The following is a 142,823-nucleotide window of genomic DNA, read 5'->3' on the forward strand; positions in this document are numbered from 1 at the left end:
CCAAACACCATCATTCTTCATCAATTCACCATCATTCTCCACCAAACACCATCATTCCCCAAACACCATCATTCCCCCAAACACCATCATTCTTCATCAATTCACCATCATTTCTCCACCCAAACACCATCATTCCCCAAACACCATTCATCCCCCAAACCACCATCATCTTCATCAAATCACAGTCATTCTCCACCAAACACCCATCATTCCCCAAACACAGTCATTCTCCATCAAGTCACCATCATTATCCACAAACACCATCATTCCCGAAACACAGTCATTCTCCATCAATCACCAAATCATTCTCCACCAGAAACATCATTCCCCACACACCATCATTCTTCATCAATTCACCCATCATTCTCCACCAAACACCACCATTTCCCCAACACCTGCCATTCCTTATCAAATCACAATCATTCTCCACCAAACACCATCATTCCCAAACACCATGATTTTCCACCAAACACTAATACTGTCCATCAAATCACCATCATCTCCACCAACACCATCATTCCCCAAACACCATCATTCTTCATCAATTCACCATCATTCTCCACCAAAACACATGCATCTTCATCAATTTCACCATCATTCTCCACCAAACACATTCATTCCCCAAACACCATCATTCTTTCATCAAAATCACCATTATTCTCCACCCAAACACCACCATTCCCCAAACACTGACATTCTCTATCAATCACCATCATTCTCCACCAACACCATCATTTCCCAACACAGGTCATTCTCCATCAAATCACCATCATTCTCCACCAGACATCATTCCCACACACCACCATCATTCCTTCATCAATTCACATCATTCTCCACCCAAACACCATCATCTTCCCAAACACATGATTTTCCACCAAAACACTATACTGTCCATCAAATCACAATCATTCTCCACCAAACACCATCATTCCCCAAACACCGTCATTTTTCATCAATTCACCATCATTCTCCACCAAACACCATCATTCCCCAAACACCGTCATTCTTCATCAATTCACCATCATTCTCCACCAAACACATTCATTCTTCATCAATCCACCATCATTCTCCACTAACCAACCATCATTTCCCAAACACCATGATTTTCCACTAAACACTGAATTACTGTCCATCAAATCACCATCATTCTCCACCAAACACCATCATTCCCCAAACACCATCATTCTTCATCAATTCACCATCATTCTCCACCAAACACCATCATTCCCCAAACACCATCATTCCCCCCAAACAACCATCATTCTTCATTAATTCACCATCATTCTTCACCAACACCATCATTCCCCAAACACCATCATTCCCCCAACACCATCATTCTTCATCAATTCACCCATCATTCTCCACCAACAACACCACCATTCCCCAAACACTGCCATTCTTCATCAAATCACAATCATTCTCCACCAAACACCATTTCATTTCCCAAACACCATGATTTTCCACCAAACACTAATTACTGTCCATCAATCACCATCATTCTCCACCAAACACACCATCATTCCCCAAACACCATCATTCTTCATCAATTCACCATCATCTCCACCAAACACATTCATTCTTCATCAATTCACCATCATTCTACCACCAAACACCATCATCCCCAAACACCATCATTCTTCATCAAATCACCATTATTCTCCACCAAACACCACCATTCCCCAAACACTGACATTCTCTATCAAATCACCATCATTCTCCACCAAACACCATCATTTCCCAAACACAGTCATTCTCCATCAAATCACCATCATCTCCCACCAGACATCAGTCCCACACACCATCATTCTTGCATCAATTCACCATCATTCTCCACCAAACACCATCATTTCCCAACAACACCATGATTTTCCACCAAACACTAATACTGTCCATCAAATCACAATCATTCTCCACCAAACACCATCATTCCCCAAACACCGTCATTCTCATCAATTTCACCATCATTCTCCCACCAAACACATTCATTCTTCATCATTCACCATCATTCTCCACCAAACACCATCATTTCCCAAACACCATGATTTTCCACCAAACACTATACTGTCCATCCAATCACCATCGTCTCCTCCACCAAACACACATCATTCCCCAAACACCATCATTCTTCATCAATTCACCATCATTCTCCACCAAACACCATCATTCCCCAAACACCATCATTCCCCCAAACACCATCATTTCTTCATCATTCACCATCATTCTCCACCAAACACCATCATTCCCAACACCATCATTCCCCCAAACACCATCATTCTTCATCAAATCACAGTCATTCTCCACCAAACACCATCATTCCCGAAACACAGTCATTCTCCATCAAGTCACCATCATTTTCCACCAAACACCATCATTCCCGAAACACAGTCATTCTCCATCAAATCACCATCATTCTCCACCAGACATCATTCCCCACACACCATCATTCTTCATCAATTCACCATCATTCTCCACCAAACACCACCATTCCCCAAACACTGCCATTCTTCATCAAATCACAATCATTCTCCACCAAACACCATCATTTCCCAAACACCATGATTTTCCACCAAACACTAATACTGTCCATCAAATCACCATCATTCTCCACCAAACACCATCATTCCCCAAACACCATCATTCTTCATCAATTCACCATCATTCTCCACCAAACACATTCATTCTTCATCAATTCACCATCATTCTCCACCAAACACCATCATTCCCCAAACACCATCATTCTTCATCAAATCACCATTATTCTCCACCAAACACCACCATTCCCCAAACACTGACATTCTCTATCAATCACCATCATTCTCTCCACCAAACACCATCATTTCCCCAAACACAGTCATTCTCCATCAAATCACCATCATTCTCCACCAGACATCATTCCCCACACACCATCATTCTTCATCAATTCACCATCATTCTCCACCAAACACCATCATTTCCCAAACACCATGATTTTCCACCAAACACTAATACTGTCCATCAAATCACAATCATTCTCCACCAAACACCATCATTCCCCAAACACCATCATTCTTCATCAATTCACCATCATTCTCCACCAAACACCATCATTCCCCAAACACCGTCATTCTTCATCAATTCACCATCATTCTCCACTAAACACATTCATTCTTCATCAATTCACCATCATTCTCCACCAAACACCATCATTTCCCAAAACACATGATTTTCCACCAACACACTAATACTGTCCATCAAATCACCATCATTCTCCACCAAACACCATCATTCCCCAAACACCATCATTCTTCATCAAATCACTATTATTCTCCACCAAACACCACCATTCCCCAAACACTGACATTCTCTATCAAATCACCATCATTCTCCACCAAACACCATCATTTCCCAAACACCATCATTCTTCATCAAATCACTATTATTCTCCACCAAACACCATCATTTCCCAAACACAGTCATTCTCCATCAAATCACCATCATTCTCCACCAGACATCATTCCCCACACACCATCATTCTTCATCAATTCACCATCATTCTCCACCAAACACCATCATTTCCCAAACACCATGATTTTCCACCAAACACTAATACTGTCCATCAAATCACAATCATTCTCCACCAAACATCGTCATTCTTCATCAATTCACCATCATTCTCCACCAAACACATTCATTCTTCATCAATTCACCATCATTCTCCACCAAACACCATCATTTCCCAAACACCATGATTTTCCACCAAACACTAATACTGTCCATCAAATCACCATCATTCTCCACCAAACACCATCATTCCCCAAACACCATCATTCTTCATCAATTCACCATCATTCTCCACCAAACACCATCATTCCCCAAACACCATCATTCTTCATCAAATCACAGTCATTCTCCACCAAACACCATCATTCCCGAAACACAGTCATTCTCCATCAAGTCACCATCATTCTCCACCAAACACCATCATTTCCCAAACACCATCATTCCCCAAACACTGTCATTCATCAAACACCTTGACTCCCCAAACTAACACCTTCATTCTTCAGAAAAAACCCATTAGCATTCTTCAAATGACCGTAACACTCAGGCCCTGATGTTGGCGTCCATTTGTATCTTTCTCTCTCCTTCCTGTCTCGCCGTGTTTTCTCTGGACCTCAGGGTTTTCCTTCTCTCTCTTTCTCTCTCCGTCCCGCCTGGCGAGCTGGCCGGACTCCTGACTCAGTCCGATGTGGAAAAAGCCTCTTAAAGATTGCATTAGGAGAGCTGCTCCGGAGCAGGCAGGGATTCCATTAGGGCTTTAAGGTTCTGGCCTCAGGAAGGGCCAGATGGGGTCAGGGAGAGAGGGGCCGCCATGCTGGGGCTCCTCTGGGCTGTTTATTTACTCCAGACACTCTCCGAATGCTCTGCTAACACAGCCTGGGATTAGCGCGCGGGATCAGAGCGGCTCAGCTCGGCGGTTTGGACGTTTCCCAGAATATTCCGCCCTGACTGCTGACTGTGTTCGTCCTGCGTCACGTCCAGTTAAAAGTTCAGAGACGTAAACAGACGAGTCGTCTGTGTTTGGCTGGTCGGGTCACAGTTTGCGTGTTTACTTGTTTCGTTATTTGTGTTTGTCAGTGTTTGTGTTTGTGTAAATGCATTAATATCTGTTTATTTAATATGGAGAGAAGATTTAATGTATCTGTTTATTTAATGTGGAGAGAAGAGAGAGAGAGAGAATGAGAGAGGAGCTACAAAGAGAGAAAGAGAGGTAGATACAGAGTGAAAGAGAGAGAGGACGAAAGACAGAAAAGAGAGTAAAGGAGGAGAGAGAGAGAGAGAGAGAGAGAGGAGAGAGAGAGAGAAAGAGAGAGAAATGACAGTGAGATAAAGGGAGGATGAAACAGAGAAGACAGAAACAGAGAAAAAGAAAAGAGTGAATAAGAAGGAGGGAGTGAGAGGAGAGGTAGAGAATGAAATGAAAGAGAGAAAGAAATACAGCATGGAGAAAACAGACAGAGCTAGAGAAAGAGAATGATATAGGTTAAAAAGAGAGAGAGAGAGAGAAAGAGAGAGAGAGACGATGAAGAGAGAGAGAGAGAGAGAGAGAGAGAGAGAGAGAAAGAGAGAGGAGGAGGAAGACAGAGAATAATATAGAGTTAGATAGAGTTAGATTGATAGAGACTGTAGAGAGAAAGAAACTGAGCAAAGAGATGGAAGAGAGAAAGAACGAAATAGAAAACAGAAGAAGAGGAGTGAGAGAAGAGAGATAAAGAGAAATATAGAAAAAAGAAAAGAAAGAAAAAGAAAATACAGGAGATAGGAAAGAGAAAGAAAGAATATATAAATATACAGAAAGAGAGAGAGAAAGAGAGAGAGAGAGAGAGAAAGGAAACAATGAATAAGAGTAAGAATACAAAGAACGAGAGATAAAAGACCGAAAAAAGAAAGGGAAAATATATAGAGAGGAAAAGACAACGAGAGAGAGAGAGAGAAGACAGAAAAAGAGAATGAGAGAATGGAAAAAGAGGAATGAAAAATGACTGAGAGATAAAAGACAGAGAGAAAAAGAAAGAGATGTTCCTACTGCTAATGTTCCGCTGGCTGTTGTGAGTCTTTATGAATTACTGTTTATAAGTCACGAGTTTGTTCTCTTAAAATGCAGTTTGTTTACAAACAAGGAGCCAATTAAAGTAAACACAATAGCTGTTAATTAAGATTTCGGTAACACTTTCTTTGAAGGGTGTCTACATAACACATTCATATCACCTCACATAAACACTTCATAACATGTTCATGAATGCTTAAATCAACATTCATAAACTATGCATGTTTTACATGCTATTAATATGGACTACTATGTCGTTTTACCGAAAGATGTTTTTTTCAAAATAAAAGTCCTCATTTTATTTATTATTTTCAGTGAAACTCCTCTTTTCTGGACTGTCAGCATAAAATGACCTGGCTTTATCCCTTTGGACAGAAAGTGTTTTGACACTTTTTGCCTAGACTTTCAACTTTTTTTACATTTTTTTTTTCTCAAGCATTTTTATTTTGCAATATGCTATTCTTTCTGCTTTTTACGCTAATTATTCATATATAAAATGTACTGTTCATTCAACACTCTATACATAATTGTGGAAAATGTTACGTAAACTAAGTTTAACAGAAACAGAAAAGAGGAGTTTCACTGAAATAATAAATAAAATGAGGACTTTTATTTTGAAAAACATCTTTCGGTAAAATTACATTGGAGTCCATATTAATATCATGTAAAACATGTATAGTTTATGAATGTTGATTGAAGCATTCATGTATATGTTATGAAGTGTTTATGTGAGGTGATATGAATGTGTTATGTAGACACCCTTCAAAGAAAGTGTTACCAAGATTTTAACACTTGAAATCTCCTTTTATGCCTACAAACCCAAACGTGATGTGGATTCAAATTCGAGAATCTGAAATTCCCCCACTTATTCCAATGAGCTTCGAGTCAGAAATGATTCATAGAAAATTACAGCACGGCTTTGTTATCAATGGCCATGACTGTGGCTTGTAAAGGTCAAAGCCCTGACTGAGCTTTTTAACCACTTGATAATTTGACGATGACCTAAATCAGGTCCAGTCACTGAAGGCTGTTGGACGGCACATGGCGCAGCTGTAATTTAAACCTGATCCCCAGCTTGGCAGGGTATTCCTTCTGGCTGTACAAGCTCATAAAAGCAATTACAAATAGCTCGAACAGCCCGACATTCAGACACTTACGATGGCCGACAATAGACAAGAAAAAAAAAAAACGGAAAAAACACAAAAGCAGATCTGGAAGGCGGCGAACAAATCAGTGAAGCACAATGGAGTAAAGAAAGCATGAAGGCTGATAACAAAGGGCTGCGACAGAAAGAAAACCAGCAACTGATTGTGAAGCGACGGCAAAACTGATAAAGCGTTCCAGGAAGAAACTGTCATTCTTACTTTGCGCTTGGCTCGCGGTTCGCTGTTGTTTTCCCTTTGCAGTCGGGCTTCGGCAGAGCGCTCTCACTTTTGAATGAGTTTATTCGTGTTTGTGCTTCATGATGTTTGTGCTGTTGGACTGTTTCCATACTGTGGCCTTTTACTTACGGTAATGTTGACTGTTCACACTTGGAAATTACATTTAAGTATTGAACCTCCATTAAGTTCTCCAATGATCTGGAAACCGTTTGTTTGTTTACGTGGCAAATTATATTTCAAATAAGCAAACATATGAATGGGAATATACTTTACACTGTGTTTTTCCATCAAAGGCCATGAATATCGATCAAAGACTATCATTCCCCAACAAACACCACCATTCTCCAGCAATCCCTTGTGATCTCCACCACACACTAACATTCTGCAACAAAATCCACAACAAGCACCATCAGTCCCCCCAAAAACACTGTTGTTCTTCTCCAAATACCAAAATTCTCAGACAAACACTACCATTCTCCAACACCATAATGCTCCACCCAGCACGTCATTCTCCAAACACCATTTTTATCCACCTAATACCAACATTTAAAAACACTAACGTTCTTCAACAAACACCAACATTTTTCAACAAACACATTCTCCACACCAACACCAACATTCTTCAACACCAACATTCTTCACACCAACACCAACATTCTTCAACACCAACATTCTATAACACCAACATTCTTCAACACCAACATTCTACACACCAACACCAACATTCTTCAACAAACACTAACATTCTATAACACCAACATTCTTCAACACCAATATTCTCCACCCTAACACCAACATTCTTCACCAAACACCATCATTCTCTACTTCAACACCAACATCCTTCAACAAACACATTCTCCACCCCAACACCAACATCCTTCAACAAACACCAACATTCTTCAACAAACACATTCTCCACCCCAACACCAACATTCTTCAACAAACACCAACATTCTCTACTTCAACACCAACATTCTTCAACAAACACATTATCCACCCCAACACCAACATTCTTCAACAAACACCAACATTCTCCACACAAACACCAACATTCTTCAACAAACACCAACATTCTTCACACCAACATTATATAACAAACACCAAAATTCTTCAACAAACACCAACATTCTCCACACAAACACCAACATTCTTCAACACCAACATTCTTCACACCAACACCAACATTCTATAACAAACACCAACATTCTTCAACAAACACCAACATTCTCCACACCAACACCAACATTCTTCAACAAACACTAACATTCTTTAACAAACACCAACATTCTTCAACAAAAACATTCTCCACCCCAACACCAACATTCTTCAACACCAATATTCTTTACCCTAACACCAACATTCTTCACCAAACACCAACATTCTCTACTTCAACACCAACATTCTTCAAAAAACACCAACATTCTCCACCCCAAAACCAACATTCTTCAACACCAACATTCTCCACTCCAACACCAGCATTCTTCAACAAACACCAACATTCTCCACCCCAACACCAACATTTTTCAACAAACACCAACATTCAACAAACACCATCATTCTCCACCCCAACACCAACATCGTTCAACAAACACCAACATTCTTTAACAAACATCAACTTTTTTCAACAAACACCAATATTCTCCATCCTAACACCAACATTCTTCAACAAACACCAACATTCAACAAACACCAACATTCTCCACCCCAACACAACATTCTCCACCCCAGCACCAACATTCTTCAACAAACAGCAATATTCTCCACCCCAACACAACATTCTTCAACAAACACCAACATTCTCCACACAAACACCAACATTCTTCAACAAACACCAACATTCTTCACACCAACATTATATAACAAACACCAAAATTCTTCAACAAACACCAACATTCTCCACACAAACACCAACATTCTTCAACACCAACATTCTTCACACCAACACCAACATTCTATAACAAACACCAACATTCTTCAACAAACACCAACATTCTCCACACCAACACCAACATTCTTCAACAAACACTAACATTCTTTAACAAACACCAACATTCTTCAACAAAAACATTCTCCACCCCAACACCAACATTCTTCAACACCAATATTCTTTACCCTAACACCAACATTCTTCACCAAACACCAACATTCTCTACTTCAACACCAACATTCTTCAAAAAACACCAACATTCTCCACCCCAAAACCAACATTCTTCAACACCAACATTCTCCACTCCAACACCAGCATTCTTCAACAAACACCAACATTCTCCACCCCAACACCAACATTCTTCAACAAACACCAACATTCAACAAACATCAACATTCTCCACCCCAACACCAACATTTTTCAACAAACACCAACATTCAACAAACACCATCATTCTCCACCCCAACACCAACATCGTTCAACAAACACCAACATTCTTTAACAAACATCAACTTTTTTCAACAAACACCAATATTCTCCATCCTAACACCAACATTCTTCAACAAACACCAACATTCTTCAACAAACACCAACATTCAACAAACACCAACATTCTCCACCCCAACACAACATTCTCCACCCCAGCACCAACATTCTTCAACAAACAGCAATATTCTCCACCCCAACACAACATTCTTCAACAAACACCAACATTCTCCACCCCAACACAACATTCTCCACCCCAACACCACATTCTCCACCCCAACACCAACGTTCTCCACTCAAACATTCTTAAAGGGTTCTTTGCACGGTGAAAGTGTTTTTCAGATTGACAGAGAATGCATTATATATGGTTCTGTATAGCACCAAAAAGGTTCTTCTTGATGCTATATAGAACCCTTTTCAAAAAGGTTCTATATAGAAGCTTATACAACACATTTGTCATCAGACTAACTAACCCTTTCACCATGCAAAGAACCTTCAGTGTTCATTGTTCCGTGTAGAACTATTGTCTTTACTAAAGAATCCTTGAAAACTATGCAGTACAGAGGTTATTTAAACATAATAAGGTTCTTCACACTCAATTCGCAGGAAAAACTTGTCCACTGGAAGGTTCTTCATGGAAAATTGATTCTTCTGTGGCATCCAAAAGCTCTTTTTGGCAGCTTTATTTTGGCGAGTGCACAGTCCAGCGTCTGGGTTTGCGGGCGCTTGTCACAGAGAGCTGGGTCGCTGTGTCGTGGGCTTTAGCCTGGCCTCATCCACCGCGCGAAATTAGCATAACCTGGCTGCACCTGTCACTTTATTCCTCCAGTCTGTCAGAGCGGAGAGAGGGACGAGGCGGCGGAGGTGCAGAAGGGACAGGACAGCATCTCCTTGTCATTCAGTCATTCATATTTATGAGCCTCAGAAACATCACTCGCTCAATTGACTTCTTACCGAGAGAGAGAGAGAGAGAGAGAGAGAGAGAGAGAGAGAGAGAGAGAGAGAGCAGAGCCTATTTTAATATTTTAATAATATTTTAGCACATCATACTGTGGGTGGATGATTGAAACGTCTGTGTACTCCAGCACACTGGATTATTAACCCTTACCTTAGAGTTATTATTGCTATTTTGCAATTTATTCAATTTGCATTACATAATATATTGATAATACATTAATAAATTGTATAATTGTTTACATAATCATTTAGATTTACATTCTGCATTGACTGATTGGCATTTCCTGCCATGCAGTTGAGAAACAATCACCCAGGTTTTTACTCTTCCTCTGTTTCTGGCAGCAATTCCAAAAATTTGACTCTAAACTAAACTCTGACTTTTTGTCTCATAATAATGACTAATGACGATGTTCAAATGATTTTCTATTTTCTCGAAATATTGACTTACTGTCTTAAAATAGTGACCTCAGTCAAAATGTTGTTATATCAAAATACTTATTATTTAAAAAATGGCTTAATTTTAAAAATGTAGATTTACTATGTCAAAATCCTAACTTGTTATGTCAAAATATGAACATACTATGTAAAAATAATCATTTAATTTCTCAAAGTTTAGACTTAACTTGCTATGTTAAAACATGAAAATTCTATGTAAAACAGTGACTGAATTTCTCAGAATTTAGACTTATGTCAAAATCGTAACTTGCTATATCAAAATATGAACTTACTTTGTAAAAATAATGACTTAATTTCTCAGAATTTAGACTTATTCTGTCAAAATCTTAATTTACTAAGTCAAAATATGAACTTTTAAAGTTAAAATGATGACTTAACTATGTTAAAACGATGACTTAATTTCTCAAAAGTCATATTTATTATGTCAAAATCTTAACTTGCCATGTCAAAATATGAACTTACTGTGTAAAATAATGACTTAATTTCTCCAAATTTAGAATTATGTCAAAATCCTAACTTACCGTGTCAAAATATTAAGTTACTACGTAAAAATAATGACATAATTTCTCAAAATCTAGACTTTTTATGTCAAAATATTAACTTGTTATGCCTAAATACTAACTTACCATGTCAGAATAATAATTTCTCAAAATATTACTTGAGAAAAAAGTATTTGAAGATACAAATGTAATACTTTAAGAAAACTAGTCATTTTTCAAGACATAAAGTCGGTATTTCAAGAAACATGCGTAAAATTTATGGGATTTTATGAGAAAACAAGTAATTAATTTGAGACGACAAGTATCTCCAAAATGGTAACTTTTCAGGAGAGGGCAGAAATGCCCTTAACTTTCAGTGTAAGTTAATGTGATGTAATTTTATTCTAATTGATTTTGGGGCATTTCTGTCGGTCCAATCATCATGAAATTTTCACACATCGTAAAGGGGAACTGCTGTTTTCAAATGACATCGAATACGTCGCTTGTATCTCCAAAAGAAAAACCTTGTATCTCTAAAATGGTAACTTTACAGGAAAAGGAAAAAACTACTTTATCTGTAATGTAAGTCAATGGAACCAGACTTTTTTCCATGTCATTTTGGGCCGTTTCTTTTGGTCCATTCTTCATGAAATTTACACACAATGTAAAGGACAACATGCATTTTCAAATGATGTCAAAAACTGAAAAACGACAAAAATGGAGATACGTGATACACAATCTCTCCACCTGTTCCAATGAGCGACCAGTCAAAAATCATTCATATAAATGACGGCAGGACTTTATTATTCTCAGCCATAACTGCAGCCCTGCTGGTTCTTCCCGGCTGATTCACAGGGCAGTTCCAGATGAAGCTGCTCAGACTCGTCCTTCCCCACTCTTTATGTAACGGAGCAGCAGTCGGTGTGACGCTGCTATATTTCGCTCTGCTATTCATAGCTTTAGCTTCAATACTGCAGCCAAGACGTCTGAAGCCCAGAGTGTTCATCTCACAGCTTCTCCACTTACAGCTCACTCTGTCTCCGGTTCCACAGTCCTTCCTACAGCTCGTCCAGCCGCGGGTGGGTTTCCTCCTGACCCACCGTTAATGAGCGCATGGATTTCTGAGCCATTGATTTTTGCTCTTCATGCTAATATCGTCGGATCAGCTTCCGCAAACGATTAGCAAAGTTGGGGCATCTGAGCTTCACTGCGGTTCTAAAAGCCTCAGAGATAAGCATTTAACCATTTCTGCTGCCTGAATATCCACAGTTTTATTATTTTATCCTTCCATATTCTATATTTTTAGTTACTTTATTTTTTTTCTGACGGCCAATTATGATAACTTTCATAATTCACTTCTACATGACCATTTTGCTACCTTTCTTTACACCTCACACGTCTTTAAAAAGATGGTTCTTCAAGGGTTCTTTAGTAAAGATGATGCTTCGATATAGAACCATGAACACTCAAAGAACCATTTGCATGCTTGGTTCTTTGGTGAAATGATTCTTCAGACTGATGGAGAATGTGTTGTATGTGGTTCTACACGAAACCTTTTTTAAAACGGTTCTGTATAGCACCAAAAAGGGTTCTACTATTGTTAAAATGTCAAGCTTGTAACAGTAGAAGAGCCCTTTTTGACGCTATATAGAACCATATACAACACATTCTTAATGCAAAGAACTGCTTATGCATGAAAATGGTTCTTTGAGTGTTCATGGTTCTATCTTTACTAAAGAACCCCTGAAGAACCATTTGTTAAGAGTGTAGTTGAACTACAAAAAGTGTTGAATTACAGTAAAAGACTGTTTTTCTCATAAAGTAAATGACTGTGAATTTACAGATATTTACCATCATTCAGAAAACGCACTTTTACTGTTAATTAATTGTTTTAATTAATTATTCAGTAATTGTAGAATTAAACAGGCTGTTTTTGTTATATTTATTACGTATTATTTTTCACAAAGGATAAGATGTAAACAAAGTCATTCAGAGTGGTTTGGTGTGAAACGCTCCATTCTAGAGTCAGAACTGTTCACAGTGGTGGTGATAGGAACCAGACGTCCACCTCTAAAAGCTCCCTCACAGAAAATTACTACATGAAATGGTTATGAATTCACTGCCTGATGACTGAGACACTGTTTTATGATAGTTTTGAGAAGATTTTGGCCTTAAACTCCATTCATGGTGGAGGGATACATAATATGCAGGGTGTTGTGAGGCAAAATAGTCCCCAAAGAAAACTTATTATTTCAGATTTTCCATCATCAACATTCCATATAAACTCAGACGACTCGTGTAGGTTCACTGGTGGTTCTGGATAGTAACTAAAATGTCTATATTTGTGTTGTAGTCATGGCGACCCCTGGTTCCTATCACCACCACTGTAAAGAAACCTGAACCATTTCACACCAAACCACTCTGAATCTCTCTGTTTACATCTCAGTCTGTCATGTATAGCACTATGAGTGAATTAACAGAGTTATTAATTAAACACTATGAAATTGCATTTGTGGTCAAGCATCTCCTTATTCTTTGAGTCAACATTCAGATTCAACATCTAGAGAAAATAAATCATTATTTCAATCTAATGAGTCTCAGTTTGAGCCTGAAACAGGAAAGGTCTTCAACACACGAAGCTCATGAGCCAATTACATGGTAATGGGTTGATTACGAAGCTGCGTCTGTGTCCGTTTGTGTGGACGGTCTCAGTAGATCAGTCTGTATTTAGAGCCTCTCCTAGTAAATCTGCCCCGTAGTTTGTCCCCCCTTGGGGAGAAGTTCTGTCCATGAGCCTCCTAGAGCATCATGGGTCGCAGGAATAAGGTCGAGAGATCTGCTTCAACAGCCAACATGTAATGACTTTGAGCAGCATTTTAAAACTGGGTTTATTGATATGCAGAGATGTTGCTTATAATCATATTCACGGCTTTGCAGTAAGAGTTTGAATTATGAAGCATTAATAGACTAAAGAGAGATGAACATGGAGCGTTTTAAAGTCGTGACAGTTTGTGCTGAGAGGAAACTGTCTACAGCAGTGTGTGTGTGTGTGTGTGAGTGTGTGTGTGTGTGTGTGTGTGTGAGTTGGTGTGTGTGTGTGTGTGAGTGTGAGTTTGTGTGTGTGTGTGAGTTTGTGTGTGTGTGTGTGTGTGTGTGTGTGTGTGTGTTGTGTGTGTGTGTGAGTTTGTGTGTGTGTGTGTGTGTGTGTGTGTGTGTGTGTGTGTGTGTGTGTGAGTTTGTGTGTGTGTGTGTGTGTGTGTGTGTGTGTGTGTGTGTCAGAGGCAGTATAAGCTCCTGGGCCTTCACCTTCTAACGACCTCACCCAATGCTTTAATCACCATCTCTCTCTCTCTCTCTCTCTCTCTCTCTCTCTCTCTCTCTCTGTCTCTCTCTATGTAACTCTCTTTCTCTGTCTCCTTTTCTATTCTCTCTCTCTCTCCTCTCTCTCCCCCTCTCTCTAACTCATTCTCTCTCTATCCTCTCTTCCTCTCTATTCTCCCTCTCTCTCTGTCTGCCTCTCTCTCTCTTTACCTCTCCCTATCCTTCTATCTCTCCCTCTCACACTCGTTCGTATTCTCTTTTCCATTTGTTTGTTCTCCTTCATGCACACATGCACTCTATCTTCCTTCCTATCTTTTTCTCCTTCTTTTCTTTCTCTTTTTTCTCTCTGTAAGTCTCTCTTCTCTCTCTGGGTCTACCTCTCTTTCTCTTCATCTTTCTCTCGTCCTCTTTCTCTGTCTCTCTCTCTTTCTAGTTACCTTGCTCTCCTCCTCTCTCTCTCTTCCCCTCTCTTTCTCCCTCTCTTTTCCTCTCTCTCTATGTGTATCGCTCTCTTTTTCTTTTCGCTCTCTGCCTCTTTCTCCTCATCTCTCCGTCTTTATTTCTTTCTTTCTCTATTTCTATATTTCTCTCTTTTTCTATTTCCTCTCCTTCTTTCTCCTTCATTACCTGTCTCTCTCTCTCTCTCTCTCTCTCTTTTATTCTCTCTCTGTGTCTACCTCTCTCTCCACTTGTCTCTCTTCCTCTTTCTCTCTCTACTGCTTTCTCTAGCTTTCTCTTTCAAGTTCAAGTTCAAGTTCAATAGTGCTTTATTGGCATGAATGTAATGAAATACACTGTTGCCAAAGCAGTTAATAAGAAACACATAAAAAATAAGAAAAAGATGATGTAATAGATCATAATAGAACATTAGAAAATATGTTATTTACAGGGTTATTAGTAATCAAAGAAAAAGAAAGAAAGGGAAAATAAAAGAGTCAAGACAAATTTCATAAATATATAATAATCAATAAAAAACTATCAGTTTCTCACTGGTCGTCCCTCAGGTTGTGACAGGCGGTCACGTATCTGGCTGCGTGTGTGATCAGCTCGCTCTTCTCTCCCAACACGTACGGCAGTTTCTCAGAGTCACTGCAGAGCTGAAACTCAGGACAGACGCTGCTCACCTTCCCATAGAACTCCTTTCTAATGGAGTCGTATCTCGAGCAGCTCTGTGAGGAAGTGCAGCTCCGTCTCCACCACTGAGACTCACAGTGGGAGCACAGTCTGGCTTCTCTGGGTAACCAGGTCTGTCTGCGCCGGCCAGTTTCGATGGCCAGGCTGTGCTCACTGAGTCTGTACATGGTCAGCACTGTCCTCAGTTTTCTGTCTGTAGTTGCTGTGAGGTGCGGTGCTGATGTATAATCTCGATTTAGGGCCGAATAGCACTGAAGCTTGTGCTGTTGATGTGTGGTCTCAGTCCAGTGGGTGATGTAGTTTTGTTTTTGTTTGGTGATAATCTGATTGGGTCTGATTTTCTGGGCGAGCGTGTGGTCAGGCTGATTGGTGTTAGTGTTATCATTTGGTTGTAGGTCACTGAGACTCAGGACCAGCTGGCTCAGGGGACTCCTGTCGATGCTCAGCTCCTGACTAGCCAGTGCTTTATAGTGGAGTGACAGGGGGTCACTGGATTTCTCTTTCTTTCTCTGTGTTCCTCTCTCTCTATGTCTATCTCTCTTTCCCTTTTTCTATTCTCTCTACCTCTCTGTCTCCATCTATCTTTCCTCCTCTTTCTCTCTCTCTACTGCTTTGTCTAGCTTTCTCTTCCCCTCTCTCTCTCTGCCTCTCTCCATGTATCTCTTTTCCTCTCTCTTTCTACTGCTTTCTCTAGATTTCTCTTTCTCCATCTCTCTTTCTAGTTACCTCACTCTCTTCCTCTCTCTCTCTGTTCCTCTCTCTCTATCTATCTCTCTGTCTTTTTCTATTCTTTATCTACCTCTCCCCCCTCTCTCTCTATCTATCTCTCTTCTTCTTTCTCTCTCTCTTTTGCTTTCTCTAGTTTTATCTCTTTCTCTCTCTTTGTCCCTCTACCTCTATGTCTATCTCTCTCTGTCTTTTCTCTCTCTTCCTCTCTGTCCCCATCTCTGTCTTTTTCACTCTCTTTCACTGTTTCTATATTGCCTCTCTCGTTTTTGTATTTTCTCTCCTTCTCTCTCTCTCTCTGTCTCTCTCTCTCTCTCTCTCTCGCTCGCTCTCTCTCTCTGTGAGGTGACAGCAGTGTCATTTAATGTCATTCTCGTTTAGAAATCTTTTGAAAGGTTAATTAGCTGAAAAATCAGTCTGTAGCTCTAAAAAGAGGAGAAACAAGACACACTGTCAATTCTCTCTCTCCTTCTCTCTCTTTCTCTCTCTCCCTCTCCCCCCTCTCTCTTTCTCTCCCTCTCTCTCTCACCCCTCCGCCCCCCCCCCCTCTCTCTCTGGCTATAATATCTGAAAGGCTATTTCTCTGTATCTCTCTGTAATAATTCCCATCAAATGGATCTTTTTTTTTCTGTAATAAATTGTCACAACACAGCCGACTGAGTGTGAGTAAGTGTGACCTATTAGCATGAACTTTTATCCCCGATTAGCAGCGTTAATGAGCCGGTCACTCAGACGTCTCTGGGCTCCTGATAAATTTCTGACAGGCCAGAAAAACTTAGCCTATACATACGAGTTATTCTACCAACTTCACTAACGCTGAGACCCAACTTCAGAAAAAAGAAATAAAGGTTATTAAAACAGAACAGAAGCCTCAACAACTAACAAATACAGAGTGTTCAGCCCCTCTGTTCAGACCACCCTTCACCTTCAGTCCAGCCTCCACTCTTCTCAGGAGACTCTCTTTCAGTTCCTCTGCAGACACACCTCCAAAGTTCAGTCTTAGAAGCTGGTTGATCATTTTCTGAAGTAACCAAACACATTCAGTGAAGCTGTAGAGCTCCGCCCTCTTTAGTGTCAGCAGGAGGAGACCGTAAATACGCAAAGCAGCTGATTGGACTGGTGATTATAACAGCAGCTGTAGTTATAAAGCTTTAGTCTATAATCATGATATCATTAAGGTTTAGATATAGTGTGATCGTGTGTCCAAATTTGTTATCTTGAGATCACAAGATAATTAACTTGTCATCTGAAGATTACAACTTTTGTTGTCTCGAGATCACAAACAATGAACTCATTCTCTCAAGATAGCAATTTTGTTATCTTGAGATCACAAGATAATTAACTTGTCATCTGATTACAACTTTTGTTATCTCAAGATCACAACATCATTAACTAATTCTCTCAAGATTACAACTTTGTTGACTTGAGATCACAAGATAATGAACTTATTACCGCAAGATAACAACTTTGTTATCTTGAGATCACAAGATAATTAACTTGTCTTCTGAAGATTACAACTTTTGTTATCTCGAGATCACAAGATAACTATTTTTTTCCAAGGTAACAATTAACTCGCTACCTCAAGATAATAAACTTTGAGATCATAAAATAATTAAGTTGTGATCTCAAGATAACAAAGTTGTTATCTCGAGATAACATGACAACTATTAGTTATTTCAAGATAACACCTTTGTTATCTTGAGATCACAAGATAATTAACTCGCTGTCTCAAGATAACTTTTTATCTCGAGATAACAAGATAACTTAATAGTCTTTTCAAGATAACAATTTTTATTTTAAGATCATAAGATAATTAACTCATTATCTCAAGATAACAATCTAGATAATTATAACTACCTCATGGCCTCTCTGTTGTGTGTTATTATTATTAAGTGCTGTAGGTTCAGTTTCGTCTCCAAGTAACCATATAGATCATGTTCCTCCAGGACCCTTCAGAATGATGGAGAATGTGTTGTGTATGATTCTGTATATTCTACTGTCATAAGCTTGACATCGTGACAATAGAACAACCTTTTTTGGTTCTATTTAGAACCGATTTCCAAAATGTTCCATATAGAACCACATACAACACATTCACCATCAGTCTGAGGAACCATTTCACCATGCAAAAGATTGTTCTTCGAGGGTTCTTGAGCAATGGGAATATTTCAAGAGATCTATACAAAGCCATTTCATGCTTAAGTGGTTCTTTGCATGGTGAATCGGCTCTTTGGATTGATGGAGAACGTGTTGTATATGGTTCTATATGGAACCTTTTTGAAAATGGCTCCAAATAGCACCAAAAAGGGTTCTTCTATTGTCACATTGTCAAGCTTACGACAGCAGAATATACAGAATCATATACAACACCTTCTCCATCAATCTGAAGAACCGTTGCAAAAGATGGTTCTTCAACGGTTCTTTACTAAAGTTAATGGTTCTGCTTAAATGTTTCTTACATTGTGCAATATTTCCTCAGATTGATGACGAATGTGTTGTAAGTTATTGTAATAAAAACATGCTGGTTTGTATTGTTCTGAACGATCAGGTCGTCCCATTGTTTAGGTGGTCAGTGTGGTCTGTTGTGCTAACGTTATGTTTCCTCTTGTTGTCCAGATCAGTGTAATGGGCCCTGGTCTCGGGTCTGCCGCCCACAGCCTTCCGCAGCTCCTCCGTCTCCTCAGACAGCCAGTCGCCCTACTACGCCAAGCTGAACAGACGGGACGGTGAGTCAGCACATCACACACACACACACACACACACAGACACACACACACAGACACACACAGACACACAGACACACACAGACACGCCTCGGGGTCCGGAGCTTCCTCAATAATTCACCTTCAGAAGGTGCTTTAGATTTTCCTTTCCCTGAGCCTCACCTGCTCACTGAACCTGACGGACGCTGAGGCTCTTAGTGGCATATTTGCTCAAACTTGAGGTTGTGACATCATTAAAATGAGTCCTTCACATGTCTGATGCCTTGGATGTCTGATTTTTGAAGTTTCAGACCAGAGCATCCTGGGAGTTCAGTGGTTTTCTCATGGTTAGGCTTCATTTGGCTCTGATTTTTAAAAACAATAGCCAAATTTAGATCATCTCTGCTGGACTGGTCAATCGAGGCTTCCCGGCACAGTGTTTATAGTCACAATGAAGAATCGCTGTAGCCTGAAATGCATTTCCACCAAAGTTCTAGATAATTCTAGACAAAAATACAGAAAAAAAGTGGTTCTTCAAGGGTTCTTTAGAAATGACTGGTTCTATACAGAACCATGAACACCATTTGCATCCTTAAATGGCTCTTTGCAGGGTGAAATGGTTCTTCAGATGAAGGGGGAATATGTTGTATATGGCTCTATGTAGCACCAAAAAAAGGGTTCTGCTATTGTTTACAATATTGTCTACTTTTGGTGCTATATAGAACCCTTGTTACAAAAGTGCAATATAGAACCATCTACAACATTTCCTCAATCAATCAAACAATTTTACCACGCAAAGAAACATTTAAGCACGCAAATTGTTCTTTGAGTGATCATAGTCCTACATAGAACCCTTGTCTTCACTAAAGAACCCTCGAAGAACCATCTTAAAAACTCAGATCTATAGAAACTCCTTAACTACTACACTCTTTAAAAAGATGGTTCTTTAAGGGTTCTTTAGTAAAGAAAATGGATCTTTAATGGTTCTCTAAAGTTTGTTACCATTAAAAAATTATATAATAAAAATAATATCATAATGTTTTGAGAATGAAGTCGTATTTTTTAGAATAAAATCATAACATTTAGAGAAAAAAGTCATATTTCGATGATAAAGTCATACTTTTAGAATAAAGTCGTAATATTTTGAGAATAAAGTCATAAAGTAACAAGAATAAAGTCGTGATGTTTTGAGGATAAAGTGGGCTAATCGTAGGGGGGCTGCCATAGCGCGTAGGACCCTCGCCGGAGTTCCGCTCCTTCAGGATCGATCATTTTGATCATCATTCTCACTGTCTGTGAAACTTCATGCCCTCTTTGAATGGGGGGAGATGGAGCCCTGATAGCCATGTAGACGACCCTGCCTGAGATTCTCCTTCAACAACACAGACAGACAGTTTCCTCTGAGTCCGTCTGGCTCTTTATTCTAGATAAACACAGTTTCCTGCTCAGCCGTTTCAGCCGGTTCTTATCCTAATAACAGGCTGGTGCTGATGTGCAGGAGAGACAGGGAGACTGAGTGTTTCTTTATGGGTGAATCGATATGAAAGTAGAACTCCACCAACTGACCGACCCTCATTTAACACGAGGAGGGGCTGCCTTCACTTTGAAAAGCCTTTGGCCACAATATTGTCGCTATTCCTGGTATTAATGCCACTTTAATGTAATATTAATTCTACAACTTTATTCTCAACATATTATGACTTTATTCTTGAAGTCTACTATTTTTAATTTTTTTAACAGTGGCCCTAAAATGCAGTTGTAGTTCAGCGACTGACAGACAGCATAACATCATAAGTTTATTTTCAGGGAGCCCCCAGAATTCTGATTTTGAGGCATTCAGGGGGTCCAAGAGGTTAGTTAGGGGGTCCCCAACCCACCAGAACCCCCTGTATTCCATACCTTGCTGTTGGTGACCTCAGACACAGTCCTGGCTCTGCCTCTGGTGTTTCCTGATTAGCTAGAGTTATTGTCTTTGTGCTCATAGTGGCATCGGCATCGCTGTCTGTTTTCCCACCGGATGCGCAGTAAGTGGAGCAGATAGTGCCGAAGTTGTTTGCTTTCCTGGATGAACTTTAGCTGGAACAGGCAGTGCTTTAAAGTCGAGGCTGGCAGACGTGCCTCAGAGTGCCGGGGTTGGATGCTGAAAGGTTTTCTTTTCAAGTTTAATTAAAAGTTTATGTTTTGCTAATGAAGGAGCGTCACGGAATTCTTATGAAGTCTTTTTTGAGATGTTCAAGCTGAAATGTGATATCAGGTCCTCAATACTTTTCAACCCTTAAATCAGCCAGGGCCCACTGGCGGGCCCACACATCTATAACCTAAGAATAGCGCAGCCAGTTCGCATTGAAGTCCCTGTCGTGACTGAATAATATGTATTATAAAACGAATAGTTCCAGTCCTAATATCTTATTGGCTGAGCCGTGTTCGAAGCTGGTGTAAAACCCAAAATATAAGTGCACCTATGACGCCTCACAACCGCTGAACTCTGTATCACTGCGCTACAGCATGAAAAACCCTTGTGCTGTTAATGAATAGTCTTTGACTCTCATGCTGCTCATATGGAGCACCGAGTATAATGATAAGGTAAAAACCCATTTTTTGTTTAAACTGAGGGGCTGACAACTTATGTTCTTAACTAGAACCAGGCTGATCAGCTAGCTAACAGGCTAAAAGATTACAAACATGCTAAACAGCCCCGTTATTCATATCACAGGCTTGAATTAAAGTACTTACAGTATGATTCACTGTAAAACGACAGTATGAAAGTCTAAAAATGTCACTTGAATGTTTTACACGCTTTAAATGTCCGTGTTTCTGTCAGAAGTCACGTCAAACCCAGACTGAATCCCAAACAGCTCTGTACTCCCTAAATAGTGTTCTAGCTATGAAAGTTTAGAAATTCTAGCCTCTACAGTCAAACAGTGCATCATGTACCGAGTGTGGATGAGTCTGAGTCCCAAATGACTGTTTCTTAGCTGTGTTTTGCTCTGTTGGGCTGCAGGATCCAGTATTTAAACTCCTACGTAGTGCACTATGTAGGGAGCAGGGAGCCGTTTGAGATTCTGCCCCAGTGTGAGAAGAGGGGCCGCTGGATTGGTGCTAAATAAGACTCTCGGTGGTAATTTGGTGACTAAAAGTACTTATAAAGCGAAGGTTTTTGCAATTAAACTGGGCTGTGTTATCAAATGTTTCACTGTTATTCGCCAAAAAGTTCATGTAATGACTGCAGTGTGCAGCGATTGGCAACCGAACATTCTTCTCTTCATGCAGAGGTCCATGGTTGCTTGGCATCAACACCATACTTTAAAGGAACTACATTTCTTGGCTGAATATTTATATATGTCAAATATTGTTAATAATAACTTTCATTATTTTCTAAAAAATGTTTATTTTATCACATTTTATGTTGGCCAATGTTTAATAAAACCAATAAGCCACTTGACGCCATGCTTACAGTGATGTAATCACAGGGAATGGGGTTTTACTCCACGTCGTGCCTAACAACACCCTTCCCCGTGATACAATCGCAGTAACACAAGGCCTTTAGTTGCTTGTTGTTAATAAGTTAATAAGCCTGTAATTTTAAGGGGTTAATTAAAAAGAATATATTCAGCGTGAGCACATGGTGTTTTAATTAGTGTTAGGCTTAGAAATTCTAATTCATATGGGACATTATTATGGCACATTCATACTCATATATAAGGCCTATGTAAGACCACACGTTGTAACACTGTATAAACCAGCCCTGTATGTCTGTGTGTGCATTAGGAGGTGGAGGCTGGACGCCGGAGCGTACGGATCGTCTGCGCTGGTTACAGGTTGACCTGCGGGAGAGGGTAGAGGTCACTGCCGTGGCCACGCAGGGTCGTTTCGGGAGCTCTGATTGGGTGTGCAGCTACGCGCTGCTGTACAGCGACACAGGAAGAGCCTGGAAACAGTACAGGCAGGAAGACAGCACTGGGGTGAGTCTCTCACATCACCACTTTCAGTACAGTGAGACTGATTTCAGACCAGGTTCGCTTTGTATCTGCTAACAGTTCTGTTCTCTGAGCCTGTCTGAGCGAAAACCTCAGGAAGTTTTCAAATTGGGTTTCAAAATGTGAGATTTTAATCACTTCTTATTTTATTGTTTTGTTTTTTGGCCACAGGTGACTCCTGATTTATAACAACGCAACAGAAAATACAAATTTGATTCTGAAATAAGTAGGAAAATGCAAAATTTTGAATGCGCCTGTTCGGATTACATAACGTGTTGATTTTTTAGTTCAAAGTAAGTAAAGTCTGCAAATTTTAGAGCTTATTTTTTACTTATTTTCTATTCATTGTGTTTTACAGATTGGAAAACAATAAAGCATATGTGCCATTACTTTTTATTTTTCCAATATGTTAAATTCAGCTAATAAACAGTATCTTGCCATTACTATGTGCTGAAATATGATCTCTGTTCACTTAGAAAATCAACACAACATGGAATTTTACTCGGGGTGTTCAAACTTTTGCCCAGGACTGTAGATATTTTTGATCTGTAAATTTATTGGTTAGGGAGATGTCTGGCTTTGTTACCACCTCTGGCACAAAACACGGTTCTAGATACGTTATGTTACTGTAAACTACTCATGGTTTTAGATAATTTAGGTGTTTATTGATAATCTTGTCCCAATTTATCAATTCATTTCAATTTCTTTTTTCACCCCAGCCTTGAAATTGCTACGGTTCCTGTCTGACTGGGCTTATCTGAACTCTAACTCTAATGTAATAGTACATTCTTTAAAATTATGGTTCTCCAAGGGTTCTGCTTTTGTTACAATGCCAAGCTAGTAACAATAGAGGAACCCTATTTGGTGCTATATGGAACCATTCCATATATAACACATGCTCCATCAATCTGAAGAACCATTTGCACCATACAAAGAATCATTTCAGCATATATTGGTTCTATATCGAAACTCATGGTTCTAAAAAGAACCATTTATTTTACTAAAGAACCCTTGAAGAACCATATTTTGTGAGAGTGTATAACTGACCACTGTTGGTAAGCCTGATTGAATCTGTGCTGTATGTGGTCAGTATACAAATGTCCAGCAGTTGAGTTTTCAAGTTTGCGAGCTGATATTCGGTTATCTGGTTGAATGTATGTCCAGTCAGCCTTGACCCTGGAGCTGGTCAGCTTCTGTGTGTGTGTGTGTGTGTGTCTTCCACATTCTCCCAGGAGGTGAAAACTCATTCACTCGCCCACCTCCTTGGCTGAACTTGAATTACTTTGCAGGGAATTTTTTTCTTTTCTCCTGGTTTATTTTGACAACTCTGGGATCGATCTGGAGTGGCCCTGTGTCACCGGAGCCAGAGGTTGCATCGCCTCCACGTACAGAGGCAAACAAACGGGTCTCGCCCGCTTCTCCTCAATCAATACGAGCCATTTCACAGTGCCATCATCTCTCCGCTCTGCCGCACAGCAGAGAGAGAGAGAGAGAGAGAGAGAGAGAGAGAGAGAGAGAGAGAGAGAGAAGGCTGTTGTCATCTACGGTTCTACCTGAACCAACATTTAGCATATCTTTGCATTTCCAATGCACAAAATATTTCAAGCACAGACTGAACTGCTTTGAAAAACATTGAGCCTCAATCTCCAATATTTTCCTAAGTCTGTTCTTAAATGTGTTCTTTGAAAGGTCCTAAGAAAGGGATCGGATTCATGATGTGTTCTTAAAGCGCAGAACTGTTCTCACCTTTGTGCTCTTGAGTGTGTTAAGAACAAATCCCAAATTAAAAAACATTGGTGAATGTCGGAATCTTCGGGAAAACTGCGTAAGTGGGTTTAAAGAAGGAATTTCTTCTTAAGAATGGTTGGTGAATGAGGCCCAATGTGTCTATGGTCATTTCAGAATTTCAGTACTGTCTTAAAAATAAAGCTTAAATGGTTCTTGGCTTGGACGTGCAGTTCTAAGAGAAATCTTAAATTGGTTTGGAGCCTTTATGTTATTATATAAAAGCTCCTCACTTTCGCATATTTCAAATACTAATATTAGGCCTCATTCACCAAACGTTCTTAAGAAGACATTTCTTCGTAAAACTTCACCGTCACATGGACGTAAGCTAATATACCAATGTTGTGACACTTGTTCTCTCCTCTTACTTCCTGTGTTCAAACCAAAATCACTATCCACCCATAAGACTAAGCATTTTCATTTTTCACTGCAATCAAATCTTTTTGACAGCCCCCAGAAAAAAAAAATCACCCCACAGCTTTATGATTTTCACCTTTGAATGCATTTTATAACTAGAGCTATTTGATGGGAAATTTGACAGCTCCCTCTGGTGGAAAACCTTCAACCTGCTAAATGTGAGTGAGTGAGTTACACTTAAGGAATTTAACGACACTAATTCCAGCTAAGCTGCATTCTTAATGTTAGCAAGACAACAGCTAACTATCTTAACTTTGGCCAACATAAAGATGGCCAAAACAAATGAAACTAATCAATTCTTTTACATCCAGTACAATTTGATGGGAAAATAGTGCACTCCTGTGGAAATTCTTTAACCTGCTAAACATGAGTGAGTGAGTTACATTAAAAAATGCAACAAGGTTGTTTCCAACTACATCGCTTTCTACCTAGTTAGTATATCTAGCTTGAAAACACGTTAGATTAATATTAGAAATACAACAAACAACCGTCTTAACTTTGCTGCCAACTGCAAGATTTATGGTCAAAAGAACTGCTGTTTTCCTGCTGACTACATTAAGTTGTTTCCAACTACACTTCTTTCTTGCTAGTTAGTCTTTTTAGCAGGGAAGCATTAGATTAATGCTAGCTAACGGCAAGATAGTGAAACTGTTTATGGTTAAAAGAATTGCTGCTTTCCTGCTGAGTACGAAGATAAACACAGCTTGCAGCTTTATAATTTTCACTTGTGGCTTTGACGAGAAAATAGCGCCCTCTTGTGGAAAATCGTCAACCTGCTAAATGTGAGTGAGTGAGTTACACTTAAGGAACTAAATAACACTGATTCCAACTACACTCCACTCTTAATAACCTATCTAGCAAACTTATTGCACTAATGTTAGCAAGACAGCAGCTAACTCTCTTAACTTTGGCCAACTGCAAGTGGCCAAAACAACTGCTGCTTTTGGGCAGATTGCACAATTTGGTGAAGAAAAAGGTGACCTCTTGTGAAAAACCTTCCAGTCTTCATCCACTAGGTGTTCCTGGGTGGAGTAAATGGAGGTATGCAGTTGGACCATTTTTTCAGGTGTCTATAATCTAATAGCATCTCCAGTGAGAGAAAAGGAGAGCAAAAGACTGGTGGATGATGAGCTTCACCTGCCAGCTCCTCATGGGGTCGCAGATCACTGTTATCTCACTGATGTTCTACACTTTCATCTGCGTGTCTGCTGGAGGGAAAGACGTGCTAATTGCTCCGGCAGCATGCGCTTTATGGAAATGTCTTTGAAGGTTTTGAGCTTCTAATTGGACTGGGACTAAAAAGCGACGTATCGTTTTCTGAGGTGCAAAGAGGGCCCTCCAGTCTTTCCAACCCTGCCGAATGCTGCGGCGCTTGCAGGCTGTCCTCCAGCTATGTTGATGGTGGACTCCTTCGCTAGCTTACCTTGTTAGCGTCACTGGCTTTGGGCAAAGATTAAAGAAACCAATGGCGCTCGAAGCTTCCTCTTAGCTTCCCCGGTTGAATTTTAAAGTGGGTAAATGTTAGCACGGGGGCTGGAGTCTGTGTACAGCAGCACCTAGATAAGCTCTATATTTAGATAAGCTGTTGAGAACACTAAAGATAGACTGTTTCTGTCAGTCAGGCTAATAGACTCACGAGTCCCAGTCCACCCCTCAGGGACACCTAGAAGTCCACGTTTCTGCTCCCAACACACCTGAACCAAGCGAGAACAATGAATATCTGGTTTATTAGTGGTGGAGGCTGGGATTGAGGCAGAATGTGGACTGCCTAGTGTCCCCTAGGACTGGACAGGGTAGTGACTAGATTATGAAGAGAGCTAATGAAGTGATTTCCATTGGAAACAGGGGTTTTTCCTTCACATAGCAAAAACAGCTCAGTTTTCTGGCTCAGTGAAAGCAAGAATTCTCTGCTTTCACAGGAAGAAACTGTTGTTTTAGGCTGAGGTTTAGAAGCAAGCATTGATCTAAATGTGGATACAGTTTTAAACCAAGTTGTGTACCCATCAGCTGTGTCAAAATGTCTAAAATTGTCTGTCATACTAAAGCTATTTTCAAAATTCTGTTTACAATGAGACATTTGCATCTAAAAAAAATGTTCGCTAACAATTTACTTGAGCCCTGTTGTGTAACATTGACATAAGCATGCCATAAACAGGTCATGCTAGATGTCATATGCTGACATTGGCTGTCAAGATAGATTTTGTTCAGCAATATAACAGCGTGAAGCCGTGACATCAATCACTGCGCCACATTTAGCTCTGACTTTGCACACGTAGACTGGCTGAGAGACATTTTATGAGTGCTAATATCTGAAATCCACCATCGTTCACAGTGGTGGTGATAGGAACCAGACGTCCACTTCTAAAAGCTCCCTCACAGAAAGATATTATATGAAATGGTTATGAATTCACTGCCTGATGACTGAGACACTGTTTTAGGATAGTTATGAGAAGATTTCGGCCTTGAACTCCATTCATGGTGGAGGGATACATAATATGCAGGGCGTTGTGAGGCAAAATAGTCCCCAAAGAAAATGTATAATTTCAGATTTTCCACTATTTTCCATCATCAACATTCCATATAAACTCAGAAGACTCGTGTAGGTTCACTGGTGGTTCTGGATAATAAATAAAATGTCTATATTTGTGTTGTAGTCATGGTGACTCCTGGTTCCTATCACCACCACTGTAAAGACATCTGAACCATTTCACTCCAAACCACTCTGAATCACCTTGTTTACATCTCACACTGAATTATAAAGAAATTTAGAAAAAGTTGTGGAATTCCTCTTTAAGTATCACTCCATCTTATTCGCCTCCCAGCAATGACAGATGTTGAAAAAGAAAGAGCCATAATAAGGTGGCATGTTTATTACAAGTAACAGGCTGCTGTCATAATTCACATGCTGTCATTAGCTGTCATGATAGATTATATTAAGTAATGTAACAGCATAATGTTACTATTACCATTAATTGTTATTGTAAACTAGAAAAAAAATAGCACAGTCCAGTATGAATTCCATGCTGGTCTAGAGCTGGTCTGGTGCTGGTTTACAGCGGCGCTTGAAAGTTTGTAAACTCTTTAGATTTTTCTATATTTCTGCACAAATCTGACCTTAAACTTCATCAGATTTTCATAGAAGTCCGAAAAGTAGACAAAGAGAACCAAATTAAACAAATGAGACAAAAATATCAGACCTGGTCATTTATTAATTGAGGAAAATGGTCCAATATTACAGATCTGTGAACCATAGCTTTCAGTATTTGGTGTGACCACCTTATGCAGCCATAACTGCAACTAAACGTTTTCCGATAGCTGTTGATTTTCCTTTAGAATTTGCTGGTATAATTCAAAGTTCATTGTTCCATCAATGATGGAAAGCCGCCCTGGCCCAGATGCAGTGAAACAGGCCCAAACCATGAAACTACCACCACCATGTTTCACAGATGGGATAAGGTGTTTATGCTGGAATGCAGTGTTTTCCTTTCTCCAAACATAATGCATTCTCATTTAAACCAAAAAGATGTGTTTTGATTTCATCCATCCACAAAATATTGTTCCAATAGCTTTTCTAGCTTATTCTGGTTAAACCAGTCCACAACACAACATTTGCTGGTCTATGCTGGAGTTTCTAGCTGGCTAGAATTCAGGTTTTGAAAATAAAGTTCCAGAATAAACGAGTGACAACTTCAGACATTTGTAATATAAATGTTTGATGAACAATGTCAAATATCAATGTTTGCTTGTGACTGAATATGAAAAATGTAAAATAATAATAAAATTTCGAACACATTATCGGGGGGCCCAACCCCTAGTTAGCTAGAGCGCTAGCATGTTTACATACCAAAAATGATTATATCTGTTGTTCTATTTGATCTACAGACCTTCCCAGGGAACACAAACGCAGATGGAGTCGTCCACCATAAACTGTCCCACTCCATCAGAACGCGCTACCTGCGTTTCCTGCCCCTGGACTGGAGTGCTGAGGGCTGGATCGGACTGAGAGTGGAAGTCTACGGCTGCTCCTACAGTGAGTGCCGAACTCATCTTTGCTGCCTTTTCAATCTCGTCAAATGCTCCTATGTGCCCCTTAAAAAGTCGTATTTATGAAGTCTGCTTAGAAACATGACATATTTGCGTAATTCACACACCACTAAAGTTAGCTAGCTAACTAGCCCGGTCTGTTGTGGTATCCTTTTGCTGTCCAGCTTTCTTTTTAAAGCCTATTATGAGAAACTGAACATTATGATGGGGATCATACACTATATGGCCAAAGGTATGTGGACACACTTACTTATTTCCAGGTGTTTCAGCCACACCCACTGTTAATAGATGTATAACCATGCAATCTCCATAGACAAACACTGGCAGAAGAATGGTTCATGTTGAAGAGCTCAGTCACTAAACATGGCACTGGCATAAAACATAACCTTTGCCACAATTCAGTTTAGGAAATTTCAGTCCTCCTGGATCTGCCCCAGACAACTGTAAGTGCTATTATTGTGATATGGAAGAAACAACAGCTCGGATCACCAAGTGCTAAAATGCATAGCATGTAATAATCTCTTATCTTCTGTTACATCACTCACTACAGAGTTCCAAACTGCCTCTGAAAGCAACATCAGCACAAGAACTGTGTGTCGGGAGCTTCATGAAGTGGGTTTCCATGACTGAGCAGCTGCACACAAGCATAAGATCACTATGTGCAATGCCAAGTGTTGTCTGGAGTGGTGTGAAGCACTGGACTGTACAGTAGTGGAAACGTGTTCTCTGGAGAGATGAATCAATAATGCCAACAGTAAAGTTTGGTGGAGGAGGGATAAACAGTAGAGTGTGGTGGAGGAAGGATAAACAGTAAAGTTTGGCAGAGGAGGGATAAACATTAAAGTTTGGTGGAGGAGTAATAAACAGTAGAGTGTGGTGGAGGAGGGATAAACAGTAAAGTTTGGTGGAGGAGGGATAAACAGTACAGTTTGGTGGAGGAGGGATAAACAGTAGAGTTTGGTGGAGGAGGGATAAACAGTAAAGTTTGGTGGAGGAGGGATAAACAGTACAGTTTGGTGGAGGAGGGATAAACAGTAGAGTTTGGTGGAGGAGGGATAAACAGTAAAGTTTGGTGGAGGAGGGATAAACAGTAAAGTTTGGTGGAGGAGGGATAAACAGTAGAGTTTGGTGGAGGAGGGATAAACAGTAAAGTTTGGTGGAGGAGGGATAAACAGTAGAGTTTGGTGGAGGACGGATAAACAGTAGAGTTTGGTGGAGGAGGGATAAACATTAAAGTTTGGTGGAGGACGGATAAACAGTAGGGTGTGGTGGAGGAGGGATAAACATTAAAGTTTGGTGGAGGAGGGATACACAGTAAAGTTCGGTGGAGGAGGGATAAACAGTAGAGTTTGGTGGAGGAGGGATAAACATTAAAGTTTGGTGGAGGAGGGATACACAGTAAAGTTCGGTGGAGGAGGGATAAACAGTAAAGTTTGGTGGAGGAGGGATAAACAGTACAGTTTGTTGGAGGAGGGATAAACAGTAGAGTTTGGTGGAGGAGGGATAAACAGTAAAGTTTGGTGGAGGAGGGATAAACAGTAGAGTGTGGTGGAGGAGGGATAAACAGTAAAGTTTGGTGGAGGAGGGATAAACAGTACAGTTTGGTGGAGGAGGGATAAACAGCAGAGTTTGGTGGAGGAGGGATGATGGGCTGGGCTGTTTTTCAGGGTTGGGACCCCTCAGTCCCAGTGAAGGATGATGCTGCAGCGCAAAGACATTTTACACAATTATCTGCTTCCAGCTTTGTGTCAGCAGTTTGGGGAAGAGCCTTTCCTGTTCCAGCATGACTGAGCCCCTGTGCACAAAGCAGCTCCATAAAGACATGGTTTGACAGTTTGGTGTGGAGAAACTCCAGTGACTTGCACAGAGCCCTGACCTCAACCCCACTGAACACCTTTGGGATGAATTGGAACGTTGATTGTGAGCCAGACCCTCTTGACCAACATCATTGTCTGACCTCACAAACGCTCTTCTGACTGAATGGGCACAAACTCCCACAGACACTCTCCAAAATCCTGTGGAAAGCTTCCCAGAAGAGCTGAAAAGGGGGGCAACTCCATATTAATGTGCATGGTTTTGTAACGGGGCGTCCAACAAGCTCATATATGTGCAATGGTCATGTGTCCACATAATTTTGGCCATTAAGTGTATGTGCTCATTGAAAAGAAAAACCTTTATTTCCTTAATTATAGTAAAACATAATTCAGTTCATCTGTAGAAGTGGACAGCACTGTTAAGCCAAAGATTAAATGTCTATTTTATTTGGCGAACTGATAGGATGTGAAATCACAGCATGTGAAAGAAAACTCTGCTAATTTTGACATTTCAATATGCTTTCAATATTCTTTCATTCCTCTCATTAGTGGCCTGCAGAGTGACATTTACCAAGAAAACAAAGGAAATCAATTAATTACCCGAGAGATCCCAGCGCCCCACGCTGCCCCCTCAAAGCTGAAAAATTCATAAAGGTTGCCCTGCTTGTTAACACCCTGGGTAGGAACTGCCCTTTTACACAGACCTAGAACCAGCTCCAGGTAGCCGAATGCTACCCACAATGCAGCACAGAACTGACCTCAGATCAGTATGAAAGTGCCATCAAGTTCCAGCCCTGATATTTGCCTGTTTCTCTTGTTCCTTTCCCTAAAGTTCTCTTAAGTTAGCTATAGCAGTTTACATGATAACTAATCTGTAGACTAGCCATTTCCCTTCATTTCTGTATGCTAGCAGTTTCCCTTAATCTCTGTGTTTTAAGTCTTACCCTTAATCTCTGTATGCTTTCCTTTAATCTCCATATGATAGTTTTTTTTCTCTTAATCCCTTTATGATTTGTTGACCTATAATCTATTATATTGTATGATCTATAATTTGTTGATTTTTGATGTGAAAATAAGTAAATACAACCCCACAACCATTTGATGTTTTCTGCAATTATTAATGCACAGTTCCATTTGATTAAATTGAAACATAGAAAACACATATAAATTGTAGCATGTGTAAAAGTCTGGACACCCTACTAAGTCAGTAGTAACCCCTTCGACAGATAGCACAGTTTGAAACCAGCTAGGAGTCTTTCTATTCCTGTTTTAGGGATTTTCACCCACTCTTCTTTGCAGAGCACCACGCTTAACAGCATGTTTAAGGCCTGCTCACTCATTTATCAAAGGTGTTAAAGTCAGTGAGGGCTGCTCCAAAAGCTTCAGCTTGCATTTCTTGAAGTAGGTCGTGGTGGATTTTAAGTTGTGTTTAGGATCATTGTCCCGTTGTTGACACCTCTATTCAGCTTCAGTTTTTTCTAGTGTTGTAGTATTCGAGTCTGGTCTCTAATCTGTGTTAAGTCTATTCCCATCACATATCATAGTATATGTGTATCATATATTCTCTTCCTTGATTTTCTGATTCTGTTTAAAGTGAAATAACTATACTAGCTAAAAAAAAAAACTGCAGCATTTAGCAGGATGTGACTTACAGTACCTCAGCACTGGTTCCATGTCCCATGTGCGTCCAGCAATGACCCGCTGCTTAAAGAGGTGAAAGGAGACTGACACAAGCTGTGCAGATCAGCTAAAACAGATTAAGTCAGTTGACAGTTCAGTAAGATGTTGCCACCAAAAGACCCACAAGAGGACACATGACTTGTCATATTTTGACAAAAACGAGACGTGACAATTGCTGACCTTGCAAAATTCCAGTCCTTCCAGCAAAAAAAAACAAAAAAAAACATGAATTGGTGGTTGTGGTGGGCTGGCTGGAGGACTGGGGGAACGTCTCCTCATGTAAAGAATCCCAGGTTCTGTTCTTTAATGCTAGCTTCTAGAAAAATATCATGTAAGAAGACCGTGGCCCATGACATGCGTCAGCTCTGCTGGCTGATGGTGGTGGAGTGATGGTATAAAGCATTTTTTGAAGGAGAGAAGATGTCTGAGCAAAGACGATATCTGGTCTACCTGGTTTCAGGCAGGCTTGTGCTGGTTTATGCTGATCTTTTCACTGGTCACCAAGCATGGTCATAGTAGTGTTTAATGCGTAGTAGTGTTTAATAGTAGCGTTTAATGCGTAGCCGTGCTGTATTTACTAATAATGGTTCCCAGTGGTAGCAAATATAATGTGAATAATAGAGGTCCTAAAACAGAGCCTTGTGGAACACCATACTTTACTTTTGCAAGAACAGATGATTCACTGTTTGCATCAACCAAACGATCAGTCAGGTAATACCTAAGCCAGGAAAGAGCTGTTCCTGTTAGTCCTACAAGGTCTGTCTAGTAATATAGAGTGGTCTATCATATCAAATGTCAGATCAAGGAGGACTAGCGAAGATACATTTCCTTGGTCAGAGAATAAAAAGAGATCATTTACAGTTTTCATTAGTGCCTCTATGTGATTTACAGTCTTATTTAGCACAAAGCTAACATCACTTTTCCCACACTGGGGTTGAATCGGAATCTCTGTTTGCTGCTGCTTGGTCATGAGTGCCAACCATTAATTTGGGCCAGAAATCCATCATTTACATGCTGCACTGTACAGGAAGAAAGGAGGTGTTTGAGTTTGATGCTACTTAATGCAGATCTGACTGAAACACAGACATTTAAAGCATGTAGGACTTTAAAATAACACATTTTTTAATCTTTAATGTTGCAGTCTTATAGTGAATCATGTTGTAAATACTTTAATATATGTAAATATATGCAATATTAATGATGGTGTTGTTTAGCCTGTTAGCTCACTGATCAGTCTAGTTCTACACTCTTTAAAAGATGGTTCTTCAAGGGTTCTTTAGTAAAGGGAAAGGTTCTGTTTAAAACCATGAGGTCTATATAGAACCATTTCATGTTTAAATGGTTCTGCTCATGGTGAAATAGTTCTTCAGATTCATGTTGCATATGCTTCCATATTGCACCTTTTTAAAAATGGTTGTATCTAGCACCAAAAAGGGCTCTGATACACTCTCAAAACAGATGCTTCATTAAGGGTTCTTTAGTAAAGAAATGGTTCTATATAGAACCATGAGCATTCAAAGAACCCTTTGCATGATTAAAGGGCTTGTTGCATCATGAAAGGGTTCTTCAGGTTGATGGAGAATATGCTGTAGATGGTTCTACGTAAACACTTTTTTGAAAAGGATTATATATAGCACCACAAAGAGTTGTTGTATTGTTATAAGCTTGACATCAAAACAATAGCAGAACCGTTTTTGGTGCTATACAGAACCCTTGAAGAATCATCTTTTTTAAGACATGCAGCACTAAAAAGTGTTCTGCTATTGTTGCAGTGTCAAGTTTGTAACAATACAAGTTTTTGGTGCTATAGAGAATCCTTTTAAGAGTTACAGTGTCATTAGAAGTACCCTGTTTGGTGCTATATAGAACCATATATAACACCTTCTCCACCATGCAAAGAACTATTTAAGTATACAACCATTGCCTTTCATAAAGAACCCTTCAAGAACCATCTTTTCTAAGAGTGCAGCTAAGAAAATCTGTATTCAGCTCCTTAGTTTAAACAGAACCGGGTTCCTCCTTCATCAGTCTACTCGGTGGTCCATACAAGAAACATTACAGTCAAATATTTTTCCATTAACACCATGAAATTTTTAGTGAGTTATGTAAAAAATATAGAAAATCCAGAATCCAGTTGTCTGAAATCCAGTTCACTGCTACTACTAGCCTGTGCGCTATCTGCATTATGTTGATTTCTTGAGGTCTTCTCCCTGACCTCGCTGCCCAGTGTTTATTGGCTGGCTGACATTAATCCTGCGAGGATGAGAGAAAGCGCCTCTGTGAAGGGCAGCTCGGTTTACCGCGATGGTCAAACACGATAAGCCAGTGCTGACCACACACTATTTTCCCTATTAGCACTCGATAACACAGCCGCGAGGGCTGCTCTGGACGCCCGCGGTGGAACCGGCACGGCACGTGCTCAAAGAGCCGAAAGGGGAAACGGAGGAAGAGAGCAGGCTGTGAATTAATGGCCTTTAATTACGTTTATAATTACCCCTTAACAGTGCATTCATTATGCATAATGGCTGCGCAGTGCAGAGCTCCACCACGTAGGTGCTAAGTGTATTTGTACATTTCTGATAGCTCTGAGGTTACAAAAGGAAAAAGCTCTCAAAAACGGCAGGAACCAGCGAGATACACCTGTCAGTACTGCACTTACAGCAGTGCTGAGAAGACGGAATGGATGGCATGCGGGCGAGAGAGGAAGAGAAATTGCTAGAGAGAGAAAGGTTGTGTACACACAGCAAAAAGGTTTCTATGTAGTACGGCTTTGGGGAACCCTTTTTGGTGCACGCGCAAAGAACTCTTTGCATGATTAAAGGGTTCTTTGCATGGTGAAAGGGTTCTTCAGACTGATGAAGAAGGTGCTACAGATGGTTCTACAATGTCAAGCTTGTAACAATAGAAGGTGCTACATAGACCCCTTTTCTAAAAGCTTCTACATAGAACCGTCTACAACACATTCTCTATCAATCTGAAGAACACTTTCCTGATGCAAAGAACCCTTTGACCTTGCAGAGGGTTCTTTGAGTGTTCTTGGGTCTATGCAGAACCATTTTCTTTACTAAAGAACCCTTGGAGAACCATCATTTTTAAGAGTGTTGGATATAAAGACAGACAGAGAGAGAGGTAGTGGATTGGTAAGGGGGAAATTTATATAACAATGTTTGTCGAGCAACAGTGATGTAATAATAATAATTTTGCAAGGCAAGTTTCTTTATACAGCAACATTCATGCACTGCTGTCATTCAAAGGGCTTTACAAATGACAGTCAGTGTAACAAATAAGTAAAAAAGAACAGAAATTACATGATTAAAACATGATAAAGACAATAGAGAACAGAGAAAGAGAAAAACATGACATTAAAATTGAATTATGGTAATTAAAAGCTAAATAATAACATGAATTAGCATAATAAAGTGCCATTAAAGGAGAGAAGTACAGTAGAGCTAAACACTTATATATGAAAACTGGTACGCAAGATGTAAGCAATAAGTACTACTAGTACTACTACTAATAATAATGATAATAATAATAATAGGCTTAACAATTTATATAGCACATTTTAAACAAAATGCTTTAATACAAAATAATACAAATCAAATTTGGCTGAAAAATAAAGTACATTAAAAACAATCAAGAGGCCATATTTTTTTTTCTGCATAACTCAGTGTGTGAGATGTAAACAGAGAGATTCAGAGTGGTTTGGTGTGAAATGGTTCAGATGTCTTTACAGTGGTGTTGATAGGAACCAGGGGTCGCCATGACTACAACACAAATATAGACATTTTATTTACTATCCAGAACCACCAGTGTAATATAATGTAATATAATATGTATGTAATGTAATATAATATCAGATGTTTGAGTGTTCAGTGTGTCCGTTTCACACTTCCTAAGTTCTTAGAAGTTGGCTTAACATTTTCTGCTTAGTTTTCTGTGGGGACTATTTTGCCCTGACAAGCTATCAAAACTGATACAACTGAACAAATCTGACTCAGTTTCACATCTGATCACTCTGGATGACTTTGCTTACATCCCAAATATTAAATTATGCATGGATTCTGAAAAACATTAAACTATTCATGTTTGTGGCTTCACCTTTTATGCTATTTAAAGTATACTATACTGTCAGAAATAAAGGGAATAAACTGTCACTGGGGTGGGACCCTCAGGGTCCATCTCAGTACCTTTAGTCAGGGAACATAACTGAACCATAATCCACTGAAATGATATGTTCTAAGCTGTACTGACTCCACACACCCCGTCTCGTCTCCAGGCTTTTATTTTACTGTTCTGTTTAAAACATTCGGATATGAAAAGGTACAAATACGAACTTTTCACCTGGAAAAACTTATTTAAGGTTCACAATCAGACCTTAAAACCACTGTTGTACCTTTGAGGGAACATTTACAGTGTTTGTACCATTTCTAACAGTGTACATCACGAGACAAAGCATTAACAGTACTCACTTTTATACCCCTAGTTGGTAATTGCAAATAAATAGGGACACAGTGATGAAAGGTCGTAGGAAGGTGAGGCCACAGCAGTGGAGGTTGCCCCCCTGTCTCGCTGGTGGTGGCTGCAGTTAGATGAACAGATACGCTCAAACCTTTTTCACGATCTGCTGCCTTTCCTCACCTTCTTTATCCTGCTGTAACTCCTAGTTTTAAAACTGTCTTCCTCTTTATTGCAAATTAGGGCCTATTGTGAGTGCTGACAAACTGCAAGCTAGGAGTCTTTCAGGGCTGTGCTTGTCACCTTGCAGGGTTTTAATAAGTGACAATAGTGCGCCGCCCTATTTATGCCACTAAGAACATTTATCAGAGGCTGACACGGCCTGACTGAATTCTATTTTCAGTGAGCCTGTCAAGGCCAGCCTTGCTGCAGTGCTTGTGTGCCTGTTTGTTTGCGTGTGTACTGGTGTTAAAATGGCTAGCGTTTGAATGAGAGAGGCTTCTGAAAGCACTGATTGAATTTGGAGGGCAGGTCTGGAGCGGAGAATACTGGAAGTGACAGATTGTCCTTTTCCTCCGCAGCCCTGGCACCATGAAAGCCTCCCGAATTAAATTAGGCATAATGTGGAGTGTCCGTAAATACCTTCGGCAAACGCATTTCCCGGCATGCACTGAGGAGGGAGCCGGAGAGAATGGCAGGCAGACAAGCGTCTGTGTCGTTTTGTGAAAGGTGACACTCTCGCGGCTCATTTACAAGAACAGTTCTTTAAAGAACCATCCACAGGTTCTTCTGTGGCATTACATAAATAACATTTTTTGGCATCTTTATTTTTAAGAGTGTAGTCCTGCTGTAGTTGTGTTCCTGCTGTAGTCCTGTAATCCTGTTCCTGCTGTAGTCCTGTAATCCTGTTCCTGCTGTAGTCCTGTAATCCTGTTCCTGTCGTAGTCCTGTAATCCTGTTCCTGTTGTAGTCCTGTAATCCTGTTCCTGTCATAGTCCTGTAGTCCTGTTCCTGCTGTAGTCCTGTAACCCTGTTCCTGTCATAGTCCTGTTATCCTGTTCCTGCTGTAGTCCTGTAATCCTGTTCCTGTCGTAGTCCTGTAGTCCTGTTCCTGTCATAGTCCTGTTCCTGCTGTAGTCCTGTAATCCTGTTCCTGTCATAGTCCTGTAATGCTGTTCCTGCTGTAGTCCTGTAACCCTGTTCCTGTCATAGTCCTGTAGTCCTGTTCCTGTCATAGCCCTGTACCTGCTGTAGTCCTGTAATCCTGTTCCTGTCGTAGTCCTGTAGTCCTGTTCCTGCTGTAGTCCTGTAATGCTGTTCCTGTCGTAGTCCTGTAGTCCTGTTCCTGCTGTAGTCCTGTAACCCTGTTCCTGTCGTAGTCGTGTAGTCCTGTTCCGGCTGCAGTCCTGTAATCCTGTTCCTGTCGTAGTCGTGTAGTCCTGTTCCGGCTGCAGTCCTGTAACCCTGTTCCTGTTGTAGTCGTGTAGTCCTGTTCTGGCTGCAGTCCTGTAATCCTGTTCCTGTCGTAGTCCTGTAATCCTGTTCCTGTCATAGTCTTGTAATGCTGTTCCTGTCGTAGTCCTGTAACCCTGTTCCTGTCGTAGTCCTGTAATCCTGTTCCTGCTGTAGTCCTGTAATCCTGTTCCTGTCATAGTCCTGTAATCCTGTTCCTGCTGTAGTCCTGTAATCCTGTTCCTGTCATAGTCCTGTAATCCTGTTCCTTTCATAGTCCTGTAATCCTGTTCCTGCTGTAGTCCTGTAATCCTGTTCCTGCCGTAGTCCTGTAATCCTGTTCCTGTCATAGTCCTGTAATCCTGTTCCTGCTGTAGTCCTGTAATCCTGTTCCTGTTGTAGTCCTGTAATTCTGTTCCTGTCGTAGTCCTGTAATCCTGTTCCTGCTGTAGTCCTGTAATCCTGTTCCTGTCATAGTCCTGTAATGCTGTTCCTGCTGTAGTCCTGTAATCCTGTACCTGCTGTAGTCCTGTAATCCTGTTCCTGCTGTAGTCCTGTAATCCTGTTCCTGCTGTAGTTCTGTAAATCTGTTCCTGCTGTAGTCCTGTAATCCTGTTCCTGCTGTAGTCCTGTAATCCTGTTCCTGCTGTAGTCCTGTTCTATTCCTGTCCTAGTATCATCCTGTTCCTGCTCTATTTCTGCAGTGCTGTCATTGTTCTGTAGTCCTGTTCCTCCTGTGGTCCTATACCTACTGTAGTCCTGTAGTCATAGTCCTGCTGTTCTCCTGTTCCTGCTGTTGTCCCGTTCAGGCTATTGTACTGTTCTTGCTGTAGTTCTGTTCATGCTGTTGTCCTGTTCTTGCTGTTGTCCTGTTCCTGCTATTGTCCTGTCCTGCTGTTATCCTGTTCCTGCTATTGTCCTCTCCTGCTGTAGTCCTGTTCCTGCTGGACTGATTAAATGTGCTACATTTGACAAAATGGGAAAAGTGTGAATGGTCCCTAAATGAGATTTCTGAAGAATTTTGGAGGTTTTGGTAATAAAAATCTCACCACAAAAGCGTTCGAGATATATTATTTTATTTTTTATATGTGGTTTTATTTTTTACACCATCTGAAAGCAGGATGGTCTTGTTTTTCTGCTGCAGAGTGGACGCTGTGCTTAGCTGTCTATTTTTGTAACATGAATACAGGTGCAGGTCATCATCTAATGGCTCTACAGATAGCACACACACACACACACACACACACACACACACACACACACACGCACACACACACACACACACACACACACACACACACGCACACACACGCACACACACACACACACACACACACACAATGTCCTCTGTAGCCCCCGTCCCCTTCACACACTCTTACCAACAATCCCCTCCACACTCCAGCAGTCCTTTATAGCCAACGACTCTCTCTCTCTCTGTCCCTCTCTCTCTTGTCTGTATCTCTCTCTTCCTCTTACTCTCTCTGATGCTCTCCATCTCTTTCTCATTCTCTCTGTCTCCCTCTGTCTGCCTCTTTCTCTCTCTCTCTCTGTATCTTTCTCATTCTCTCTCTGAATCTTTCATTCTCTCTCTCTCTCTCTCTCTCTCCATCTATCTCTGTCTCTCAACTTCAATCTCTCCCTCATTCTCTGTCTCTCTCTTTCTGTCTCTTTCTTGATCTGTCGCTTTCTCATTCTCTCTCTCTCTCTTGCTCTCTTTTTCTTTCTCTGTCTCTCTCTCTCAATCTTTCTCATGCTCTCTCAATCTCAATCTTTTATTCTCTCTCTCTCTCTCTCTCTCTCTCTCTCTCTCTCTATCTCTGTATTAAGCACACAGATTGGTGCAGGGTCGTGCGAGTCAGACTGCGTTAGTCTATGTCTCTCGCTCTCTGACCGGGACTCTGTCTCTCTCTGACTGACAGAGACGGACAGACACAGGCTGAGCGCCGGGTGACCCCTGCCCTAAAGGTCGCCCTTCATATGTCTCATATTTTTCTGCTTTCAGTAGAAACCTAAAAAGTAGAGCGTGTATTTATAATATTTAATCTGTTTAATATTATTCTTATTGTTTGTGCAATAAACTGTTCGAACTATGAAACACACAAATAGGAATATAAGCCACATCAGTTTATTATTACTAGCGAAACAGTAATGAGCTCGTTCTGATCTGAGCAGTAGGGTGAATGAGCGTGCATGCCGCTCTCCCGTGCATCTCAGCATGTCCATCTTCAACATAAATGGGCAGAGCTTAACTGCTCTAGGCTTAATAGGTGGATATATGGAAATGTGTTGGTTTTGTGTGACATCAGAAAAACAGTGAATTCAAAACAGGTTAATTTAGCAGCTCAGTTCACATATATGGACTGTGTGTACTGGGGAACGTTAAACGTTCACTAGCTAGCACTAGTGGACTCTTTATGCTGATTTATTTTGATTGGCCATTGAAATGTGCAACAGTGTACCTTGCCCAGTTAGCCTACACAGCAGACTGCAATGATAGGTTAGCTGTTGTGCCCACTTTCAAGGGCAAATCGATGGAAACTGTTGATAACAACATAAAACAATATTTTACTGTTTAACAAATAATATCTGTAGGGTTCTAGTGACTTGTCTCCATAGTTGACCATGAGTGAACCACACCCACATCATCCATTGAAGCTCTGCTATATGATGCATTCATATTTATTCTCTTTAAAATACATCTACAATATAAACCTCATAATAAACACTGTACTGCATGTCCAGGAGTATCCAGACACTCTTTCTGATGAGTGAATTCAGCTGCTTTAGTCCACCCATTGCTTGTATAGCATCTATAGAAAAGCACTGACCAATAGAATGGGATACTCTGGAACAGTCTAAGGTCACCATGCCCAATGTCCAGTGTGGGCTAAAGGGGTATAAAGCCCCCCAGCATTGGGCTGTGGATCAGTGGAACTGTGTTCTCTGGAGTGACGGAGCTCCATCCAATACCTTAGGGATGAGTCGGAGTGGTCCAGAACTGACCATCCAACATCAGTACCTGACCTCACTACTGCTCAATCAAATCCTCACAGCAATGTTCCAACATCTATTGTAAAGCCTTCCCAGAAGAGTAGAGGCTGTTACCGGTGTAAAGGGAGACAAACTCACTATTAATACCCTTCATTTCAGAGGAAACACTGTTGAAACTTTGTGATGGTGGTGTTTTCTTTCAGAGTCGGACGTGGCGGATTTTGACGGCCGGAGTTCTCTGCTGTACCGGTTTAATCAGAAGTCTATGAGCACGGTGAAGGATGTCATCTCTCTGCAGTTTAAGAGTCAGCGGGCGGAAGGGGTTCTGGTCCACGGTGAGGGTCAGCGGGGGGATTATATCACGCTGGAGCTACACCGGGGCAGCCTGGCTCTACACATCAACCTGGGTGAGTATCACTCTGAATAAAGCTGCGTTTGGGTTAGAAAATAAGATTTTCATTGTGGAGGAATTCAGACTACAGGTGTTTTTTGTAGTCATAATATAGACAGAACAGCTTGATTGAAGGAAAGAGTGGAGATATGACACGAGTGCAGATGCTTTCAGAAATGATACAATTAATCATTTAACAAGCCACCATTCTCAGTAGCAAGTTTAGGGTGTTTTCACACTTACGTGCACACCCAGGACCGATTCTGGGCTTGTTTGGTGGGAGGGACTCTTTGTCACTGGTTTGCTGTCACACAGAAGAGCTCCAACCAAACTGTGCAATTCCTTAAGTCACTTTTCTGAGTACAGGTTTGCAAAACAGTAGGCGCTAGCTTCCTCCATTTGCTTTTTTTGGTACTTTTTCCCCAATTTTCTCATATCCAATTCCACCCAAAGTTAGGACTCCCTAAACACACAACACCACCAGCATTAAGAGGGCGAAGGCTCTGCACAGGCTTCCTCCGAGACCTGTGAAACCAGTCACCGCATTCCAAACTGCTGCACATGCAACATTGCTGGACAGCCAAATGTGCTCAGAAGAAATCAGCAGATCTTTCCCATCCTACCCCCCCAGAGAGTGAGGCCAATTGCGCTCTCTTGGACTCTTGGCCACGGATGGCTGTAGAATCACCAGGGATCGAACTCACAATCTCCGGGTGATAGGGCCGGATGCACCACTCGGGAACCTGGTGCCTTTCATTACTTTCCTTGGATACAAACACTCAACTGGTGAAGAACATCCCACCATCATGAAACTTGAGAAGAGAAGTGATGTGATAACTCAAAGCCGTTACATTACAAAATGAACCAATCATGCGACCTCATGTGTCGCTGGTGAGCTTCCACGTGTGCAGCAGACCCCACCAGAGTTGGCTGGAAGCGAACCCCAGACCACTGATTTCAAGAAGACCAGAGATTGGTTCTCTGGACCTCTCCCGAGCTCGCAAACAGCTTTCATGTTTGACCAAAGATACCAAACTTGCAGAGCAAGTCTGGAAAAAAACTGTACTGTGAAAACACCCTTAGAGTGAACTGACCTCGATTCTGGGTCAACAGCAGGAGGAGAAGATCTAAGCGACTGTGAAAGAGGGTTCATTATTGGGGCACGCATGGCAAGAGCTGCTTAGCAGTCGAGTCTAAAGTGACCTCTGCATTTAGATCTGTGGGAAAGACATCAGTAGTCAGGGTTGAAAGTGCACGTTCAGTAAGCTGAGGCTCGTGCTTTAGTGTGATATGTAAGAGCAGCTGTTCCCATGGTGACACAGAACGTCAACGCAGGATGTGATCAGACTGTCAGCAAGAACAGTCCGTCCATATCTTGGGAGATTATAGCGGGGCTGCAATACATAGGACCAATTACAAACACCAATGACCATCTGAGAGGTCAGTGGTGTAAAACTCAAGTGGGAGAGTGCATGTGCAGCGTACACCAAGTGAACAGCACAGGCCTGAATGCTTGATGCCTGCAATGAGGGGGTCCTGTGGCTCTGTTATGCTATAGGGGCATTTTGCTGGACACTAAGCTCTGACTGATCACCTTTATCCCATGATGAAACATTCCTATCCTGATGGCAGTGGTCTCAGTGCCCCCTATCTGCAGGACACAAGGGTTCCAATACATTGTAATGGGTTGATGAGTTGGAAGATGATGTAAATGATATGCTATGACCTTCACAGTCACCAGATCTGAGCCCAGTTGAACAGCTATGGGGGTTGTGAGGTCTGATTGTCTTATAAGATGCAAGATTAGGAAGAACGTACGTTCAGTCAGGTGGGTCTTATTAAACTGTATTCAGTACAAATGCAGTCTCTGGAAAGTCTGTCTTCAGTGGCAGTAAAGTGTAGTGAGGAAAAGTGGTGAAAAAGAAAGAAAGAACACTTTTCTCCTTATTTTGACTCGAGTACTCGGTTTATTTTTGCTCTTAGAGAAGATAATGAGTGATACACACAAGCAAGAGTCTAATCAGAACCCCTGAGGGGATTATTATGGGCTGTAAATGAGAGAACGGACACACACACACACACAGCGTCCTGTAGAGGTCAGTCCTATTAAATCAGACTGAGCGATAAAAGAGAAATAAGAAAGAAAAAAGATGGAAAATGGAAAAAGAAAGACAGAGAAAAGAAGATAAGTAAGGAAAGGAAGATTAAAGGAAGTAAAGAAAGAAAGAAAGAGAAAAAAGAAATGAAAAATGAAAACATGGATTGAAAATTACTCTCTTCCTAAAGTTATCAATATGCTCTCTCTCTCTCTCTCTCTCTCTCTCTCTCTCTCTCTGGCTGTAGATGATGCTAAAATGCACCCGAGTAGTGGTCATGTGTCCGTGTCTCTGGGCAGTCTGCTGGATGACCAGCACTGGCACTCTGTCCTGATCGAGCGCTTTAACAAACAGATTAACTTTACAGTGGACAGACTGACCAGGCACATTCGGACAGGAGGACTGGGGGACTCACTGGAGGTCGATTATGAGGTGAGTGTGTTTCTCAGCATTACAATTCGGCAGCTATGATGCTCTATAATGTTCATATGATCCACTCAGTCACTCTGACAGACTGTAATACACTACAGGAAGTGTAGGGGGCGATATGGCTTCTATTGTTTGATTTAAAAAGCACTCTATAATGTTAATATGATTCACACACATACATAAAACAAACTGTAAAATAACTTCCAGCTCTTTGCCTTCTTGGTTTCACAAAGCTCAGCTTTGGAGGAATCCCTTTGCCTGGAAAACCAGGAACGTTTCTGCGGAAAAACTTCCACGGATGTATGGAGAACCTGTACTACAACGGGGTCAACATCATTGACCTGGCCAAGCGCAAGAAACCCCAAATCTACAGTGTGGTGAGTGTTCTATATGCTACACTTACAGCATTGCTAAAATGCCCTTCTATAATATAATAGACTGAAGTAGTATGTATATGTGCTAAGGTTTCAAAACATACCGGTCACCCGAAAGTCCAAATGGGGCCCGTTTGAATTCTTCATGTCCATGATGTTGCCATAAACACATTTACGTATGACCTTCTCTTTAGAATGTGTAAAAATGATTTCTGACTGTTTTTAGTACATAAAACCACCAAGTAAAATACAAAAATAACATGGACACACAGTGTCTATGACGTGAAGCACCATTCTAATGAAACAGCCAAAGCTATCTGAGTGCTAATAGTGCCTCCTTGTGGAGAATCTTCAGCCTGCTCAACGTGAATGAGTGAGTAAATGATTTCCATTGGGTGCTTCACATCTAAAACATAGAATATTTCTTTAATTGAGAAGTTTTCATTCAGAATAATTCTCTTTAGGTGATTCAAGCAAAGAATTTATATATACATACATCATCTAAACCGCTTATCCTTCTGGGTCGCTGGAGCCTATCCCAGCCGTCATTGGGCGGAAGGCAGGATACACCCTGGACAGGTTGCCAGTCCATCGCAGGGCAGACAGACAGACATACACATTCACACACACACACTAACACCTAGGGGCAATTCAGCATGTCCAATCAGCCTGACTGCATGTTTTTGGACTGTGGGGGGGAACCGGAGTACCCGGAGGAAACCCACGCAGACACGGGGAGAACAGGCAAACTCCACACAGAAATGACCCTGGTCGCCTGGCCGGGAATCGAACCCAGGCCCTTTTTGCTGTGAGGCGACAGCGCTACCCACTACGCCACCGTGTCGCCCTGAGTTTATATATATATATACAACCCCATTTCCCAAAAAGTTGGGACACATCATGGATGCTGACTTTGAAACTGGTTTCCAAAAAGAATTTCAAATTTCAATTTGTCAGACCACCAGACACTTTGCCTCAGCCCAACCTAAATGAGCTCAGCCCCAGAGAAGGTGGCAGCATTTCTGGATCCTGTTTATATTTGGTCTCTTCTTTGCGTTTTAGTGTTTTAACCAGCATTTGTGGATGAAGCGACAAACTGTTTTCACAGACAGTGGTTTTCAGAAGTGTTTCTGAGCCCATGCAGTGATTTCCACTACAGAATCATGTCTGTTTTTAATGCAGTGCTGCCTGAAGGCCTGAAGATCTTGACCAGCCAATATTGGTTTTTGGTCTTGTCCCTTACATACAGAGATTTCTCCAGATTCTCTGAATCTTTTAATGTTATTATGTACCATAGATGATGAAAAGCAGAAGTTCTTTGCTTTTTTATGTTGAGAAGCGTTATTCTTGAATTGTTGCACTATTTGATCGTGCAGTTTTTCACAGAGTGCTGAACCCCTCCTCATCTTTACTTCTGAAAGACTCCGCCTCTCTGAGATGCTCTTTTATACCCAATCATGTTACTGACCTGTTACTGTACTGACCTATATATATATATATATACATTGCTTTCTATTTCTTTTTGTTCTACAAGGCTGAAGTTGACTTCATATTCACCAACTTTTTGTTAGAATTTTCCGTTCCACCTTAAATTGAACAGCAGTCGCATTCTGACACCTGTACCGGCAACTTAATGTAACTGCTGCAACATTTAAGGCGGAATAGAAATTTTGAATAAACAGCCAACTTGTCCAGTTTCTCAAGCTGTTTGTCTCATGTGTGCGTCCTGTACACTCGCCCCTCCGACCTTCAGACGCTGCTGGAATTTGGAAAACATTAAAACATCGTTCACGCCTCAGTACCAGCTGCTCCATGGATTGTTTCAAGACTTTTGCATCATATGATGCAGCTGATCGAGTTAGGCTACTTTTCAGGTGCTACCAGAGGAAAGAGAAGCGTTCTGGTGTCCATGCTAGGCTAATGCTGACACCAAAAGACCTGCCTCTCATTTATGTCCCTACTTCGAAAACAAAGTGGACTACTTCGAGGGTCTGCTGTGTTTTCACTTTCATTTGAAACATGACTGAAACATCCCTGACATTCAGCTAAATGGACTAACATCAGCATGATTGGCACTGTTTGTACTTACTTGTACTTAGTGTTTTCTTTTCACCAAATTTAGTGTCTCCAATTCCCAGCGCTTGTAAGTCTCTCTCTGTTTGGCACTCCAGTCTGGGAGTAAGGCAGAAGACTACATGTGTTTTCTCTGAGGCGTATGAGGTTTGGCACTGAGCTTTAGCCACCAGCCAAAAACTGGATTACACTGCCAGGTTACTCAAGGAGCTGGACAAAGAGCGTTAGCCACAAAGTATACGCATCAGCAACACTGTGACAAATCAACTCCTTCTATCCAGTCACTTGTAATAAAGGCAATTTCAGAGTTTATATCACAATACCTACATTTAGAGTCGGTTATTCATTCAGCCTAATGAGAAACAGTAGAACAGACTCAGTTTATATCACAATACCTACATTTAGAGTCGGTTATTCATTCAGCCTAATGAGAAACTGTAGAACAGACTCGGTTTATATCACAATACCTACATTTAGAGTCGGTTATTCATTCAGCCTAATGAGAAACAGTAGAACAGACTCGGTTTATATCACAATACCTACATTTAGAGTCGGTTATTCATTCAGCCTAATGAGAAACTGTAGAACAGACTCAGTTTATATCACAATACCTACATTTAGAGTCGGTTATTCATTCAGCCTAATGAGAAACCGTAGAACAGACTCTGTTTATATCACAATACCTACATTTAGAGTCGGTTATTCATTCAGCCTAATGAGAAACTGTAGAACAGACTCAGTTTATATCCCAATACCTACATTTAGAGCCTGGATACAGAACAAACATACAGTCGTACATGTTCTGAAGCTGTTCTGCAGCGTTTCCTCCTGCACTTCTGGCCCATCTGGGATTAGATGTGAACCGTAGGGTGCTTTACAGTGAGCTGTGTGGCTGAATATTGATCAGTGCAGTGGTTGCTGAGCTCCTGCAGAGATATGCCTAATTACTCTGTTCACAAAAGCTCGGTGATTGCGCACTTCCGTAGAGCTGGATGACATGGAAAAAAAAAGATTGGGATAAATGCTGGAATACCTTGATGTATGTGATGATAATTGAGAGGAAAGGGAAACACCACCGAGGCATTCATACAGTCAACAAATAATCATAATACAGTGAATAATAAAGAAGTGCCACTAGTTTGGTGCATACTGTGTTACTTTTGTAAACGGCTAATAGGCTTAATTATCTCGTAGCATTGCTGCTGCTGGTGGCTGAATGTTTCTGCCAGGACTTTTCTGGCCAAAGTCTCCTCGTACTCTGTAGTGTGGCTGCTTTGTAAATGAGGAAATAAATATTGTTCTTCACCATCATCTTTAAAACTAGTGTTAATCCATGTTACGGATACACAAGCTTTACTGGCTGTTCAATTTTCCCAAATTTGATGTCCGGAATATCCAGATTGTATCCAGATTGATTTTTGATAGCCTGGACAGCAAAAGTCCAAATAAAATCTGGTTTTTTTTGCAAATCCAAACCACATTTGGAGGTGGTTTGAAATTCAATTCCAATCAGAATTGAACAGATGCGTCTCAGCCTGGACACTTAAATCAGATTTCAAAGTGTCTTATGCGTCACTCGCAACATGACAAATGATGATGATGCCAAATCCAGAGTGACGGAAGTGCTGGGATTCAAGAGGAGCACCAAATATTCATGTTTATGCCAGATAATTCTGAAGAGTTTGGAGGGCGAGATGATGCACCTCCATCTCTCCTGCATCACATTTGAGATCTACGTCACCAGCGTAGCTACGTAGTTACTGACACCTACGTCGTTACCACGGCAGCCCATGCAGATAGGCAGGTGATGCCTGGACACATAAATCCGATGTGATCACTTGCAAATAACAGTGCGGACGGTCGTCTCAAAAGATCTGATTTGAGAAATCTGATTTGCCTGCAGTCTCAACATGGCCTTTGTTTTTGTTCCACTTCCATTCTTTCTGTTGCCTGTTTTTTTAATTGCCAAATTTAAATATGCCAACTACGAGTTAATCATTAAGGGAATTGCAACTGATCATTTCCTGCAAATAGTATCTGGACTGTGACCTGATTTGATTTTAACCACACGCATTTAGACCTAGTAGTCAAATCGTAGTTGGAATCTCCAGTTAGTCAGATTTCAATCCAACTGCTATATGTTGAGTAATATGCAAATCAGCTTATATACAACCGATTGCCATCTCGTTTGCCCCTCATTTTTTCCTGTTCTAAAAGATGCCACCTCGATTATCATAGATTCGTATGGCATAGTTAATTTCATGGTTGTTTGGACCGGTGGTCCTCAGGAACCCCCGGACTACATTACTCTGGTCATAAGATCTGGACTGTCTTGTGGTCCCTGAAGAGGACTGATTTAGTCCAATTAGCCTCTTCTATTAGTATTGCAGTCATGATCTTGTGCATTTACACATAACAGTGTGGCGAGATGGAGACTAACATCAGGATATAGAAATAAACTAAACTGAGGCTTTTTAAAGCCAACCAGCCCAACATGCAGTCCGGCAAAGTAGGAGCTGAACTGAAGGATCAGCTATGCCTCGATTAAGTCCAGTGAGCAGTCCATTCCCCATGTGGAGTCACAGTATTGGGAGGGGTGTTGGTTGCTTGGAGAGATAGATGATTTAGATGGATGATAGATTTATATTTGCCTAACATCTTGCATGGCACGCCTGTGTTTGAACTTCCATGAATTTTCCAATAGCATATTATTGAACCACCCTTACTTTTCTGTTTGGGTACATTTTTGGGGGTAAGAACAGAATCTACACACACTCAAGAGCACAAAGGAGAGAACCGTTCTGCGCTTTAAGAACACGTCATGAATCTGACGGAGACTTTTTCTGAGGACCTTTCTCAACAACAGATTTAAGAACAAACTTAGAACGATATTGGATATTGGCGAATGAGGCCCAGTGTTCCTGAGAACTTCAGGAAGCTCCTTCACCTTCACCATGGCTGCTACTAATTGCATGAAATCTTTCCAACCAGCGGCGATGTTTTATGACACCAGGTACAGCATGTACACTGATCAGGCGTAACATTCTGACCACCTCCTTGTTTCTACGCTCATTGTCCATTTTATCAGCTCTACTTACTATATAGGTGCACTTTGTAGTTCTACAGTTACAGACTGTAGTCCATCTGTTTCTCTGATACTTTGTTACCCTGTTCTTCAATGGTCAGGACCCCCATGGACCCTCACAGAGCAGGTACTATTTGGGTGGTGGATGATTCTCAGCACTGCAGTAACACTGACGTGGTGGTGGTGTGTTATTGTGTGTTGCACTGGTCTGAGTGGATCAGACACAGCAGTGCTGCTGGAGTTCTTAAACACCTCAGTGTCACTGCTGGACTGAGAATAGTCCACCAACCAAAAATATACAGCCAACAGCGTCCTGTGGGCAGCGTCCTGTGACCACTGATGAAGGACTAGAGGATGACCAACACAAACTGTGCAGCAGCAGATGAGCTATCGTCTCTGACTTTACATCTACAAGGTGGACTGACAAGGTAGGAGTGTCTAATTGAATGGACAGTGAGTGGACACAGTGTTTAAAAACTCCAGCGGAGGGCTAACAAAGTATCAGAGAAACAGATGGACTACAGTCTGTAACTGTAGAACTACAAAGTGCACCTATATAGTAAGTGGAGCTGATAAAATGGACAATGAGCGTAGAAACAAGGAGGTGGTCAGAATGTTATGCCTGACCGGTGTCTGTGTATGTTGCCTGAGAGGAAGTTGACTATATGAATTTTTTAAAAATAACATTCATACAATGAATGAATTATTGGCATCTGTGAAACATTTGATTATAGCCTGGTATGACGATGCATTATGGGAGAATCATTACAGCCATTTTACCTCCACTGCTGTATTCACGCGTGAGGGATGTCTGGAAAAATAGAAAATGTCGTTTTAGGATGCATGTTGATCGGACTCCGTGCTCCATCACGCTCAGGAACCTGTCTCTGATCATGGCCGCACATATTTAGACCCGTCAGTGATGGTGCCTCCGCATGGTGGACGTTTCCGTCATCCAGGCAGGGGGTTCCAACGGGACTTCCTGCGGATTTTAATGACAGAAATGTGCAATTTTCCCATGTTTTTCTTCTTCTCTCTCAATTACAGAGCGTTTGCGCCTCTGTGGCTAATGGATGGGGCCTTCGGGGGCCTTTGGTGCCCAATTAGTGTGAGGCGGCGAGGCGTGGTGTCTCCGTCTGAGCCAGTGATCATAGCGGGGGACTGCGGCCTGAGAGAATGACTAAGGCAGGGACGGTGAAGATCAGATAATGGGGAAATATTTCACGACTGAGAGATTATAAAGAGCCCTCCTCCCTCAGCCGTATCAGAGAGAGGGGCTGGGACTCTTTCCTCCCTGGATATGGTATCAGTGTGGGGTTTTCTTGCTGGGATTTCTTTAAGGAATTGGAAAAAGAAAAGAAAAAAAGATCTCCTCCCGGCTCAAAGCTTGAAGGGCATCTAAAGAGCGTGTAAAGGTTCTATAGCATTGTAAGGTTTCCTTCTAGAACCTTTACATTATGTGGAGATTTGAAATTTAAAAAGCTTCTTTACACTCACGCATCTCATTTGCAAATATGGGTTTCTAAAGAAAAGATCTGTATTAGCTAGTTATTTAGAACTGTTACAGTCTGATCTGTTAGCTAGTTATTTAGAACTGTTACAGTCTGATCTGTTAGCTAGTTATTTAGAACTGTTACAGTCTGATCTGTGTTAGCTAGTTATTTAGAACTGTTACAGTCCGATCTGTGTTAGCTAGTTATTTAGAACTGTTACAGTCTGAACTGTTAGCTAGTTATTTAGAACTGTTACAGTCTGATCTGTTAGCTAGTTGTTTAGAACTGTTACAGTCTGATCTGTGTTAGCTAGTTATTTAGAACTGTTACAGTCTGATCTGTTAGCTAGTTATTTAGAACTGTTACAGTCTGATCTGTGTTAGCTAGTTATTTAGAACTGTTACAGTCTGATCTGTTAGCTAGTTATTTAGAACTGTTACAGTCTGATCTGTGTTAGCTAGTTATTTAGAACTGTTACAGTCTGATCTGTGTTAGCTAGTTATTTAGAACTGTTACAGTCTGATCTGTGTTAGCTAGTTATTTAGAACTGTTACAGTCTGAACTGTTAGCTAGTTATTTATAACTGTTACAGTCTGATCTGTTAGCTAGTTGTTTAGAACTGTTACAGTCTGATCTGTGTTAGCTAGTTATTTAGAACTGTTACGGTCTGATCTGTTAGCTAGTTATTTAGAACTGTTGCAGTCTGATCTGTTAGCTAGTTATTTAGAAATTTTACAGTCTGATCTGTTACCTCGTTATTTAGAACTGTTACAGTCTGATCTGTTAGCTTGTTATTTACAACTGTTACAGTCTGATCTGTTAGCTCATTATTTAGAACTGTTACAGTCTGATCTGTGTTAGCTAGTTATTTAGAAATGTTACAGTCTGATCTGTTAGCTCGTTATTTAGAACTGTTACAGTCTGATCTATTAGCTAGTTATTTAGAACTGTTACAGTCTGATCTGTTAGCTAGTTGTGTAGTAAGTGTTACAGCCTGGTTTGTGTTAGTTGTTTAAATCTGTTCCAGTCTGATCTGCATTAATTAGTTATTTAGAACTGTTACAGTCTGATCTGTGTTAGCTACTTGTTTAGAACTGTTACAGTCTGATCTGTTACCTAGTTGTTCAGAACTATCGCAGTCTGATCTGTGTTAGCTACTTATTTAGAACTGTTACAGTCTGAACTGTTAGCTAGTTATTTAGAACTGTTACAGTCTGATCTGTTAGCTAGTTGTTTAGAACTGTTACAGTCTGATCTGTGTTAGCTAGTTATTTAGAACTGTTACAGTCTGATCTGTTAGCTAGTTATTTAGAACTGTTGCAGTCTGATCTGTTAGCTAGTTATTTAGAACCATTACAGTCTGATCTGTTAGCTAGTTATTTAGAACTGTTACAGTCTGATCTGTGTTAGCTAGTTATTTAGAACTGTTACAGTCTGATCTGTTAGCTAGTTATTTAGAACTGTTACAGTCTGATCTGTTAGCTAGTTATTTAGAACTGTTACAGTCTGATCTGTGTTAGCTAGTTATTTAGAACTGTTACAGTCCGATCTGTGTTAGCTAGTTATTTAGAACTGTTACAGTCCGATCTGTGTTAGCTAGTTATTTAGAACTGTTACAGTCTGATCTGTGTTAGCTAGTTATTTAGAACTGTTACAGTCTGAACTGTTAGCTAGTTGTTTAGAACTGTTACAGTCTGATCTGTGTTAGCTAGTTATTTAGAACTGTTACAGTCTGATCTGTTAGCTAGTTATTTAGAACTGTTGCAGTCTGATCTGTTAGCTAGTTATTTAGAAATTTTACAGTCTGATCTGTTACCTCGTTATTTAGAACTGTTACAGTCTGATCTGTTAGCTCGTTATTTACAACTGTTACAGTCTGATCTGTTAGCTCATTATTTAGAACTGTTACAGTCTGATCTGTGTTAGCTAGTTATTTAGAAATGTTACAGTCTGATCTGTTAGCTCGTTATTTAGAACTGTTACAGTCTGATCTATTAGCTAGTTATTTAGAACTGTTACAGTCTGATCTGTTAGCTAGTTGTGTAGTAAGTGTTACAGCCTGGTTTGTGTTAGTTGTTTAAATCTGTTCCAGTCTGATCTGCATTAATTAGTTATTTAGAACTGTTACAGTCTGATCTGTGTTAGCTACTTGTTTAGAACTGTTACAGTCTGATCTGTTACCTAGTTGTTCAGAACTATCGCAGTCTGATCTGTGTTAGCTACTTATTTAGAACTGTTACAGTCTGATCTGCATTATCTAGTTCTTTAGAACTATTCCAGTCTGATCTGCTAGCTAGTTGTTTAGAACTGTTACAGTCTGATCTAAGTTAGCTAATTAATTAGAACTGCTACAGTCTGATCTGTCTTAAAGAACCCTTTGCATGATTGAAAGGTTCTTTGCATCCTGAAAGCATTCTTCAGACAGATGTAAAATGTGCTGTAGATGGTTCTACATAGAACCTTCTTGAAAATGGTTCTATAAGGCACCCAAAAGGGTTCTTCTATTGTTATGGTGTCAAGTTTGTAACAACAGAAGAACCCTATGGATGCTGTATCAAACTACTTTTCAAAAAGTCTATATATAGAATCATCTATAGCACATTTATGCATATTTTCCATCAATCCGACGAACCATTTCAGGATGCAACAAAGGGTTCTTTGAGTGTTCTTGGTTCTAAATAGAACCATTTGCTTCATTAAAGAACCCTTGAAGCATGTTCTTTTTTGAGGAGTGTACACATAAATGTATCAAACTGTGTGAACTGAGTCATTTTGATCTTTAACGAATTTCAGAATGTTTAGACTTATGACTGTGTGATGTTGCAGTTTGTGAAAGATCAATTTGAAAGTGATCACCTTGGATTAGCCGTGTTCTGAGTAAGAGGGACTTCAGTTGTGTCTGTGTGGTGTTGAGGGAAGATCCCTGGTGAGGTATGTTGGTTAGAAATTAGATGTGTTTGTGAGTCACGGGTGCACAATTATGTCAGTTTCCGAGGGGCACAATAAAGATTTCAGGGGGCCAGTCACCTCTGGCCTCACTGTGCCATAGACCCCAGTGCAACTGCCCCCCCACCAGTAATTAAGCCGCAAAAGAGCGTGTTTGTTGAAGCAGTTTGACCATGGCACTTTTCGATGGCCACATCAAGGGCTTTAAATCAAAAATAGCTCATATTGGTTGTTTCAGTATCCGTTTCGGTATTGCTGCTATGCTCGGAGCCGTGATGGCCAGCTGGGTGGAGTCGGTGGCGGCCGGCTGTCTGAAAGCGCACAGGAAGTTGCATCATTGAACTTTCCACTGCACGCACCAGTGCTATTTGACAGTCCAGAAGTCTCCCCTGTTGCCGTGGAGACCCGCAGTCACCCAGGCCCTGACATTTGACTTTGCTCCGGCCTCCCTGGAGCCCACCGCTGAAAAGCTGTCAGCGAGACACAGAAAAAATGTGTTTGTTTGGGTGCAAGTGTGTGGGAAGGACTGTCTGTGTGAACAAACAAGCAAAGGAAGCGGAGGATTTTTTTCTCTAGAACAGCTTTTGCTTTTAAACTTTCAGCTGCTTTTTTGTGATGCTTTTCACAGCAGCCATTTTCACAGAGCAAGGCCGGATCCAGATCCAGAAATCATGTACCTTTATAGGAGCCAAAACCCAAAGACAGGGTCAGTTTCCCGGATAGGGATTAAAACTACACATACCAAGGTAGCACGAGGTCTTAGATGCAGTCCTCAGCAGTTGTGATGTGTCATTATTATCATGCTAGTTTACATGAGCATATATAATACCAGTCAAATAATTAGATTCTCCTCATTTAATGTATATTTTTGCAACCATAAAGACATTTGGATCTGTACCGTTTGCACACATGAGCTAGAACCTATACAGGAACAGTGGGCTTGATCGAATCCCATTAGCAGACAGTTCTGGGCCGGTTATGACTACATGAGTGTTGGTTGACTGCTGGGCAGATGTCAGGCATGCTAGCCAGAATAGGACCAGATTCCATACAGCTGCCTACAGTTTTGCATTGTGTGTTGAAATACAATTTCTTCCCCCACTTGAACGAAAGGCAGAATGTTGATATGTGTATATATGTAGCAACCACCAGGGACACCATATCAGTTGCCTAGCAACACCTTAGCAACCACCTGGGACACCATATCAGTTACCTAACAACACCTTAGCAACCACCTGGAACACCATATCAATTGCTTAGCAACACCTTAGCAACCATCTGGGACACCATATGAATTGCCTAGCAACACCTTAGCAACCACCTGGGACACCATATCAGTTGCCTAACAACACCTTAGCAACCACCTGGAACACCATATCAATTGCTTAGCAACACCTTAGCAACCACCTGGGACACCATATGAATTGCCTAGCAACACCTTAGCAGCTCCCTGGGATTCCATATCAATTGCTTAGCAACACCTTAGGAACCACCTGGGACTGATTCATTGATAGAGAATGTGTTATAGACGGTTCTACATAGGTCCTTTTTTGAAAAGGGTTCTATATAGCACTAAAAAGGGTTCTGCTGTTGTTACAATGTCAAGCCTGTGACAATAGAAGAACCCATTTTGGTATTTTATAGAACTATTTTCAAAAAGATTCTGTATAGAATCATATTAAACACATTCTCCATCAATCTGAAGAAACATTTAGTCACACAAAGGCTTCTTTGAGCGTTCATCGTTCTATATAGAACCAATTTCTTTACTAAAGAACCCTTGAAGAAGATCTTTAAGTTTGAACCATCCATTCATCATAAAAGGTTTTTAATTTTTTACAGCTTTCTACAAACTGTTGGACACTTTAGCATCATATTAGTCATTTTATGTATCTGGTTTTACATTAATCAGAACAGTGATGCCAGACTTCTCTGTTCAAGCCCCTACATTGACCTCCTGTGGTGGGGGTCTAATGAGTGGCATCTGGTGGGAAATCCTCTTACATCACTTCCTGCTGTGTGCTGTTTTTAGGGCAATGTGACCTTCTCCTGTTCGGAGCCCACAGCGGTGTCGGCCACCTTCCTGAGCTCCAGCGGCAGCTTCCTGCAGCTCCCGGCGGACCCTGGGGACCCTGCGGCCGAGGGGGCGGAGGGCGAGGGTGTGTCCGGCGGGTGGTCGGCAGGGTTTCACTTTCGGACGTGGAACAGAGACGGGCTGCTGCTGTGGAGCGGCCTGCAGCGGTCAGAGAGACTGCTGCTGCTGCTCGCTGACGGACAGCTCCGCCTAACGCACTATAGATCAGCTCTACAGAGCGCCGAGATAACCGTCGGTGAGGAGCAGCTCTCGTTTATTATTTGATTTGGATTGACAAATAAAACAAATTAACAAATTAAAGTGTCCTAAACAAAAATCCAGCTTTTTGTTTAACAAAAACAACAGATAAATATCACTAGAGCCATTTTCAGCCATTAAAACCTGTAACATGTGAAAAACATTGTATTGGCTAACCTTTAGCATGTTATACCAGCTTTGACCTGCAGGGGGCAGCTGTTTTTGTTCCTATATGATGGTCAGTTCTACTTCACATTTTTGTGTTGTACAGTTGATTTCTAATGTACTACTGAACATAGATGTTCACAGTTCATGAACCAGGTGGAAAAAGGTACTGGGCTAACAATTAGAATGCCATAAGAGTTTGGACAACAAGGGGGCAATTCAATTCAGCCGTTGAATGCAGCCATTACGCATCTCTGCTAGGAGGTCAGGGAGTTTATTCAGTCCTGTGCTGAAGTGCAAAGTGTCTATCCCCTGTTGAATCACTCACTACAGAGTTCCAAACTGCCTCTGGAGGCAACATCAGCAAAAGAACTGCGTGTTAGGAGCTTCATGAGATGGGTTTCCATGGCTGAGCTGCACACAAGCCTAAGATCAAAATGCTCAATGCCAAGTGTCGGATGGACGGGTGTAAAGCACGCTGGACTCTGGAGCAGTGGAAACGTGTTCTCTGGAGTGATGAATCAGCTTCTCTATCTGTCAGTCTGATGGACGAGTCTGGGTTTGGCAAATGCCAGGAGAACATTACCTGCCTGACTGCACTGTGCCAGCTGTAGAGTTTGGTGGAGGAGGGATGATGATATGGGGCTGTTTTTCAGGGGTTGATCTAGAACCCTTAGTTCTAGTGAATGGAAATCTTAAAGCTTCAGCACCAAGACATTCTGGACAATTGTACACTTCCAACTTTGTGGAACAGTTTGGGGAAGAACCTTTCCTGTTCCAGCATGACTGAGCCCCAGTGACCAAAGCAGCTCCATAAACGCCTGACTGGGTGAGTTTGGTGTGGAAGAACCTGAGTGGCCCTCACAGAGCCCTGACCTCAACCCCATCACACACCTTTGGGATGATCTAGGACAGAGATTGTGAGTTAGACCCTCTCGTCCAACATCAGTGTCTGACCTCACAAATGCTCTTTAGACTGAATGGACATAAATTCCCATAGACTCTCTCCAACATCTTGTAGGAAGCTTCCCAGAAGAGTGGAAGCTATTAGAGCTGCAAAGGGGGACCAACTCCATATTAATGCCTATGGATTTAGAATGGGATTCATAAAAGCTCCTGTGGGTGTGATGTGTAGGTGTCCCAATACTTTTGTCCATGTAGTGTATCTTATATTCTCCAACAGTCTTTTAGCTAATACAGAAATTTTAATGAATATGTTGATATATGGCTAACAATACGCCTATGGGTTTATCACAGTGGTCTGTTTTTTACTGACCATTAGAACAGTATACAATGCATTGGCACTCATAAGTGATCAGATAATGGACACATTAAATACTGAAAAACATGAAATAACCCATACTTGGCTCTGTTGACTGGACATTAAATAAAGAAAAGTGTGGTCACTGTACTGTATCTAAATATATGGTGCTAACCCCACATGCTAACGTGTTGTTATGTCCTGTCTAGGTCAGGGTCTGAGTGATGGTCAGTGGCACTCCGTGTTGGTCACTCTGAACGGCCTCCAGGCATCCGTCTCTGTGGACAACGAGCCGGCGTCCAGCATGCTGCTTGGTGATCATGCTCAGCTTGGGAGCACTGTGCTGATTGGAGGTAATGCTAATGCTAATGCATGGCCAAGGCTAATGTTATTAGTGCTACTGCCTTGAAACTCCAAGCTTTTAGTCCAGAGTCACTAATATACTTTTAATAAGACCTTAATGTTTTACTCGGTATTGGTTATTGGTCATGCTGAATACCCACTAATGTATTAATGATGCAAATTCATAAATGTGCTTTTAAATTCAGTGTTTTGTGACCAGGTCTCTGTAATTTCTCTCAGGGCTGTTACTGCATATTCATTTACTACTGATTTATTTACTTGGAAATAAAAACTTAGCAGCTCATTAATTCAAAAAGGCAGCAAAAGTACAGAAACATTCATAGTTTGTTTCCTTCGCTTCAATTTCTGGGATGTGAGTCACATTTCAGTCTTTGGGATGCGAATCTGAGTCAAATTTCTGGGGTGTGAGTCTGAGTTGAATCTTGAGTCTGAGTCGAGTTTCTAGGAAGTGAGTCTGTGTCAAGTCTCAAGTCTCTTGGAACCAAGTCTAAGTCAAGTTCTGAGTCTCTGAGGTGCAAGTCTGAATCAAGTCTTCAGCCTATTGGGAATGAGTCTGAGTTGAGCTGTGAGTCTCTGGCTTGTGAGTCTGATTTAAGTCTCACGTCTCTTGGGTGCAAATCTAAGTCTAGTTTTGAGTCTCTAGGATTCGACTGTAAATCGAGTCTTGAGTCTCTTGGGAGTGGGTCTGAGTCAAGTCTGGAGTCTCTTAGGAGTGAGTCTGAGTTAAGTCTTGAGTTTCTGGAACGTGAGTCTGAATCAAGTCCTTAGTCTCTTAGGAGCGAGTCTAAGTAAAGTCTTGAGTCTCTTGGGAGTGAGTCTGAATTAAGTCTATGGGATTTAAGTCTGAGTCAAGTCTCTGGGGTACGAGTCTAAATCTAGTCTCAAGTCTCTTGGGGATGAGTCTGAGTTGAATTTTCGAGTCTCTAGGGATGCGAGTCAGAATTGAGCCTCAAGTCTCTTGGGAGCGAGTCTGAACCAAGTTTTGATTCTCTGGAATGTGAGTCTGAGTCAAGTTTTGAGTCTCTGGGAACGTGAGTCTGAATGAAGTATTGAGTCTTTTGGGAGCTAAACTGGGTTAAGCTTTGAGTCCCTGGGATGTGAGTCTACGTCAAGTTTCTGGGGTGCAAGGCTGTATTGAGATTTGAGTCAGAGTTGAGTCTCAAGTCTCTAGGATGCGAGTCCGAGTCAAGTCTTGAGTCTCTCGTGTGTTAGTCCAAGCTGGGTCTAGAGTTTATGCCCTCTCAGAAAAAAAAGTACTAAACTATCATTGGGACAGTACCCCTCACATCACTGAGGTGGTCCCCTCAAAGGTACATCTCAACACCTTTATTTAAGAAACATAATTGTGCCTTATTTCATTGAAATATATTTTAAAGTCATATTGACTCCAGTCACCCACCTCGCCTCCAGCCTTTTTAACCTATTGTTCTGTTATGAAACATTAGGTTATTATATAATTATTATATATAAAAGATATCAATACTTACTCTCTCCCTGGGACAAACTTAAGGTACACAATTGGATCTCAAAACTGTAGTTGTACCTTTGAAGATATGTTCATATTGTTTGTACCTTAATGAACATAAACGTACCTGCAGAGTGCCCTTGTTTTCTGACAGTGTGAGGTGGGAGTCCGAGCTGCGTCTTAAGTCTCAAGTCTGTGGGAGGCGAGTCTGAATCAAATCTTGAGTCTTTAGTAGAGAATTTTAGTTGAGTCTTGTTATCAGCTATTAGCATTGCATTGCAAGTAAACCTCTACATAAAACCTGTTAGGTATGTGAATATGTGGAATATGTGGGCTCATCTGAGGTCTTAGTAGCCAATGACCACTTAGCTGACCACTCAAACTACATGCCTGCAACACATTTCAAGTTGCCTCTTTCCTTTAAACGCTGCAATTTGCTGCATGTTGCACTCTGGACTGTCCTTTTCTGTCATATAAAGCTCGTTATTTGAAGGCTTGTGGTGTTGTAGGCACTCGGTTGAGGTAAGGAAAGTACAATGAAGCGAATTAGTGATTCTGGACGGCACTACAGTAGGCTAACCTAGATCATTAAGTAGGCAGGACTGTAACAATACTAAGGAGTCCATTCAAGATGTTGCAGTACAAGAAGTTTTTATGGGGGCATTCAATGTCATAACCTCTTCATTAGTCCAGACAGCTTTTGCAGACAGGAGTGGGTGTATGTGCTGTGTTTTCTGTGTCTGATGCTTAATCAGTGGAAGAGCAGATGGCGTTCTACAGTGTCACGAGTCTGCAGTTTGCAACCTTCACTTACGGTGACTGATGGGGCAGTCATTTCGCAGATAAATATAGCCGCAAAGCTTTGCTGCCCTATCATTTCTGACCCGAAGCTTTGCTGCCCTATCATTTCTGACCCAAAGCTTTGCTGTCTTATCATTTTTTTTTATCCCTTAAGCTTTGCCGCCGTGTCGTTTTTGGCCTGACATTTGCTCTTTTGGGTTTTGGGGGTAGTGCTATCAGTGCTTTTGCTAGATTACCAAAGAACGTCATGGGCAGTTTCTGTATTTTGTCCCTAAGCGTTAAAAGGCCCAGAGCTTTTTATCGAGGAGGAATGAATTTTTCTCACTGTTGATAAAATATGTAAAAGTTGGAAGCAAATGGCCACTAAGCTGCAAAAACACCATTTCGAATTCAATGAACAAGGCATTTTAGCCCCGCCCATTCAGCCTACAGCAGTTTAGCCCCACCCATTCAGGCTACAGCAGTTTAGCCCCACCCATTCAACCTACAGCAGTTTAGATCCATCTATTCAGCCTAGAGGAGTTTGGCCCCTCCCATTTAGCCTACAGCATTTTAGCCCCACCCATTCACCCTACAGCAGTGAAGCCCCACCCATTCAGGTACAAGAATTTAGCCCCACCCATTCAGCACATAGTTAGCCCCATCCTTCACATTAACATTACAGTTAACATTAGAGTTTCAGCCCAGCTTTTTTTACTGACAATACAGCCAATGAAAACATAGGTAATTTGCATATTTAATTCATAAAGTCACAGTAAGAAAAAGCAGCCTGTTTAATTCTAAGGGATAAGGAGGATTGGAAAATGTTCATGAATTGAAATATGAATTCATAAGAGTACCTCAAGAAAACAAGATTAATGTAGAATAAAAGCCCTTTTCTTTGTCCACTGTCTTTTTTTCCCCAGGATGTCCAGCAGCACTGGCCAATCAGGGCTGTCGGAACCCCACGCTGGCCTTTCAGGGCTGCATGCGCACCATCGTCATCAACAACCATCCGATCGACTTGTACCGTGTGCAGCAAGGCCTTCTTGGTAACTTCAGCGAGCTCCAAATTGACATCTGTGGCATCCGGGACAGGTACCGTCACCTTGATATGCTAATTGAGTGAATTCTTTGATATGCTAAGTAGCGCCGCTGTGTCAGATGGGTGACTTTAGTTTGCTTATTAGGACTAAATGAGAGACGAGGGCAAGACAAAGTGTCAAAACAAGACGGCGTCCTGGGAAAGCAGCGTTTTGAATTGCAAGACGATTTCCACACACTTTTCTTCCCTAGTGAATCTCTAAAACATGCTGATTTTTGCTTCGCTAATCACCCATATCTCTCCGATAAGGACTTGTAGCTGTTGTTTTTTACAATTTGCGCATAATAAACAAGTCTCTAAACGGCCAAAACGTATTCCACTCGAGCGTTTCCTGTAATAGAGGAGCTTCTGAACAATGGATATAACCTTTAGCACTTTCTGTAGGGTGTTTAAAAGAGGCAAGTAGAATTAGCGATAATTAGCGAGCGGGAGAGTGGAGATTAGAGCCATTGTTTAGAGAAATAGCAGCTAGGCAAGTGGTACTTACGAGCGCGTGGCGTATGTGCGTCCTCTCTTTACAAAGAATAGACGGGGGCAGATTTTAACAGATAGCAGAATTAGCAGATGGGTTCCTCTGTCACACTTCTGTACGCTAATGCTACTGTTCAAAAGTTTGGAATCAATATTTCTCAACACCAAACCAAATTTTGCTGTAAATTTTAATTTCATATATCAATATGTGATACTATTATGGAAATCCTGTGGCACACACTTTAAAAAGATGGTTCTTCAAGGGTTCTTTAGTCAAGACAATGATTCCATTTAAAACCATGAGTTCCATATAGAACCATTTCATGCTTAAATGGTTCTATGCATGGTGAAATGGCCCTTCAAACTGATTCAGAAAGTGTTGTGTACACTTCTGTGTAGCATCAGAAGGGTTCTGCGATAGTTATGATGTCAAGCTTATAATAATAGAAGAACCCTTTGGGGTGCTATATAGAACCATTTTCAAAAAGGTTCTACATAACCTATCTAGAACTCCTGGTTGTGCACAGAACCACTGCCTTTCCTACAGAACCCTTAAAGAACCCTCTTTTTGAAGTGTGTATGTTAGAAATGTTAGATATGTCCTGAATGATGAAAAGAGATGTAGATGATTCTTAAATGATCAAAACCATATTTTAAAATGAACCTCCAGAATGTCATATTTCAAAATTGGTGACTAAAATCGAGGCAGATAATTTGACAAACATATTATAAATACACATTTATACCTGCTAAAATTTTTCCGTTTGAATTGTTTGCAAATGATGGTTTGCAAATGATGGTTGAACATGAATGGAGATAGTGGGCAGCCTTGTCTGACTCCTTAGAGTTCGTTTCTTTGTCCATTTTCTGTCCTGACCATTGCTCTTTGATCAGTGTATAGGTTCCTCATTAGAACGATGAGATGCTCTGGAACTCCCATTTTCCTGAAGACATTCCAGAATTTGACATGGCTGACACTGTTGAAGGCTTTGCTGTAGTCCGTGAAATACGTGTTGACCTTCTTCTTGAACTCCTTGGCTTTTTCAATGATCCAGCAAACATCTGCAATTATATTTCTTGTTCCTCTGTCTTTCCTGAACACTGCATGCAAATCCGGCAGTTCTCTTTTGACGTAAAGGCTGTCGCACACCGTCCAGCATCCAAAATTTGAAACCATTGTTTTTAATGGAGGTTTGCACACCGGCACAGACACAGCGCTCCATGACTCCATTTCTCAGTGTTCACAGCATGCCACACAGCACTTTACCATCACTACATTAAAGTAAAGCCCTTTTGACAGACAGATGCTGATGGTAGGTTACCTCAGCTAACATTACTAGCCTGGCCTTTTTCAGCTTGTGTCTTTCAGTTCAAAAACAGCCAGTCTGAGAAGAAGTAGTGAACTGATGCAAAGCATCAACACTTTATTTTAATCTATTTACATTAGTAGAGTGTAAAAATAAAGTCGATCCTGCTGTTTTTGGGCTCTCCCTGCTGGTGTTCTATAGCAGCACTCTGCTATGTGACACTACACTATGCAGCGCTGCGCCGCACTGCGCTGCGCGGCCTTAAGGCTCTAATTGGTTGAATTCAGAATTGGAAATGATGTCACAAAGGACACTCTCACACTGTCCCTCATGGACAATACATATACTCAAATACATACTAGCACACATAAATGCACATACAAGCTACCGCCAATAACCACCATATCATAGCAATGGCCAGGCAACTTCTTCTAAGCCATGTGGGATATCATAGCAGTGGCCTAACTTAGCAACCACCTGCAATGCCATAGAAATGCCCTAGCAACACCTTAGCAAGCATCTGTGATGCCATAGCAAAGCCCTAGCAACATCTTAGCAACCACCTGCAATGCCATAGAAATGCCCTAGCAACACCTTAGCAAGCATCTGTGATGCCATAGCAAAGCCCCAGCAACATCTTAGCAACCACCTGCAATGCCATAGCAATGCCCTAGCAACACCTTAGCAACCACCTGCAATGCCATAGCAATGCCCTAGAAACATCTTAGCAACAACCTGCAATGCCATAGCAATGCCCTAGCAACACCTTAGCAAGCATCTGTGATGCCATAGCAAAGCCCTAGAAACAGCTTAGCAACCACCTGCAATGCCATAGCAATGCCCTAGCAACATCTTAGCAACCACCTGCAATGCCATAGCAATGCCCTAGCAACATCTTAGCAACCACCTGCAATGCCATAGCAATGCCCTAGCAACATCTTAGCAACCACCTGCAATGCCATAGCAATGCCCTAGCAACATCTTAGCAACCACCTGCAATGCCATAGCAATGCCCTAGCAACACCTTAGCAAGCATCTGTGATGCCATAGCAAAGCCCTAGCAACATCTTAGCAACCACCTGCAATGCCATAGCAATGCCCTAGCAACATCTTAGCAACCACCTGCAATGCCATAGCAATGCCCTAGCAACATCTTAGCAACCACCTGCAATGCCATAGCAAAGCCCTAGCAAACATCTTAGCAACCACATGCAATGCCATAGCAATGCCCTAGCAACACCTTAGCAACCACCTGCAATGCCGTAGTAACTGCTATGAAACAACTGCTGCTAAACAATCTGGGGGAGCTGCAGCCCCCTCAGCACTCACTTATCACTTCTCTGACTTCTTCTTGTTCCCAAATTAATTTTAATATTAAATAAATTTTAAATACACATCAATGTATGTTATGTAGTTTATAACCTTGAATTCTATGTACACTGAATTATACCAGTTACTGTATATAAACTAGCAGAAAGTCTTACAACAGCTGAAACCAAGCTTTTCACCCACCCGCAGCCCCCCTGCAGCTGCCACTTACTGCTTAGAGAGACAGAGAGAGGCAGAAATAAAGGTGGAGAGAAAAAGAGGCTGATTTTCTACTGTCAGTCTCCTCCCTTTGGCACCCAGTCAGCCAGCTCCTCACTCCAGCTAATACTCTTTTTTGGCAGAGGGGTAAATAGCCATTGGCAGGGCTGGCTGGACCGTGAATTAGCCCCTGGATCAGCCTGCTGGCACTGTTAGAATGCAGAGAATATTTGGAGAATGTGTGTGGGGGGGCAGTGTCTGGGGAGTGTGGGGGTGCTGTTGTTTTAGGATGGAGTCCATGGAGCTCTGGGTCAGCTGTGACCTTGGAGAACAATATTTAAAATTCCACTTCCACTGACTGCAGGGTTGGACTAGAGAATTCCCGATGGACCGCTCTGTCTGCTAGCCATGCTGAGAGAGAGAGACAGAGAGAGAGAGAGAGAGGAGAGGGAGAGAGAGAGATGCACACACTGAATTCTCAATGCACCCATGATCCAATTGTAAGCCCCTCCCCTCTGCTATAAACCAAGTAAGCAAATATTAGCCCCTCACACCACCAAAATCCAAAATTAACAACCATAAGCCCCTCCCTTAGTGCCAAATTCCAAACAAGAACTATAAGCCCACCCGACTGCCAGAATCTAAGCAAACAACTTTAAGCCCCTCCCCACTGCCAAAATCCAACACATGACTATAAGCCCCTCCCCCACTGACAACATACAACCAGCTATAAGCCCCTCTCCATGCCGAAAATCCAAACAGATGAATATTAGCCCCTCCCCAATAACTAAATATAAATTTAAGCCCCTCCCCACCACCCAAACCCAAACAACTATTAGCCCCTCCCCAAGTCAAAGTCCAAACAACTATAAGCCCCTCCCCAACAACTTAATATAACTATGAGCCCCTCCCCACCACCAAAATCCAAATGAACAGCTATAAGCCCCTCCCACCAAAAAATCCAAGCAACCAATGTAAGCCCCTCACCACCACCACAATTAAAACAACTATAAGGCCCTCCCCACAGACTAAATACAAGTATAAACCCCTCCTCACTGCAAAAATCCAAACAAGCAAATATAAGCCCCTCCCCAACAACTAGTCCTCAAGTCAAAATCCAAACAAATTTAAGCCCCTCCCCAACAACTAATTACAAATATAAGCCCCTTCCACCACCCAAATCCATACAAATATTAGCCCCTCCCCAAGTCAAAATCCAAACAAATATAAGCCCCTCCCCAACAACTTAATATAACTATAAGCCCCTCCCACACACCAAAATTCCAAATAACAGACTATAAGCCCCCAACTAAACTAAAACAGAACCAAACACACAGCTATAAGCCCTGCCCTACATAGAACTGTTCCAGGAACCGTACATCTAAGCCACTTTGTATGGTCCAGATAGAGCCAGTCTTTGATCCCAGTCCGTCCCTGAAGGACTGTTAGCTGCTCCTCAGGCACACGGCAGGGGGAACATCGCACTACGCTGACGTTTGATGGAGTCACCCATTCAGGCAGCCTGGGTCAGTTTCTGTCCTGGGGTTTTAAATCTATAACAACATAAACCGAGTAAGTCTGTTATTGATTGATTGATTCAACATTGAAGATTCCTCCTCATTTCCCCTCTTCTAATCCCATCTGCTTCACTAATCCCGTTCAACACCACCACTCCACCATAGTCTTCCTCAGTGCGTCAGGTCAGGAGTTGCTGAAGCAGCTTGCTGGCTGAGTTGGGTAATTTTCTCGTTGCAGAATTGTTTTAATTCGGCTACTTTGGAAGGGTTTCGAGCATGAACTGCCCTGTTTAAGGTTTTGCCTCAGCATCTCACTGGGGTTCAAGTCAGGACTTTGACTCGGCCACTCCAAAACCGTCATTTTGTTTCTTCTGAGCCATTCAGAGGTGGACTGGCTTGTGTGCTTCGGATCATTGTCCTGCTGCAGAACTCAACTGAACTTGAGCTTTAGCTCACAAACTGATGGGACGACATCCTCCTTCAGGATTTTCTGATACAGACAAAATTCATGGTTCCATCATTTGTGACGAGTCATCCAGGTCCTGCAGAAGCAGAGCAGCCCCAGATCATCACACTACCACCACCATGTTTCACTGTTGGTATGATGTTCTTATGGCGGGATGTGGTGCACCACATTCCTAACGTTACTAGCCTGTAAAGATGTAAAGATGTAAAAGTTCCACCTTTGACCGATCAGTCCCGGAAATGTTATCCCAAAAGTACTAGCAGTCATCTAGATGTTCTTTGGCAAATGCAAGACGAGCCTTTTCGGTCAGTAGTGGTTCAACCCTTGCAACTATCCCATCTATGCCATCTTTGCGTAGTATCTTTCTTACTGTGGAATCATGTACGTTGACCTTAACTGAAGCAAGTGAGCTCTGTAGTTCTTTAGATGTTCATCTGGGTTCCTTTGTGACCTCCTGGATGAGTCGTCGCCGCGCTCTTGGGGAAATTTCGGTAGGCCGGCCACTCCTGGAAAAGTTCACCACTGTTCCAAGTTTCCTCCATTTGTGGCTAATGGCTCTCACTGTGGTTCACTGGAGTCCCAGAGCCTCAGCAATGGCTTTGTAACCCTTTCCAGACTGGTAGATTTCAATTACTTCACATCTGTATTTGAATCTCTTTGAACTTGGCATCATGTGCTGCTTTTTGAGACCTTCTAGCTGCTTCACATTGCCTGACAGGTTCTGTTTAAGTGAAGTTTAGATTCAGCTGGTCTCCTGAGAAGAATGGACGCTGGAACAGGGTGATCTCAGACTGTCGCCCAGTGCTGTATTTACGGTTGCTTGCACAGATGATGAAGAGCTTCCATCCACAACGTCCTGTTTGTCACGAAACTTTGTGCGTATTTATAACTGATATTATAGATTGATGTTTGGATCATATGTGGAACCTTAGACACTCTGATCCTGCTTAGATCGTTGTCTTCATGGAAATGTTACCCACTGACATCAAAGCTCATTGATTAGAGGTGGACTTCCTCTGATGTGTAAATTATTGATGAAGAGCTAGCATAGCGTAGCATTGCCTAGCCTAGCGTCCCCCTTCTGCCCACCTGGCGGGCAACGGCTTCATTGGCCTGATCGATGCCAACTTGGCCAACAGCCAGAGGACTCAGCTCCTGAAAACCTCACACACACACATCCCCCAGAAGCCCCCCCCACACACACATCCCCCCAAAACCTCATATACACACACATCCCCCAGAAGCCCCCCCACCACACACACATCCCCCCAAAACCTCATATACACACACATCCCCCAGAAGCCCCCCACCACACACACATCCCCCCAAAACCTCATATACACACACATCCCCCAGAAGCCATACAGTCCCCCTCGTTACCAAACATATAGATGGTCAGGCAAGACAAGTTTGAGTCTTGCTCTCTCTATCTTACCCTTTCTATCTCTCTCTCTCTTTCTTTTCTCTCTCTCTCTCTCTCTCTCTCTCTCTCTCTCTCTCTCTCTCGTACTTTTCCTCTCATCTCTTTCTATCTTTCTCTCTCTCTTCTCTCTCTTCTCTCTCATCATTCTCTCTTCTCCCTCTCTCATTTCTCTCTCTCTCTCTTTTCATTTTCTTTTCTCTCTCTCTATCTCTTTCTCAGCTTCTCTCTTTTTCCTTCTTTTCTCTTTCTTTTTTATCCTTTTTCCTCTCTCTTTCTCTCTCTCACTCTCTCCCTCTTTATCTTTCTCGCTCTCCTTTCTCTCTCTTTTCTTTCTCTCACTCTTTCTTCTCTCTCTCTCTTTTCTGTCTCTCTTTTCTATTTGCTCTCCTTTCTTCTCTCTCTCCCTTTTCTTTCTTTCCTTTTCTTCCTCTCTCTTCCTCTATACGCTCTTCCCTCTCTCTTTTCTCTTTCTTTCCTTTTTTTCCTCTCTCTTTCTCTGTTTCTCTCTTTCCTCCCTCTGTCTCTCCTCTCTATTTTTCAGTTCTCTTTCTCTCTTTGTCTTCCTTGCTTGCTCTTTCTCTCTCTCACTCACTTTTTCTTTCGCTGCTGTCTTTCTCTCTTCTCTCTCTTTTTCCGTCTCTCACTTCTCTCTCTTTTCTGTCTCTCCCACAGTTTTCCACTTTCCTACTTTTTACATTCTCTTTCTCTCATTTCTTTCTTTTATTTTCTTACTTTCCTACTTTCCTACGCTGATTTTTTCCGATTCCATTCGTTTTCCATTCTTTTTTCCACTTCAGCTGCTGTCCAGCGTCTTCATTGTTGTATATTGCGCTTCATAATGTGCCACGTTTTTAGTAGGACCTGCTCTCTCTTACTACAAAGTTACTCATGCAGAATGTGGCTGACCATTGTCTTGCTGGAACAAACAGGAATGTCCCTGAAAAAGACGTCATCTAGATGGCAGCATATGTTGCTCCACAATGTGTTTGTGCTGCTCAGCATTAATGATGTCTTCACAGATGTGCATGTTACCCACTAACACCCCCCTGTACCCTGACAGATTTTGGATTCTGAACGTTACACTGGTAACAGTCTGGATGATCCTTTTGCTCTTTGGTCCAAGAACATGACATCCATTACTTCCAAAAACACATTGAAAGGTGGACTCGTCACACCACAGCATACATTTCCACTGCGTGTCAGTCCATTTCAGATGAGCTTTAGCCCAGAGAAGTCGGCGGTGTTTCTGCATGTTGTTGTTATATGGTTTCTGCTTTGCGTAGTAGGGTCTTAACTTGCATTTGTAGATGCAGCGACGAACTGTGAGGGTTTTCTGAAGTATTTCCAAGCCCATGTGGTTACATACATTACAGAAATATTTTCTTTTTTTTAATGCAGCTCCATCTGAGTGGTTGAAGGCCATTCATTGTTGTTTTTTAGACTTGCACAGAGATTTCCCTGGATTTTCTGAATCTTGTTATGGACTACAAATGGTGAAATCCCATATTTCTTGCAGTCATTATTGTTCTTCTTTAACTACTGGGCTGATTTGCTCACTCAGTTTCTTGCAAAGTCACTACTGATCTTTTTGTAAACGCTGCTTGTTTACCCAATCATGACAGCATCACCTGTTACCTGTTCACACTTTTACATGTGTAAAACAGGTGTTCTGATCATTTCACAAACCTCCCAATCTTACATTGCCCCGTCCCGACTTTTTTGGACTTGGTGTGATATAAAGTAGATGTATTAGTAAATAAAGTTCATAAGTAGCTCCAGTCCTGCTTTCCTGTGTGGGGTTGCGGTGATGGGTGCTGTCCGTGGTGCTGACTCTGAGCTATACTGTACAGGCTCAATGCAGTGAAGCTCTTTCATAAAGTCCGGTATCACAAACCCTCAGTCTATTCTGACTCAGAGCGAGGGGGTGGGGGGCGGAGGCGAAGGGGGGGTCACTGGGAGAAGAGTTATTGACACACAGTTAATATGATGAACGCTGTATAGACTGCAGGCAGTCAGCTGGAACGGCCAGAGCTTCTCTTTCCTTCTGTATCAGATTATACACACACATCACTACTGAGAGAGTGAGAGAGAGAGAGAGAGAGAGAGAGCGAGAGAGAGAGAGAGCGAGAGAGAGAGAGAGAGAGAGTATGCAGGACTTTAAATGAACTTTTTTTTCACAAAAAATAGAAAATTCATCGACTCAGAATTCATTTGTAATACAAGCCAATGGTCAGATGCTAACTTCCACTAACTGGCCACTTTATTAGAAACACCTACCTTTTACTTCTACTAACTGGCCACTTTTTTAGAAACACCTACATTGTATTTCCACTAACTGGCCACTTTATTAGAAACACCTACCTTATACTTCCATTAACTGGCCACTTTTTTGAAAACACCCACCTTGTGCTTCCTCTAACTGGCCACTTTATTAGAAACACCCACCAGCCCCAGCGTGAGAAGGGGGCGCTGCTGGACTGATGCTAAATAAGACTCACAGTGGTAATTTTGTGACCAAAATGCATTTATAAAGTGAAAGTTTCTACATTAAACAGTGCTGTGTTATTATATGGTCAAAAATACGGTGTACAGCGATGGGCATCTGAATGTTCTGCTGATTCAGTGGTCCATGGCAGTGATACCATACTCTAAAGGAGCTACATTCCTTGGTGGAATACTTGTTTGTATCTATTATTAATAATAACTTAAATTGGTTTCTGAAAAATTGTGTATTTATTATAGTTTATGTTGGCCACTGTTTTATAAAAGCAATAAGCCCCTTGAGGCTGTGCATTACAGTGATGTTATCACTGGGAAGAGAGTTTTACTCCACTTTGCATCGTGCCTAACAACACTCTTCTCTGTGATAAAATCACAGTAATGCACAGCCTCATGTGGCTTATTGCTTTATTACACACTTCTATAACCTAAGAATAGCTCCACTAGTTTGCATTGAAGTTTCTGTAGTTGCTGAATAATAAGCCTTAGTATGAAATAAACCTGGAATATTGAGAACCTCATTAACATGCTTGCTAGAGGTGATATCCATGTTATGGCAAAACCTCACGCTGGGCGTGAGATGCACCATTTAAACATACTTTATTTATGTTTTTGTTTTTCGGGACCAAATTCCACTCTAACAGTACAGATGTTGGGAAAACACAGACTGAACGTCTTGCCAAAGCTGTTCTTTAAAAATAAAATTTGAATCTACCTTCACTTTCCTTGTTTTTCCCTATCATTACCATGGCAACAAATTACCACAGATTCATTTGGAAAAATAATCCCATATCTAAAAGAACAATCTACAGGTTTACAGCTTAATATGCAAATACTTTGGAGTGAAAACTATGTGTTTTGCCCAAATGTTTATGCAGCATCGGCCCATTAGCTTCTATTATATGTGTGTTTCATATCAGTCTTTTTCTAACTGAAGGGAAGGGAATTAAAATGACTGTCCATGGTAATCAGTCATACACTACAGTCACAGCTGATGGAGATTAGGCTGAAAAACACTGCAGTATTCCAAAACGACAGGATAACTGCTGCTTGTTCTGAAATATGGCTTTTCTTTTACATCCTTCCAGCGTTTGCATAGCTAGCTGCTCTCCTTACAGTAATCAGGGTTTAATCACCAGCAGGAATCTGGTATTAAATCAGCTACAACACACTGCCGTAACTGTAATTCGATTTGCAAGATTGATGTGATACAGTAATCATGTTTGACTCTTTGCTGGGTGAGTTATGTTATGGGTTTTGACTCTTCATGCTTCACAAGCACGTAGGCTTCACTTAGTTACATTCTGCTGTGTTAGCAACATTACAGAGCTGGGAGTGCAGACCAGAAACCTCTGACTTGTAGCTCCATTTCGCTGGTGTTAGAGACTGTAGACCATCTGTTGGTGTAAGGGTAGGGGTTTCTAATAAAATGTCCAGTTAGTGGAAGTACAAGGCAGGTGATTCTAATAAAGTGGCCAGTTAGTGGAAGCACAAGGCAGGTGATTCTAATAAAGTGGCCAGTTAGTGGAAGCACAAGGTAGGTGATTGTAATAAAGTGGCCAGTTAGTGGGACCACAAGGTAGGTGTTTCCAATAAAGTGGCCAGTTAGTGGAAGCACAAGGCAGGTGATTCTAATAAAGTGGCCAGTAAGAGAAAGCACAAGGCAGGTGTTTCTAATAAAGTGGCCAGTGAGAGAAAGCACAAGGTAGGTGATTCTAGTAAAGTGGCCAGTTAGTGGGACCACAAGGTAGGTGTTTCTAATAAATTGTCCAGTTAGTGGAAGCACAAGGCAGATGATTCTAATAAAGTGTCCAGTTAGTGGAAGCACAAGGTAGATGTTTCCAAGTAAGTGGCCAATTAGTGGACGTACAAGGTAGGTGTTTCTAGTAAAGTGGCCAGTTAGTGGGACCACAAGGTAGGTATTTCTAATAAAGTGGCCACTTAGTGGAAGATGCTTTAACACAGTTTGTCTCTTTATTATTTAACTCCATTTGACTTTTTAGTATGTGAAATTTATATTTCTTCCTTTGTGATCATTTGGCTGTTTTCTGTGTTATTATACAGTATAAGCTATAATAGATTTTGCTGTTTAAGCTGCTGTGTTTAGTTTTCATATATAACCACCATTAGGGCGATGTTTTTGTGGTGTACCTGACTGTTCGTTTGTCTGAATATGTTATCCGCAGGTGTTTGCCCAATTACTGTGAACACGATGGCGAGTGCTCACAGTCCTGGAGCAACTTCCACTGTGACTGCTCAGGGACGGGCTACACTGGAGCTACCTGTCATAACTGTGAGTAAAAATAACAAACACTGAGACAACACAGACATCTAGAACAATGTTTCCCCTCACATTCACAGAATCTATAATGCAGTGTTTCTCTTTCCCAGTCCTGGGGACCCTGTGTGCTCTGCTCCAGCAGATCTGATCCAAGTCATAGTGTGACATTTAAGCCTTTCACTGTGGTTCACTAATGGTGGTTTTATGTAACAATAAAACAGTCATACTTCATTTTTAGATGACTATTTTCCAACCTTCCTTGTTGCTTTAGAATGAAACAGGCTGTTTTTTGTTCCTGTCCCTTTAAAATAGACATTTCCTGGTCTTCATATTTGCTAAATCTGCATGCTGTGTGTATTTTAATGAATCACTGTGCTCGTATATTAAATCAATTTATGCAACAATCTTGGAGATGTATAGAGAAAAATCTTACTATTTTCTGCAATTAACTTAATATTTACAGTGGCATGCAAATTTGGAGCACCCCTGGTCCAATGAACTGTTTATTAGAAAATTAATTGAAGGAATCAATTGTTTATTACTGTTTTATTAGAATCATCTGCCTCGTACATTCAGCAAGTGACTACTTTTTTGGAAACACCCACCATGTACTTTCACTAACTGGCCACTTTATTAGAAACATGCAACTTGTACTTCCACTAACTGGCCACTTTATTAGAAACACGCACCTTGTACTTTCACTAACTGGCCACTTTATTAGAAACACCTACTTTGTACTTCCACTAACTGGCCACTTTATCAGAAACACCCACCTTGTACTTCAACTGACTGGCCACTTTATTAGAAACACGCACCTTGTACTTCCACCAACTGGCCACTTTATTAGAAACACCCACCTTGTACTTCAACTGACTGGCCACTTTATTAGAAACACCCACCTTCTACTTCCACTAACTGGCCACTTTATCAGAAACACCCATCTTGTGATTCAACTGACCGGCCACTTTATTAGAAACACCAACCATGCGCTTTCTTGCCACTTTATTAGAAACAACAACCTTGTGCTTCCACTAACCGGCCACTTTATTAGAAATGCCCACCTTGTGCTTCCACTAAATGGCCAGTTTATTAGAAATGCCCACCTTGCACTTTCACTAACTGGCCACTTTATTAGAAATGCCCACCTTGCACTTCCCCGAACTGGCCACTTTATTAGCTCAGTCACCTTGCATTAAGGTCACTGTAGTTGCTGAGTAATAAGCCTTAGTTTGTAATAAGCCTGGAATTTTAAGGGTTTAATTGTTTAAACTGTTTATTTGCTGAATTTACCATATTGGGAAAAAAATAAAGTATAAAATTTTCCCTGTCCAAAACTTATGGCACCATTTATACATGTTTCATTTTCTTCCAATAATTGTGAACTGAAGCCTGCAGAAAAATGTCACTTTTGAGTGTTTTCTCTGTAGAGGTTGTAATAACATATTTTTTTTCACTTAGAAAAACATGTTATTTGACCAGGGGTGCCAAAACTTTTCCACACAATTGTATATAAGATAACAAAATGTGAAAAGGGTCACTAAAAAGCAGCGCTGTGGGATGGATACATTTTCCCTTTCAACTCCAATTTGGGTTGCACAGCTATAGACACAGTGATAAAAACAACACTGACACTGTTTATCACCCGCGAATGCGCCACCACTGCTGCGACTGATCATCTCTCTAAAGATTTTATTCGTGCCGAGCGAAACCACCGGTTTTATTAGCCACTCACATGTTAGAAGCTGTTTCACTTACGTAATGAGAAAGTTTGATACTTGAGAACCTCATTAACACGCTTGTTAGAGGTGATATCCACATGGCAGAACCTCGCACTGCGCTGGGTGTCAGATCCACCATATTAACACACTTTAATCCTGTTTTTGTTCCGGGACCTCCCCCATCCTGTCGACCTGACGGAGTTATAACACCTTAGGTTTGAGGGCCATCGTCGTTTACAAATTAAGCCCTTGATATACACCGGTCAGGCATAACATTCTGACCACCTCCTCGTTTCTACGCTCATTGTCCATTTTATCAGCTCCACTTACTATATAGGTGCACTTTGTAGTTCTACAGTTACAGACTGTAGCCCATCTGTTTCTCTGATACTTTGTTAGCCCCCTTTTACCCTGTTCTTCAGTGGTCAGGACCCCCATGGACCCTCACAGAGCAGGTACTATTTGGGTGGTGGGTCATTTTCAGCACTGCAGTGACACTGGTGGTTGTGTGTTGTGCTGGTATGAGTGGATCAGGGAGAAGGGAATGTTTGCAACAAGCTGACTTTTAAAATTAAAGACGAATCCGAGCTCTATAGGTCAGTAGAGCATGACGTGCCCTTTCCATCGAGCCCTGGATCGCATTGCTAGCCCTCGGGGAGCTAGAGAAATAGACCCCGAAATCTCGCTAATTTATACCCGACTTAGGCGCACCCTAGGCAGCCTTGCCGAGACGGTCAGCCGTGGTGGAGGTTCAGAGAGCCAGAGAAACTTAGAAAAAACAGAGAAAACAACGTTTGATGTCTGATCTTTGAAGCTCTGTAGATCAGCGGAGAAAAGTTAGAACGAAGCCGAACTCTACAGGCCAGTAGAGCACTTGACGTGCACTTTCCAGCGACTCCTCACCTGTTGTCTTCTCTAAGGCGACCATGTTGTCAGTGCCATAAACACGTCATCAGCAACTAGTCGTCATCAAGATTAAAGCGACACCGCCGAGCAGTAAAGTGGACTGGTCTGTAAAACCTCTGCCCCCTTATCATTACTGAAACACGTCTGTCTCAAACATGCAAAATATGGTTGATCTATTTATTGTAGAAAATTGTTGTTGTTCTGTTTGCTCAGTATACATTAAACAATTACAAAGGCAGGTACGTGATTGTGTCATTAACGCATAGTGTTTCGGTGTAAAATGACAAAAACAGCAAAAATGCAATGACGGCAAAACATCACTGCAAATACATCGGCAACTTTGCATCAAATTGAAGTCACGAATAAATATTTCCTCTTCTATTTTCAAGCACAAGTGTGGTATTGAATTGAAAAATTAGAATATACACTTTCCACAAATTAAAATTTTATTGTTTTAAGATCAGAAACAATGAAATAAAATGTATTAAGAGGTGTTCCAAGGTATAAACACCATGGAAGACCTACAAGGGTTAACCTTCTGACAAGCAGGAGAATCTTTGGGCCAAATGATGGTGGGAATGTTGACTTATTAGAGAGAAGAAATCGATTTCACAACCAATCCAACACCTCATAAAGGCAGAGCTCAAAGTAGGGGTCGACAGTGCGCTCATCAACGTTGACCAATGAACAACAACTGACATTCGCGCATGGATGTAATATAAGTTAGCATGACTGGACTCTGGTGTGGAGAACATTTACATGCAGGAAAAATAGCCATTACCTCTTACGTTCAGGTTGCTAGCTTGTTTGTCCTGTGTTACTGATTGTACTCTGGACATTATGTGAGCATGAACTAAAGGAATTTAGGGGCGAGTTTTAGAGTAAGTTGTCCACAGCTGTACATTCTCCTGATGAGATCACGTCTAACCCCATGAGACCGGAGAAGATCAAAGCTTTGAAACAGTGGCTCGAATCAGTTGTTAGGTCTCTTCCTACACACACATCTCAGCACACGAGGGGCTTCAAAGCAGATGACCTGAGTCAGGTTTGTTAGAGCAGGAAAACACAAATATCTGCAGGGCAGAGTCTCCAGAGGCCACCCGCTCTGCACAGAGCACTGTTAGAATACACAGGGAAAATACGCTAACTGGCCACTTTATTAGAAACACCCACCTTCTACTTCCACTGACTGGCCACTTTATTAGAAACACCCACCTTCTACTTCCACTGACTGGCCACTTTATTAGAAACACCCACCGTCTACTTCCACTAACTGGCCACTTTATTAGAAACACCTACCTTGTGCTTCCAATAACTGGCCACTTTATTAGAAACACCCACCTTCTACTTCCACTAACTGGCCACTTCATTAGAAATACCTACCTTGTGCTTCCACTAACTGGCCACTTTATTAGAAACACCCACCTTCTACTTCCACTAACTGGCCACTTTATTAGAAACACCAACCTTCTACTTCCACTAACTGGCCACTTTATTAGAAACACCTACCTTGTGCTTCCACTAACTGGCCACTTTATTAGAAACACCCACCTTCTACTTCCACTAACTGGCCACTTTATTAGAAACACCAACCTTCTACTTCCACTAACTGGCCACTTTATTAGAAACACCTACCTTGTGCTTCCAATAACTAGCCACTTTATTAGAAACATCTGCCTTATTCTTCCACAAACTGGCCACTTTATTAGAAACACCTACCTTAGTCTCCCACCAACCGGCCACTTTATAAAAAAAACACCTACCTCGTTCCTCCACTAACTGGCCACTTTATTAGAAACACTGACCTTGTAATTTTACTAACTGGCCACTTTATTAGAAACACCTACCATGTAGTTCTACTAACTGGCCACTTTATTAGAAACACCGACCTTATTCTTCCACTAACTGGCCACTTTATCGGAAACACCTCCTTTGTTCTTTTACTAACTGGCAACTTTATTAGAAACAACCAACTTGTAGTTCTACTAACTGGCCAATTTATTAGAAACACCCACCTTGTAGTTCTACTAACTGGCCACTTTATTAGAAACACCGACCTTATTCTTCCACTAACTGGCCACTTTATCGGAAACACCTCCTTTGTTCTTTTACTAACTGGCCACTTTATTAGAAACAACCAACTTGTAGTTCTACTAACTGGCCAATTTATTAGAAACACCCACCTTGTAGTTCTACTAACTGGCCAATTTATTAGAAACACCAACCCATGTGCCCCCACTAACTGGCCACTTTATCAGAAACACCTTCTTTGTGCTTTCACTAACTGGCCACTTTATTAGCAACACTTACCTTGTACGTCCACTCACTGGCCACTTTATTAGAACACCTTATATTTCCACTGTGTAGTTGTACACTTACAGACGTCGGCCCGTCTGTTGCTACATAGCTGACCGTTGATGAAGGTCTAGGGTGACTAACAGAAACAGCTGCGCTGCTCTCTCTAACGGTACATCAGCAAGGTGGAGCTCTAAGGGAGGTGTTTCTGATAAAGTGGCCGGGGCATGTGTGCTTTCATGAGGTCCAGTATTGTATTTTTATTGTAGCTCAAAATGACCAAGCCCTGATTTCTGCTCTGACTCTGTTTTTTACCCGTTTAGCCATCTTTGAACCATCGTGTGAGGCTCACCGGCTGACAGGAAGCGCCTCGGGATTCTTCTCCATCGATCCAGACGGCAGTGGTCCACTCAAGCCCACCGTCGTCTACTGCAACATGACCGGTGAGCAATGTACACATAAGCTTTAGGACTCGGGGGGAATCACTCATGGGTCAGCACGCCGCTGATGGTGGCAGTGTTCTGCTTATTTCTCTGTGTGTTTACACTCCTGGAGTGACAGTTCTGAGGAAAAACAAATCCACCCAGTGAACTTTAGTGAGATCAGAATTGAAATTTATTTTCTTTTAAAATATAATTTTTATATCTTTATCTTATTATTCAATGTGCTTACAAGAATATGCATTTCTTAGTCATTTCAGAATTGCTTTGGTGTGATTTATGTTACTTCATTGTATTATTTTATTAATACTGAATATTATTTTATTTGTGTATCTTTTAGTTTACTTATGCTTTTTATTATTTTATTAAAATATGTTAAGTTCTTTACATATATATTATATTCTTTACATCTATATATATTACGGTGACTGACGGTGAATTGAATTTCAAGGCAAATCAAGCAATGGGCCTCATTCAGTAACTGTTTTTAAGAAGAAATTTCGGTAAGACTTTCTGTGAATGTCACCTTTGTAAGCATCTATAAAGACATTTATAACATATTCCCACATTGGGTAAAACACGGATGGCAGCTCTAGTTTAAACTCTGACATTTGAAGCCTGTAATGTGCTTTACTGTGAATGTTTTAGTGTTTCAGTAAATCCTTCAGTAAATACTTCAACTTGAAGCCTCACTCTGAACACTGGAGGAGGCTTTAGTACAGTACGCTTCACTTTACTTAGAGCGGACAAATACCACTTATGAGCTCTTATAATTTGTTATGATCAGTACTTATAATGTATTATGTTAACAATTCATAATACATAATAAACATGGCTATAACGTATATTGCATTTTTATAAATATTTATAGTTATGTTTATAATGTCTTACGAGTGCATTATAACATGTTATGACTGTGTTTATAGATGCTTACAAAGGTGACATTCATAGAAAGTGTTACCGAAATTTCAGTAACACTTATCAGTGTTAACAGAATATCGTGTCTATAAGAACCTATGAACATGATCATAGCATGTTATAATGCATTCATAAAGCATCATAAAGTATCTATAAAACTTTATTACACTTTATAGCCTTATTATGCATAATGAATTGTTAATACATTATACGTAGTGTTCATAACACCTTATAAGAGCTTATAAGTTGTGTTTGTCAGCTGTAAGTCAAGTAAGTAACATACAGAGTAAAGCAGATCACAAGCTTCAATTGTCAGAGTTTAAACCAGTGCTGCTCAGTAGTGTTTTAGCCAGTGTAGGAAAAGTCAATGTACACCACCGTTAGCTTATATAACATTGCATATCCAATTGAATGCTAGCAGAAATTAGCATTACTGTAGTGCACAGTAGTGATGTGACACAGTGAAGGGTTCTAGTGGTCACTGACTCCTTTGGCACAGGGCGATATAACATGTTATTAACATTGCTTATAATGCATTATGTTAACAATTCGTAATGCATAATAAACATGGCTATAAAATGTAGTTCATTGTTATAAATATTGCTAGCCATGTTTATAATGCCTTATGAATGCTTATACCATGTTATGAATGTGTTTGTAGACATGGTATTCATAGAAAGTCTTGCTGAAATTTCTTCTTAAACACAGTTTTCACGAAGATTCTGACTCACCAGTGTTCTCTTATGTGGGATTTGTTCTTAGGTAAGAACAGAACCTACACACACTCAAGAGCACAAAGGTGAGAACAGTTCTGCGCTTTAAGAACACGTCATGAATCTGACACAGACTGTTTCTTAGGACCTTTCTCAACAACACACTTAAGAACAAACTGAAGAGGATACTGGTGAATGAGGCCCAGTGTTCTCAAACAGGCCCACACTGTACTGTTGGCAGTCGGCTTTAGAACGTTCCAGAAAAAGACCCACTAAGCCAGAGGAAGCAGTGAGAACATCGGAGAGCCTTAGTACCACACACTGTTTACACTTGGCTCTGGTGTTCATTCTCACATTGTAATTACACAGTTACACAGTGATTTACAGTAACACTCACTTCACTTCCTGTTTCCTCCACTCTGAGTCTGCGCTGGTCACTGTTTATGTTTCGGCATCAAAAACAGCCAAAATGTAAAGAATGGTTTTTCTGTTCATCAAATTCAGGTGATAAAAAAATGCCTGCTCCTCTGATTATGAACACTGACGTGTTCTGGACTGAAGGTTTATGATCTGCACTGTCCACTCAGCCTGTCCACCTGATTAAATCAGCTACACGTCACAAATTACTCAAATAAAATCATAGAGTGATTTTATACTGCTGGTCAGAACTGATGTGGACAAACTAGAACATAGATTCCTAACAGTCTTTAACTGAGGTCAATCAAAATAAACCACACAGGAGAGAGAGAGAGAGAGAGAGGGAGAGAGAGAGGAGAGAGAGGAGAGAGAGAGAGAGAGAGAAAAGAGAGAGGCAGAGGCAAAGAGAAGAGGAGGAAAGAGAGAGTAAAAGGTAGAAAAGGAGCAAAGAAAGAATGAAAGAAAGAACGAAAAAGATTGACAGACAAACAAAGAAAGACAGAAATGGGGGAAAAAGTAAAGAGAGATAGAGAAGAGGGAAATATGGATTGTGAGAGAGAGAAAAAAGAGAGTGGGAGATACAAAGAGAAAGAGAGGAAAGAGAGAGAAGAAGAGAGAGAGGAGGGGATGAGCGAGAGAGAGAGAGAGAGATGACGAAGAAAGAAATGATGAAAGAAAGATAATTAAGGTGAAAGGGGGGGCCGAAAGAGAGAGAAGAGAGAAGATGAGGAGAGAGGACAGAATAAGAGAAAAACTGAGAAAGCAGAGGCGGCTAGAAAGAAAGAAAAAAAGAAAGAAAGAAGAAAAGGAAAGAGAGAGAGAGACACAGAGGCACAGATGAAGGAGAGAGAAATGAAGAAGGAAAAAAGAAAGAAAGAAAGAAATTTAGGGAGAAAGAGAGAAAGGGGATAGAGAAAGAGAGAGAAGAAAGGAAAGTGAGAAAGAGAGCAAAGAGAGAAAGAAAGAAAAGAGAGAGGGAAAGAAAAAGAGAGAAGAGAGATAGAGAGACAAAGGAGTCATAGTTATAGATAGAGAGGAAGAGAGAAAAAGAAAAGGGGAGTAAAGAGAGAGAAAGAGAGAGAGATGAAGAAGAAAGAAAAAGATGAAAGAGAGAGAAGGGAGAGAGGGGGCTGAAGGAGAGAAAAAAGAGAGAGGGAATGAAAGAAAAGAGCAGGAGAGAGGAAAGAAAGAAATAGAAAAAGGGAGAGAGAAAGTGAGAAAGCAAGAGAGGCAAGAGACAAAGAAGACAGAAAAAAAGAAAGAAAGAAAGAAAGAAGAAAAGGAAAGAGAGAGAGACACAGAGGCACAGATGAAGGAGAGAGAAATAAAGAAGGAAAAAAGAAAGAAAGAAAATTAGGGAGAAAGAGAGAGAAGAAAGAGGAAAGTGAGAAAGAGAGAGAAAGAAAAGAGAAGGAAAGAAAAAGAGAGAAGAGAGATACAAAGAGTCATATTTATAGATAGAGAGAGAGATAAAGAGGAAAGAAAAATGAAAGAGAGAGAAGGGAGAGCGGGGGCTGAAGGAGAGAAAAGAGAGAGAGGGAAAGAGAAAAGGGAAGGAGAGAAGAAAGAAAGAAATAGAAAAAGACAGAGAGAAAGTGAGAAAGCAAGAGAGGCAAGAGACAAAGAAGACAGAAAGAAAGAAAGAGAGAAAGAAAGAGAGAGAGAGACAGAAGAGAGACTGATTTCGGAGGTGTGGTCAGTCGTCTGGTCTGTGTGAGGCTCTGACTGCTGCTCTCCTTTATAAAAAATACCAAATTATGCAAATTAAACGATTCAAAAAGCAAATAAAACAACAAACTTCAACGAAAACTTTGAGGGCAAAAAGTAAAGCAGTTCTTATTGGTTAAACCTTTAAAATCCAGATCCATGACTAATAAACACGGCACTGATATGAGTGACTGAGAACCGACTACGGTCGTGTAGTAACCCTGCGCTCTGCAGCTGGGCTTCAGCCTGACTGTCAGTGCACTGCTGCCCCCTACTGGACATCTTTAGCACTGCAGTAGCAGACATTTCTGAAAGCACACTCAGTCAAAGCGTGTATGACGTCACTGTGTGGACGGAATCAGAGACACTGCTGTCTGTGTGTCTTTAGAGGAGAAGGTCTGGATGGTGGTGGGTCACAACAGCTCCGCGACGGTCACCGTTAAAGGCTCATCTCTGCAGAAGCCCCACGTGATGAAGCTGAACTACAGCGCCACCTTGCAGCAGCTCAGCACACTGCTGCACCGTGCAGAGCACTGCCAGCAGGAAGTGCTCTACCGCTGCAGGAAGTCCCGCCTCTTCAACACCTGGGGTGAGTCTGTGTTCACATGTACGTGTAAAATATAATCAGTCAGTTTGTTTATGGAGGAAACTAGAATTAATTTTATTTTGTTTTTTTATTTTGACTTTTTTTATTTTATTTTAATTATATTCATTTTTAACCAGAACTTTATTTCCTTATTATTTTTTATTTCATATTTATTTTTATCGTTATGTGACACTATTTTTAATTTTTTATTTTATTGAGCTGTTTTTGTCACTTTCATTTATTTAGCTTTTATTATAACTTTTTTTAAATTTTTTTATTTTATTTGTAATTTTTTATTTTATTTAACAATGTGTTTTATTGTTTGCAAAAAAATATGACATTTTTACAGTGATACTCCATTTTCAAGTAATACTGTACAGCACATATATTACTTTTTATTTTATTTTATTTTTTATATTTATTTTTAACAATATACTTGACATGTTGACATGCCCATTATGATTATTATTATATTTTTACTTATATAAATTAATGTTTATATATCAATTACTTTTAATAGTTATATGACAGTTTAATTTTATTTTATTTTACATTATTATTTATTTTTTTTTACGTATCTATTTCTTGTACAGAATACAGCTTTGTTATAAATGTAAAATGTACAGGCTTATGATTTTTTATATTACAACATAAAATTTCACTGGACGATGTTTTGTCCACATTGGTTTCCCAGACTTCCTCATGTTCATGTACTTTAGTGGCCGTGTTGAGGGCAGTGAAGTAAAGCTTTGTGAGCACAGGAGCTCAGATGATATTTAGAGGTGATATTTAAAGCGAAAGTTCAGCACAAAGAACAAATTTACCCAGTTAGTTCTTTTTTTATTGAACTATCGCTTTAACAGTGTTGATGTCATTAGTGTGCGGACAGCTGTGGGTGTAATTGGTGGGTGAGTGGAGAGCAGCTGAGTGCTTTCAGGCTCTTCACTGCTAGCGTCTCTGAATCGGAGCAGATTCATTGTTTCAGGGTTCGATGACTCTTGGCTTGCTTTTATTTTGAGTGCAGTTGAATCGTTTTGTGCTTTAACTGTGAATCACTTTATATTTGGCTGTTTTTTCTGCCCACCTGCTCTCGTCAGAGCTGATTGTCAGAGTTTGGCAGCATGAAAACAGTCAGAGTCTCTGTTTAACGTCCCTCTGTCTGTAATGAACGCAGTGAAAATGTGCTGATAGACGAATTCCAGTGATAAACGACACTTGGATGGATTTTAGATGGCGGTGTGTTTGTTTTACAGCCCTCTGTAATATTTGCTCATTTTATTGTTTTGAATTGTTTTGATTCTAAACTGAAAGTGGCTGATTTGAGGTAATTTGGACAAATTTACTAGAATGCTTTTAGCATATTAACCCCCCAATTGGCCAGAAAACCCACCTGCAGGTCCAAAGGTTTACTACGCACCTCTATAACCTATGAATAGCTCACCCAGTTTGCACTGTAGTCCATGTAGTTACTGAGTAATAAGCCTTATTATGTAATGTGGCAGGCATTTTAAGGGGTTCAGTGATGTTTTTATGCTTGGCTTTGGAATATTTGTTTATTTTTTACATGCCAACCCACTTTTAGAATCTCTGTGGTCATATGGTCACTTAGTGAGTAAATAAATGGATATTTGTATTTAATAACTATGTAGTTATGCATTAATAATACATAAAGAGCGACAGTGTCACTATTCAGAATGTATTCACTGTTACAGATGGGTTACAGTTGTACAGCTTGTACATACAGAGTGTTAGTTCCAGTTTTTACTCATGTACTTTATCATATTATCTCTTATGTAATTACACATGTGTAACAGGGTAATTACTTGTGGAATATGTAGCAAGACTAACAAGAGTTGTTTATGTATGTTGTTTATGTATCTACATTATGAAATAGCATATCTGCACAGGAAACGCCAACTTTCTTGCCGTTGAATAAGCTTGTGATGTGATGTGGTAACCAAAGTAGCATTGTGTGACACCTGTTATTGTCCGAAACTCCTGTTACACATGTGTAATTACACAAGAGAACATAAGTCATAATTACTGTAACTACTGAAGTTGATACACATATGTACTTACATAAACTGTGCTTCTGTAATCCATTTGTAACAGTGAAATAACAGTGGTTACATTGTTGTTGCATCAACTATTCATGTGTAATTACACAGTTATTTGAGATACTTAATATATAAGTGGGAACAAGTAAATAAATAAGCAGATTTGTGTTTACTGAAGGAAACTAGTGTATGAAAGGAAAGAAAAAAGGTCATAAAATGATATTAGTAGGAAACGAGTCACTGAATTCATATATGATACAGTGAGAATGAAAGAAAGTAAAGAAGGAAGGAAGAAAGGAAGGAGAGAAGAAAAAAAGGAAGGGGAAAAGAAACAGAAGTAAATAAGTTAAGGTAGGAAAAAAAGAAGTCTGGGTGAACCAGAGGAAAACCACACAGGAGTTTAATGAGTTTAATGTTTAATGAGGAATTAAAAAAAAAAAACTAAAAAAGCTGCTTTTAATGCAAGGATGGGGGAATGAAAAGGGGATGAACAAAGTGATGTGAGAACGACATAAAAAGGCTGGAAAAGGGAAACAAGTAAGAAAGAAAGAAACAAACTAAAAACAAAAAAGAAAAAAGAGAAAGAAAGAAAAGAAACAGGCAGAGAAATGAAAAAGAAAGAAACAGAAAAAGAAGAAAGAAAGAAATAAAGAAAGAAAGAAAGAAAGAAACAGGCAGAAAAAAGAAAAAGAAAGAACAGAAAAGAAAAAAAATCGAAAGAAAGAAAAAATCGAAGAGAAAGAAAGAAAGAAAGAAAGAAAGAATGAATGAATGAATGAAAGAAAGAAAGACAGAAAGAAAAAGAAAGGCATAAAAAATAAAAAGAAGAGAAAGAAAGAAAGAAAGAAAGAAAGAAAGAAGGAAAGGAAGAAAGAGAGAGGTGGAAATATGAAAAAGAAAGAGAAAAAGGAAGGAAAGAAAGAAAGAAAGAAAGAAACAGGCAGAAAAAAGAAAAAGAAAGAAAGAATCAGAAAAGAAAAAAATTGAAAGAAAGAAAAAATCAAAGAAAATAAAAGAGAGAAAGCAAGCAAGAAAGAAAAAGACAGTGAAAAGAAGACTGAGAGAGAAGGAAAAGAAAGACAGAAGTGTAGGTTTTAGAGCCGTGTAGAAGCTGAGAGGGCCAATCAGCTTTAAGCACACAATGACATCATCAGCTGAGGTAGTTCACCAAATGCATGGGGAAATGACTCACATTATTATACTGTGTATTAATCTATACTTTAAATGGTATAAAAGTTCTGTCTCATCTCACTGAGATGACCTACAACGCGACATTTTGGCTTTAAGCCAACAGCAGCAGGAGCTCTGCAGTCAGTAGGAATAGCTGTGGTCAGTGTGAGGATTAACTCACCCCGTCCACTTCCTACTATGCCAATTTACTCTACTCACCGCTAACTGATGACCAATTTCAGGGACACTTAGTCTATAACTCTCAACATTTCCTGTTGATTAGCAGAGTAATTAGATCGAGTCTCATAACATCCTCATCAGAATAACACCCTGATACACATCACAGCCAAATAGCACAGCAGAGGCAGCCAATCAGGTGAGATGGCTTAAGCAGCCAATCAGGTGAAACACCTTAATCAGCCAATCAGGTGAGATGTCTTAATCAGCCATTCAGGTGAGACACCTTAATCAGCCAATCAGGTGAGATGTCTTAATCAGCCATTCAGGTGAGACACCTTAATCAGCCAATCAGGTGAGATGTCTTAATCAGCCAATCAAGTGAGACACCTTAATCAGCCATCAGGTGAGATGTCTTAATCAGCCATTCAGGTGAGACACCTTAATCAGCCAATCAGGTAAGACACCTTAATCAGACAGTCAGGTGAGATGCCTTAATCAGCCAATCAGGTGAGACGCCTTAATCAGCCAATCAGGTAAGACACCTTAATCAGACAGTCAGGTGAGATGCCTTAATCAGCCAATCAGGTGAGACGCCTTAATCAGCCAATCAGGTGAGACTCCTTAATCGGCCAATCAGGTGAGATTATGTAATGAAGAGGTGAATGTTTGGCTCTTATGAGAGGCCAGTTTTTAACGTACAAATACAGTCAGATCCATAAATATTCGGACGTTGGCTGATGATACTATTGAACTGTTTACCACAACATGCTGGAGTAGAAGTTTAATAGGAAATATGAGCTCTAAGTGACTTTCAGCTTTAACTTGAGGATATTTACATCCAGATCAGGTGAACAGTGCAGAAACATGATAGGACATGTGGATACGCTGCTGAAAGAAAGAAAGAAAGAAAGAAAGAAAGAAAGAAAGAAAGAAAGAAAAAGGAAAGAAAGAAAGAAAGAAAGAAAGAAAGAAAAAGAAAGAAAGAAAAGAAAAAAGACAAGGAAAGAAACAAAGAAAAAAGAAAGAAAAAAGAAAAGAATAAATATAAAGAAGAAAGGAAGAAAGAAATGAAAAAGCTAGAAAAAAGAAAACGATATCAAAAGGATGAATAAAGAAGAAGAAAGAAAGTAAAATCAATAATAAAAAAAAAGAAAGAAAGAAAGAAATGATAAGGAAAAAAGGACGAAAGTAAGAAATGATGAGGAACAAAAGAAAGAAAGAAAGAAAGAAAGAAAGAAAGAAAGAAAGAAAGGAAAAAAGAAAGAAAGAAAGAAAGAAAGAAAAAGAAATGATAAGGAAGAAAGAAAGGAAAAAGAAGAAAGAAAGAAAGAAAGAAAGAAAGAGAAAGAAAGAGAGAAAACAGAAAGAAAGAAAAATATAAAAAAGAAACAAAGAAAGAGAAAAGGTGAAAAAAGAAAAAGAAAAGGTGAAAAGAAAATAATGAATACAAAAAGAAGCAGGATGAAAGAAAAAGAAAGGAAGAAAGGAAAAAGAAAAAAATAAAGAAATAAAGTCCATGGGGGTCCTGACCACTGAAGAACAGGGTGAACTACTGTAACTGTAGAACTACAGAGTGAAACTATGCGGTCAGTGGAGTGGGTAAAGTGGACAGTGAGTGGAGAAACAGGGAGATGGTGTTAATGTTATGGCTGGTCGGTGTTTATAGAGAGTCTTTGTGTTTATATCTCTACTTCAGTAAAATCAGTGGAATCAGTTCAGTAAATATGTCTGAAATGGCACAACATCTGCAGCTAATGAGCTCCTTTCTCTTTAGAACCATCCAAATCAACCCAATGATCTAATCTTAGACGTCCTCTCAGCGTTCAAGTGGCAGATGGTCCAAACGTCTCTGTAACCTCAGACAGTACAGCGAGCGAGGCTTCCTCCAGAAAAGCAGAGGGAAGTGAAAACGTTCTGCAGGAAAGTGAGGCTCTCTGCAGTCAGTAAGTGGAGCTAAAGCTGGGAGATAATGAGCGAGGCTGCAGTAATTGCCTTACACATGAAGAACAACTGGAATTCTCATCTGCAGGCTGACCGAGAGGACCAGACTAGCTGCTAATGAACTGAATGCTTCCACTCACTGGCCACTTTATTGGAAACACCTTCCTTGTGCTTCCACTCACTGGCCACTTTATTGGAAACACCCACATTGTGCCTCTGCTCACTGGCCACTTTATTAGAAACATCTATCTTGTAGTTCCACTCACTGGCCACTTTATTAGAAACGCCCACCTTGTGCTTCCACTAACTGGCTACTCAAAACCCACCCAAAAGCATTCATACAAGAGAGGCTCTGTGGTCAGAAGTCGACCATTGATGAAGGACTGGAGGATGGCTAACACAAACATCAACAGATGAGCAACAGTCTCTAACTGTACACCAGCGAGCTGTTTTCTAAAAAAGTGGACACTGATACATATGACCGTTTTCTGTTTATGTTTGTGTTTTTTGTTTCAGATGGAACCCCCTTGTCCTGGTGGTTGGATAGAGGAGGTGAGAGGAGAACGTACTGGGGTGGTTTCCTGCCCGGAGTTCAGCAGTGCTCCTGCAGCCTGGCAGAAAACTGCATCGACATGAACTACTTCTGCAACTGTGACGCAGACAGGAACTCATGGTAAAAGCTCTGAGCTGTGGATCCACTGGCATGTTCCATTTCAGTAAGACAGCTTATTATTTAAGAAAGGAGCAGTCACAATTACACTGACACACAGGACATTCATTCAGTTATTCGTTCAGCCTAATGAGAAACTGTAGAACAGACTCGGTTTATATCACAATACCTACATTTAGAGTCGGTTATTCATTCAGCCTAATGAGAAACTGTAGAACAGACTCTGTTTATATCACAATACCTACATTTAGAGTCGGTTATTCATTCAGCCTAATGAGAAACTGTAGAACAGACTCAGTTTATATCACAATACCTACATTTAGAGTCGGTTATTCATTCAGCCTAATGAGAAACTGTAGAACAGACTCAGTTTATATCCCAATACCTACATTTAGAGTCAGTTATTCATTCAGCCTAATGAGAAACTGTAGAACAGACTCAGTTTATATCACAATACCTACATTTAGAGTCGGTTATTCATTCAGCCTAATGAGAAACTATAGAACAGACTCGGTTTATATCACAATACCTACATTTAGAGTCAGTTATTCATTCAGCCTAATGAGAAACTGTAGAACAGACTCAGTTTATATCATTTAGAGTGAGTTATTAATTTTGAATTGTGCTTTCAGGGAGAATGATACTGGACTGTTGTCCTATAAGGATCACCTGCCAGTAACGGAGATTGTGGTTGGAGATACGAATCGGACGGGTTCAGAAGCTGTTTACAAAGTCGGATCTCTACAGTGCTATGGCGACAGTAAGAGAACACATTTATCCTCCTTGTAAAGCCTGTGATGCCTTAAATGACGTCTTTATCATTAGCAAGCTGTAAAATGTTTCTTGGAGCTTTTTATGTCTCTTATAGTTTATTAATATCTGATGTCCAGACATTGTCCTTACGTAACTGCCTGGCAGGCTGCTCTTAAAATGCAACTCATGTTTTCTTCAGACTTTTCTCTTTCCTCCCGTCGGCTAGGGCATAGTGACCTGCAGCAATATGGGAAATCAAATGTGCTATAAATGTGCAGCAGAATTTTTGTCCACTAGGGGCAGAAAGAGTGCAAAAAAGAATCCCTGAAAAGTGCACTGTCAGATGTGGACAATTCCAGAGCTTCAAAATTTATATGACCTCTTAAAACGTCTCAAAATACTGTTCTTAAACTCAACAGCACTGAGCTCAAGCAGCTGACTGAGGATCTAAAACTAAACATACTCATATGAAGCAGGAGAAGACTACAAAAGATTTCTAAACACTTCCTGTTTACAATTTTCAATGTCTGAGATGCCATTAAAGACAAGATCTGGAAGACGAAGAAAAGGCTCTGCAAAATACTGACGGTAGACTGGTCAGGTATGCAAAGCAAAACCCCCACCCCACTGCCAGGGACCTACAGGAAGTTTTGGCTGGCGCAAGAATAGTGATGCACTGGCCTACTGTGCAGTGTCGTTGTACAAATATCATCAATATGAAAGTGAGATCAGAAGGTAGCTGTGCCATACGCCCGTCCCCCAGGCCCTGATGATGGCCGTGAGAGCCAGCAGTAAGGCAGGGCCCAAACCCTGAGTGAGGACAAAACCCTACAAGGATGGCGAGAGAGTGGAAAAACGAGGGAGTGGTGGATGGTCCTGTGAGTCCCAACCCCGGCCTCCTGGGTGCCGCCTCCTGTTCCGCAGTGAGGCTGCTTGACTACAACTCACGTTTGACCCAGGCAGCCGAGCTGGGGAGCGGGGCGCAACAAGACAATGATCCAAACATACATCAAAATCAACCTTGACCTACTTCAAGAAACCAAAGAATAAGGTTTTGGAATGGTCGTCTCCATCCTCAGTCTTTTATTGCATGCAAGATGACATGAATATTTCTGAACTAGAAGAATTGTGCAAAGAAAAGTGGTGAAAAATTGCTAAATCAAGAATGTAAGATTGTTAGCTGGCTACAGGAAACTAATACTTGTGCACACATGTTTTTCTACTGTGTTAAATTCAGTAAAAAATTAGAATTATCCATAAAATTTTGCAGGAATGCCATGTTTACTTTAACTGTTTTACGTGGTGGTAACTTCTTATCACTTAGACAATCGTTAAAACATGCAGTTTCACCAGGAGTCCCCAAACTTCACTTAAGCCTGTAGTGTACACTGCCATCTGGTGGCTGGGATCTCAGTGGACAGCATTAATTAGCATTTTGTTCTTCATCTTATAGGGTTTCTGTGGAATTCGGCATCGTTCTATCAGGAGTCATCCTACCTCCACTTCCCCACTTTGCAGGCTGAGCTCAGCGTGGACATCTCCTTTTACTTTAAAACCACAGCGCCTTCTGGAGTGTTCCTGGAGAATCTCGGAGTCAAAGACTTCATCCGGGTGGAACTGAGCGGTGCGTAAATTTTACATTTGTATTGACAGCTGTAATCTGTGAGTTAGTGCTCAGATAGTGTAGGACCCAAACAATGAATGGGGGAATGTTCAACATCCTGAAACATTAAGAAACCATATAGGAGTCATTCTACTGATACTTATTCTATCTTAATCAGTACACACTGCAACACCTTGCAACACCTTAGCAACCACCTGGTGTGCAATGACCTAGCAACACCTTAGCAACCACCCATGTTACAATGGCCTAGCAACACCTTAGTGACCACCTGGGATGCAGTGGCCTAGAAACATCTTAGTAACCACCTGGGTAGCAATGACCTAGCAACACCTGAGCAACTACCTGGTATTCAATAGAATGACAAAGCAACACTTTAGCAACCACCTGGGATTCCATAGCAATGACCAAGTAACACCTTACCAGCCACCTGGGATTCCATAGCAATAACTTAGCAACACCATAGCAACCACTTGGGTTGTAATGGCCTAGCAACATCTTAACAACTACCTGGGTTGCAGTGGCCTAGCAACACCTTAGCAACCACCTGGAATTCCATAGCAATGACAGAGCAACACCTTAGCAACCACCTGGGATTCCATAGCAATGACCAAGCAACACCTTACCAGCCACCTGGGATTCCATAGCAATAACTTAGCAACACCTTAGCAGCCACTTGGGTTGCAGTGGCCTAGCAACACCTTAGCAACCACCTGCGATACCATAGCCCATCAAGATCTTAGCAACTACCTAACACCCACCAAGGAATGTCCTAACAACAACCTGGAATACCATAGCAATCTCACTGCAACACCATAGCAACTACTGGGAATTATTATATGAACCCAATTAATTTCTCAAAAGCAATCATCAGTGTTCTGCATATGCTTTAACTTGTTAGTGATGTTAGTCAGCTTTGTTAAGCCAACTTACACTTTTGTAGTTAAACATTAATTTCTTCCTAGTCAATTTTAACGAAGTATTGAATTTGCTTTTTTAGCGTACAGAAAAATATGACTGAATATCAAAAGTCACGTGCCAAGATTAGAGATTAGATTAGAGATTACTGAAGAACTCCACATGGTTTGACACATCCAGATGCTAATTGGTGGCATATAAGCTTCTCTTACTAGCTACAATAGCCTCGTCGCTCCAGTGCTCAAACTGAAGAAGCTTTAGACACCAAAAACGGCTGATGAATTACATTTACAGACTCCACTGCATCCTTAGAGGCACATGAAATGTTTGCACAACTGGTTAATGGATTCAACAGCTTCATAAATGAGTTGTAAATGTGAACTGAAAGTGGTCGTACAGAGTCAAATAGGAAAACCGTTTCATTTCAAATTTAATTTGCCGGAAAACAGAACCAAAACATCAAGGACTGTGTCTCCGTCCAATTACTCAGGCGCTGTGCTGTGTTATTAACAGCTGTGGCAGGAGCTGGAAACAATGGCTCTGTCAGAGGGATGAAACATTGTTGCGCTGTGTTGGATTGTGTAGTAGTGAAAGGATCTGCCAGGTGCCTGCTGAGTTCAAGGATAACCTGACTTACAGGAAAACACTGGAGAAGTTAATAAGGCTTTCCTGTAGAGACGCACGCTGAGATCTCATGGACTGACGAACGCAGATGAAGTTGTTCGTTTGGGGCGGTGGGGGCACTTAGATGATTATGCGAATTGGAGTCCAATTTACACTGTTTCTGTTATTTTATGACATGATGTTATCTAACGATGTCAAGTAGCTAAAACTGATTGGATCTGTTCATGTTATGCAGTTTATAGGACTTTTGTGCTATGCTAATTGGTTGGGGCCAAGTTGTTAGCTACATTAGCCTTGTAGCTCCAGTACTACTTCAGACAACATGTCTTGGCTTCTTGACTAAACTCAAAAAATCATTCTTTATCTAAAATTAGATGGAAAGGATTTCTAATAATGGAATTGAACTTAATTTACTAAAATTAGTGAAACTTGTCATCATCTATCACATTTCAGTCTTAACGGACCAGAAGGAGGTTTAAAAGTGGTCACTGCCTGGTCAGTTTAGCACCAAACTCAGCAATAGAGGATGGAAATGCTGTCTTATAGACAACAATTGCAAGGCTACACACTTAAAAAGATGGTTCTTCAAGGGTTCTTTAGTAAAGAAAATGGTTCTATGTAGAACCATGAAAACTCAAAGAACCATTTACATCATGAAAGGGTTCTATATGGGGTTTTATGTAGAATGTTTCTGAAAAGGGTTCTATTTTGCATCAAGAAGGGTTCTTCTATTGTAACATGCCTGACATCGTATCAATAGAAGAACACTTTTTGGTGCTATATAGAACCATTTTCAAAAAAGGTTCTATATAGAACCATCTACAGCACATTCTTAATCAATCTGAAGAATCTTTTCACAATGCAAAAAACCCAGAAAGGGTTCTTTGAATGTTCATGGTCCTTTATAGAACCATTTTCTTTACTAAAGAACTCTTGGAGAACCTTCATTTTCAAGTGTGTAGAAAACTAACCAAAATGTAGAATGTAAGTAAAAACCACAGAGCCTACACTCTTAAAAAAAGATGGTTCTTTCGTAAGACAGTGGCTCCATATAGATACATGAACACTCAAGGAACATGGAGAACATGCTGTATATGGTTCAATATAGAACCTTTCTGAAAATGGTTCTATATAGCACCAAAAAGTGTTGTTTTGATGTCATGCTTGTATACAATAGAAGAAATTTTTTCAGTGCTATACAGAAGCATATACAACAACAATTTCACCATGCAAAGAACTATTTAAGCATGCAAAATGGTTCTCTGGCTTCACGGTTCCATATAAAACTTTTACTAAAGAACCCTTGACGACCAAATAGAGTAAATAAAAAAAATGGCGAAAGACACACCCAATATGCAAATAAAGGGAGGCATTAGCCACTAACATCTTGTCTCTTCTGCCAGTTTCTCCAGCTTCTCCAACCAACAGACTGAACTAAGTTTCAATGCGTGGATTCAAAAGATCTCATTTAAACTCGCAAAATATTCAGAAAAGTTTCAAAACATATGAGTAAGGTGGGAAAGCTCCTATTCTATGTACAACAGACCTCATTTATTGAGATAAACGTCTCAAGATTCCTGACTGAATGACATCATTTTCATCTGTTTGACTCAATGAACTTCAACTAATTTAACATATATTTAAAAGTGTACATTTGGGGTGTAAATCTGAAATTTTCACTGAACTATCCCTTTAAACCTCTTCCCGACCCCCACTCAGGTCCGTCAGTGGTGATGTTTGCGTTTGAGGTGGGGAACGGGCCGGTGGTGCTGACAGTGAAGTCCCACGTCCCGCTGAACGATAAGCAGTGGCACTACGTCCGAGCGGAGAGGAACGTGAAGGAGGCGTCGCTGCAGGTGGACCAGCTGCCCCTGCGCTTCCTGGAGGCGCCGTCCGACGGCCACAACCGCCTGCAGCTCAACAGCCAGCTGTTTATCGGTAGGCCACGCCCACTCACTTTTCTTCGTACTCCAGTGTGCTTTATGATAGGTCAACATCACTTCCAGTCTATTGTCCAGTCCGGCGTGCAGGTGATTGGACAGTATTACTGTACCTAAGAACTACCAAAACACTAATCTAGACTAAGCGTAGCACAGGTTAATGTCCTTTTCAAGAGAAATCTGAGCTTGTTCATCTGTTAACATGCTAATAATACATTAATAATGCATTAACAATGCCTTAATAACACATTAACTACTCTTTTAAAGTTTGACCTGTTGATCTATAGTACCTTATTAGTAAAAAGGTTCTATGTAGTCCTGAAAAAAGGTTCTTGCTGCAACTCTTTTTGGTGCTATGTCAAATGTTCTTTGAAGGACCCTATATAACTGGGTTTCAATCATTGAGTAGAACCATTCGACCATGCAAAAAATCATTTAGGCGCTCAAAGGGTTCTTTGAGTGTTCATGGTTCTATATAGACTCATTGCCTTTACTAAAGAACACTTAAAGAACCATTTTTTAAGAGTGTAGCACAGGCTGATTGTAGCACTCTTGTTCAAATACAGCTTTTAAATGGCATTTAATGCAAAACATTGAGCAGCTTCAGCAGACCAGGCTGGACAGACGTTCATAGGAGAACCACGGAGCAACCAAGCTAACAAAAGCAGCAGCTTGGTGGAGCTCCAGTTCCCCTCGAGAACCTTCACAGTAACAAGAGTTGATGACCGAGAGATACAGTCGCAGAGGAGCTGAACCACTGACTGTATATTCTGCACATATTAATGCACAATTACTGTTTATTTGCTTAATTTAATCTAATGAAGTTAAATGCGGCCTGTGCAAAAGTGACGGCACCATAATTTGCAGAAAAGCTCATTTATTTTCACTTAGAAAATCAGCAAGATGTGTCATTTGACTGGCGGTGCTCAAACGTCTGCACATGACTGTATATCGCTGTTGTCGGGAGAAAACCTCGTATCTCCAAAATGATAACTTTACAGGAGAAGGAAAAAATATACCTTACTTTTAACGTAAGTCAATGGAACCAGACATCTTTCCAAGTCGTTTTGGGCCATTTTGTTTGGGCTGTTCATCATGAAATTTACACACAATGTAAAGAGCAACAGGCATTTTCAAATTATGTCAAAAACTGAAAAACGACAAAAATGGAGACACAAGGTTTTCCACCGACAGCAGCAATATATGGCATAGCAGTCTGCAGATTTAGTCCTGGTACTGGAACTCTTAAAGAACCTTCATTTTTCAGTGTGTAGGCATCTGACCAAAATGTAGGATGTAAGTAAGAACCCAAGAGCCTCAATCCTTAAAAGATGGTTCTTTAGGTGTTCTTTAATAGAGACAGTGGTTATAAATAGATCAATGAACGCATTCTGCATGCTGAAATGGTTCTTTGAAATTGGTCTTCAGATTGATGGAGAACGTGTTGCATATGGTTCTACACAGAAACGTTTTGAAAATGGTACATACAGCACCAAAAAGGTTCTCCTTTTGTTACAATGTCAAGCTTGTATATGATAGAAGAACTTTTTGATGCTATAAAGAACCACATACAACACATTTTGCATAAATCTGAAGAACCATTTCACCATGCAAAGAAGCATTAAAGCATAATCTATATCTATATAGAACATTGTCTTTACTAAAGAACCCTTGAAGAACCATCTTTTTTAGGTGTGTAGGAGGAAAGACACAACACAGAGACCCAATATGCAAATAAAGGGAGCCAGTAGCCAATAATATCTTGTCTCTTCTGCCAGTTTCTCCAGGTTTAACAACATCATTCTCATATATTCTCACCTATTTAACTCAATGAACTTTGACTGATTTGATATATAATGACGTTATTTCTTGTTATGATTTGCAGAAAAGTTCATTTATTTTCAGCAAGATGTGTCATTTGACTGGCGGTGCTCAAACTTCTGCACATGACTGTATATATAGCATAGCGGCCTTCAGGTTTAGTCCTGGTATCAATAGCAAAAAGTCAACAGGCAGCTGTTTACTAATAGGCTTTGCTGTGATCTGCAGTGCAAACGTCAGAATATAATCACCGCTAAGTGTAATTATGATGCATCATATTGTCAAATATTCATCTGGAATTAGTTGCTCTTTTTATATCTCTTCATTACGTCTTGCTTGTGGGACAGACTGATCTAATTTTCAACAGCTGTGCTTTGCAGACTGTGAATTAAGATTAGATTTGTCTTGAATCATTTCCTTCACAGATATTCTTCCTTTCTTCTTTCATTATCACACTATTTCTTTCCAATATCGCAAAGAGAACTGATTCTGGGGCTGTTTATTTATTTATCTTCTTTTAAAAGCTACAATTACTGTTTCCCCTCTAAAATGTGTCAAGGAAACGTTTTTGTTATGTCACAGTGACTGGACTTTGCTGAACTAAAATTGCTGAAATCATTATAAGCCTCTAAGAGGTGTTTTAAAATTACACTGGGCTGATAAAATCTGATAGAATCATGTATGAAAATGAGCTTTGTAGACTAAAGTTTCAACACTTAGAGCTCACAAATTCACTGTGGACATATTTACACAGTATTTGTATTGTCTAGAGGCTACTAGTGCAGCCTTTTCATTTATTCATGTTAACTACCATGTTATTACCTAGTAATAAATCACAAATGGCTGTTTATTACTGCACAATTACCATTTCTCTTTGTGAATAAGTTGTCATTGTGCTCTGAGCGAGTCAGACTGTGTTTTTTTTTGCCCTGTAGGTGGAACCGCCTCCAGGCAGAGGGGATTTCTGGGATGTATCAGGGCATTAAATATAAACGGAATGACCCTAGACCTTGATGAGCGTGCAAAGATGACTCCAGGGGTCAGCTCGGGCTGTCCGGGTCACTGCAGCAGCCAGAACCAACTGTGCCACAACCGCGGCCGCTGTATCGAGAAGAGCAGTGGATACGTGTGTGACTGTACGCACTCAGCGTATGGAGGACCTCACTGCCAGAAAGGTATGCTATCATATCGCTAAGATTGCAGATTGTAAATACAAGCTAACGGAGGCTTTAAGTATTCCACTAATGTAACTAAAGGGATAATTCACTCAGCTAACGACACAGCCCACGACTGGGTAGTCATGGAGGTTAGGGAACCAGCTTTGTGACCGGAAGGTCGCTGGTTCGATTCCCAAAACCGACAGTATGTGACTGAGGTGCCCTTGAGCAAGACACCTAACCCCTTAACTGCTCCCCGGGTGCTGTGGATAGGGCTGCCCACCGCTCTGGGCAAGTATGCTCACTGCCCCCTAGTGTGTGTCTTCACTAGTGTGTATGTGGTGTTCCACTGTATGGATGGGTTAAATTGCGGAGGTGAAATTTCCCCATTGTGGGACTAATAAGGGTCACTCAATCTTAATCTAATCATAACATTGTGGAGAATGAATTTGAGCTAGCAAGGCTTTATACTTTTAGCTTATGGAATACCTCACTGGGAGAAAGGTGCATTACTGAAGGTGAAGTTTTGAAGTTTCCAAAGATGGATTGGGGTTTTGAAGCGTTAACAACGTTGACATACTTTATCAAATTGTTAGATTAAAAATGATCAATAATATGGGTTCCTAAGTGGTTGCTATGGTATTCCATGTGGTTGCCAGCGTTTAAGTGGCTAGTCACTGTTTTATCTCATAGTTGTTGCTAGGTGGTTGATATCATGTTGCATGTGGTTGCTAGGGTGTTGCTGGGCAGTTGCTATTGTATTCCAGGAGGTTGCTAGGGCATTTCTAGGTGTCTCTTTGGTGGTTACTATGGTGTTGGTAAGTCATATTTCTAGGTGATTACTAAAGTGTTTATAAGGTGTAGTTGACCAAAAGTTCCACTAATTGGTTCAGGTCTTTCCAAAGTGGCCATAGCTAATAAAGCTATTATTAAACAGTAATAACACACACCTATCATATTAAGCTTTAGACATAGTTATGTCTAGTGAAGTGTCATGTGCTAGTCTTATAACAGTTATTTCTGACTCATAGAGCATTGCAACAAGTGTAAGACACAGATTTTAAACTTAAATATAAAACATTTGTGTTTGTAACTGCAAGAGATGTTTTATTACTATATTAGTTTGATGAAACATTATTGTTTTGTTTTGCAAAAAAGTTTAAACAAACAGTAAAAGTCAAAAATGCAGAGTTGAATCTATTGAAATAGAATGTTAATCTGTTGTAAATGTAGATCATTGTTATAACTACGTAATTAATATGCACTCTCAGCAATGTAATTAATTCAGTGGTTATGAAATATAAACTGGACAATGATAATAACTCTAGACTTCTGAGAGTTAGGAACTAACAACACTTAAAACAAACACTTCAAACTGTAATAGATACTATAATAGAAATACAGAGTGATTCAAAAAGATTAATCCGATGTCAAAATGATTTATTTCACTTGTAAATCATTACAGATCAATGCAGTGAACTGTAAATGGTTTGAATGAGCATAAAGTTTATTATGTAATTGTTCAAGGTCTCAGTATGAACCTCCTCCAGCTGTACAGACAACATCAACGCCATAGTCAAACTCATCCCATACTCGATTGAGCATGTCGGGTGTCGCTGCACTCACGGCTCTTTCAGTGCGATTTCGGAGATCATCCAGTGTTGTGGAACCAACGACGAACGCTCTGAGCTGTTGGAGCTTCACTGCCCATGAAAATCACGCTGCACAGTTATGACTGATTCACTCTTATTGAAGTGGAGAACGCAGAACGCTTTCTGATCAGGGGTCTCATCTCCTCTCAGACTGAAGGGAGCCATCTTCCACTGACAGTGAGAAACTCTATGACCCCCTCTTTCAATTGGATTGTGATTGGTTCCTAGGCACCTCACGGTTGTAAAAATATGGGAAATCGAATGAATCTGTTTGAATCACCCTGTATTTTGTCTTATTGCATTTTTTATATTACAAATAAATATTATTTTAATGGTTTAAAATGATGGTAAATTGAGTAAACACAGACTATGCTTGCTTATAAAACACAAGTTTTGGTCAGACTTCCACAATTCAGGTTCCACAAGATAATCCACTAACATCCTCTATTAAAGCTCTCTGCCTCCACTTAGACTGTTCAGACTCTATCTATCCAGTCCACCGTGCAAGTCCTGCAGTTATTTAATCTTAGTTAATCATAGTTCTGTAGCTCCAGTTCTGGACTATTTTGGTCTTTCCTCTGCTCTAAACAGATTCAACTGATTAAGCTCGAGCTGAAGAAACACTAAAATCCCCAGTGCTCCAGGACTGAGGCTGGGAAGTGGACCCTAAATTTCTGTTGTGAACGAAGTGTGAACCACCACGCGTCTTATTTAGCACAAATCATTCTGGGGCTGAATCTCAAACGGCTCCCTGCTCCCTACATAGTGCACTACGTAGGAGTTTAAATTCTAGAGGATTCTAGAGCCCAACAGAGCAAAATACAGTTAAGAAACAGTCATTTGGGACTCAGCCACATCCACACTCCATAAATGATGCACTGTTTGGCTGTAGAGGCTAGAATTTCATAACTTTCATAGCTAGAACACTATTTAGGGAGTACGGAGCCGTTTGGGATTCAGCCTGGGTTTGACGCGACTTCTGACTGAAACCTAAACATCTGAAGCGTGTAAGACATTCAAGTTAGGTTCTTCAGACTTTAATACTGCAGTTTTACTGTTAATAGTACTGGAAGTGCTTTAATTCAAGCCTGTGATATTAATGATGGAGCTGTTTAGGCTGTTGGCTCTTTTAGGCTGTTAGCTAGCTGATCAGCCTGGTTCTAGTTAAGAACATAAGTTGTCAGCCCCTCAGTTTAAACAAAAATACAGGTTCTTACTTCATCATTATACTCGGTGCTCCATGTGAGCAGCATTAGAGTCAAAGATTATTCATTAACAGCACAAGGCTTCTGCATGTCGTGTTGTGGGCATATTATGGATTTTACAATGGCTTCAAACGCAGCTCAGCCAATCAGATTCAAGGACTGGAGCTATCCATTTTATAATATGCATTTAAGGTGTTGTTGAAAATTCTCCAGGCTTGCACACTGCTGATTCGTGACTGCATCCTGATAAGCCTTTAAGAGGTTTAGTGAAATTACATTGGGCTGATATGATCTCATGTTAATCAAATCGTTCGAGTATATCTATTTGAACACTGTTATTACAGAGCAATGAAGTGGAACTGCAAAGATATCAAAAAGAGCTTTACTTTCATCTCTGTTGACTGTAGTTGGCTTTGTTTGCAAATTCAGATTGAAATCCATGTGGTTGTACATAAATATTTACACTATTTTTTTCCCACAGACTAAAAGAACACTTATTACAGCCCTACTAAGGTTTTTCACATTAATGACTATGTAATGACATAGTCATAAACTGCTTATTACATAATAATTACTACAGATTTCGACCAATAAGCTGTCAGTGAGCTCTGAATGCTTTACATACACTAAGATGAACAATGCACACATAAAAAACACTGACCTAAAAGCAGTTCTAAAAAGGAGGCATGGAAACCGGGACAATAATATCAAAAATTTTGGTTATATTTCCTACTTTTGAGATGCTTTCACTTATCAAAATATCATTTACAGTGTAAGAGCACCAGTTTTTTATCTCTCCTCTGTCCTTTGCCATTAGATACCTTTAATCCCCTCTGTAGCATCTGAAACGCTACAGCAGTGTTCACATTTTTTTTCATTACACATGACAAATGGCTTGAATTCCACACATCCACCGTACAGAAACACTTAGATCATACAGCATGTATGGAATTTAAAGTGTCTGTTCTGAAATGTCAGGTGGGTGACCTGGATTTTGAACGGCCCATATTCTACTTTCTCTACATTTTATTTCAGTTTTTTTTACCCTGAGGTCCACTTGAAACGCTTGTGTGCTTAAACAAGCCAAGGTTTATTATCACCTGAGCATTTTCCAACCTCTCGTTATCCTGATTAAACAGGCCACTTTTGTTACTACCTCTTAAAGACTGATATATGCAAATAAGCTGTGTTCTGATTGGCTGGCCTACATTGTTCCTTGGTGTGAATGGGTGGGGCTAAAATGCTGTAGGTTGAACAGATGGAAATATTTAAATGTGTCATGTTTTTTGTGGAATCGCAAACACAATTAATTAAAAATGGGCTATTTTTGAAGTTTCTGAAGACGGATTGGAGAGTTTCAAAGCGTTTACAATGTTGACACCCTTAATCAGATTGTTAACAGTAATCAATGATATGGTTTCCTTGGTGGTTGCTGTGGTATTCCATATGGTTGCAGCTGTAAGTAGAAGGTTGCTGTTTTATCTCATGGTTGATATGGTGCATTTCCAGGTGGTCCTTAGATGGTTAGTAGGTTGTTGCTAGGGTATTGCTAAGTGGTTACTATGGTATTCCTAAATAGTTGCTGAAGTTTCCAAGGAGGTTGCTAAGATGTTACCAGGTGGTTGCTGTAGTGTTTTTTGTCATTGTTAGGGGTGTTGTTATCCCAAGTGACTGGTAAGGTGTTGCAAAGGTATTCAAGATGGTAGCTAGGTTGTTGCTAGGGTATTGTTAGATGGAAACTATGGTGTTCCTTAGTGGTTGCCAAGGTATCCAAGGTGGTTGCTAAGATGTTACTAGGTGGTTGCTATAGCAATTTTGGTCATTGCCAGGGTGTTGTTATCCCAAGTGATTAGTAAGGTGTTGCAAAGGTATTCAAGATGGTTGCTAGGTTGTTGCTAGGGTATTGTTAGATGGCAACTATAGTGTTCCTTAGTGGTTGCTAAGGTATCCAAGGTGGTTGCTAAGATGTTACCAGGTAGTTGCTGTAGTGGTTTTGGTTATTGCTAGGATGTTGTTATCCAAAGTGCTTGGTAAGGGGTTGGTAAGGTATTCCTGGTGGTTGCTAGGTCGTTGCTAGGGTATTGCTAGGTGGTTACTATGGTGTTCCTTAGTGGTTGCTAAGATGTTACCAGGTGGTTGCTGTAGCGTTTTTTGTCATTGCTAGGGTGTTGTTATCCAATGTGACTGGTAAGTTGTTGCAAAGGTATTCAAGATGGTTGCTAGGGTATTGTTAAGTGGTTGCTAAGATGTTACTAGGTGTCATACCTAGGTCTTACAAAGTTCAGTGGTTCTATCACACAAGCTGTAAGTGTAGCATTGACAGATTCCAGTGTGGAATAATAATAATTTGAAAAGGAAAAGCAGTATTATTAGTCGTCTATCCTTTCTCTCTCTCTCCTTCCATCTCTCCAGTCCTTACCTTCTTTCCCTCTGTCTAAATGAGGCATCTTTTACTTTAAGCACAACTTTCCCCCAGAAGGTTGTGACCTCACTGGTCCCTGTGGAATTTCACTGTCTATCATGTCATTGTGCTACATTGCCATCAGGGCAGCCTTATCTGTGTGTACTCTGTGATATGTCAGGCCTCTGTGCCACTCAAACCTCCTTAATCAGACAGTGACTGTGCTTTCAGCTCCTCTTTATTGGGCCCTAGAGGCCTGCACTTTCAGTTCTCCTAATGTAATGAGTGAATGAATTTGGTGATGTGAGAAAAGCATCCAGCGCCTGCCTGGAATAATTTAGCATGTGTTTAAAGAGCCCAAATCATAGAAAGACACTTCTTCCTTAAAAAATGGCTCTTCAAAACATACCATTTATTTCTAAGACCATACATCCAACCAAGCTGCAAAAACAGCCCATTTCAAATTCATTGTTTTTGTGATGTCACGAAAACCAATTCGTTTACATAATATCTGCCAATTCTACAGTTAGTTCTGGCCACACCAGCTGCTAAGCAACGACTCTGACAGCTGTAGGAGACGCTCAAGCCATTTGAACGTTTTTACTTCCTACTCTGCCACAAACAGAAAATGGACACTTTTAAGATCACATTTGACCGACAGCCAATTTGGTCAGACTCTGAAGATGAAACGACACTAAATTCCCAAACTGTCATCACCACTGAGCAGCTTTTCAGTTGGCAGCTGTGGCAGAAGAACAGCTAAACAACCTGGAATCAGCCAGAAATGAACCCAACACCATTCGCCAAACTAAATGGGCTGTAAGATGCTTTACAGACTGGCTGGAACAAAACAACATTAATACTGATCTGGCAAAAACTGACAAAACTGAGCTGAACTTGATATTGCGGCAGTTTTATGGCTCAGTCTGTACTTCAAAAGGTGAGGCTTACAGCAAACTGTGCAGCGAGTGGGCGGAGTTCATTACTCTGACGTAGCAACAAGCTGATCGTTAAGCAACTATAATTTGGTGAAGGAACTGCGAACATTAAAACATATTAAACGCCGCATTCACGGCCCAGTTTATTAATTTATTACTTTATTTATTTAACTGTTGTATAAAAGCAACAGAACACTCAAGGTCCTGTGTTATCGCGAATAACATCACGGCTGTGATGATCTACAGTGACTAAATCAGACTGCTTTTGAAGGAAACACAACAGCGTAATCAGAACAGAGCGCCATAAACAGCCTGTTTAGTGCTAAGCCATAAAGTGAGGTCAAGTAAAAATGAATTATGACTGTTGTTGGTATATAACACTACACAAACTTTATAAGTGGATCTCAGGGGGGAAAAATAAAATACAAGACAAATGTAGGATGTGGGTCTTATAAATTCTGTCTGGCTTTATTTGGGACTTGCTCTCTATTTTGTCCCAGTGGTGTGCTGATAAGCAAGGGTGTAGTTTTGGTTTCAGAAGCTGCTGGGTGGAGTAGTTGAGACCCATGCCCCCCCCAACATGCACATAAAAAAATATTATTTTCTTTATTTTAACCTATATGGCAACTAATTGTTCTTGATAGTTTTTTGAAAAAAGGGGTTTAGTGTAACCATAAATGGAATATAACCACAAAGAGGTATGAAGCATAAACACAAGGCATCTTTTCAGGATATGGTATCCATGGAAATGGGTGTAGAGCAACCATGGAAATAGGTGCAGAGTAACCATGGAAATGGGTGTAGAGCAACCATGGAAATAGGTGCAGAATAACAATAGAAATGGGTGTAGAGTAACCATGGCAATGGTTGTAAAGCAACCATTGGAAATGAGTGTAGAGTAACCGTAGAAAATGGTGTAGAGCGAGAATGGACATGGGTGTAGTAACTTGGGAAATTGGTATAGAGTAACCATAGAAATGGGTGTAGAGTATCCATGGAAATTGGTGTAGAGTAACCATGGAAATTGGTGTAGAGTAACCATGGAAATGGATGTAGAATAACAATGGAAATAGGTGTAGAGTATCCATGGAAATTGGTGTAGAGTAACCATGGAAATTGGTGTTGAGTAACCATGGAAACGGGTGTAGAATAACCACGCAAATGGGTGTAGAATAACAAAGGAAGTAGGTGTAGACTAAACATGAACATGGGTGTAGAGTAACTATGGAAATGAGTGTAGGGTAACCATGGAAATGGGTGTAGAATAACAAAGGAAGTAGGTGTAGACTAAACGTGAACATGGGTGTAGAGTAACTATGGAAATGGGTGTAGAGTAACCATGGAAATGGGTGTGGAGCCACAATGGAAATGGATGTATAATAACCATGGAAATGGGTGTTGAACAACAACAGAAATGGATGTCGCCCGTAACATAAACATTTCTGCTGTAACCATGGAAATAGGTGGACTGTTTACAGATTTTGCCAGAAACTCCAGATCACTTTAAAAAGAGACTGTGCTAACAGGAGAAAGATGAGATGTTCTCACCTGCCTCCACTCTCTTTCCTCCACTTCCAGAAGTGTCTGTATCTTTTGAGAGCGGCACGTCGGTGACCTACACCTTCCAGGAGCCGTTCTCTGTGATGCGCAACAAGAGCAGGCAGTCGTCGGCCATCTACGCCCAGAGCAGCAAGTCCCGAGAGAACGTGGCCTTCCGCTTCCTCACCACGAAGGCACCGGCCATGCTGATGACCGTCACCACCTACCATCAGCAGTACATGGCCATCATTCTGGCCCACAACGGTAAACATCACTCAGCTTTTTTCATTTGTTTTTTTTCCATCCTGAATAAAAGTTCTTCAACAGTTCTTAATGCAAAGGCAATGACTATGTATAAAACTACACTCCTGGACAAAACAAACGGGCCAAGGCCAAAATATAGTGGTTTCAATTGATGGTTTTGGCTGGTCAGAGTCCTGATTTAAACCATATATAAAGAATGTTTGGTCTTCAAACAATTAAACGCAAACGATCTCAGTTTTCCAGCTGTTTGAATCCGTCAATGTCGAGTGGATCAATACTGACTCTTCTTTCTGTAAAAGTCTGTCTGCAAATTTACACACAAAATGTAAAGAAATCAAAGTTACTTTATCTTATTGAATGATTTGTTGTTAAGACATTAAAAGCTTAATGTTTTGCCCTTTCTTTGCCCAGGAGTGTATGAATACTCCATGCGCGAATGGTTCTTTGCCTTATTTAAATGGTTCTACTATTATGAAATATAGACGGTTCTACAAAGCACCAAAAAGAGTTCTGCTACTGTCATGGAAACGTTTTGTTATATAAATCTGCTCCTTTTTGTCAGTTAAACCACGTAGCTAGCTTTCCTATTTCTTAGATCAACTAGCTTGCTAGCTAAACTACACTCTTAGCAAAAGTGACCTATGTAGTCACAAAACAAGGTTCTAAGTCGTTGCTGTAGCATTTTTTTGTCATTGCTAAAGTGTTGTTATCCCAGGTGGTTGCTAAAGTGCTGGTAAGGTATTCCAGGTAGGTGCTAATGTGTTGATAGGTGGTAACAAGGGTGTTGCTCAGAAGTTGCTAAGGTATTTGAGATGGTTGCTTAGATTTTGCCAGGTTGTTGTTATGGAATCTCCGTCTCATATGGTTACTAATGTGTTGTTAGGTTCTCCCAGGTGGTTGCTAGTAAATACATGTGCTATATATAAGCTAGCTAGCTTTTCTATTTCTTAAATTAACTAGCTTGCTAGCTAACCTACACTCTTAGAGATCTATGTAGTCCCAAAAAAGGATTTTAGCAATAGTTGAAACTTTTTGGTGCAATTTAGACCCTTTTTTGAAGGTTCTTTACAGAACCTTATACAACACCTTCCCCAGAAGAACCATTCTATATTAATATATATTCTATATAGCAAAATAAGTCTAAGAACACTTTTAGTACTAGTTCCCTTTTTGCTAAGAATGTAGTTTAGCTAGCTAGCAAGTTAGCATTTATTCAAGCACTCGCAACAGTATCTAGTTAGTCTACACCAAAAGTAAAAAGTGTTGCATATGGTGCCAAAAAAGAGGTTCTTTGACTTACAACAACTGTGGAACCCATTTTGATGCCTCTTAACATAAATTGTTTTTCGTTTAAACATGTGAAGAACCATTTGAACATTGAACTGGTTCTTTCCTTTAAATGGTCAGTGTTGCCTTCACTAAAGAACAATGAAGCTAAGGGTGTAGCTAATTTGTTTACTTTTCTTTCTTTCTTCCTTTCTTTAGTTAGCAAGCTAGGTAGATGCTAAATAAATAACTTTCTAGCAGGCAAAGTACCTACTTAAGTTGCTTACTTAGTCTATTTTACAGTTATTTTATGTTTATTGTATTTATCTTTTATTTAGTTGTTAAATAAATAGCAAATAGCTAGTCAGCTGATTGGCTAGCTAACTATATTAGTCACTTACCCAGCCAGCCAGCCAGCTTACGTAGTTGGTCTCTGAAGTATTGTACGAGTCAAATAATAGTAATTAATGGATATTAATTAGTCACTTTTCTGTGATTATTTTATTGCCAGTTAGTTGTTTAATCAATACCAATTAGCTAGTCAGCTGGCTAGCCAGCTAAGTTACTAACTAGCCAGCTAACTCGATGGTATTTATGTATAATTGACGTCTTTTGCTAACCAAGTGATATTAAAGTGTATTGTGTCTCAGTTTTTTTTATTCGTTAGGTATTTAATTGCTTGTTTGTGTATCTTTTAATTAATCAACGTCACTCTACCAGTCAGGGTTACAGTGAGGAGTCTGGCACCCAGAATAAAGTCAGTGAAGTTGAAAATTAAGTAGCGTCTGAATGCGTAGCGTCACAGTGTAGCTGTGGGGCGTGTGGAGCGACAGGCTTGCTGTCGGGGCGTCTGCGTACGTGTGTTCTTCGTCAAGGCTGATGTGTTGATTAGCAGAGTGTAGACAGTCTGCGGTGATTAGAGGGGAGAGGAAGTGGCATGTTTGTGAGTGGTGAACAGAGACGCTCGGTCAAGGGAGCAATTATTTTGATCAGGAGCGCCAGAGAAGAGCCTGTCAGCACGTGTCAGCGAGCAGCGGGAGCCGCGACTACGACTCGTTCTCGCCTCTCTTTTGTGTGATGACGGCCTCTCCGCTGTGTCTGGCAGGGAGTCTGCAGATTTGGTACAAACTGAACAGAGAGAAGCAGCCGGACGTGTTCACGCCCACTCAGCACAGCCTGGCCAATGGGAAGCTCCACAGGATACAGTTGCACCGAGAGGGGAGGGACATGTACGTGCAGGTAAGACCACCACCCATCCGTCTGGCTTTTTCATCCATTCGCTTACTTGACCATTCATTCACCTGTACACTCAGGCACGAGGTGATTGTCCACTAGATGGCGGGGTACGGCACAGTGCGGTTACTGTTCCAGATCCAGAACTAACAGCATCTGGGTCCATTTCCCTTCACACAGTAGAACAGTAAAAGTTCTTTGAAAGTTTTTTGGTGGTAATGAACACAGATAACAATCTCAACTATGGAGGAGCTTCACATTCAGACTTACTTTATTCGATTATTATTTGGTTTTGTGTGAAGAGTCACAGACAGCGGCTCTGGATAGCCAGTGCTGTCTGAGCAGGGTGATAACGTATGCTGACTGTGTGTAGCATATGTGTGGGTTTTTCCATGTGTAAGCACGGAAAAGGGGTAGAATGAAGACAAAAACAGATACAGCTTTGAAAATTACCTTGAAAATGCATGAAGCATAATGACAGACCTGAGTGTAGAGTGACCATGAATACAGTTGTAGCGTAATGATATAAAAGAGAGTAACCTAACTATAAAAATGAGTGAAGCAGAAATGGGCATAGCATAGCCACAGAAATGGGTGTAGCATAACCATGGAAATGAGTGTCGAATAACAATGGAAATGGGTGTAGTGTAACCATGGAAATGGGTGTAGCGTAACCATGGAAATAGGTGTAGCATACCCATGGAAATGAGTGTACCATACCCATATAAATGGGTGTAAGATAACCATGGAAATGGGTGTAGCGTAACCATGGAAATGGGTGTAGCATAACCATAGAAATGAGTGTACCATAACCATATAAGTGGGTGTAAGATAACCATGGAAATGGGTGTAGCATAACCATGGAAATGGGTGTAGCATAACCATGGAAATGGGTGTAGCGTAACGATGGAAATGGGTGTAGCGTAACCATGGAAATGGGTGTAGCATAACCATGGAAATGGGTGTAGCGTAACGATGGAAATGGGTGTAGCGTAACCATATTAATGGCTGTAACACAACCATGAATATAAGTGTAGTATAACCAAGGAAAAGAGTGAAACATAACCATATAAGTGGGTGTAAGATAACCATAGAAATTGATGTAGCATAACCACATAAATGGATGTAGCATAACTATGAAAATGAGTGTAACACGGTGGCAGAACTGGGTGTAGCATAACCACAGACATGGGTGTAGTATAAATCAGTGTGATCATGGGATCGGTGTAGTGTGACAATAAAAATATGATGTTGAAAGAAGCTAGCTTAATCATGGAAAGATGTGTAGCGTAACCATGGAAACGGGTGTAGCCAACTGCTCCTGATATCCGTTGTACAGTTCTGTTTCAGATTTTTGTCACTGAGTCCAGGTTGTAACTGTTTCTCCTGGACGGCTGAACAGTGAGTCCACAGTGGAAACTGTGACTCCTGATGAATATTAACTTGCCTGAAAATCCATAAGAGCGTCAGAACCGTTGTTTGGGAATCCGTGAACATATTTTTGCAAGGCACATTGGTGAGTTTCCTTAGGACACTCAGGGAGCGTGCGGGGCTTTCTCTAACGGAATAATTCAGAGTGAGTTTGGTGAAGGCGGTGTGTGTTTTATGCAGCTCAGCGCCGCGTTTCTTCCAGGCGATTTAAGGACGGATCGCTTTCCCACTAAATTGCTGTGTGTAATAAGCTCGGCTCTGCGCGTGAATGACGGCGTGTTTCAGCGTCTCCTCGATCTCTGGAGCTCAGTGAGGGAGATTTTAACACACACTGCATTCTGCGAGCGTTGAGTGAGCGCCAGTATAGATTAGCACACTGTGCGCAGGACTCAGTGTAGCTTTCTGAGTAAAAACACTGATTATCTGAGCAGATACAAACGGCAGGTGTGCTGATAGACCTCAACAGCATACCTGCCTGCACTGCTATTGACTAGGAAAGGCTGAAGAAAGGGAGGCCGCTAAGTCTGTGACTCACTTGAGTACTTTACCTTTCCGTTTTATCCTCTCAGAACATGTATCCTCTAACAGAACCACAGAAATTTGTAAATTACCATAAAATGGGTGTCGTGTAACAATAATAACACTGTGGGCCACATTCTATGGTGGCGCTGGCTTGGGTTTTCCGATGGAATGGGTGTAACCACAACCACCGTAACTGCAAAAACAGGTGTAGCATAACCACAGAAATGGATGTAGACATGGAAAACCGTTACACTGTTAGAAATAAAGGTTCTCTTCAGGTACATTTTTCGTTCATCAAGGTACAAACAGTGTAAATGTTACCTCAGAGGTTCTACAGTGGTTTTAAGGTCTGATTGTGAACCTTAAATAAGTTTTTCCAGGTGAAAAGTTTGTATTTGTACCTTTTTATAACGGAATGTTTTAAACAGAACAGTAAAATAAAAGCCTGGAGACGAGACGGGGTGTGTGGAGTCAGTACAGCTTAGAACATATGATTTCAGTGGATTATGGTTCAGTTATGTTCCCTGACTAAAGGGACTGAGATGGAGCCTTGAGGGTTCCACCCCAGTGACAAGAGGGGCACTGACCCAGAGACAGTTTAGCACCTTTATTTCTACAAATGTGATTAATAAGCCGGGGCATCTTTAGTGTCTGAGGTTTGCTTTTTAGGTATGTACTTGAGCTATAAGGCTAATGTAGCTAACATGTAATGGATGCCTTTACCCCACCAATTAGCATCATACGTAAATCATCACAAGACTTGATTATGCAGTTTCTGACACTGTATGATACACAGTTATGTATAAACACAGACTTGAGCTTCGATAAAATTCAGGCTTTTTAGATAGTAGCATGTCCCGCATCACATTGCTTTAATCTCAGATTATGAATCAGTTTCCAATGTAATAAGAATAACATGTGCTGTGTTTCTCTGTGGACTGCTTGAAGAATTTATTAGCCTTTCTCTTTTCTCAGGTGGACAAGGACATCAACCAGAAATACAGACTCTCTACAGATAGAGAGCTAAACATGATCAGGTCGTTGACATTGGGCAAAGTCACAGGTAGGAAGTGGGCTAATTCAGGTATTTGGCATTTTAATGTGACAAAGAGCCTGCATGAACTCACAATACGTTGATTAATATTAATAATTGTTCATCGTTATCACTTTATGCTCTCTTTAGTCTAATTCAGCTGCAATAAGCTGTTGTATGAAATTTGAACCCAAACTTGAGTACAGCTTTAAGAATATCTATTGGTTTAACCTCTTAAAATCCAAGTATATTGTTCAGTTATACAGCTTAATACTTATTACTCAGTAACTACTATGTAACTGCTATGTAATTACTATGTACAATCCAGTTTTGTTATTATGAGACATAGAAATTGAAAAGTGGACCCACATACAGACCCAAAGATGAAATAGATTGTTTTGTCTCTTTCATTTCCAGGTCGAGCAGGCGTGGACGAGGAGGTGCTCCAGGCTGGATCGAGAGGTTTCATTGGGTGCCTGTCATCCGTCCAGTTTAATCACCTGGCTCCTCTGAAAGCTGCTATACTGAACAGGGGAAGCTCACTGGTCAGCGTGCTCGGCAATCTGGTGGAGTCCAACTGTGGAGAGCTGGCGGATAAATCCTCCTCCCGCTCACTATCAGGTGAGCTCCAGTTACTAAACACTGACTCATTTACAGATAAAATGATTCAAAAAAGCAATCAAAATATGTCTTTAAAAGTGGCCACTTTATTAGAAACACCTACCTTGTGTTTCCACTCACTGGCCACTTTATTAGAAACACCCATCTTGTGCTTCCACTAACTGGCCACTTTATTAGAAACACCTACCTTGTGCTTCCACTAACTGGCCACTTTATTAGAAACAACTACCTTGTGCTTCCACTAACTGGCCACTTTATTAGAAACACCCATCTTGGGCTTCCACTAACTGGCCACTTTATTAGAAACACCCACCTTGTGCTTCCACTAACTGGCCACTTTATTAGACAACACCCACCTTGTACATCTACTAATCGGCCACTTTATTAGAAACCCTAGCATTGTGCTCCCACTAACTGGCCACTTTATGAGTTCTGTGGTCAGAAGCTAGAGGATAAAAATGAGCGTCAACAGAGGAGCTATGGTTAATGAGTCTCTAACGGTACACAAGCAAGGTGGAGCTACAAGAGAGGGGTTTCTGGTAAAGTGGCCAGTAAGTGTTCATTAGTTTTATTGAAAATGAGGGAGCATGAATTGGCAGGACAATTGGAAGAAGGACTCGCTGTCTTCTGGGTTTCTGGGTAGCATCTGGTTGAAGATTTAACATTTGAAACGTTCTTATGTTCCAAAAAATCAAATATGGGGCGCCTCATGGCCTAAAAACCAGGCTGGTGTCTCAGCTCCTCGGTAAACTGCTTTGATGGGACCAGATTACAGTCTGTGAAACACTTGCTTACTTGCTGACAACTTCAGTCTTCACTGTGTCTGCAGAAGACTGTAACTTCACAATCTGCTCTGACCTCGGCGTCCACCCACGTAGGACTGAGAATCCGAGCAGTGCCATAACAAGCAGAAGCAAGTGGCCAAATATAACTGTGTTTTAGCAGCTACACATTCTCATACAGGCTGATCATTAACCCTGTAAGACCACGAGCTAAAGGTGTTTGGCTAGGCATGCAGTCGTATGGAGAAGTTTGTCCACCCCAGTCTAATTACGTGTTGTTGATTTTCTAGGTGTAAATCAGTTAACGCATCCTCTGAAGGGAACATACGATGTTGTTCTGCTAATTTTAGTGCACAGGTTTTATTAATTTGAGTTTAACATATTAGGAAAAAATATAAAAATGCAAAACATGCAGTACCTTTTGTACAGCCAACATTTTAGTATGTTAAACTCAACAAATAAACAGCAATTGTGCATTAAAATGTGCAGAAGTGTGTCTCTGTAGAGGATGTGTTCAATTATTTACACTGTATCTCTGTACACCGATCAGGCATAACATCATGACCACCTCCTTGTTTCTACGCTCATTGTCCATTTTATCAGCTCCACTTACTATATAGGTGCACTTTGTAGTTCTACAGTTACAGACTGTAGTCCATCTGTTTCTCTGATACTTTGTTAGCCCCCTTTTACCCTGTTCTTCAGTGGTCAGGACCCCCATGGACCCTCACAGAGCAGATATTATTTGGGTGGTGGATCATTCTCAGCACTGCAGTGACACTGACGTGGTGGTGGTGTGTTAGTGTGTGTTGTGCTGGTGTGAGTGGATCAGACACAGCAGTGCTGCTGGAGTTTTTAAACTCCATTCCTGTCTATCATAAAACAGCGTCTCAGTCATCAGGCAGTGAATTCATAACCATTTCATGTAGGAACTTTCTGTGAGGGAGCTTTTAGAGGTGGACGTCTGGTTCCTATCACCACCACTGTGAACAGTTCTGACTCTCTTGATCTCTTGATTTAATTATCTAGGACTCTGTTTAAATGAGCACGTTATCTTCCTGCAGAACTATCACTTTAATCCTGGTCTAAATGATGCTGTGCTGTTGGAGCACTACTGCACGTTGGTGCAGATGGCTCTTCGGGGAGTTTGGGTCACAGCCATGTTCGATATGACCGTTTTAATGGGTTGTGCGTTCCCACCATTTATGTCCTCCTGACCTCCTGCCATTTCCTTTCCTTTAATCATCCCTCATCCTCTCTCTCTCTCTCTCTCCCTCTCTCTCCCCCAGACCACACGGACGGAGAGAACAGAGGAAAGGAGCGCCTGAAGAATTCCGAGCAGAGCGACTCGGCTGTAATTGGAGGTAAACGCCTTTGTCCCTTTTTCCTTTCATCATGCTTTCCTTCCTAGAAACGCTCAGAAAACAAATCCAAGAGCTCGGAAAAGCAGCTTAAAGGGGTAATTTAACATCTTTCATTGTAAACCTCTGTCTGCTGCATCTGGAGTGGACGGTCGAGTACCATAGACAATAATTTCAAAACGTTTACCTGAACTCAGAAACGAGAAAACCCTTTGACTCAAAACTCGTTTGTAATGGACGTGAATGGGCAGCTGCTCAATTCTGATGAAAATAAGTGTCTATTTAAGTCAAAATTCCAAACTCCAGCTGTTCCACCTTAACAGTCCAGCTGTTATGATGAGAGAGTCTTATCAAAACTGTACTTATGAAGTTTTATGTAACATCAACATTGATGCAACACGGTGAAAAAGCAGCTTCAGTTATTTTCACTTTCTTTAATGTTTCCTGGTATTCATGGCAATCAACTTGCGAAAACTCGTTAGCGTTACCGTGGTAACGAGCTACAACAAATTCTTCCCTCTGAAAAAGTAGTCCCATCCCTGAACGAACCAATTAGCCACATTTGCAGCTTTTTCAAAATTCCTGCGTAATTAAGCGTTTGCCATTCAGAGCGGTTTGGTGTGAAATGGTTCAGATGCCTTTACAGTGGTGGTGATAGGAACCAGGGGTCGCCATGACTACAACACAAATATAGACATTTTATTTACTATCCAGAACCACCAGTGAACCTACACGAGTCTTCGGAGTTTATATGGAATGTTGATGATGGAAAATAGTGGAAAATCTGAAATAATAAGTTTTCTTTGGGGACTATTTTGTCTTGAGTTTGAATGGGTTTTAGGGTCAGAATCTCCTCAAACATGTCGTAAAACAATGGTCCAGACATCAGACAGCAATTATAGCTCTGTAGAATCTATTTATCAGCATAAAAAACATGGAATTCCCCTTTAATTTATAAATGCATGCAAGGAGAACGTTACCTGCCTGACTGCACTGTGGCAGCTGTAAAGTTTGATGGAGGAGGGATGATGATATGGGGCTGTTTTTCAGGGGTTGGTCTAGAACCCTTAGTTCCAGTGAATGGAAATCTTAATGCTTCAGCACCAAGACATTTTGGACAATTGTACACTTCCAACTTTGTGGAACAGTTTGGGGAAGAACCTTTCCTGTTCCAGCATGACTGAGCCCCAGTGACCAAAGCAGCTCCATAAAGGCCTGGCTGGGTGAGTTTGGTGTGGAATAACTTGACTGGCCCTCACAGAGCCCTGACCTCAACCCCATCAGACACCTTTGGGATGGATTAGAACAAAGATTGTGAGCCAGACCCTCTCGTCCAACATCAGTGTCTGACCTCACAGATGCTCTTCTGGATGAACGGGCACAAATTCCCACAGACTCTCCAACATCTTGTAGAAGCTTCCCAGAAGAGTGGAAGCTGTTAGAGCTGCAAAGGGGGACCAACTCCATATTAATGCCTATGGATTTAGAATGGGATGTTATAACAGAAAAGGCCTGACAACATGCGTTCCTTAAAGTTTTACCCATTTCTACTAGATTTTTCAAAGCATCATCAAAACCACAATGTTTAAGAAGTGTCTCTTTGAATTAAATCACATTCCCTCATTTACTCTACCTCTCTCTCCCTCTCTCTCTTTCTCTGTCTCTCCAGGTTTAATAGCCGCCCTGGTCCTCGTCGCGCTCTCCGTTTTGGCAGTCATGCTGCGTTTCCTGTACCGCTACAGGCTCCAGCGCTCCCAGCAGACCCCCTCAGTGAAGGAGAAAGACCACCCATCTCAGCCGGAGCTTAACTACCGCACACAGCTCAGCCTGCACAGCTCCATCAGGGACAGCAGGAAAGAGTACTTCATATGACCTCTGTGATCTTCAGCCTCCTAACCCCTCGCCGACTGACTCTGCAGTCAAGTAGGAGGGGGAAGGAGTCCGGCCAAAACCTGCAGGACACAGGCAGCGACCTTCACCCTCCCTGCCCACTCAAGCTGTGCTTTTGTGCCCTCTGTAGATAGCAGGTAGCAGATTTGTGTGGATGGGGACACAGCCGACACTGAACTGCAATGGCCTGCTAATGTAATGGAGGATAAAAGACCCCTGTATCCATGACAACGAAAGAATCAAGTCTGCAGTGACCTTTAACCCCCCTCCCCCACGCATTTGGCCCAATTAGGCTGTGTTTCAAGGCATTTATGGGTAGCAGGTAGGCCCAGTTGTGTGGATTGGGACACAGCCAAGGCTCTGAACTGCTAATTCAGTGCAGGACGGAGCCACTGTTTCAGCCCAATCAGAGAGCCACTTGTAGATATCAGACAGAAAGCAGAGTTTGTGTAGATTGGGACGCAGCCGACACTACACTGCAAGAGCCTACGCATGCAGGGGAGGACAAAAGATCCCTGCATCCATGTCAATGGAGGGATCAAGTCTGCTGTGACCGTTAACCACCCTCGCTCATCCATTGAGCCCAATTAGGCTGTGTTTCAAGCCATCTAGTGAGGTTTTGTGTGGATTGGGACGCAGCCAATCCTGGGGCCTGCTAGTGCAATGGAGCAAATAGCCTCTGAGCAAATCAAGGCAAACCTGTCGCAGGACACAGACAGTGACCCTCACTCTCCCTTCCCACTCAAGCTGTGCTTTTGCGCCCTCTGTAGATAGCAGGTAGCAGATTTGTGTGGATTGGGATGCAGCCAACACTGAACTGCGGGGGCCTGTTGAAGTAATGGAGAACAAAAGACCCCTGTGTCCATTACAAGGGGGGAATTAAGTCTGCAGTGACCTCTAACCACCCTCTCCCATGCGTACAGCCCAATTAGGCTGTGTTTGAAGGCATCAAGGCAGCACAGTGTGGCCAACTGTGTGGATTGGGACACAGCCGAGGCTCTAAACTACTGATTCAGTGGGGGACAAAGCCACCGTTTCAGCCTAATCAAAGCTCGTTTCTGCTCTTTAGACAGCAGACAGCAGGAAGGGTTTGTGTGGATTGGGACGCAGCTGACACTGGGACCTGCTAATGCAATGGAGCGTAGAACCTCTGAGGAATTGAGGCACACCTGTCACAGGATGCAGACCTCCCCACAGGACTTTTAACCTCCACGCTGTGTTTTTGTTCCCTGTGTAGTTAGCAGTTAGCAGGTGGGACCAATTAGTGTGGATTGGAATGCTGCCGACACTCAACTGCAGTGGACTGCTAATTCAGTGGAGCACAAAGCCGCTGTTTCAGCTCATCAAGTTATGTTCAACCCAGTCAAGCTGTGTTTTTGTGCCCACTGTAGATGGCAGGTTATACGTATATGTGTGGATTGGGGCGCAGCCAAGCCTGCTAATTCAACACAGGACAAAGCAACTATATTGATGTCAAGGGAAGAATCAAGGCAAACCTGTTAACATTACTGGGTCCATGGCCTTCAAATCTAGTCCTTAAAGGCCTCCAATGGTTCCTGACCTTCGGATTACTGTGTGTGGATCCTGCTAGCAGGGAGTTATATTTGCTGAAGGCCCTTGTCCAATCTGTGGCCAGTATGTGGCTGCTGGATGTTTGAGGAGATGCAGTTATTCCCCATCATAGCTGGCACAAAGGATTATCCTCTGCTTTTCAGAAGAAGATCAGTGGCTTGGATCTGTTCATGCTGTATTAACCCAATGAGCTTTATTGGGCTTTGGCCACCAGGGGGCTCTGTGAGCATGATTGCCAGTGGAATGGTAGTTAAAGCAACTGGAAAACATGCCTATGTTGATGGATTTGTCATTTTAGGTGATCCATATTTTCACAGAGAGTTTTGGTTTACACTGTTTACACTACATTACCTTTATGATTTGCTCACAATCACAAATATCGCCGCTGTCAGTCAGCTTCTGCCTATGTTCACTGTAGTTAGCTTAATGTGACCGTCAGACGATGCTGAACAGAAAAATATGAAAACAAGTGTTTTAAGAGAAAACGTGACCCATATAAACTTAAAATTAAGTAACATTTTCTATGTTGCTGCTTAATTACATATTTAACTAGTTAAGCAATTACATTCACATTTACATTCTGTATCGACAGGTGAAAAATCTGCCCTGTGTTTACATAAACAAGGCATATTGTATTTTTGATGTATACAGTTGTATGCAAAAGTTTGAACATCACTGACAAATTGCATATTTTATTGATTTTTGAAGTAAAAAGAAGAAACATGACCTCTGAAGATAAAATGGGTGGTTAAAAAACACTTTTTTCTGCAAATGCTAAAGCATTTACTTTACATGTATGTATGTATATATATATATATATATATATATATATATTATGTATGTAAAATGTATGTATAAATATATATATATATATATATGTATATATATATATATATATATACATACATAGGAGGGTGTCCAGTCTTTTGCATATAGATCCACCCCATGCTTAACAGTTGGCACGGAGTTCCTTTCATCAAATGCTATACTATATATTTAAGTATGCAAAACATCATCCATTGATGAAAGGATCTCCATGGCAACTGTTAAGCATGGGGTGGATCTATATGCAAAAGACTGGACACCCTACTAAATCACTACTTAGCAACACCCCTTTTGGTAGCTACCACAGCTTGCAAACACTAGGAGTCTATCGTTTCTTGGTCCTTCTTGTATCCACAGCATGGTTGAGATCTAGCCACAGACTTTCAGTATTGTCAGAGTCAGGGGACTGCGAGGGCCATTCCAAAAGCTTCTGCTTGCATTTCTTGAAACTTTTTATAGTGGATTTTAAAGTATGTTTGGGATTCTAGTCCAGATTCTTTTCAGCTTCAGTTTCTTAACTATGACATTTGCTGGTATTTCACGTAATCCATCCTTCCATCTACCTATGCAATGTTTCCCATGCTACTGGCTGCCAAACAACCCAAAGCATAATAGATCCACCCCCATTCTTAACAGTTGGCACAGAGTTCCTTTCATCAAATGCTGTTCCTTTTTTCTCACCGCAAAATGTGATATCTTGTCAAGTAAAATTATGTTATAGTCAATAAATCTAATATTTCTCCTGTTGAGATTGTTTTAAGCTTACTTTAAGATTATTTGCCTTATTTCTAGACGTTATTTACTTGTTTTAAGAAATTTAAGTAAAATTATCTCACTATTTTGGTTGCTTGTTTTAAGAAATGTGCTTGGAAGCAGCAAAATTAATGGCTAGTACAGTGAGAAAATTTGACTTAATAAAATTACCTAAAACTCATAAATAATGCCTAGAAATAATGTAGATAATGTTATATGCACAGCCATCTCAAAATGGGAAATATTAGATATATCAAATAGATTTATGATCATTTCACTTGACAAGATGCCATTTTTGGCAGTGCTTTTGTTGTGGCTGAATAGTTCAATTTTTACTACATCAGTCCACAGCACATGCTTCCAAAATGCCTCTGGCTTACCTAGATGTTGTTTTTCATACCTAAGATGTTGACGTTTCTGATAAGATCCCAGATAAGGTTACCTTCTGATGACTCATCCATGTAGATCTTGTTTGTGCAAGCAGTGCCACAACACCAGCTAAACCTTCCCACAAGTTCTTTGCTGCCATATGGGGGTTTTGCTTTGCATTTCTGGCCAGCATACAAGTTTTCCAGATTTTGTCTTGACTTCCAAGTTCCCTTTAATTGCCATTTGTAAACGGCATTTTGGACATCGAGAATTGCAACCTGCATACACTTCTACAGCCTTTCCCTGCTGTGTAGGCTTCATTTTCAGATAATCAGTCTACAGCTTAGAGAAGCTCATGGTTGTTGAGTGTAAGGACAAAGTTTGAAGAGCCAGAGAATCTATTTCACTCATCAGCTGACAATTTCTAACCAGTCCTAATAGGTGGAAGGGGTGTTATTTTAAAAATAAAGCTGTAGCAGTACAACCACAATGCAATGCTTTGTCCATATCGTGCAGCCCTTGCATGAACTTTATCCAGTCTCGCTAGTATTCTAGGCAGCTCCCACTTGGGAAGATCCAACTCCTAAACAGATTACACAAACACAGTCAATGGTCCGTGCTAAAGCGCTCTGTAGAAGGCCATTAAGGAGAGTGAACGCCTCGGCCCAGCCTGAGAGAGAAACCCACAAACAGGCCTTCACTCACACTCATCTACACTCCTCATGCACTTTTAATCCCCATCAAACACCCTTCAGTGCACAGCGCGCTCTCACGAGCCCCACGTTAGCCGAATGCAGTGAGAACGCAGAGCTAAATTCCTCTAAAGAAATAAAAATGAGAAAAAAATGGGGACCAGGAGGTGAATTTGAGTTAATAATACAGCACTTCATCTCCGACGAGGCTTCTGCTCACTTAGTGTTCACTCTACCGTCTTTCACTGCTACTTACGCACCTCTTTTGCTTGAAAATTTGCAGTTATTATTATTGAAATGGCCAGCGTCGCAGGACCTTTTCTGCATTTTCGACATTAAATTTGCTAAAGGCAGATGGAGAAAATCAATCAAAGCACTATTTAACACAAAATGACCCCTGCGCCCCGTGGTTTTAGCCCCTTTTATGAATAACATTCTCTAATGCGTGCTCTTTTTAATAACATTCGTTTTATTCATTCAATTATTAATACGCGGGCTGGAGAAAAGAACATTTGAAGCCTGGAAGCTGCAGCTGTGCACTGCTAGTCTTTTAAAGCTCCAGTCATGTTTTAACATGTTTTAGTGAGTGAGTGGAGTTTCATTACATGCTAATCTGAGTGGGAGTTAGCAATGTAGCGTTTCTCCCAAGAGACAAAAACATGAACTGTAACACTTGAATTATTATTGTTTGTTTTGCTGCACTTTCTGTTTACCACTTTAGTATGGGGGGGGTCATAATAGCCTTGTAATTTGCTTATTAAGCCTTAACAAGCTAGTAATTGGTGATTAACCAGCTGCTAATTACTACATTAATAAGCAAGGTGAAATAAGTACTTTCCAGAGCATGTTATTTGTGATCATATACCATAATCTATTGCACAACATGTAAGGCATTCATTATTATTCTCTTATTAAGCATTATGAAGCCAATAACTAACATTTAAGCCAATGACAAGTAATTAACAGCTTATTACTACATTATTACACAGTGACTAGTATGAATAAAGCATTTTGTGTAGAAATTGTAACGCTTTCTAAAGACTTATCCAGCCAATAGTTGTTACCTAGCTTTCAAGCCAATAACTACTAATTAACTGGCTGCTTATTACTACATTATTACACAGTGACTTGGGTGAATAAGCATTTAGTGTAGCAGTTGTTATGCTTTTATTAAACCTTATCAAGCCAATAGCTGTTAACTAGCTTTCAAGCTAATTAACTACTAATTAACTGGCTGCTTATTACTACATTATTACACATTGACTAGCAATTTGCATAGCAATTGTAATGCTAATAAGCCTTATCATGCCAAAAACTGTTAACTACCTGCTTATTATTACATTATTAACAAGGGATTATGATGAATAAAGCATTTTCCAGAGCACTTGTAATGTTTTATAATGCCACAGGCTGCCAGATGTTGGTATTTAACTGGCTGCTTATTACTACTTTATTAAGGAGTAACTACTGTAAATTAAGCTTTTGTCCAGAGCACGTTTAATTGTGTATTATATAGTGTTGTAGATCCTCAACACCACCAATGAATGGTCTTGGCTTTGTCTTAATCTCAAGATAAAGAGGACTTTCTTGAGACCAGTTGAGGGTGTGGCCTCATTTTTTTCAATACACAGCTATGAAAAGTAAATCACATTTTATAACTCATATAGGCTTGATAGTTACAGCTACTGGCTTGAAAAGACTTAATAAGGTCATTATAATGGACATCTACAATGCTGTGCAAAAGATAATGATGTATAACATACAAATAAAAGTGCTCTGGAAAATACTTCATTCACTCTAATTGTTGCTTAATAATGTAGGCTGTTAATTACCAACTTTTGGCTTGTTAAGGCTTGTTATCGGCCCCATATTGATGGTTTTGGTTCAACATGATCTGCAGTCAGAACCTTTATGATTTTCAAAACAATGTGTGTAATATGTAATGACAACGTTAGAGTGTCTGTTAATGGCAGGCTTGCAACATATGGAGCTCCAATCCAACAGCAAAATGCTTAATTCACCCTAGTCACTGTGTAATAATGTAGTAATAAGCAGCTAGTTGATTAGCTACCAGCTATTGGCTTGAAAAGGCTTAATAAGGGCATAATAATGGATGCCTAACAAGTTGTGCAAAGCGTTATGATATATAATCACAAATAACATGTTCTGGAAAGTACTTATTTTACCCTAGTTATGGCTTGATAATGTAGTAATGAGCAGATGGTTAATCACCAGTTGCTTAATAATGTAGGCTGTTAATTACCGACTTTTGTCTTGTGAAGGCTTGTTATTGGCCCCAAATTGGTGGTTTTGGTTCAACATTATGTGTAATCAAAGCCTTTATGGTGTTTAAAACAATGTGTATAGTGTGTAGTGACAACATTAGAGTGTCCATTAATGGCAGAGTCGCAACATCTGGAGCTCCAATCCAACAGCAATGGCGCTCAATAGCCTAATGCTAACGAGTAATGGAAGCTCAGCTCAGTTCTCTTATTGTATAAAATCTCAGGTTGAAGTTTCGTGGAGGTTTTGGTCATCCTCTCTCTCTCTCTCTCTCTCTCTTTCCATTCATCGTGAAGGGGCAGGAGTGTCAGCAGTGTCAGATGAGTATCTGGCTGTGATCTATGTAAACGTCAGGGCGTGATGGTGCAGAGGTGATGAATCTGCTCTGAAACAGCCCTGAGATCAAAACGTGGATTGAGCTACACATCCATCTCCACATGGATAAACATCAGACACGTCCGATTTCTCTCAGTCAGACTGCTTCTGGTGTTCCGAGCTAAATGTGGAAGCAGTAATATTAACCATTGTAGCACAGAAACTTAAAAAAAAAAATCAGTTTGGATACCCCACCAAATCAGCCGCCTTTGGCTATTTTTAGCCACTTTCACTTGCTTCTAATTATGTAATATTCTTGGGTCATCTTGCATGCACAGCATGCTTAAAACCTAAGCTTGGATTCTCAGTGATGTTCGAATCAGGGGGTCTGTGAGGGTCACTCCAAAAGCTTGCATTTCTTGAAGTAGTTGATTTTGAGGTATGTTTTGGATCATTGTCCTGTTGTAGAACCCTCTTGTTGTAGATGCCTCAGGTTCTACACTTGCTGTGTCACTTTTGCTTCCAGAAGTTGCTGATATTTAGCGTAATCCGTTCTTTCATCTGCCTGTAAAATGTTTCCTGAGCCACTGGCTGCCAAACAACCCCAAAGCATAACATATCCACCCCCATGCTTAACAGTTGGCACAGAGTTCCTTTCATCAAATGCTGCTGTTTTTTTATCTCCACACATACCTTTGTTTTAAATGCCAATAATTTGGCCAGGGTTTCCCGAACGTTTGCATACAACTGTGCTTTACTGGAAAAATATCAACTACACTCTTAAAAAAAGATGGTTCTTCAAAGGTTCTTTAGTAAACACAGTGGTTCTATATAGAATCATGAACACTCAAAAAACCATTTGCATGACTAAAGGGTTCTGTATAGCACCAAAAGTGGTTCCTCTATTGTTACAAGCTTGACATCATAACAATAGCAGAACCCTTTTTGGTGCTATAAAGAACCATCTACAACACATTCTGCATCAATCTGAAGAATGATTTCACCATGCAAAGAACCCTTTTATCATGCAAATGGTTACGAGTGTTCATGGTTCTATGTAGAACTATAATCTTTTCTAAATAACCACCTTTTTAAGAGTGTAGAAAGACTTTAAAAAGACTTTTTTTTACAAATATATGGAAAAAATTGATGCACTGATTCAAACATCTTTTCCATCGTCAAACAATATATTGCAATATATTACAAATACAATATTAGGATGATGTAAAAATACTAATTCATGAAAAATGATGTACACGTTTGAATCAAGTGAATTTAATGGATCACGTGTGTTTGCAGTGTTTGCACGGTGTCAATCTCAACTACACTCTTAAAAAGATGGTTCTTCAAGGGTTCTTTAGAAAGAATATGGTTCCACATAGAACCATGAACACTCAAAAAACCCTTTGCATGATTAAATGGTTCTTTGCATCATGACAAGGTTCAGATTGATGGAAAATGTGTTGTATATGGTTTTATATAGAACTTTGCACCAAAAGTGTTCTTCTATTGTTACACTGTCAAGATTGTAAGAGAAGAAGAACCTTTTTGGTGTCATATAAAACCCTTTTCGAGCATGTACAAAGAATGGAAAGTACCCTTAAAGAACCATATGTTTTAATTGTGCACATGGGTAAACGGTTCTATATAGAAACATGAACACTCAAAAAACCTTTTGCATGATTAAAGGGTTCCCTGCATTGTGAAAAAGTTCTTCAGATTAATGGACAATATGTTGTATACGGTTCTATATAGAACCTTTTTAAAAAGGTTCTAAAGGTGGCACCAAAAAGGGCTCCTCTACTGTTACGATGTCAAGCTTGTGACAATAGAAGAACCCTTTTTGGTGCCATATAAAAACCTTAAAGGATGGTTCTTGAAGGGTTCTTTAGTAAAGAAAAGAAAGAAGTAAAGAAATGGTTCTATGTAGAACCATGAACACAACTCTTTGCATGATTAAATTGTTCTCTGCATCATGACAAGGTTCTTCAGATTAATAGAAAATGTGTTGTATATGGTTCTATATAGAGCCCTTTTTAAAAGCGTTCTATATAGGATTCTTCTATTGTTATAAGCTTGACATCGTAACAATAGAAGAACCTTGTTTTGGTGCTATATAAACATTGTCCATCAATCAAAAAGGACCATTTAATGATGCAGAGAACCTATAAATAATACAAAGGGTTCTTTGAGTGCTCATGGATCCATGTAGAACCCTTGAAGAACCATTGTTTTCAAGAGTGTATGCATTGTGTGATTCTGCATGGGACAAGACCTAAATGTGAACTAGCACTAAAACTAAGATCAAATGGAGCAGTTTGAGTATGCAGAGATGTAATAGAAGAGGTGTGATGTCAGAGGTGTGATGTCATAACCATTTATACAATCATCATAATATTACAAAAGCAGTTAAATGAGTATTATTATTTTTTTATTTTCCTCATCATTTTCTGTATATTCTGTTTTGGTTGCTGCCCCCCAGTGAACCATGACATCTGCACATGTTTACAGATATGCAGAGGAATTTAAACAAGATTTGTTGTTTAAACTGGCTGCCTTGAAAATATTGAGTACACTGAACCTCCAGTAGTAAGTTACCACAACACTAATCTGCTTATGTTCATTTATTGTTTGGACATTTTCAGTCTAACTTACTTTTTTGAGTGAAAACATTCACTTTTTCTGGCCTGCAAAGCCGCAAAAAGTAAATGTTAACAATTTGTTTGTTTGTCCAGTGATCATGACAGCTGCAAACCAATGCTGAAGCCAGAGCTGAGGCAATTCCGTGATCGTTGTGGAGGTTTAGGAGCCCATTACTGAGGCTATTCTTGTTTTCTCAGCACACAGAGAATCTATTGTCAGTGTGTGGGGTCACCACCGGAACGTCGCGTCAGTGTAATGGTGTGGAATGACCAAAACTGCATTTCTTCAAATGTTTTTAGAAAGTAAACTGCTTTCTATAGCAATATATCAGTGACTCATTCATGCTTTATTATATATGTGATGTCATTTCTATCTTGAGTACCTCCTGTTTGCAAGATGAGCTAAAGGGGGATTCCAGTGATTCACCACTGTGCTGGTGATAGGAACCAGATGACTGGAGAGTTTAAGGCAGTCTTCAACCCTGGTCCTGATCCAGCCAGTAAGGGACTTGGGAAGAGGTTGATTAGCTGGAGCAAGTGTGGTTGGAAGTCAGCTTTGCAGGAAGGTAGATCTCCAGGATCAGGGTTGGAGAGCTCTGGTTTAATGTCTGTACAAGAAAGTTATTACATGAAATGGTTATGAATTCACTGTCTGATGTCTGAGACATTGTTTTGAGAAGATTTCAGCCCTAAACTCCATTCATGGTGGAGGGATACATAATATGCAGGGTGCTATGAGGCAAAATATTCCCCAAAGAAAACTTATTATTTCAGATTTTCCACTATTTTCCATCATCAGCATTCCATATAAACTCGGAAGACTCATGTAGGTTCACTGGTGGTTTTGGATAGTAAATAAAATGTCTATATTTGTGTTGTAGTCATGGTGACCCCTGGTTCCTATCACCACCACTGTAAAGACATCTGAACCATTTCACACCAAACCACTCTGAATCTCTCTGCTTACATCTCAGCGACTACATTATGCAGAATTTTTGAAAAACTGGTGGAATTCCCCTTTAAACCTAGTTAACTTGGGGATAGGAAATGTTTGATTAATTGAGAACTCAATATAAAGCATATTTCAAGCCACTGGCCTGTTGTTTTAATAGTTATGAAGATACCAGCATCTGAAATTTTGAAATATGGACTATTTAAATTGGGTCAGTATAACCAGATGAACTTAGTTTATATCTTAACATAGTTTAATTAAGGAAACTTGAAAGAGGCTCTTTCAAAAGAAGAATAAAAGCAGATGCGAGTGGCAATCTTAAGGGGTCCAAGCACCAGATTGGAGCCTTTTAATAGACAAACGACTAGTACAAACAAAAGATTTCTAAAGGTTTACAAAACGTTTTTTATGTTGCACTGAGCGAAAGTATTGCATTTTGACCTGCTTAAAATATATGTCCAAATTTATCAGGAAAATTACATATGAGAAAAAACACGATAAGTGATTCAGATCTATAAGATGTATATCACTCCCAATTCTAGCAAAACCATCAGGTGCATAGAGGTAACTTCATTTGCCTGAGTCATGGTGGGATACTGTACCATCTAAACATCTATATGTTATGGTTTCCTAGCACTAGCAATTTCCTAGAAATTGTATTGTGGATGGACAGACAGACAGACAAAGAGACAGATGGACAGAGTAGTTGCTTGTATTTCATTAAGATTTGGGAATTTAAGGCTAAATGTGAGTGTTTTCAGTGATTCTAAGTGTCTAGGTAGTGGCTACAGCCTTTTGTCAGACTATTTATGTAGACATTCTGAACTTTTTCTGAACCATAATGGCTGTCAGTTGCAAAACACCCTTGACTGGCACACAAGAACATGCAGTGAGACAGACGGGCACATAATAACACATTTCAAGCCGGCTGGACTTTCAAAGAACTCCAACGTAAGCATTGCTAATGCACTCCCTCGCGGATAGTTACAATCTATTGCAGTATGTCATGACCCGATGCAGCAGGGCAACTATTGTTAAAGTATTTTTCTTTAAATCACAGACCTGAAAAGGAAAAGAGAACAGCAGTCGGTTGCCTGAGCATATTTTCTGAAGTGCATTTAACTCTTTTGAACATGACTCAAACCTCTCACGCTCTGTTGACTGTATTAAAACGAATTCTCTTGTTTATTTCGAGCTTGTTTTCTATGGCTAGAGTTGTACAGGTGTATTGTATATAAATGTATATTTATTATTAATAAAGAGAGATGTTTTTACAGCTTTATGTGCTAAAGAGCTGTGCGTCTCTTTTCTTTCTAACACATTCAATAAAAACATACTTTGAATTTAAGCATTACTTATTACATACTGTGGCTTATTATTCAGTAACTACAAGGACTTCAATGCAAACTGACTGAGCTATTCTTAGGTTATAGAAGTGTGTAAGGTGTTAAACCATGCATACTGACTATAGAAGGCCTAGCAGTGTTTGGTTCCACTGAAAAATACACACTGGTTGTAGAAGGCCTAGCAGTGTTAGGTAGCATTAAACAATACACACTGGTTGTAGAAGGCCTAGCAGTGTTAGGTAGCATTAAACAATACACACTGGTTGTAGAAGGCCTAGCAGTGTTAGGTAGCATTAAACAATACACACTGGTTGTAGAAGGCCTAGCAGTGTTAGGTAGCATTAAACAATACACACTGGTTGTAGAAGGCCTAGCAGTGTTAGGTAGCATTAAACAATACACACTGGTTGTAGAAGACCTAGCAGTGTTAGGTAGCATTAAACAATACACACTGGCTGTAGAAGGCCTAGCAGTATTTAATGGAATATGATATATAAGTATACTTTGGCTGTAGAGGACCTGTTCATGTGGGATTCCATGGAGAAATGTACACTGGTTGTAAAGGGCCTAGCAGTGTTATTTAGCGTTAAACAATACACACTGGTTGTAGAAGGCCTAGCACAGCTCAGTGGCATTTAACAATACATCAATACACAGCGGTTGTTGAAGTCTTCCTTCTCCTTCAGCTATTTCACGCTGTTCTCAAGCATTTAGCTTTTTTCTTACTGCAATTCGAGAAAACAGCTCTCCGTACATCAATATAAAGCGCCCGTCTGGTAACCATAGCACTTGCAGTGCCCCCTGCATGCATAACAAATGTAGAATTAGATGAGTGAACATGAGAAATCTGATCCTGGATCAGCTGCAAGGTGAACGCGGTGTGTCTTTCTGTTCTTTCTGGAGGGAAAAGGAAGAAGAACTTTATAAACTCATCACAGCTGCCCTAAACAAACACGGCAGTGGCTCTCGACGTCCCGGAGCTCTGTGCTCACGAAGGGCTTGATAATTAGCTGAGTTGAACCAGGTGTGTTGGAGCAGGGGAAGCACACACAAAGCTTGATACAGGTGTGTGTGTGTGTGTGTGTGTGTGGTGAGGGTAGAACGTGTTCTGATAGAGCTGAAGTCTAATCAGTAGATCTGGAAGACGATGCTGGAGTTCAGTATCAACTCACATCACACTCAGCAGGAAGGTTCTGCCGCTCTGCCATCTACAAAAGCAAAGACAAACAAAACAATAAAATCAACCCATCACACAATACGACATACAGCATCACCCTGCATCACAACACAACGCACAGAGGGTTTACAAAACCACTTAAGCACTATACACTTACACTCACTGGCCATTATATCAGAAACACCAACCATATGGGTGGATGTTCCAGCACCCAAGTCTGTCTATCTGGACAACAAACTGACCAATGATGAATAAGCTGTGCTATTTTAATTTTAGTGCATAATTTCTATTTGCTGAGTTTAATATATTGACAAAAAGTAAAACATAAAATAGGCATAACATTCTGACCACCTCCTTGTTTCTACGCTCATTGTCCATTTTATCAGCTCCACTTACTATATAAGTGCACTTTGTAGTTCTACAGTTACAGACTGTAGTCCATCTGTTTCTCTGCATACTGCATACCCCATGGACCCTCACAGAGCAGGCAGCTATTTGGGTGGTGGATCATTCTCAGCACTGCAGTGACATAAATCCATGATCCATGGGGGTCCTGACCACTGAAGAACAGGGTAAATGGGGGCTAACAAAGCATGCAGAGAAACAGATGGACTACAGTCTGTAACTGTAGAACTACAAAGTGCACCTATATAGTAAGTGGAGCTGATAAAATGGACAATGAGCGTAGAAACAAGGAGGTGGTCAGAATGTTATGCCTGATTGGTGTAATGGCCATAGGATGGGTGCCATAACTTTCGCACAGGCCACATTTTACATTTTATTTTTTCCCCAGTGTGTTAATAAACACAGGACATGTGCATTAAAATGTGCAGATGTGTGTTCTCTAGAGAGGACCTATTTTCACATCGAAAAGCAAGAAATGGAATTTCGTCAGGGGTGCACAAACTTTCACACACGGTTGTATCAGGCTTAAAGTCACAGCCTGTTTAAGTCATAGGGGTAAAGAGAGGTTGGGGGATTGCCGTGTATATATGAATTACGACTGTTTTGGTCTGAAATAGCGATTATCACAAGAAGCTAATTTAAAGCGCTAGCACTCTTGGGATCGTTGCTGTTGGCTGTTATGGTCAAACATCCGCTCTTAAAGCCTACTGAGAATGATGGACTTCAGAAATCGTATAGTGAATTACACAAAGCAGACGAGACAGCAAATGCAGACTCCATATTTTTTGTAAATATTTTGTTTTCTACATTACAGTTTATGCTAATTATCGGTAGAAATGCGGGATTTTTACTCTGACTAGAGTTTTTGCAGTGATGTCTCACTCATTACACATTTTGGTGACGAAATGCATCTGGGTCATTCTACAGAAACGTCCATTTTTGTGTCCCTAGTGTTTACAGATATATTACACTTGAAAAAAACGTTAGAGTTATAATTTATTCATAATTCAAAATAAAACAATAAGTTATTTTAACAATTACACCTTCTTGAGCCTCAATTTAGCAATATTGGTTTTAAAATCAATTATCTAGAATTCCAAGCACCACAGAAGAGCTCGTCCTCACAGTCATGTGAAAAGGCTGAGGCCATATTTTGAAGAAAAAAAAGTTTTTCTGCTATTTTAACTACAATAATCTATACATGACTATGAAATATAGAAATTAAATGACATAAAGAAAACAAATGCCAAATAAATATTATAAAATATATAATAAACGTTGTTGTCCCCAGGAGTCGTGTCACTGGTGTTACTGCAGAACAAAAAAATCTCTTATTTTGAAATAAAAGTCACACTGATGACATCATTTGACTTCCTTTCACCTGTTTTCTGAGGATCTATGAAGAAAAGCACATGGTGAGTCCACTGTGTCTTTCAGTTATCAGAGATTTTCTCATTCAGCTCATGATTTCATATGAAGCTTTTAGCTGAAGTCACTGGTGTGACCCACTTTATTCTGAGGTCACTGTGAAAAAATAGAATCCAAATGGATTAAATTCCATATTTTAGTGGATATTCCATGATGGACAACATGTGGTTTGATGCTCTGTAGCAGCCATTTGGTAAAATGCATTGTTCATTAAAATGTCTCTTGTGTTTCCTTTATTATGTGTAACACCAGTGAGGATTGGTAACACCAGTGACCCCTATGGAGAGATAGAAAAGTGGACGTTTCTGTAGAATGACCCATCTACAAACGCATCTTTGGGGGGATGGGTCTCGTTTTCCACCCACTAGTTAGGACTCCCCCAGTCACACAATACCACCAGCGCTAGGAGGGCGAAGGCTAGCAAAGGCTTCCTCTGAGACCTGTGCAGCCACCACATCTTAGCAACTGCTGCTAACACGATGTCATCGGACAGCTGAACACGCTTGGAGGAGAACACTAACCACTACTTCTGTTACATCAGCTAACAGATGCCTGCGCTAGTTAGCATCACGCTAAATGATGGGGGGCAGTATTCGTAACAATAGAGCAGCAGTACAAGTTGCAGTTGCAGTAGGAGTAGCAGCAAAAGAGGTAGGAACAGCAGGAGTCGAGGTAGTATTATCATAGATGTTGTAGCAGTAGAAGTAGAAATAATACTAGTGGTAGAAGTTGTTGTAGCAGTACAAGTAGTAGTAGTAGACATATTAGCATTAGTAGTACTAGTTGTTATAGTAGCAGCAGCAGCAGTAGTAATGGTAGAAGTAGTATTAGCATTAGCCATTATTTGTTGCAGCAGTAAAACCAGTGGAGGTAGTCTAGCAATGGTAGTAGTAGAAGTAGTAGTAAAATTAGTGGTAGTGGTTGTCGCTGTAGTACAAATAATAGCAGTTGAAATAATGCTGGTAATTATAATTGTAGCAGTACAAGTAGTATTAGCAGTAGCACTTCCAGTAGTAAAAGAAGTCAAAGTAGTTCTAAAACTCCTAGGGGGCAGTATTAGTGAGTGCCAGTGGTAGTAGTAGAAGTTGAAATACTTGTAGCATATTAGTGGTAGTACTAGATGTAGTTGTATTGTTTGTAATTGCAGCAGTAGCAGTAGCAGTAGTAGTACTAGTAGCAGCGTTAGCATTAGCGGTCTTAGTTGCAGCTGTATTGTTTGTAATTGTAGTAGCAGTACTAGTAGCAGTGTTAGCGTTAGCAGTCATAGTTGCAGCTGTATTGTTTGTAATTGTAGTAGCAGTACTAGTAGCAGTGTTAGCATTAGCAGTCATAGTTGCAGTTATATTGTTTGTAATTGTAGTAGCAGTACTAGTAGCAGTGTTAGCATTAGCGGTCTTAGTTGCAGTTATATTGTTTGTAATTGTAGTAGCAGTACTAGTAGCAGCGTTAGCGTTAGCAGTCTTAGTTGCAGTTATATTGTTTGTAATTGTAGTAGCAGAACTAGTAGCAGTGTTAGCATTAGCGGCCTTAGTTGCAGTTATATTGTTTGTAATTGTAGTAGCAGAACTAGTAGCAGTGTTAGCATTAGCGGCCTTAGTTGCAGTTATACTGTTTGTGATTGTAGTACCAGTACTAGTAGCAGCGTTAGCATTAGCAGTCTTAGTTGCAGTTATATTGTTTGTAATTGTAGTAGCAGAACTAGTAGCAGCGTTAGCATTAGCGGTCTTAGTTGCAGTTATATTGTTTGTAATTGTAGTAGCAGTACTAGTAGCAGCATTAGCATTAGCGGTCTTAGTTGCAGTTATATTGTTTGTAATTGTTTGTAATTGTAGTAGCAGTACTAGTAGCAGCATTAGCATTAGCGGTCTTAGTTGCAGTTATATTGTTTGTAATTGTTTGTAATTGTAGTAGCAGTACTAGTAGCAGCATTAGCATTAGCGGTCTTAGTTGCAGTTATATTGTTTGTAATTGTTTGTAATTGTAGTAGCAGTACTAGTAGCAGCATTAGCATTAGCAGTCTTAGTTGCAGTTATATTGTTTGTAATTGTAGTAGCAGTACTAGTAGCAGTGTTAGCATTAGCAGTCTTAGTTGCAGCTGTATTGTGTGTAATTGTAGTAGTATTAGCAGCATTAGTAGTGGGAGCAGTGTTAGCAGTAGTAGCAGCAGTGTTAGCAGTAGTATTAGCAGCAGTGTTAGCAGTAGTATTAGCAGCGGTGTTAGCAGTGTTAGCAGCAGTGTTAGCAGTAGTATTAGCAGCAGTGTTAGCAGTAGTAGCAGTACTAACACTCATTCTTAGCTACAAGCAATTCAGAGATATTTTCAGGCTTCGTTTTTATAGAATTGAATGTGATCTGTTGTTTTTTTCCTCTTGAATCTGATCCAGCATCTCCTCCACCTCCTCTCTGCCTCTCAGCCCAAACCAGAAAGTCAAACCTGCACCCTCATCCCTCCATCCCTCACTCCCATCCTCTTTCCTCTTGTTTTCGTACGGCGAGCGGCGCATAAATCAGAGTGTCACCCTGTGGAGATGGACATGGACAGCACAGCCATTTCATTAGACTCCTTCACAGGCGCAAAACATGATGGATTAAACCGTAAATAGCGCATAATGTTCAGGGGGAGGAGAGTAAACGTAGCGGAGTGATGGAGATGGATATAAAGCCGTAGGTTCTGACAGATTTGGCGGACAGCCGGTCCATTTCCAGCCCCCTAAGTAACCCAGTTTCCATGAACTTTTGTCAAACTGTGATTCGTTTAACTCAAATTGGCACCGGAGTGCTTTTTCTTTCCAAGGCTAAGCTAAGTTCCTTGCGGTGATGTATGGGGGAGCCAAGACTGCATTTCACGGGCTGTTATTTCTTCTGCAAACTAAGCTAACAAAGTGTCTCTCGGCTTTTAAAGAGAGAGTTCGAAAAACTAAATGTACGGAATTTTCCCCTCAAATCAACTGTAGTCGAATTTGCTTTGGTTTTTCACTGGAGCTACGAGGCTAACATACAAACCCAGTTCCAAAAAGCAGAACGCAGTGATTTGTAAATCCACTTTGACTCATATTTTAAGAAAAGTTTTATTTTACCTCATCAATTTGTGAACATGTGCTCATTCAGAGAGTTCAGCAAGATAAGGCAGGTCTAATTTAAGACTACGAACATTGGGAAATGTTCAAAAACCATCTCAAATATTTGATCACTGCTTTCTGTTTTTATTAGCATTTCACATACAGTCCCAACTTCTTTGGAACTGGGTTTGTAGCTAACAAATGCTTATAAGCCACCAATTAAATCATCACACAAGCTTGCCTCAAACTAAGTTGTTAAACAATCTTAAATTATCCTTAAAAATGCTCAAAAGTATGTAGCATAGCTAAAAACAGACGTGACCATCACCTTGAAGTCTGAATCTGTACTTTTGTCCATTTTTCAGACTAATTTGACTGATTTTCTACAAATTATTTTTGTAGTTTCTTTCTGCAGCGCCCCCTAGTGGCCACTCTGCTGGTGGAATGGAAATCAACATGGATATTTTTAATAAATGTGATGAAATTTAATAATTGTCCCCATAACTCTGTTATTAGATGAACTACACACTTAAAAAAAAGATTCTTCAAGGGTTCTTTGACTGTAAAGTTGGTTCTATAAAGAACCATAAACACTCAAAGAACGCTTTACCTGATTTAAGGGATTCTTTGCATCACAAAAGATGGAGAATGTGCTGTGGATGGTTCTGTATAGAACCTTTTTGAAAAGGGTTCTATATAGCGCCCCCAAAGGGTTTCTTCTGTTGTTACAAGCTTGACTTGGATGCTATATAGAACTCTTTTCAAAAAGGTCCTATATAGTAGAACCATCCACAGCACATTCTAAAGAATTTCCCTGAGGCAAAGAACCCTTCATGCAATGGGTTCTTTGAATGTTCTTCGTTCTAGATAGAGCCATTTTCTTTACCAAAGAGCACATTTTTTTAAGAGTGTAGTTCTAATAACAGAGTTATGGGGACAATTATTAAATTTCGTCACATTAATTAAAAATAACCATGTAAAATTCCATTCCACCAGCAGAGTGGCCACTAGGGGGCACTGCAGAAAGAATGGAATTAATCTAAAAAAAAGGACAAAAGTACAGATTCAGACTTCAGTGTGGTGGTCGTCTTTCTGTTGTGTTGAGCTGCTAGCGAGCAATGAGGGGTGAAAGGAGAGGGGTGAGAACCCCCTGCTGTGAAAAACTATTCACACCTCTCCACAAAGATAGCCGTGCTGAGTTAAAATAGACACCTGCAGCTTTTTTTTTCATATCAAACAATCCAGTACAGCATTTAAACACACTTATTGTGTCTTAAGTGCTGATTTGCTCATTTGACTATGAAGGCAAAAATTCCAGATGACTCTGTTTTTTGTAAAACACCAACATTAATAAAGAAAAGAGTGCAAAGTTCAACTGAGGCCCCTTTTAAACAGACGGAAACTGGATCGTATGGCTGGGGAGAAAAGAGGACGCTTTCCAAGGCCGAGCTAAGATCCCTATGGTGTTGTATGGAGAAGCAAAGGCTGAATTTCGTCGCTCATTATTACGGTTTTGTGCACCTGCTGCAAATATTTTATAACAGCTGCATATGAGCGTGTGACAGTGACGAGTGCCAGTCTTCTTGACGAGCTTCTCTCTGCATTTAAAACGCGTACAGCAGCAGGCCTGGTCAGTTCGTGACAGTTCTGCGAGACGTTCAAACGGAACCTATTGTTGGAAGAGAAGAACATCTGTCACTGTATCTCTACTCATCTCTTTTTCAACAAAAAGTATGTCTCTTATAAACATGTGAACATACCACAAATAACCTTTCACTACATTCTAGCGAAAACAATCATGGAGATTCTGTCATTGATGGAAGACAAAGGCACGTTTGTTATGTTGAAGGCTCAAAATGATTGACAGGTACAGAAAGTGAATGTCATTAGCTTATCACTGCTGATGGGAGAAGTCCTCTGGTTTTTTTCACTTTATAAAGAAACTGGAAGATGACTGACACTTTTATGTCACATAGACTCTCTACACAGCACAAATACCCGGAGCAGTGAACCGTATATGCATCCTATACTGTAGTGAAAACTTACTACTAAATAATACGTGCAAAAGAATCCAGCACTGGTCACCCACTGTTGATACAGATGTTTAAAAGGGTTACCAATAGAATGGAATGGGATTCAATTCACATTCCCAATGCCAATGTAGCTTTAACATCACCCTTCACTGGAACTAAAGGGTCCAAGCCCTAAAACCGGCCCCAGCCCATTATCCCTCCTCCACCAAATTTTACTGCTGGAACTATGCATTCCGGTAGGCAACGTTCTCCTGCATCAGCCCTCCAGATAGTGAAGATGGATTTATCATTCCAGAGAACGTTTCCACTGCTCCAGAGTCCAGTGGTGGTGTGATTTACACCACTCCAGCCAACAATTAGCATTGCACGTAATGATCTTAGACTTGTGTGCAGCTGCTCGGCCATGGAAACCATGGAAGTGGGTGTAATAAAACCATAGAAATTGGTGTATTAAAACAATAGAAAATGGGTGTAGCATAACCATGGAAATGGGTGTAGTGTATCCATGGAAATGGGTGTATTAAAACCAAGGAAATTGATGTAATAAAACCATGGAAGTGGATGTAAGAAAACCATGGAAACGGGTGTAATAAAACCATAGAAAATGGGTGTAGCATAACCATGGAAATGGGTGTATTAAAACCATAGAAAATGGGTGTAGCATAACCATGGAAATGGGCATAGTGTAACCATGGAAATGGGTGTAGTGTAACCATGGAAATGGGTGTAGTGTAACCATGGAAATGGGTGTATTAAAACCAAGGAAATTGATGTAATAAAACCATGGAAATGGATGTAATAAAACCATGGAAATGGATGTAATAAAACCATGGAAATGGGTGTAGCATAACCATGGAAATGGGTGTAGTGTAACCATGGAAATGGGTGTATTAAAACCATAGAAAATGGGTGTAGCATAACCATGGAAATGGGTGTAGTGTAACCATGGAAATGGGTCTAGCATAGCCATGGAAATGGGTGTAGTGTAACCATGGAAATGGGTGTATTAAAACCATGGAAATGGGTGTAGTGTAACCATGGAAATGGGTGTAGTGTAACCATAAAATGAGTGTAGTGTAACCGTGGAAATTGGTTCTCAGCCATGGGAACCCATTTCATGGAGCTCTTAACACACAGTTCTTGTGCTAATGTTGCTTCCAGAGGCACTTGCTCACCCGACTCTCTGAGTTTGCATGGTCTACCCTTCATGGCTGAGCTGTTGATGCTTCCATTTAACAATAGTAGCACTTACAGTTGTCTGGGGCAGATCTAGCAGGGCACGAATTTCTCAGACTGACTTGTGGCAAAGCTGGCATCCTATGACAGTGCCATGTTCAAAGTCACTGAGCTCTTCAGTACGTCCCATTCTACTGTCAGTGGAGATGGCTGTCAAACTTTTGGCCATACAGTGTGGCTGTGCTGAATAGTGATATGAGCTTGAATGTTATCTTCCACCCTCCATACCAACACCAACACAGAAACTAACAAGAGAGAGGGACTGATGGGGTTTATGAAAGGTTAAAAAACAACTTTACCCCTTTAACAAGCTTAGCTAAATATTAAAAACAATAATACAAATTTATGACATCATTATTAGCAGGAAAGATCAGCTGTGATCCTGATGAGTGAGGAAGGAAATGTTATATCAGAGATTTTCTCATAACCCTGATGGCGTACAAATCCCCATGTAATACAAGCCTCTTATTCGCTGAGGAAGATTACAGGATATAGCTAGCGGGAGGTATTTAAATGACCTTTGTTTGCCCACCTGGATGAGAGTAAGTGACGTGTCCTTTGCGGAAATCCTGTAGCAGCGAGAAGAGTCATGAGTAATAGCCAGAACAGCAGAGCAGCAGATGGTGGCCTTTCAGCAGACTGAATCAGGGAATTTGGAGTTTGACTAAGAGCTAATTACCTCTAGTCAGCGCGTTTGATAAGATGCAGCATCGTAAGAGATTGGAAAATCTTTCTTTCGCTGCAGGAGAGAAGGAAAAAAAAGCTTTTAATACTGTTGACAGTTCATATTTGACACTGCTAGTTAAAGTGAATGTTCATCAAAAAGTCAAATTAAAACAATTTTCCAATCTTAGTCAAATTACAGTCAATCAGCGAGGACATGTTTAGTGTGTGAGTTTTGCTGCTTTGGAGCCACAAACCTAACGTAGCTAAGAAGTAGAGGCTATTCAACATTAAAAGCCCCAGAGTACACTACGCTGGACAGAAGGATTTAAAACAGGATTTATAGACTCTGAAATCTGCTCACACTGCTCGCTAAACACCCTTAATAACTACACTCATGCCATATGGTACCGTAAACCCATTAAACACCTTTGGCAAAAAAAATATTGATCAATTAACCACACTATTGAACCAGCTCCTCCCACTGTCCCATCACTATGTCTATTAGGAGTCATATCAACAGTAGGATCGACAAAGGAAAACAACCGAATTCTTCTCATAGTGCTAACCATCGCCAAAAAACAATACCGATAAACTGGGAATCAAGAAGGACGACTAACATCACTCACTGGAACGACTTACAGATTATATACAATGGAACATTGACTCCATTGAATTCAGTTTGACCTGTTCAACATTCATCAACTTCCTACAACAATAACCTCCCAAACCCAATTGATTTAGCTTGTCCTGTTCAAGACCAATAAGCCCCACAACAGCTACCAATATTCACTAATAATCCAGTCGATAGTTATTCAAACATACACAACCACTCCTCATAACCGCAGGCCTGCCCGCAAACGTTTTTATCTTGTTTTTGTTGTTGTTTATTTTCTTTCCCTACGTCCTCCTTCTTGGGAGAAAGCCTCACAGATTCATCAAATATATATTATTTATAATAAAGTACTATGGATCCTCCAAAATCACAAAAACAGCACCAGGATTGTGTTCTTAACTAGATGTCACTCATATCACAAACATTAGCTGACTAGCTTGTTGCTTGTTGGCTTGTTGTTGATTATAATAAGATGTGTGTAGAGTAACCATGGAAATGGGGGTAGCATAACAATGGAATGGATGTAGCGTAACCATGGAAATGGGTGTAGTGTAATCATAAAATGGGTGCAGTGTGACCATGGAAATAGATGTAGCGTAACCATGGAAATGGGTGTAGTGTAACTATAAAATTTGTGTAGTGTAACCATGAAAATTGGTGTTATATAAACATAGAAATGGATGTAGCACAACCATGGAAATGGGTGTAGTGTAACCTCAGGAATGGGTGTAGCACAACCATGGAAATGGGTGTAATAAATCCATGGAAATGGGTGTAATAAATCCATGGAAATGGGTGTAATAAATCCATGGAAATGGGTGTAGTGTAATCATAAAATGGGTACAGTGTGACCATAGAAATAGACGTAGCGTAACCATGGTACTTAATGTAGCATAACCATGGAAATGGGTGTAGTGTAACCATAAAATGGGTGTAGTGTAACCATGGAAATTGGTGTTATATAAACATAGAAATGGATGTAGCACAACCATGGAAATGGGTGTAGTGTAACCTCAGGAATGGGTGTGGCACAACCATGGAAATGGGTGTAGCTTAACCATGGACAAAGGTGTAGCATGACCATGGAAATGGGTGTTTATACCCCACTAATTATGTAAATTGTACACCTAGAAAAACCTCAGAAAACACTAGCCTCAAATTGCTAAATAATTATTTCAACTATCAACTATGTCAAGTATTCAAGTGTATATATATATATATATATATGTGTGTGTGTGTGTGTGTGTGTATACATGTATATATGGCATGTATGTCACATATATGTCCATATGTGACAAAATGGATGGATATAAGGAAAGTCCATATATGTCATATATTTGAAATCCATATATTGTCATTTATGAGATTTCCGTGTGGGCTGAGTGAGCAGAGGAGGAGGAGAAGAACAGAGTGAACTGTTTCCCATGCTCCAGCCAAGCCTGCTACTGACCCAGCGCTAGCAGAACAGATTCACACACTTAACACCAAAACAAACCCAGCTGCCCAAATCTGTAATCAGATCTTTTTCATTATCACCTCCCACCACACACACACAGATACAGCACACTGGGTCCAAGAGGCTGCAGCTCCATTCACTGGGGGATTTTCTACTGGCTACAGATCAGGAGAGAGAGAGAGAGAGAGAAACGAATAAAGAACGCTAGAGAGAGAGAGAGAGAGTGACCATCCATTACTGCTAATGAGGACTCGGCCAACTGCACGGTCCAGCGTTCTCGGTCACAGATGGCACGTGTCACAACTGGGACTCAAACCAGGATTCCATCAGCAGGGAGCACATCTGGACTGCTCAGCAATGGGGTTTTTTTCGGGAGGAACCACAAGGCTGTTTTTCACTGACTCGTTCTTAGTGTTTTTCTCACTCTTTCCTTTTAGCCATTGATGCTAATTACCTTATAAACTTAATTTTTGAGAGTTGATGCCCGAGCCACAAACCCAAACTGCCTTATGTAAAGAAGAGCATGAGTCAGTCCACATATATTGCACTTTCACTCAGTTCATAATGCGCAAATGTCCCATATTTGTTCAACAGATCACCACACAAATGCGCAGCCGCTTGTAAACCATCAAATGAAGCCTAAAGATGAAACGAGACATTTCTGATAGAAGTGGAAGAGAATGTTTTGTAGCATTCGCCGCAGAATCCAGTGACATAAAAAAGAGCTGCGAGAGATACAGCCAATGTCGTCTCAACAGGCTACAATATGTCCCGATTGGGTGTCATCACAGATGTCACTGTAAGTTTGCTCTGAGTGTGTAGGCTGGTTGGCTGAGAGTTTCACAGAGTTTGGGAAAAGAACCCAAAAGCCTGAGGGTTGGCAACCCTGCATAATGAAACAAATATAGCCTAATACTGAGCAAACTTATTTGCACCTGCTCCAGCTCTACCTCTGCGTCCTGTGAGCTGAGATGAATATGGGAGAAGTGGTTGGCAATATGTAGTGTGTAAAACACCAAACCTGCTTTTTTAACTTCCTGATGCAAAAACTCCTGCACTGGGTTTAGCATAAACTATAGCACTGGGTGTAGTATAAGCATGGACAAAAGTATAGCATGACCGTGGAAATGGGTTTAGTGCAACAATGGAAATGGTTGTGGTGCAACAGTGGAAATGGGTGTAGTGCTACAATGGAAATGGGTGTGGTGCAACAGTGGAAATGGGTGTAACATAACCATGGATTTGGGGGTTGTGGAAACATGGAAATGGATGTAGCATAACCATGGAAACTGGTGTAATGTAACCATGGTAATGCGTGTAGTATAACCACAGAAACTGTGTAATGTAACCACAGAAATAGATGTAGTCTAACCATGGGAATTAGTGTAGCATAAAATGGAAATGGGTGTAGTGTAACCACAGAAATGGGTGTAGCATAACCATGGAAATTGGGTGTAGCATAACCATGGAAATGGGTGTAGTGTAACCATAGAAATAGGTGTAGTGTAACCACAGGAAATGGGTGTGACACAACCATGGAAATGGGTGTGGTGTAAACACAGAAATTAGTGTAGCACAACAATGGAAATAGGGTGAGTGTAACCATGGAAATAGGGTGAGTGTAACCATGGAAATGTGTGTAATGTAACCACAGAAATTGGTGTAGCATGCCAATGGAAATATGTGTAGTGTAACCTTGGAAAAGGGGGAAGTGTAACCATGGAAATAGGGGTAGTTTAACCATGGAAATGGATGTAGTGTAACCACAAAAATGGATGTAGTGAAACCATGGTAATTAGTATAGTGTAACCATGAAAATGGGCATATTATAACCATGGAAATGGGTGTTGTGTAACTATAGAAATGGGTGCAGTGTAACCATGGAAATTGTAACATAACCTCGAAAATGAGTGTAGTATAACCATGGAAATGGATATAGTGTAAATATGGAAATGGATGTAGCATAACCATCAAAATGTGTGTACAGTAACTATGAAATGTGTGTAGAGTAACCATGGAAATGGATGTAGCATCACCATGGAAATGAGTGTAGTATTACTAAGGAAATACCTGTATCATCATGGAAATAGGGGCATCATTCCTAGGGTCTAGTGTAACCATGGAAATGGGTGTTGTGTAGTGACTGGAATGGATGTAGACCTGTAAACCTAGCATAGTCATTGAAACTGCTACACTGGATGTTTTCCACAGATCCATATATCGGTGGTCTAGGTTCAGATAAACAAGACCATGGCGAGATCCTGAGAAAGATGCTGCAAAAGAGGAGAAATATAATCAGAAAGGCTACACGTTAGTTTACTATGGGATGCTTGTTCACCACATTTCCTCTGTGTTTGTGCTGAAGGAGGTGAAGCTCCTGCTGCTGCCGTACTACTCAGTGAAAGTGATCACACTGACAGCACTGAAATACACTGGGATGAACTTGTGTTGTGTTACGAGTGCTTTGAAGTGAACTGAGTGGGAGTTGAATTGTATACCTTAGATTTGACTCCTAATGTAGGAGTTTGAATGTTTACCAACAAATGAAGATGAATAGCTTTTTTCCACTGTGAGCAGCTAGTGTTGCCCGGCAACTCCGTCTCTCCCACTTACAATAAATGCCAAGGAGAAACTAACTCTCTCTCTCTCTCTCTCTCTCTCTCTCTCTCTCTCTATATATATATATATAT

At 40.5% G+C, this 142,823-nt stretch overlaps 1 protein-coding gene across 1 annotated transcript; it reads left to right on the plus strand.

Annotated features, from left to right (window-relative positions):
• The first annotated feature begins 18,942 nt into the window (after positions 1 to 18,942).
• cntnap5b (contactin associated protein family member 5b) lies at positions 18,943 to 116,327 on the plus strand. The gene is given in 25 exon segments (XM_036562045.1): positions 18,943 to 18,949; positions 19,069 to 19,083; positions 19,086 to 19,178; positions 22,923 to 23,116; positions 29,216 to 29,363; positions 41,976 to 42,179; positions 44,507 to 44,691; positions 44,922 to 45,065; positions 56,692 to 56,989; positions 58,627 to 58,770; positions 61,952 to 62,123; positions 73,527 to 73,633; positions 78,864 to 78,983; positions 83,124 to 83,324; positions 89,186 to 89,342; positions 89,972 to 90,099; positions 91,546 to 91,716; positions 94,975 to 95,193; positions 97,952 to 98,191; positions 105,948 to 106,172; positions 108,544 to 108,677; positions 111,600 to 111,687; positions 112,075 to 112,278; positions 114,350 to 114,424; positions 116,091 to 116,327. Coding segments are annotated over 25 exon segments (3,876 nt in total). The 3' UTR covers positions 116,294 to 116,327.
• The last annotated feature ends 26,496 nt before the right edge of the window (positions 116,328 to 142,823 follow it).

The sequence above is a fragment of the Colossoma macropomum genome, unplaced genomic scaffold, assembly GCF_904425465.1.
Source record: "Colossoma macropomum unplaced genomic scaffold, Colossoma_macropomum, whole genome shotgun sequence".
NCBI lineage: Eukaryota > Metazoa > Chordata > Actinopteri > Characiformes > Serrasalmidae > Colossoma > Colossoma macropomum.